The sequence below is a fragment of the Vigna angularis genome, chromosome 8 (assembly GCF_016808095.1).
Source record: "Vigna angularis cultivar LongXiaoDou No.4 chromosome 8, ASM1680809v1, whole genome shotgun sequence".
NCBI lineage: Eukaryota > Viridiplantae > Streptophyta > Magnoliopsida > Fabales > Fabaceae > Vigna > Vigna angularis.
This window is the reverse complement of record NC_068977.1, coordinates 35,450,541-35,563,897: the sequence shown is the minus strand read 5'-3', so window position 1 is coordinate 35,563,897 and position 113,357 is coordinate 35,450,541. Positions and strand designations below refer to the sequence as shown.

Below are 113,357 nucleotides of genomic sequence, written 5' to 3'. Positions count from 1 at the left end.
AAAAAGCTAGTTTTATAATGTGTATCAGTTCAGTTATTTGTCACTGTTTTCTTCAGGTGATCGAGCGCTTGCACTACGGAATTTTTTTTCAATTCAGTAGTTATGAAACTAGAACATCAGGTTAGGTAAAGGTGATTAGATACAACTGTCTAATAAGGTAGTTAAAGTCCACTTAAAGGTACATGCAAAATGATTAAAATAATAATTTATTTTAATTGGGTGAGAAATTATATAATGCATGTTGTACTATTTTTTTTTAATGTCAATGAAATAAGAATTTAAAAGTAAACTTATAATTCATTTGACACAATATTCAATAAATAATTATTGTTATTTAATTAATAATAGTGAATTTTCTTTTCTAAAATTGTTTGGATTGGTGATTATTTGTAACAGGTTATTTATTTATTATTATTATTATTACTATTTCGTTAATAAAAAATAAAAATATATTGTTTTTTTCAAGAAATCACTTAATAGAATTTAATTTTTGTTATGTCTTATGATTGTTTGATGGTTAACTATTAGATTAACTATAGATCAAACGATCAAAACCAGATCGATGAATCTCATTTACCAAATTAATTAATTAATATTAAACTAATTTAAAAATAAAATATGATTATTAATCATGGTAATTATATCATCATTAATCATAAAGTCACTAAAAGAATATAAATATAAATTTAAGATAATAAGATACATAATTTGAATTTATTTATCACTAATATTCAAATTATAAGAAATTAACTCTAACTTTGAAGTGTCTTCTATACATACTCGATTGATTTGAATAGACTAAAAATAAATTTCAGAGTAACAATTACAAAAAGTTTAAACAGGTGGCTATTAGCATTGAAATAATTCTTAAATATTGAAAAGATTCCATAGATGTTGACTTCAACCTACCACTCAAAATAAAAAAATAAAAAAAAAACTATTATTCAAAAATTTATTTGCGTACCATGTGTTGATTGATTTGATATGTGGCGCCCATACAGCCTCCCATCACTGCTATATGCATGCATGCCATAGCAAATTTTAAACTATTATTTAACAAAATAAAGTGTTTTGAACTAGTAATAATGAGAGTATTTAGTACAAACTTTATATTATATTTTTCTAATGCATGTTTTTATTATTTATTCAAGATATAAAATCTTCAAAAAAATTAATTAAGTATAATCTAAGATCTACAACATTTTCTAATTTCAACAATAATAACGTTTTAATATTTCATAAGTTTTGATATTTTAATGAAGTCTTTATAATAAATTATTTTATTTAGTATTTAAAATAATTTTTTAAGTATTCCATTATTTTTGTCGTCAATAAATATTGCTTTTATTATTTTATTTTTATCTTTCACTCATCAATCAACTAATTTATTTATTTTTTTAATCTTCTTCTTGGTTAACTCGTTTTTAAAAGAGAAAGAAAACTATCAATGTTTCTTTTATTTAATATTTTTAACTTTCTGGTCAACTCATTGCTAATATTGTAACTATTTTTGGTCTAAACATATTTCCTATCATTAGTGGTATCTTAACATCCTATAAAAGATAGAAAACAGAAATTAAAAAAAAAAACATTTTCAAACCGAAGTTGTTGGAGTCATGAAAAAACAATAAAAAAAGTAATGGTTGTTTAGACAACTATATTTGACTAAACCCTATCATTATAAAATATCTCATTGTCAAACTCTGTAACGCCCCGGCAAAATGTGCGAGTGAGGACAAAGCACACTGGAAAGCCTGGTGGTGATCTGTGGGGGCAGTCGATGGTCCTGTAGGCTGCCGGGGGGCGTTACAGATGGTATCAGAGCCTAGCCTCTCCCAGTACGGTGTGGTTCGAGGACGAACCAGAGCAAAAGCTGGTGGGCATGTGACACCCGGGCACAGAGACGAGGGCGGGGAGTGACGCCGGTGCAAGAAGCATGGTGCAGGGGGCACAGACAAGGAGCGGCTCCTGGCAGCTTCGGGTGGAAGGGGTACATGGACGAATCGAACATACACCAGAATGAGAGGGATCTGGAGACTGTATAGGTATGGGACTATACGGTTGAAGGATAGCTTAAAGGAATTGATTTGACTACTCATATCACCAAAATGCATTTGTTTTTCGGTAGCCTGACTCATAAGAACTCCATGGTTAAGCGTGCTTAGCCTGGATCAATTCTGAGGACAAAGCACACTGGAAAGCCTGGTGATGATTTGTGGGGGCAGTCGATGGTCCCTGTGAGTTGTCGGGGGTGTTACAAACTCAATTTACATAAACTCCAAAATATATGAAAAATGCTTTAAATAAATTTTATCCAAATATTTAGCATAATTATATACTTAAAACTCAAATTCAAACTACTAGTTCAACTAAACCAATAATCTTGTCAACCCGTGTTTGTTTAAGAATAAAAGTTTACAAAGTAAATAAAAAAAATAAGATTTTACTAAAAATAATCACTTTTAACTCTAACAAGTCTTCTTAAAACATAAATTAAGAATGATTAACATAATGACTTGTAATAGTGATTAAATACCCAATAATAAATATTATGGTAAAAATCTTGTCCAACTTACAACAATTACATAACCACAGACAAACAAAAATTGAACACTATAAACTACTGTCTTAATATATATTTTTTGAAAATACTACTAAACTATATATATATATATATATATATATATATATATATATATATATATATATATATATATATATATATATATATATATATATATATATACTTTACTTGCCCAAAAATTTATGATCTGGATAAGGACAAAATACCAAACATGGGAAGACAGACCACACAATTCTCTGCCCTCAACTGCATCGACCTATCCAACTCTGACATCAACCAATCCGTTCGTTTACTCAAACAGGTTTGCTCTTTTCCTCTGTTTCATCTCTCTGTTTTCTTGTGATCTTATGCTGTTGTTTTGTTTCAGGCGTGTTTGGATTCGGGTTTTTTCTACGTTGTCAACCATGGCATATGCCAGGAATTCATGGACGAGGTTTTTGCACAGAGCAAGAAGTTTTTCTCTCTTCCCCTTGAGGAAAAGATGAAGATTCTCAGGAATGAAAAACACAGGGGATATACCCCTGTTCTTGATGAACTTCTTGATCCTGAAAATCAACTTCGTGGTATGTATGCAGTACCCATTTTGGAATTTTCTGCTTGTTTGCATGGATTCCACCACCCCATTTTCTTATTCTTCTTTTTCATGATTATGGACGGAGAAGACTTAGACGGTTGCTTTTGGTGTTACTGTCTTGTCAGAATTGAAGTTTTGCATGTATAGTCTATATTGATATTGATGTTTGATGCAAACATTTGTCACGTATTACCGAAATAAACCGTCAATTCTAATTAAAAATCAACACAAAAGAGTACAGAAAGAAATGTATCTACCAAAATTGAAGCTTTGCATAAAAGATCTAGGTTGATGTTGTTGTATAGAAGCTGACATAATCACGAACAAAATTTCCTGAGACGTGTAGATTTATTGTTCTTTAAGGACTTATTCACGGTGTATTGTACAAGTCCCCCAGTATACAACACGAATTTCTCAGAATATCTTTGAGGATCTCAGAACTAGCAAGGATCTCTAAAAAGAGTATAAAATAAACCCAGAATAATTTTAAAAGAGGAAAAGAAGAAAGGTGAAGGAGACAAGACGAACTTGGGATGTTTTTGGAATGAGAGACAATAAAATCAATAAAAGACAATAAAAGCCATTAAATATTTTACCGTTGGGGCATTTAATAAAATGAATTTAAACGTTATTGGCAATTAAAGTTTTGAACGTTGCAATCCAACTGTTTTTCTTTTGCAATAATCTAACATTATTACAACAATCCCCCACTTATTGCAAAAGAAAAAGATAAGAAACTTTTATTCTGGGTCTCATAGGATGTAATGCATCAGACCTGGTATAGCAAGCTATATGAACCAGTCTTAGATTGAAATACTTAACACACAGTGTAGTTGGTATAGCAAGCTATATGAACCAAAGACACTTGACGGGTGTTAGAGGTTTATCAATCACAATACAACCCCACAATCCTTGCTGTTATCGCTGTGTTGCGCTAACTAGGCCATGCGCGTGCCCGGTATTCATGAGTGCTCTAGAGATCATGCCAAGATCTCATACAAGCGGCCCCACTTGACACTCATATAGGTGATTTCATCAAGTGTATGCTGCAAATCATACACCACCCATAAGGGATATGAAAATCATTAAAAACTTTGTTTTAAGCTAAAATTCTTTCACCACATAGAATTTTAATGACAAAGTTTAACCTCTCAATATTGCAGTCTCTAGCACTTTCACACACACCATAGGAAGGGACATAATTGATTAAAATCAATTTAGTGCTATCAGAACTAACAAGTGACTTGTTTTTACCCATATGAACCTTATTCATGGGATCTCCAATCACAAAGGTTGGGTTACCATCACTTGTTTGTTTGCTAGTGGCTTAAGTCCCATTCCCCTCGATGTTTCTAATATCATTTGTCTTCCTAAGGGTTTTGTCAGAGGATCTACTAGATTTTGTTCTGACTTCAGATAGTCAATGGAAATAGTTCTTTAGCAGTTGCTTCACCAAATTATGTCTCTATTCTTTCCATTGTAATTCTTGTTTTTAGCTATAGCTATTGTCGATTGGCAATCACAATGTACTGACACCGATGGGGTTGGTTTCATTCCTAGTGGAATGTTTGCTAAGAAGTTTTTCAACCACTCATCCTCACTACCAGCCATCTCAAGAGCGACAAACTCATATTTCATTGTTGATCTTGCAATAATTGTTTGTCTGGCTGATCTCCATGTAATCGCACTATTAGGCGATTTCGACAAGCGTACCGAATCGTTCAAGTAATAAACCGTGGTAAGACCAGGTATCGTTTTCCCAAGAGACTCGTAATACTAGAAAATTGTGCGATTAACAACTCATCTAGACTCAAGAACAAATCATTTAAGAATATGTGCAAAAAGATAAATTCACAAGTAATTACAAGGTTGAACTTTGGTATTGAAGGCACTTGGAAATTGAAAAGACTAGAAATAATATGAAATGACATTGTTAAGGTTAGTTTTCACCAATGCACTCTTGTGTATAACCAATTTCATCTCCTCTCTATCAATTTACTAAAGTCAATCCACTAAAACACTCTAGCCCTAATCCCTTAGGTGAAAGAGCCTAGGTTTTCCTTATCAAACTCCAATCCCTTGGACAATCTAACAAGCAAACCCGCATTAAAGAGCTAGGATCTTAAGACATCATGTGAATCATCTTCCATCCCTAGAATCAATGACCACAAGGACTCTTGTTTCAGTTCAAGGTTTCATCTTACGTCCCCATAACCCATGAAACCCCAAAATCAAGTCATGAACGTCCCCTTTACATGCAAGCTTTAACATCAGAAACAAGAATACTAGCAATTGATAGAAAAGGCATATATATATATATTCAAATCATTCAACAATTACACAAGATTCAAAGGCTACAACTAATCCCAACAAGATGGGTTTGGCTCTCCATTTCCATGGAGAGCCTTTAAGCTTACAAAATGGCCATGGAAGAAGATGAAGAACCCAAGAGGAAGAAGAGAGTGTTCCCACGAGCCCTAGCAGCCCTCCAAGCTCTCCTCTGAGTGAGATGCACCTCCAAAAAACCAAAGACCCCAAATGCTTCGAGACAACTTGAATAAATAGGCATTTTGACACATCAGCAGCGTCACCGCTCAGTTGCACCCCAGCGGCAGCATTCCAGAGAGCTGGCGCTCAGCTGCACAAAAACTGTGTTGCTCAGCGGTAGCAAGTCGGATCAGGTGGCGCTCAGCTGCACGCCAGCTGCACCCCAGCCACAACATTCCAAAATTCTCTATTTTTGTTTTACTTGCTTTTGTGGCTGGTTAAGCTCTATACATTGGTGGAGGTTCTTCTAAGCATAATATTAGCTACAAAATAAGGGGATTAGTGATGATAATACATCAATGTAGCTTAAAACACATTTATTTAGAAAACAAGACAAAAGAAGAGGATTAAACAAGTTACAAGTTAGAAAGGAGTTGATTTTGCTACTAAAATGAGGCTTAGATAATGGTAAGAATTAGCATTATCACGCACCACCCCAAGTGTGAATACATAACCACTAGTGGATTTTGTCTCATCTGAATCAGATATCCAGTTAGCATCATTGTACCCTTCTAGTACAGTGGGAAATCCACTATATTCAATGGCATAATCCATTGAACCTCTTAAGTATCTCATAAGCCTGAAAAGTGCATCCCAATGTTCTTGATGACATTGAGTGTACCTACTCAGTCTACCTATTGCATAAGCAATATCAGGTCTAGAAAAACTCATCAAGTGCAGTAAGCTCCCAATTATCTAGGCATACTGAGGCTGAGATAATGATTCTCCTTTATTTTTCATTAATTTAGAATTAGCATCATAAGGAGTACTCACTAGTTTTAAGTCATAAAACTCAAACTTCTTAAGAAGTTTCTCAATGTATTATTCTTGAGATAGTAATATACTATCTCCCTTCCTTATGATTCTAATACCTAAAATCACATTGGCTTCACCCATGTCTTTCATTTCAAATTTTGATCCTAAAAACAATTTAGTTCTAGTGACAATCTTATTGCATACCAGAAATTAACATGTCATTCACATACAAAATAACATATTCTCTACTTTCAAATTTAGAATATTATCAATATCATTAGGTGAAAAGCCAAATTTATTTCTTCAAGTAATTAAGTAAAATTACCTACATTCTCACAATTTTAAAATATTTAAGATTGGTAAACGGTTGTGATTTTCTCTTTGTAGGTAAAATATACGAAAATTTACTCAAATACCTCATCTTCTTCGTCCTCATCCGTGGTCCTTACAAATGCGATCAGAAGTCATCGTTGCTGCAAGCACCTTGGCAATCTCTAGAAGTTATGGGTTTCGCAAATACCGTCTGAGTTCTAAAAACAAAGTTTTGATCCTCCGGGATTGAGTTGTTGATGTGTCATAAGTCCTTAAGATTGTTGTATAAAAGCTGACATAATCACAAACAAAATTTCCTGAGACGTGTAGATTCACTGTCTTGAGGACTTATGCGCGGTGTATTGCGCAAGTCCCCAAGATACAATAGGAACTTCTCAGAATATCTCTAAGGATCTCAGAACTAGCAAGGATCTCTACAAAGAATATAAAATAAACCCAGAATAATTTTAGAAGAGGAAAAAAAGAAAGAAGAAGGAGAGAAGACGAACATGGATGTTTTTGGAATGGGAAAAACTCTCTATTTATAGAGTTAGGAAAGAATAAAATCAATAAAAGTCATTAAATATTTTACCGTTGGGACACTTAATAAAATGAATTTAAAGATTATTAACAATTAAAGTTTTAAAGCGTTCCAACGTTTTTCTTTTGCAATAATCTAACATTATTACAACAGATGTTTCATGTAAGCCTTTACTGTGCAAAGTATTATAATAAATTCTAATTGTAAAGCACTAGAAGTTTTGAAACAACCGTGTGCAAGTTTTGTCTTTCAAAACCTTAATAACCTCTTCTCTGCTTGGTTAAATAGGAGACTATAAAGAAGGGTATTATATTGGAGTTGAAAAAGGTGAAGATGACCCAGAATCGAAGAAGCCTTTCTATGGTCAGAATAGATGGCCTGCACCAGGTAAAAGAGCCAACTTTTAAGTCTTCGAGACTTTTGGAGACAAAAAGTCTGTTTTCTACCAATTGAGTCTTCCAACATTTTGGATTTTATTTTCTTGAACTTTTTTCCTATGTAGATGTTTTGCCGGGGTGGAGAGAGACCATGGAAAAGTTCCATCGAGAGACATTGTACATTTTACTGATGGTTTATTTATTTATTTTTGTCCTAAGATGCTATCTCTGCTCAGCTAGTATGTTTTTTGATAATCTGTGTTGCATGTGAACTAGTTAACTGTAAGTTTGTTTCTGACTCACCGTACTTTATGAAAACCTTGGTCTTTAATAGATGAAGCAAGACTTTGAATTGCAGTTATGATTTTGACATTTTTTTATAATTCAGCCATGTGCTACCTGTGCAGTCACTCTACTGTCTTGAAGATCATGTTTTGCTCAAAATCATGATCATTGACTGTTTTTTAAAACCATGATATGAAGCAGTGTTTGGTTTTCATTTCAACAAAACGATTTCCATTGTCTTACTTTTTTTCATTTTCTTGTCAATGTTATTTAGTCCCTTCCCATGAAGGAAACTATAGATCATGTTTAACTGCCTTGGTTGTTCACATGGACTCAAATTCTGCATTGGGGGAAAAGGGATTCAATTTTTTTTTCTCTAGTAATTTGTTTCTGCCTGTTTTTTTGGGTAATCCAGAGAAGTGGGGAAAGCTGTTGCAAAGATAATAGCCCTTGCACTTGATTTGGATGAAAATTTTTTTGACCAGCCAAAAATATTCGGAGAGCCAATTGCAATTCTGCGTTTGCTGCGCTATGAAGGTATTGTATGTGATATTCTTGGAAAGAAGTATTGTAAGACTAATGTAGAAAGTCACAAATTCCGAACCAGTACCACGTGGTCACTGTGTCTGGTACAATTGCAAAGAAAAAAAAACTTACACGGTTGTATTCATCTATGTTCAATGAAGGTCAAATCTCAGACCCCTCGAAAGGATTATATGGAGCTGGTGCTCATACTGACTTTGGTTTAATTACACTGTTGGCAACAGATGATGTTTCAGGCCTTCAAGTAAGAAGGCAAATGATTTTTTTTCTTCAATATTACAAAAATTTGTGTGTTATGAACTTAGAGCAACAATGTCTTTCATTGTAGATATGCAAAAATAGGGATGCTAAACCTCAGATATGGGAGGATGTAGCACCATTGAAGGGGTTAGTCCATATGTCATTGTAGCTTTCATTTCTATTTTCATGCAACACAGTTGTGAGAATCCTTATTTCTTCATCCCTACGTTTTAATTCATGAGTTAATTTCTAAACTTCTTCAGACACTCCCTTGTTCTTTCAAGATTATTTTTCCCTGGATTTGTTTATGGTAGTCAGTTTTTGTCATTCATACAAATCTATAGATGGGATGATGTGGGAAGCCATACTTTTCATTTGACAGTATCACTAACAAACAAAACAATTCATTCATTGTAAAATTACACTTATCTGCACAACTTATATATTTCTGAAATTTTAGTTCTTTTTTAGCTGTATTATGCCAATTACTAAGCATAATTGGCTGCGAAGACAAGAAGTATATATGCTACTAGGTTTTAATTTTATTACCTTTGTCATGCCCTTCTGAATTATATTACATTATCTAACAGACTGCTTATATTGCAGAGCCTTCATTGTGAATCTTGGTGACATGCTGGAGCGCTGGAGCAACTGTGTTTTCAAGTAAGAAATCTTTCCCACTTTCGAATATTTCTAATTTTGAATGAAGGCAGGCATACTTCTGAGATTAGAGAAATTCAAAAGACAGATATTGATTTGTGTTATGAGCTACTACTATTACTATTCTCTAGAGAAAATGTAAGCTTCAGTAGAAGCTTATACACAAGTGATTTGTGATTAGTAGTTTTATGAATATGTGATAGGACCTTTGGTGTATTCTCATAGGGCATTTTTTTCTTTGAAATTTTGTAATCAGCAAATTACGTTGTATTTATGCTCAGGTCCACACTGCACAGAGTTCTAGGAAATGGTCAAGAAAGATATTCTGTAAGTCCCAGCTTTTTTTACTCTTTACCTTCTGTCATTTATATTCATAGCAAAAAATCGGTATTAAATTGTTTAATACATAATATATTTAGCCTTCCTGAAGACCTCAAAATTTATTCGTATCTCAGTACTTATCTGGTCAAAACATATATAGTATTTCAATATTTATCTTGTGGTCCTGTGGTTCTCCATTATCTTCTGCCATCATTGGAATTCATAATGCTAAGGACAATTATTGGGCTACTGGTTACAGCTCCCAGGATTGACTTCTGTCACGGTCGTTGGTTTTTCCAGCACAGTCGGTCTTCCCTTTTTTTATTCATTGATAGCGACGATATGAACCATCACTATGTTATTATATTCCAAAATTTGGTCTCTTTCTAGATTATGCATCTATGTATATCATATCAGTTTTAACTTGCAAAGCTTGGCAAAATCATGCAACACGCTCATCACTGTGCTGTTTCCTTTTACAGATTGCATACTTCTTGGAGCCAAGTCATGACTGTCTAGTAGAGTGCTTGCCAACCTGCACATCTGATAGTAATCCTCCTAAGTAAGTTAAACATGTCAACTAAAAATTAGCAGCATAGTGTATGTTAGAAAGTTAATCTCACATTCAGATTCCATCCTTCCATTCTGAGGCTTGTTTGTTTGGTCGATAGAGTACTAAAACAGGCCATTTATAATATAAAGCAATGTGCATGAAATTGCCTAATTGTTCACCCAAATGTTATGTAGATAAATCAATAGGAAGCAACCACGGTATAAAATCTGTGCTGTTTGTAGAGGCTCTTAACATCTTTGCATTTTTCTCTTTTACCAGATTTCCGCCCATCTTATTCCAGGACTACCTGACTCAGCGCTACAAGGACACTCATGCTGATCTGAAATTTACAAGAAACAGCAAGCTTGAATAGTCAACCTTTGGAACTGAACAGCCTAGTGTTTTTTCACAAAAACACTCACTTACACTGATTTGGATATTTACCAACAAGAAGCTTAGGAAGTTTGCTTTTGGAGCTGAGTAGCCAGGAAATTTTGAACTGCATATTGTTTGAGACAACAGCATCATATGTTAAACATGTTATTTAGATTTTGTTGGGATAGTCCTGGGGAAGGGGTGGGAAGATAGCTAAATGGTTTGGTATTTATTGCTACAGCTAAAAGAAAAACATGAATGAAATCAAAAGCTCTTTCTTTCTAAAGTGACCTCCTAAAGCATTAGATGAAAAAGCAAAGAGAAGAAAAGCATGGGCCATCAAACAGTTTTAGTAACAGTATGATTGATTCACTATTGAAAGAAATTATTTTTATCTTTCCATGTTGTGAACCCCTAAAGTACCAAAGTGATTTTTTACTAGATTTCAAAGATACTACTAAAAGGTTATTTGCAATTCAACTGTTACAATAATTACTTCTGCTTGAACTTGATTAATAATTATTAAAGTATCTTGTCTGTAATACATAAGCAAAAATGTTTGATTAATCTCGATACATAATTATCTCTCTTAGATTTCATCAATAACTTCAAATGACAAGAAAGAAAAATGTTTGATATCATTCAAGCTTAACAACTTTTAATTAATAAACAAGAATCAGACAATTGTTTTAACCATAAACTGTCTAATTCATTTCTGAGAAGTTAATGTAGAATAAAATTTGACAAAGCTGCTTCATGGTTAGTCTTTTAAGAATGTTGTCAATGTTTAATTCTTGATCTATACAACCAAAAAGGACTATTCTTTTACAAGCAAAGATCATCACATGTTCAATATCTTTGAAAAACCTTAAATGGGTTTATAAAGATAATCTTTCAAATTACAACCACTTTATAAACAAAATACATTTCTTAAACAAACACGTTTTCATTATGAAAAAGCTAGTCTTCTAACGTGCATCAGTTCAGTTATATGTCACTTCCCTGTATAGTTAGTATCCATTGCACGGAATTTTTTTCAATTCAGTACTTTCTCACATAATTATGAAACTATAAATCAGGTTAGGTAAAGGTGATTAGATACAACTGTCTAAAAAGGTAGTTAAAGTCCAGGTACAAGCAAAATGATTAAAATAATAATTTAATTGGGCGAGAAATTATATAAGGCATGCTGTACTATTTTTAATGTCAATGGAATAAGAATTTAAAAGTAAACTTACAATTCATTTGACACAACATTGAATAAATAATTATTTTTGTTTAATTAATGATAGAGATTTTTCTTTCCCAAAATTGTTTGGATTGATAATTACATACAACAAGCTATTTATTTATTAGTACTATTATCACTATTTCATTAATAAAAGTAATGATATATTATTGGTTTCAAGAAATCACTTAACAAAATCTAATTTTTATTATATTTATATTTTATGATTGTTTAATCTATTAAACAGTTAACCATTAAGTTAATCATAGATCACACAGTCAATCATCAGTGAGAAATCTAAAAGATTGGTTGAGGAACCAGACCGCTAATTAATCAATGTTAAATTAATTTAAAAGTAAAATATGATTAGCAACAATTAGACTGTGATTAGATTATCATTAATCATAAAATCACCCAAAAAAGTATAAATATAGATTTAAGATAATAAGATACATTATTTAAATTTATTTATCACTAATATTCAAACTATAAAAACTAATTTTGATCGTGCCTTCTATAATTTTCAATTGATTTGGACGAACGGCTAAAAAAAAGAAGAAAAAAAACACTTTTGATTCAAATATTTATTTGCTTAGTGGGTAGAGAATGAGAAGAAAATGTGGCACAATTTTTCTACACATTAGCACAAAAATTGTGGTCACGGAAATTAGAAAAAAACGAGTTAATAAAAAAGGTACTTAAAGCGTCCAAAAAAGTATACCATGTGTTGATTGATTTGACAGGTGGCGCCCATATAGCCTCTAATCACTGGTATACGCATACATGCCTAACAAAATAGAAAGTTTGTTCAATGATAATGAGTATTTAGTACAAACTTTATATTATATTTTCTAATACATGTTTTTATTATTTATTCAAGATATAAAATCTTCAAAAAGTTAATTAACTATAATCTAAGATCTACAACATTTTCTAATTTCAACAATAATTACGTTTTAAATATTTCTTAAGTTTTGATATTTTAAATAAAGTCTTTATAAATAATTATTTTATTTAGTGTTTAAAATAATTTTTTAAGTATTCTATTATTTTCGTCGTCAATAAATATAGCTTATATTATTGTATTTTTATCTTTAACTCATCAATCGACTAATTTACTTATTTTTTAATCTTTTTCAATTTGTTGGTTAACTCATTCTTAACAGGGAAAGAAAATTATCAATTGATTTATGTTTCTTTTATTTAATATTTTTAACTTGCTGGTCAACTCATTGCTAATATTGTAATTATTTTTGGTCTAAATATATTTCCTATCATTAGTGGTATCTTAACATCCTATAAAATAAATTGATTGATTTATTTAATCATTTTTTGTTATTTAATTTATATTTATATATTATTTATCTTTTAATTATACTTATTATTTTCATTTGATTGATAAATAAATATTTTCTTCTCATAATTTTTTATTATTTTTTATGCTTGCATATAAAAGTAATTATTTATAACAAATATTCAAGATTTAATAAAATTATAGTTTGTGATTTAATCATAAATATTTAAATTAGTAGATATTAGATAAGATGAATAATCTTGAGTTATTTTGTTAATCATGGTAAAATTTATTTATTCGGATGTGAAATTGTAATATATATATATATATATATATATATATATATATATATATATATATATATATATATATATATATGTATGTATATATGAACTTTTATCTTGATTTTATTAATAAAGTGTAATAAATAATTATATACAACGACGAAAGAAATGTTACATTTTCCCGATGTTGAAAAATAAACATGAGTTAAATATTGGTTTTTGATATAAAACAAACGTTTTAAAATAAATCAATAACTATAACGTGTCTCCAAACTAATATTTTTCCACTTTTGTACGACTATCAGTTAGTAGTCATTAATTTTAAATCCATTTCCAAACAAATTATTAAACTTTAAATAATTTTGTTATCAATCTAATAGTTTATTTATAAGATGGAATTAGACTTTAAGTATATTTCTTATCAATTTTGATTTTTTATTCCATATTAATATTAAATATTTAAAATCAATTATGTCAAAGCAACAAGGAAGAAAAATCCTCTCGTTTGAATGAAAATATACTCTAATTTAGATTTTCCCACAGAACTCTCAGTATTTAAAGTAAGAAAAAAAAATCTAACTATATTAATTAAATTAATTTTTAAGTAGTTCAAAATTAAAGTAAAAGTAAAAAATTATCAAAATACGAGTCTTAATTACAAAATTTTACATCCTTAACAAAACTAGTAAAAGTATTTTAAAAATAATGTACACTTATTTAATTTAAAGCTAATTATTAAACTATAGATTCTAAACTATTTAATCTTTTTAATCACCCTTTAAACTTTTTCATTAATACTATTTAATTTTTTTTTTCTAATTAATTATTCAAGCCTAATTGTTACTATAGAACATTAAGTACACAAACTTAATTAATCTCTAAATTCTTTGCTATAACTAGGTTTACACATAATTTTTCACATTTTAAGCCAATATTGTTTACATCTATTGAGTCAAATGAAAATATTAGATGGAAACTTTAAAAACACAATACACATTTTTTAAACATCTATATAGTACACTTTATAATTAATTAAAACATCCTAAAAGGTAAAAGTAGAAGATTAAATAAAAAGTGAAACTAAAAATGATATTAAACGAATTTCAATTAATCATAAAATATATTTTCCTCTCGTTTCTTAATTAGAAAACTAGATTGAGTGAGTTTTTCAATATAAACTCAAACGGTAATGTGTTTTGGAATGGTGCTCTTACGTTACGTATTTTATAATCACTAAAAATACAAAATAAGCAGTCTAATTGATACTTAAGTCAACTTATAATAATAATTAGGCAATACCATTAAAATTTAACATTTATGGAAAATGCAATAATTTTACAAGTTTTATATTTAACTTTTATTTATTAATTATACTTGTTATTTAAATTAATGCAGACATAATGATTCAAACAAAATTTATTCAAAATATACAAATGAATTAATTTTTTTTTAAAAGAGAGAGTTATGATTATTTACAAGTTTTTCCAATTCCTAATAAGTGAAATATTCTCATGTTTTCATCACATATATTTATTCGGACACGATAATCATATTTAAGACATAATTAAATACCAAATTTCATAGATTACAAATTCCAATTTTTATTCATATAATAGTCTTCGATGCTAAATAATCAAGAAATTATCAACAAAGATAGAAAACAGAAATTAAAAAAAAAAAAACACATTTTCAAACCGAAGTTGTTGGAGTCATGAAAAAACAATAAAAAAATAAATAATGGTCGTTTAGACAACTGTATTTGACTAAACCCTATCATTACAAAAGATCTCATTGTCAAACTCAATTTACATAAACTCCAAAATCTAAGAAAAACCCTTTAAATAAATTTTATCCAAATATTTAGCATAATTATACACTTAAAACTCAAATTCAAACTTACTAGTTCAACTAAAACAAGAATCTTGTCAACCCGTGTTTGTTTAATAATAAAACTTTATAAAGTAATTAAAAAAAATGATTTTACTAAAAATATAAACAAAAATTGAACACTATAACTATTGTCTTAATATATATTTTTTGAAATACTATATATATATATATATATATATATATATATATATATATATATATATATATATATATATATATATATATATACACCCAAAAATTTATGATCTAGATAAGGATAAAATACCAATTTTGAAGAAGAAAAAGGAAGCAGGTCAATGATTCCAGAGAACCCACAACCAAGAAATTTATGTTTCCAAACAAGAAATAAATTAAACAGAAAAAAATATTTTTTTTTTTGAAAAAAAAAGCATGGCTGCTACAAATTCTGCTTATATAAGCAAAGGCAATTTTGAGTTTTGTTTGGTGGTCATTGGAAAGTGCAAAGTGGTTTCAGGAATTTGAGGCTGTCCTTCTTTGCTCTTCAAACATGGGAAGACAGAGCACACAATTCTCTGCCCTCAACTGCATCGACCTATCCAACTCCGACATCAACCAATCCGTTCGTTTACTCAAACAGGTTTGCTCTTTTCCTCTGTTTCATCACTCTGTTTTCTTGTGATCTTATGTTGATGTTTTGTTTCAGGCGTGTTTGGATTCGGGTTTTTTCTACGTTGTCAACCATGGCATAAGCCAGGAATTCATGGACGAGGTTTTTGCACAGAGCAAGAAGTTTTTCTCTCTTCCCCTCGAGGAAAAGATGCAGATTCTCAGGAATGAAAAACACAGGGGATATACCCCTGTTCTTGATGAACTTCTTGATCCTGAAAATCAACTTCGTGGTATGTATGCAGTACCCATTTTGGAATTTTCTGCTTGTTTGCATGGATTCCACCACCCTGTTTTCTTATTCTTCTTTTTCATGATTCTGAACGGAAAAGACTTAGACGGTTGCTTTTGGTGTTACTGTCTTGTCAGAATTGAAGTTTTGCATGTATAATCTATATTGATATTGATGTTTGATGCAAACATTTGTCACGTATTACCGAAATAAAACGTCAATTGTAATTGAAAATCAACACAAAAGAGTACAGAAAGAACTGTATCTTAGTTTTGATCAAACCGAACAAAACTTAAGGCCAGTTTCTTACGTGCTTATATTTGTTGCCTTTCTACAAAAATTGAAGCTTTGCACAAAAGATCTATGTTGATGTTTCGTGTAAGCCTTTACTGTGCAAAGTATTACAATAAATTCTAATTGTAAAGAACTAGAAGTTTTGAAATAACCGTGTGCAAGTTTTTGTCTTTCAAAACCTTAATAACATCTTCGCTGCTTGGTTAAATAGGAGACTATAAAGAGGGGTATTATATTGGAGTTGAAAAAGCTGAAGATGACCCAGAATCGAAGAAGCCTTTCTATGGTCAGAATATATGGCCTGCACCAGGTAGAAAAGTCTGTTTTCTACCAATTGAGTCTTCCAACATTTTGGATTTTATTTTCTTGTTTTAAATTTTTGTTGAACTTTTTTCCTATGTAGATGTTTTGCCGGGGTGGAGGGAGACCATGGAAAAGTTCCATCGAGAGACATTGTACGTTTTACTGCTGGTTTTTTTGTTTATTTTTGTCATAAGATACTATCTCAGCTCAGCTAGTATGTTTTTTTATCATCTGTGTTGCATGTGAAACTAGTTAATAGATGAAGCAAGACTTTGAATTGCAGTTATGATTTTGACATTTTTTTATAATTCAGACATGTGCTGCCTGTGCAGCACTCTACTGTCTTGAACATCATGTTTTGATCAAAATCATGATCATTGACTGTTTTTTAAAACCCTGATATGGAACAGTGTTTGGTTTTCATTTCAACAACAAGATTTCCATTGTGTTTCTTGTTGGCTGTTCTTCCTCTCCCTGGGGGGAGGGGATCAAGGTGATACTTTTTTTTTTTATTTTCTTGTCAATGTTATTACTCCCTTCCCATGAAGGAAACTATAGATCATGTTTAACTGCCTTGGTTGTTCATATGGACTCAAATTCTGCATTGGGGGAAAAGGGCTTCAATTTTTTTTTTCTCTAGTAATTTGTTTCTGCCTGTTTTGTTGGGTAATCCAGAGAAGTGGGGAAAGCTGTTGCAAAGATAATATCCCTTGCACTTGATTTGGATGAAAATTTTTTTGACCAGCCAAAAATGTTCGGAGAGCCAATTGCAACTCTGCGTTTGCTGCACTATGAAGGTATTGTATGTGATATTCTTGGAAAGAAGTATTGTAAGACTAATGTAGAAAGTCACAAATTCCGAACCAGTACCACGTGGTCACTGTGTCTGGTACAATTGCAAAGAAAAAAAACTTACACGGTTGTATTCATCTATGTTCAATGAAGGTCAAATCTCAGACCCCTCGAAAGGATTATATGGAGCTGGAGCTCATACTGACTATGGTTTAATTACACTGTTGGCAACAGATGATGTTTCAGGCCTTCAAGTAAGAAAGCAAATGATTTTTTTTCTTCAATATTACAAAAATTTGTATGTTCTGAACTTAGAGTAACAATGTCCTTCATTGTAGATATGCAAGAATAGGGATGCTAAACCTCAGATATGGGAGGATGTGGCACCATTAAAGGGGTTAGTCCATATGTCATTGTAGCTTTTATTTCTATTTTCATGCAACGCAGTTGTGAGAATCGTTATTTCTTCATCCCTACGTTTTAATTCATTAGTTAATTTCTAAACTTCTTCAGACACTCCCTTGTTTTTTCAAGATTATTTTTTCCTGGATTTGTTTATGGTAGTTTCGTAGTCAGTTTTTGTCATTCATACAAATCTATAGATGGGATGATGTGAGAAGCCATACTTTTCATTTGACAGTATCACTAGCACGCACAAAACAATTCATTCATTGTAAAATTACACTTGTCTGCACAACTGATATATTTCTGAAATTTTAGTTCTTTTTGAGCTGTACTATGCCAATTACTAGGCTTTAATGTTATTACCTCTGTCATGCCCTTCAGAACTATATTACATTATCTGACAGACTGCTTATATTGCAGAGCCTTCATTGTGAATCTTGGTGACATGCTGGAGCGCTGGAGCAACTGTGTTTTCAAGTAAGAAATCTTTCCCACTTTCGAATATTTCTAATTTTGAATGAAGGCAGGCATATTTCTCAGATTAGAGAAATTCAAAAGACAGATATTGATTTGTGTTATGAGCTACTACTATTACTATTCTCTAGAGAAAATTGTAAGCTTGTAGTAGAAGCTTATACACAAGTGATTTATGAAATTTTGTAATCAACAAATTACGTTGTATTCATGCTCAGGTCCACACTGCACAGAGTTCTAGGAAATGGTCAAGAAAGATATTCTGTAAGCCCCAGCTTTTTTTACTCTTTACCTTCTGTCATTTATATTCATAGCAAAATCGGTATTAAATTGTTTAATACATAATATATTTAGCCTCCCTGAAGACCTCAATATTTATTCGTATCTCAGTACTTATCTGGTCAAAACATAAATAGTATTTCAATATTTATCTTGTGGTCTTGTGGTTCTCCATTATCTTCTGCCATCATTGGAATTCATAGTGCTAAGGACAATTATTGGCTACTGGTTACAGCCACCAGGATTGACTTCTGTCACGGTCGTTGGTTTTTCCAGCACAGTCGGTCTTCCCTTTTTTTATTCATTGATAGCGACAATATGAACCACCACTATGTTATTATATTACAAAATTATGCAACATGCTCATCACTGTGCTTTTTCCTTTTACAGATTGCATACTTCTTGGAGCCAAGTCATGACTGTCTAGTAGAGTGCTTGCCAACCTGCAAATCTGATAGTAATCCTCCTAAGTAAGTTAAACATGTCAACTAAAAATTAGCAGCATAGTGTATGTTAGAAAGTTAATCTCACATTCAGATTCCATCCTTCCCTTCTGAGGCTTGTTTGTTTGGTCGATAGAGTACTAAAACAGGCCATTTATAATATAAAGCAATGTGCATGAAATTGCCTAATTGTTCACCCAAATGTTATGTAGATAAATCAATAGGAAGCAACCACGGTATAAAATCTGTGCTGTTTGTAGAGGCTCTTAACATCTTTGCATTTTTCTCTTTTACCAGATTTCCTCCCATCTTATGCCAGGACTACCTGACTCAGCGCTACAAGGACACTCATGCTGATCTGAAAATTTACAAGAAACAGCAAGCTTGAACAGTCAACCTTTGGAACAGCCTAGTGTTTTTTCACAAAAACACTCACTTACACTGATTTGGATATTTACCATAAACAAGAAGCTTAGGAAGTTTGCTTTTGGAGCTGAAGTAGCCAGGAAATTTTGTACTGCATTTAGAGACAACAGCATCATATGTTAAACATGTTATTTAGATTTTGTTGGGATAGTCCTGGGGAAGGGGTGGGGAGATAGCTACATGGTTTGGTACTTATTGCTACAGCTAAAAGAAAAACATGAATGAAATCAAGCGATGTATTTTTTTATTCAGCCCAATGCTGGGAATAGGATATGAAGAAAAAAAATTAGAATTGTTTCTAGTCAATAAATATACTTTGCAAACAAAAGTTTATGTTTTACTCACCTTTGTTAGTGTTTGTATTTCTCCAAATGCTTTACACAATGGTATTCTTTTTAAGCATCAATGTTTTATGTGGACGAGGTAGTACGAAAGTGCGACGTGTGTTGGTGATAGAATGTGAAATGATGTTGAAATTGTGTGGGGTTTCATTGAAAGAGGGTAAGAAAGTGTTTTTTTTTTTTTTTTTTGTGAATGGTGTGATGAGGGTGGTCCAGAAGCCAATTTGGTTTCTTTGTCAGACACGTGCAGAAACATCCAAATCTTACGTGACTGTCCCCAAAGACTTATCCTATTTGGATACCTATTAATGAAGTATGCAAAATTGTGGATAGAGAGAGAAAGATATAGAATGGCCCTGTCAACAGATTATGGAAAAGTGGGTGTTCAAAAATTAAGTCTTTTGCTTTAAAGAAAGCATTTCAATCCCAAAACAACGTGTCAATCCATTAGATTAAATATTTAATAAATAAAGCTAAAAATTAGTATTTGGTAATAAACTGAATTTGTTTATATACTGAACACTGTCTTTGAGTGATTAGGATGCGAATGCTAGCCTTGCAATTTATGGAATCATATATAACCGTAAAAGCTAGTAAAGCTTGAATTTTGACATTTGAACATGATTAACTTACCAAAAATCTCTGCAAGAGCATGATCCCTTGCTAAAATGGTGGAATCGACTTCGATCCCTTATGACAATATATCTATCAAAGAAACTTGAAACGTGCTTCATGAAACTATGACAGTCATAACAAATCCTAAGATTCTTAATGACCCTAATGGTCTTTCTATCCCTATGATAAAGAAGAACAAAAGCCACTGCTAATTTCTCACTGTGATAGCCCAGACAATGCTCTTTCTCTTCCTCTTGAATGTCATGCAGCACATTAGACGTAATAGGGGTGTACCCTCCAAGTTTTACTGTGTCAATAATCGAACCTAAAAATCTTGTAATCTCCTCCCACTTCGGGTGAGAATTATCTCCAGACAAAAACTCATGAACCACTTGATCAACGTGAACCAAACTATGGCCAGGCTCCTTCACAATCCTACCCTCCTTCATAGAATTCCTCACCCCCTCCTTCTCAACCCATTTACCAACTCCACCATAAGCGTTTGACAAAAGCACATAATCACCATCATGATAAGGGTCCAACTCCTTGATCCTCGCTCTGGCCTTCTCAGCCAGCCCAAGATGATTGTGATTCACACATGCCCCAAGCAAGGTCCTCCAAATAACCGAATTTGGCTTAACAAGCATCCCCTCCACAAACTCAAAAGCTTCAACCATCATGCCTGCGCGGCCAAGAAGATCAACCATACAACCATAATGCTCAAGCCCCGGTGCAACCCCATACCTACTCCACATGCCCTCAAAAACCCTCCGCCCCTCCTCCACAAGCCCACCATGACTACAAGCCACCAATGCACCCATAAAAGCAACACGATCAGGCTTCAAACCAGACTCCACCATATCATAAAAGGCCTCTAAAGCCTCCCTACCACGTCCATGAACAGCAAGCCCGTTAATCAGCGCGGTCCACGTTACAACATTCCTGTGAGGCATTTCATCAAACACCTTAACAGAACGATCAATGTCCCCGCATCGAGAATACATGTCAATAAGTGCAGTACCTAATGGAACAGTAAGGCTGAGCCCAGTTCTGGAAATAAAAGCGTGAACCCAGATACCTAATTCCAAGGCACCCAAGCTGGAAACAGCGGATAGCAGACTAAGCATGATGACCCCATCGGGTAGGATATCACTCTGGCAGAGCTGCATTTGTTGGAAAAGCGTAAGGGCTTCATCGGGGAACCCTTGTTTGGCGAAAGATGAGATTAAAGAGGACCAAGAAACCAAGTCTGGGTGGGAGATTTCGTCGAACAGTTTAAGGGTGAGGTGGAGGGAGGCAGAGGAGGTTCCGTAGGAGTTTATAAGGGCGTTTTGGACGTAGATGGAGGAGTTGAAACCGAGCTTGAGAACGATGGAGTGGATGTGGTGGGGGTTTAGTTTGGAGGTTTTGAGAATGAAGGGGAAGGTGAAGTGATCCAAGGGGATATTGGTGCGGTGCATGTGGGAGAAGAGGGCGAGGGCGAGGGAGGGAGCGTGAACTGCCACGTGGCGGATGATGGCGTTGTAGAGGAAGGTGTCGCCGGAGATCGGGAAACGGAGGAGCACGGAGGCGGCGTAACGGGCGGTGTCGGGGGGTGATGATGAGTTGGTACAGCGGAGAATGAAGGCACGCAGGGAGAGAGGGTTCTGGTGTTGTCCCTGTTTGATTAGCGTGGCGTGTAGCTTGTACACTCTCTTCATGTTGGAGTAATATCTGACCATCTCCTCGCTCCACTTCTATGCATTTTCTCATCAATTCATTCTATTTGGCTCTGTTAATTCATTCTCATTCAATATGGGTCTCTTTCATTCGGTTTGTTATTTGAACAATCTGCTTCAATCTCGTTCCCATTCATTTGGTTTGTTATTTGGGCAGTCTCGTTTAACTCGCGGTTTGGGTGCATTTGAGGTGTTCGACGGTTGGTGTGTGAGAATTTTCCAATGTATGTGTTTATTCTCGTGAGTTCCGGCAGGTTTCAGGCCACTTTCAGTGTTTTGTGCGTTAAAAGGTAACATTTTTTTTAATTATTTCATATTTATACAAGTAAAATATTAAAATTGATTAAATAGAAGTAGAATGTGGTGCCATTATATTAATTACACGAATCAGTTGTTGAAAACTATTGAATGGTAATGTTTACTGAGCTAGCCATGGGCATGGCGTGAGATGAAATTAAGATTTCATAATACAAAGCATTATGTTTATTACAGCCAAAGCCAACAGTGATTACATAACAAAAAGCATAATTCACCAGTAGTTTTGGTGATTACATGACAAAAAGCATAAAACCACTCACATATGCCACCTACACATTCATGTTTATTACTGCCAAATTTAACAATGATTTGCCCCATAATTCACCTATAGTTTCGGTACACAGGAGAATACATGCAACTCTGGGCATACTTCACAAGATTCTCAGGACGAGGGAGACGTGTAGCCAAGCCTAAAAGAAAGTTTAACACAATTGTTAGTCTCAAAACATGTCAAATGTTAGCTGAAATTGTTGTAAACTAGAACAAAGCATGAGAGTTGTGATGATGAGCACAAACCCAGCTCATATGCCTTGGCAGCAACACCTGCAGCTATGTTAGCTGAAATTGTTCTGATGTCAGAGAATGGTGGATAAATCAAGCCCTTTTCATAGTTCTCCTCAGTCACTAGTTTAGCCAAGGCTTCCGCTGCATATATATCAATAATGTTGAGAATTAATTTGTGAAGTTTACAAGATCCAAAACCATTATTAAGATCTCAGCATTGCCAACACACAATAAAAGAAAATGTGCAGTTGAAGAAGCTTGAGAGAATGAAACAAAGAGGATAGAAAGAACAGAACATCACAAAACATCATGTTTGTTGGATGTATTGATTTGTTGTCCACTTACATGCTGCCAGAAGCATATCATCATGAACTCGGATTGCTCCAGAGATTACCAATCCCAAACCAAAACCAGGGAAAATGTAAGCATTGTTGGCCTGAATAGACAAGACAAGACTTGACATGATTGTTTGTTGTATAACCAAATAGAAGAGTAACTGGTAATGAATATGAAGAGGATTGCAAAACCTGGCCTGAATAGTACACTTTTCCCTTGTATTCTATAGGATCAAATGGACTTCCACTAGCAAAAATTGCACGACCCTGTGTTTTGAAGACAAGCAAAGATAAGTTATGGAAGTTACTATTGCAAATAAGGCATCCTTTTGCATCAAATCAAAGAACTCTTTCAACCAATTCAAGAAACAAATACGGTTGTGTTATTTTACCTCACTCCATTGGTAAGCCTCTTCAGCTGTACACTCAGATTGTGATGTTGGATTGGAGAGAGCCAAAATAAGAGGTTTCTGAAGGGAAGGCATGATAGAGACACAGTTTCTATTTAAAATTGTCTATCTAAACAAGCACACAAATTATCATATGCAAGAGGAGATTAGAGTTTACTTCATTGATGGAAGACACAGCTTCAATTACTTCCTTTGTAAATGTTTTTCCCACTCCTGATGATCCAACCAAAACTGTAGGTTTGATTACCTGAAGATGTAGACTGATTAACGACAGACACTCATGAAAAGGCAACCTACTGCAAGTTATAAACAGACATATTTTGACACCTTAACAGCTTCTAAGAGAGTGTCAACAGGCTCATGTTCATGAGCCCATGGCTTCTTGAAATGTTGAAGTGAATGCTTTCTTGAACCAACAATCAAACCCTGAAAGAGAAAAAGGAAATGTATTGCAGAAACTTAAACCATTAAGACAAAAGCTAACAAATTAAAATAAAACGTATTTTCATGGAAGCCTATCATGTTTTTTACTACCTTTGAATCCACAAGCCATATCTTCTTGCGAGTCTCCTCTATAGGTGTCTTTGTCTGCTCAAGAAATAAGTAGAAGAAAATCAGCAATGTCGATTTTAAAACTAACTAAAGAAACCAACTTGACCACTGCAAAAACAATAAACAGCTATTCACCTGCTTTGATGTCTCGAGAGCTATAAGTTCTGCTATTCCTGTCCCTGCCTGAAAACATGACAGAACATAAATTGAACAGACTAATTTGCCAGTTGCAGACAACAGGAGATGTGAGAGACTGTGTATGCATATGCCTCAAAACAAGAATACATATAAAAAATAAATGGGGATTTGAAAGTTAAGTTAAATATGTTTTTACTTCCTAAATTTAATTGTGAAATTAGAATTCGTCCCCCTCTATATATTTTGGTGTCAAAACTTTAAAAATAAATGCATATAATCCTTATAACCAAATGATGCTAATTTTCTGGGTTTATTGAATGATATTTCAGATTGATATTTGAACTGGGTGTAAACAACTGAACCGTCATCTTAAAACGTGAACACGTCAGAAAAATTTAAACGTAAATAGATTAAGAGAACTATATTCATTTATTTTTTAAATTTGAGGATCAAAATATATCAATGTTTGAGACAAAAATGAATTCAAATTTCACGTTCAAGTTTAGGAACTAAAAACATATTTAACTCTTAAAACTTTTCATAACTTATTCTATTCCACAGATTGTTTCCCTTTGCTTTAGATTCAGGGAAAGATTGTATACATAATAATTCAGAAAAGGGTCAAAATACCTCTCCAGCACCAAGGAACAAGAATGTGTGGTCAGCCAGAGTACCACCAATGAGCTTCAAGGCTGCCACAACCCCAGCAAGTACCACAGATGCAGTTCCCTGAGACAACAATGCATTAATAATTACAATACAAAAATCTTCAAGATGTAGATGTCATCCTTTATGCAACTTAGTACCTGAATATCATCGTTGAAAACAAGATGAGTTGTACCATATTTTGCAAGCAACTCAAAAGCGTTGTGGTTCGCAAAATCTTCAAACTGCAGAACAACAATTTTAAATAGTCTGATACTACATTGAATGAATTCAGAAATGTTAAGAATCATACAAAAAATTTGAAACCTGTATAAGAACTTTTTCTCCGTAGTTTTGCTTGACAGCAGTCATGAACTCTTGCAGAAGTTCGGAATATTCCTAAGGAGAATGCAGAAACCAAGTTAAGAAAATGATGCTAATAAAAGCTACATGCGTTATTAAGTTAGTTATACCAACCTGCCCTGTTGCCCTCTTTTGTCTAAGCCCAATGTAAAACTCATCATTCAGTAATTTCTCGTTGTTTGTTCCAACATCAATCGTAATAGGCAAACACTAGCCACAAAAGATGAAAACATCACAACACAACTCATACGAGTGAATTTGATTAGTTTATTACTCACTTAATGAAGTTCTTAATGTTAAATGTACAAAAAAGACAAAGGAGACATGTCTTGATATAAATCATATAATGAGAACAACAGAAAATATGCAGAATTCTTACTGCTGATGGACGAACTCCTCCTAGTGCTGTGTACAAGGCCAATTTACCAACAGGAATTCCCATCCCCTAAATCACATTCAACATCATTATGTAAAGACCAAATCACCTACTGTCATAATATATCTATATATGTCTTCATAACTTGAGTCGTAGTTTTTCATATCAGGGAATTTGATTCCCTGGTGGAAATATTCTAAGTCAAATACCTGACATCCAAGATCTCCAAGTCCCAAAATTCGTTCACCATCTGTTACAACAATAACTTGGATACTCTTTTCAGGCCAGTTTTTCAACACCTCAAGGATCTTTCCCCTGAAAAAGTTCAACAACTCAATGACCCTGCATCAAATGTAGCCCAAAATTTCATACAAGCACATGAATAAAGAAATGTATACTTCTCTTTCAAACTTATGAAAAGACCCTGAGGACGCTTGAAGATGCTCCCATATTTCTGGCAGGCCTCACCAACAACAGGAGTATACACAATTGGGAGCAGTTCCTCAACATTGTCAACTAGAAGTTTGTAAAACAGCCTTTCATTTGTCTCCTGGGTACCAGCAAAACATGTTTCACTTTTCAATTTTCAGAGCTAGAGAAATGCTTTATTTTCATTTTCACTTTTCATGGATAGAAGAAACAGCACTAGTATAAAATATTTGCAATGATATGCCCCTTCATGCACCACATATAAAAGGGTACCCACATCATGAACAAGACAAACTTAACCACAAACATGGAAGAAGATATGATGAGTAGAGAAACCTGCCTGAAGTTCCATCATAGCTATGTACTTCTGCAATGGCACCTGATACTGTCGGATATTGTTTATCAACTGTTTCTCCTGTAAACAGTAGCAGAAAGAAGTGATTAGAACAAGAAGGAAAGGTCAAAAGGGGAAAAAGCTTCTTCTTTTTTAATGGAGAAATTAAACTAAAAAGATAACAGACAAAAATCATCAGTTAATGCAAACCTGAAGTTTCTGGGAGGTAATTGTAGGAGGTAATAGTCCACGCAAATAGTGTGCATCTCTCTCTTTCTCAGTGAAAGCAAGCCCCTTGTTGTACTGTGGATCTCTAAGCAAAGAATACCCACTGCAGCACAAAAACATACAGAAACTCAGCCCAAAATTTCAGCTAAAACAAAAATGACCAAATATAAAAATCACTAGCATTCACATCCTATACATCTTATATATACTGTCTAAATAATTTTTGTTCATATACACTTAACAAAGAAGAAAATAAGAACATGACATGAATTAAGTTTCTTTCACAAGCTAGAATCAACTTATGTACTTAACTTCTACACAGACTCACTCATCTAACTTCTTATATGTTATGTATGAAAGTTGGAAGTGGAGGGTCAGAGATTTGTTAAAGTCAACAACTTCAATTTCTGCTAAAAGAATTAAGTTTCATTCACAAGCCAGAATCAGTTTATGTAGCTAACTTGTACTCAAACTCAGTCATCTAAGCTGTGGAAGTTTTGAGTATAGGGTATCAACAACTTCAATTTCTGCTAATTAACCACTTTGACTGACAATCTTACAGTCAAGTACAGTGCATACAACTAATGGAAGCCATGAAGCTAAAAACTGAAAATTTGGAAACTAAGAAACACACAGATTGAACAAGCTGGAGAGATTGACCTGGCAACTGAGAAAGTCCATGGGGTGACAAGTTGGTCCTCAGTGGCATGATCCTCACCGTAGACATCTGCAACACCACCACTCACGGTTGATCTTGGACTCAGATCAAGCACTGACTCACCATCTCTCAGGGGCTTCAAAATGCTCTCCATTCAACTCACCACTGTCTCTCTGATACAACTGTGAACTGTGAAGTGCCAAAAACAATGCCAATGATTCACAACACCACAGGCACTGCTTTTATGTACTGGAATGATGACTTTCAATACATAAATAAAGAGAGTCAAGGGAAGAAAAGTAAACAAGTGTTTGTGTCGTTTTCTGTTCGGAAAGTGAACCATGTGACCAAATGCACCACTTCTACTTCATTGCATTACTAAAAGTAATAATTTTTACAGTGCTTCTGCGTTGTTAGATTCAAGTGGGCCTATTTAAAATCAAAGGGGTTGTTAGCAGAAGAAAAAAGAAATCGAAAACAAGTACTTTTGAAATAGTATGTTGGTCATGCTCTATGTCGGGGGAATTGTCATGACTTATATAATACATAACATGATATACATGAAAAGCACGAACTTTTCAATGGTGAATTATATGCAGAAAACGTTCTGTAAAAATATAACAATGGTGAAAACACTGACAAACGACAAACAACAGAGTTAGATGGTGAAAACACTGATATACATGTATTTTAATTATTTTTTATAATATAATTAAATGTAAATTTCATTTTAAAAATTTATCATTGTTTTAGATTCAAGAAAGAATGGATGAATAATTAAAATTGTTAATTTGATAAAATTTATAAAAGTATACTTTAACACATAATTTATTTATATTTTAGTTTAGTTTTTTTAAAATATAATTTTATCATAGGATCTTAACAAGGAGAAAATATCTGTCAAAAAAGAAAAAGACAAAAGAAGTAGTTGCAGTCATGTCTGCGCAATCATCCGAATATCTTTCAAGAACTATGAGGCAATTATATGAATAATTGAGACAAAATAGAATAATTAAGAGGAACATACCTCTATTTGAATATTATTATAAATAAATTAAAACCTCAAATTACCTTTTTTATTTTATTTTTTCCTGCATCTTCAATTGAAAATAAAAAGAGCAGGACTTTTGTTACAACTAATATAACTTATTTCAATCCAAACGATGCTCGTGAAGTTAAATAAAAAGAACACGACTTAATTATTGTTTTAACTAAACAATTAGTAAATAATTAACTTCTCAATAAACAAAGAATCGTTTGTAGAATTCACATTTAATAAATATTTTCATACATATAAATACAAGAATAGGAAAAGAACTTAATCATTAGTTATACTAAAATAACATACTATTTTTTAATATTATCTCCTCCAAGTATCTGTCAAAATTAATATTATTTTGTATGAAATTGTCATAATTTGTATAAACAATTTGTCAAATTGTGATAGTTTACATTTTTTTAGTAATTATTTATTAAATAAATATGAGTTATTGTTGATCTGAGTCAGAGTGAGTGACCTTATCTTAATGGGTAGAAAAGATAGACAATAATGATGGTGGGTCCCATCAGCACCCTTGTATTGACTTTAAAGAAATGATACACGTTTTCTTTTTTCTTTTGAAAATATCAATAATTGGATCATAGAAAACATCGGATTATTTTTTTTTAATACAAATTTAACTAAACAGATGGTTTTATAAGTTAAGGAAAATTAGTAAATATAAATTTATTTTTTAAGAAAAATTTTAAGATAGTCGAACTTTATGAGAAAAAGAAAATCATTATTATACTTTTATTAAAATTGTGGGCACATATTCGTCTTCATTTAATTGTTAAAATATTCATGAAATGTCATATAAAAATACGACCAAAAATGTCTTCTCAATAAATGATTATAAAATTATGAAAAAAAATATGTTTCCTTAATCAATAAAAATGTATGGATCAAAGTAACACCTTTTGAGAAAGTAACAATAAAGTGTTTATAATGAGTGAATGACTAAAAGCAATGATATTTCGATTTCTATGTAAAATTACAAGAAAGAAAAAAATTGTCAATTTAGTCTATAGTCATACAAGTGTGTAATTATTTATAGTGTATAACTAATTAGACATTGATACTTAAACTTCGAAAATTTTAAAAATATAATTTAATGTTAAATTTATCTTACGTATTGAATGATAAATGTATCGTCGAACGATAACTTATAGATGAGTTATATTATCATTAACGAATTGAATTGAATCGTCTTAGTATTAATAAATTATCACTAATACTAATTAACTTATTAACTTAGAATAAAAAATAGTATTATGATTAAAGTGCTGTAAATTTGAAACTCATTTTAAAAAATATAAATACATTAAGTAATTGTATTTAATATTTAAACGTTCAAATCTTTATTGATTTGAACAAAAGAACATTTAAAAGAGACCAAGACAAACATTCAAATATTTTATACAAATAACATAGTAAATAGTTGACTCGAAAACAATAAAAAACAATAATTTTTTAATATATACATCTTAGTTTCCTTTTATATCTTAATGTGGACAAAATATTTCTTTATATAATATTTCATTTCCTTATTGAACAACTGGTAAAGTCCATTTCTTTTATAATTTCTAAACTATTTTCTCCGTTATGCTCCAGTTCTTTTAGCCTAATTGATGTTAATTTGAAATTTAAATCTCTTAAATAATATTTAAATTAAAATCAAATTGTATAAAAATAAATAAATGATATCAATAAGCATTATAAAAATAATATAATATTAATATGTGAAATAATAAAAATAATAATGACAATTAAATTTTAACTCAATAAAATAAAATAATAAAGATAGAGATACACTATTACTAACCCTAATGTTTCAGGTAATTCTTTATCGATCAAATTATCACCAATCACCAATGTCACAATTAGGATTTTTAGTCACAATGTTTTCTGCCCCCACAAACTTTTTCCTATTTTTGAAATTACGCAAAACTCTTCTTATTTCATCAATATAGTGATTTAAATCTGAACTTTCTATTTTTGTATGATATTAACAAGTATTCTTTTCATAAATTCTAAAACTTTTATAATCAATTGGAATATATTTGATAATTTAACATAAAATTGACCCAACTTAATTAATTCAACATGTGTCGGCCCAACACATGTCCAACTCATATCCAACCCACTACATCACTTTTATTATCCAAAATCCTATCCTCGATTGGGTCTGGCCAAAAAATATCATCAATTAAGATTGACTATAATAAATATAAATATTAATATTTTTTTAATTTTAACAATGATTTGATATTTAAATAATTTTTTTAAATTTGGTAGTAATTGAAATATTTTATTTAAATAAAAAAATTAGTAGTAATTTGGTGGATTCTAAACACATGAACACTTCTTAATAAATGAAGATAGTTCCTTCTTAACATATTTATGGCAGATCTTCTGACTTGAAAATTGACAATGGCAGTTAGAAGATGAAAGCTTTGTGGGGTTAAGATTCTCTCCATGAAATCTGACAGAGTGCATTCCAAACCCTTCTTCCTCCTTTCTTCAATTTTAAAATAAATCTATAATTCAAAAATATTATTGTTTAGTAGGCTTCATCCTGTACCCTATTGAGATGATACTTCCTGTTTATTGCAAATTTTGAAAAATCATTCTCAGGAATTTAACAAGATAATTTTCCATGAAAATAGGGAAAATTTATATTTTCTAACACACTTGTAACTTTTAATCTTTACTTATTTTCATTTGAAATATTTTAAATTTTAAAAATATTCGTAGAGGAATTAAAAAGTAGCCAAAATTCCTAGATAATATATCTGAGAATGTAAATCCTGAAAATGCAAAAATGTTGAAACAGATGTTAGGCACATACAGAACCATCTAATGGATCCACAAGGAGCAGCATTCTAAATACACATACATAAACAGATATAAAAGAAATGCATTACTCCAAGATTGAGGGCAGAGGAGGAAAGCTTGACATATTCATTGTCACAAAGTAACTCCAGAATGAACTACCACACTTCAATGACAACAACCTAGATGAAACCTATTATTAACAATCTAACACAACTAGCTAATAGAACAAGATTTTCAAACTTGATATGATGAACAAGTCCAAAGCTTAAGAAAAACCAGAGCAAATATATGCCTCCAACAGACAAGTATCTATCGTGAATATTACATTTCATTCAATATATAACTTACCTGAAAGATAGACTCTCATAACATCCATAAGCAATTTAACAAAAGAGTAAAAAGTGTACAAAAAACAGTTATTTTCCCCACCTAAACTAGGGGGTTGGAGAAAAACCGAAATGCTAACAGAAGCACATTGTCTTGACCGTTCATTTTCATACATACCAACCTCTAGGAATGAGAAACAGGTCATGCATCATCGAATATCATGCCCTAATGTCCTCTTTCAAATCCAATGCGAGTCCTACCAGAACCTCCATCGTAACCATCCCGCATCGAAGATCCTGCGCTAGCCCTCATAGTTCCTCCACCACCCACTTTCTCCATGGCCTTCTTACCCTTTTTCACCTCTGTCAAGAACTGATCCAAACCAAACGGATCAGCCTCCTCATTCTCAAACTCAACCGGCCTATCTCTCGGACCGCTCCTCTCAGAAGCCCCAGCAAACCCTTTATCAGGCTTAAACCTATCAGTCTTCATAATCTTCTCCAACTGCTCATCCGCACCTCCGTAAGTCTCATCATCAAGATTCTTCTTTGGCCTATATAAGGTCGAGAGAGTAGGCTGTGCAGTAAACAACCCATGTTCATACACATTGTACTGATCATCAGTGGCAAACCCAGATGAAATCCCCTTATCCTGGTTAAACAGCCTCTCATCATACATAACCTCAGTCCCGGGCTTAGTAGAAGCCATACCAAGAGCAACTTTTTCACTGATATCACGATCCCTGTCACGCGTGATCTTGCTCCTCTTACCCATAGCAGCATCCTTAGCCTCCAATCTCCTTTCCCTCTCCCTCTCCTTCCTCCTCTCCTCGCGAATTTTCTCGCGCTGCAACCTCTCCTCCCTCTCCTCTCTACTCTCCTTCGCAAAACTCCTATCCCTATCTCTCTCCCTCGGATTCTCCTTCTCATGCTCATAATCAACTCTCATATCATCCTCATCAACGGGCACAGCCGCAGGTGGGGCCGGAACAACCCCAATTCTTTCCCCTCCAATTCTCTCCGACCGCGCCTTCTGCGCCAATGCCCTCAACTCTTGCTCTTTCCTCTCCTTCTCCTTCAACATCATCTCCTTCTGCACCTTGGACCTCATTGCAACGGCCTCCCTCGCCTTCTGCTCAGCCACATACAGCGCCTCCGATAACTTAGCAAAATTGTCATTAATCTGAACCTCTTGAAGGCCTCTTCCATCAGCAGCCAGCCTCTTATCAAGCGGAATAGTGTAACCCTTCGGATTCTTCCAATTCGAAATACACGGCGGAATCTTCCAATCCTGCTGGTCCTTCACTGTCACCGGCCGCGGCGGCGAGTGCATCACAGGCACTGGCGGCGACCCCGACGCCTTCGGCACACGCTTGTGCTTAAACTTCGGAGGTTCAAGCGGATCCACCGGCATCTCAACCATCCTAATCACTCTTTCTTTGGCACCTGAATTGAACGCCGCGGATTGCTGCGAGGGTTTGTATTTTATATACTTTGCGTCAGAATTCTGTTTCGGAACGTTCTTCGGCTGGGCAGCGCTGAGTCTCACGTTCACGATCTTCTCCAGCGCGGCTTTGGTCTCCTGCATCGTTTCCTCGATCTGTTTCTGCGTTTCATCGTCGGAAACGGCGTCCTCGTCATCAGAGTCTTCGTCGTTTTTTAGTATCTTGGGAACGAGGTCCTTCTGCTGCGTGTACACGATTTTGCGCGCGTTTTCGTTCTGCTTCACGATGGCATCGTAGGCGACGTTGCCGTGAGCGTCGACGGTGACGGGAAGAATTTTGGATCCAGGTTTCGAGGACCTGTCTCTTCCCATGTCGAGAGGGTACTGTGCGACGTGAATCTCGGGGAACGCGCCGCCATCACCGAAGTCCTCGATTTTGCGGGGAACGAAGCCGGCGCGCTTCAGGTACGGTGGAACGGGCTTCTGGTTGATGGCGGCGGCGGCGGATTTCTCCTCCTCGGAGGTGAAGCGCTGCTTGAACCATGGATCGTTGGTGTGGTCGTAGTAGGTGGTGGAGGAGGATTTCGCAGGAGGAAGTAGCTCCTTCAGAGTGGCCATGGTTCTAATTTCGGAGAAAGATCGAAAATCGAACACAGGAGAAAGATAACCTAGTTTGATTTTTTGGTGTGAAAAATGAAAACCCTAAATGAAGATTTTGGGGCTTATCTAGACAATTTTGTTTTGAAAGAGATTAATTTATTAGGCGGTTTTTGTTTCCACCCCTATCTAGTGTTTTAGCCTATTAAGATAATTACAATTTTTAAAATAATATCAATAGTATAAAGTATATTACAACTTAAATAATTATCATAAACGTCAGTAATAATGTGTGAAATGTAATTTTTTATAAGATGAGTTTATTCCCTTTTTTTCTTTCTAATTATTAGATTAGCAATTTTATAAGACCATCGGTATCATAACTTAAATATTTTTTTATATTGTGTAAGATGAATAATTAATATATTATATAAATAAATGTATAGTAAAAAATTTAATCATGCATTAAAGTTATTTGATCAATTCATAATTCTTCAAAATATTACAAATGTAAAAGTAATTAATTAATTAATTAAGAGAGATAAATGGTTAAAAATAAATTTAAATAACTTATATGATATAATAAAGATATAATAAAGATGATTTCTCTTCATCGTTATTATATTATAAAATTAGATATTTTATCTTTATTTTATTTATATTTATATATTTAAATTAATTTGTTATTATTTTTTATTTATATTTTTTTATTTTTAAATCTATATATTTTTATTATTTTTAATTAATTAATTATTATTTTTTTATTTTGTTTATTATTATTTTTTATTTATATTTTATTAGTTTTTTATTACTTTTTATTTATATTTTCTTAGTTAGTTTATTATTATATTTTATTTTTTATTTTTTAGTTAGTTTGTTAGTATAACTTATTTTATTTTATACTTAGTTTATATTTCTTCTCTTATAAATAAATAAAGTACTTTCTATTTATATATTCAACATAATAAATATTAATTTTGTACGTAATTTTAGTATATTTTACATATGTGATTTATTATTTTATAGTCTAAATTGTAGAATATAAATTATTTAGTATGATTATTATGATATATAAATTGTATATTTGTATAGGATGACTCATCCAAAAGTGATGAAAGATAGAATGTGTTACTCTTAAAGAAAATAATAAAAAGTACACATGTCTATTTTTTTGGAGCTCTCCATAAGATTAATAAAAATAATATATATATATATATATATATATATATATATATATATATATATATATATATATATATATATATATATATATATATATATATATATATATATATATATATATATATATATATATATATATATATATATATATATATATATATATATATATATATATATATATTTCGTCAAGACTTTCAAGAAAAGTAGTGGGAGATGGAACTTGTATTAGTAAACTGCTGTATTATTTATGATTATAATATGTTTTGTGTGATTGTGTAAATCAATGAGTATAATTGTATGATACTGTGATACATGTAACTAAGATTTGAGTGATTTGTTATATTATGATTATATGTATGTTGATTATAATGTTTTGATATTTATATATTAATTCATCCCAAAATGATATTATTTTATATAGGAATAGATAGTCATACAAGTATAAAAAATACACACTGTTAGAAAAGAGTGACATGAGATATTTAAAACAATATTTTAGTTTTAAGTTTTTTTTCTATATAAAATTTATGGTTGTAAAACAATATTTTATTTATTGAGATTTTTAATAAAACGGGAAGAAGTTGTAATTTTAATTATTGATGGTTATAGATTTTGGTAAGAAAAAAATGGGAGTGTTACAATTAATGTCTTCTTACTCATTTTTCCACGTAGTTAAAATCTTTTAACAACATTTTTTAACAATGTGTAAACTTAAAAGGCTAGAACAATGAATAACTTCTTTGCTGATTATAAATTAAAGAATAAAAAGTAATTGTGAAATGCAATGAAGACTATTCACCTCATTTATACATCAATCTTGTCTAAGTTTTGTATTATTTAATAAACAATCGTATTATAGTTACACACTATTATTGATTTTCTTATTATGACTAAAGTATTCCTACTTATATATTTAAAATTATGAACACACAAAATAAATCCAACTTTTTCTCAGTTAAACGTCAGTTTATTTGTATTTATTTTATCTAAAAAAATGTTTTATCTGAAAAATAATTGCTGAATTCTACTTAATTATTACTTCATATCAATATCATTTTTTTCTATTTTCTTTTACCTTCTGTCCATTAAAATTACTCCTCTTTTAAATACTACACAACAACAGTTATAAATAATCAAATTAGCTTGAGGAAGTTGGAACATACTATACAACAACAGTTATAATATACCGATACTTCAATTTTATCAGTCATACTTATCAACGAAATATCTAATCTATAAAACAGTGATACTTTTATGATGAACTATAGAAGTTTGCAGCATAATTCATGAACTGAAAATCTCACGCAATACATATGGAGCACAGTTCAGAGGCTTCTGTTTTTGTTTTATGATATAAAGACTTGTCAAAGCTGAACCCGCAATCTTCCAAGCAAAGCCACATTTAGATACTGAATTTGTAAGCATTGCATATTCGTAACAGACGCGGTAAATAGCCAAAGCCTCGTCATAAATATCACTAATATTCTTCGGACTATCCTCCATCTTGGCAGTAGCACCATATAACTCCTACAAGAGAGTCCAAATTCTTGGAATCTTTTTATGAATGCATGAAAGTAACGGTTGAGGAAGAAAGAGACAGAAATTATACCTCCTTATATTTTCTAATGACTTTAGCTGCCTCGTCGTTGGAGTTAATGTCATTCAAGGCAATATGCATTTCCGTCCTGTATTCTTTATACTTTGTGTTCCACTTTTCCATACAGCTAGGAGGTACTTCAACGTCAAAACAGGGGAGCAATCTAATTTCTGATGGCCATGGCAGTAAAAGGAAAAACATACATTAAGCTAACAAATCTGGGTCAATAATTTTTTACTTATTTATTTATCTTTTATGCCCAAAATATAAGAGTTGTTCCTCTCTAGCTCCACCAGAGGTAATAAAGTATTGCAGAAATAATTAAATTATACTGAGTTAATTTCCATTCATCACCTTCCTCAGATAAGTCTTTTGTTTGCCATGTACCAACCCAATCATAAATTAAACCTAAAATAGAGGTTGAAGTGAATGATTTATCTCTTTCCATGTAGTGTGGGAACATCTCTGCTTTTAAATCATCTGGAACTTGTACCTGTTAAAGAATTACCAGATGATTCAAATTTGGAAATTTAAAGTGTTTTCATGAACTCGAATATTTGAAAATTTACAAAGCTAAAACTGGATTCATGCGCCCTTACAAGTACCCAAAATTAACATTTTAAATGGTTGAAAGCAACAGAGCACTAATAATGGATTTTTAGAAAGTAAATCCATTCCATCTCAGAAATCATTAAAGGGAAACAAAGAATTTATTTAGTCGATTTCTCCAGCCCACCAAGTCAGGAAGACACTATCTCGTTTGCAGTATTGTGACTCACTGGCCCAACAAGTTTTCAAATGTTCTAAAATTCCTTAAAAAATTCTTTAGTGTAGACAAGGTCATCAATCCTCATGGTAATTGAAAATGAAATCAACTAATCACAGTGCTGTCCACTGACAAAAATATATGAAGATTCTGTAAACTCACAATTAACTGGTCAAGTTTCATCCAGTTTATGGAAATTTAACATATATAATCACTGACATTATCTACAACCAAAATGCTGATATCTGTAAAATTTCTTGGCATCTAAAATGGAGAACCTCCTAAAGTCAACCTTGCACAAGTCCACACCAGAAATTCTTTTTCTTCCTAGGGCACAAGTGATAAGACCCTCGTTATCCCATGCATACTCACATATAGAAGTAGTTAAATCTTTAGCTACGTATAGGTTTCATTACTGAAAATAATAATGTCATGTAGGATGGGAACATTAACCCATCCAATTATCATAACAAGAATATGTTAGTTTGGTATGTCCCAACTAAAGAGGCGGAGTTGTAGCAACAAAAGAATAATACAAAACTAACCTTTCTCCCTCCCTTCTTAGGAGCATCTAATGCCTCGTAGTATATATCGATCAACTTAAGTATATTTTCTTTCAGATTTTCTTTCTCCTTCTCCTTCTCATTCTCTTCACTGCAGTAATTTTTTAATGTCAACAGACGATCCATGAGTGCCATCCAGCTGTCAGCTGCCACACCCATTGCATTACTGGAAAGAGAACAAATTGTCATGTATGGATCTAAGAATTAAAAATGGAAAAAATACTTATTACCCACAACAGTAATGTTTCCTCTTGATAGCAAACAATATACAAAGTGAAAACACTAATTACATGGAATTTCAAATGCCAGATGTCGGTGAGACAGATTACTACTATATCTGCATAACAGAAAACTATAAAGAAGGTGAAGTGTTACAAACACTTAATTGATGAAGGACTACCAACATCTGCATACTACGATGCATTAGAAAAATTCCAGGGTGATTATGAAACATACAGGCTTAATTATGTCTGCAAAACGGTTTTACATACGAGAGTAAGATATCAATACTTAATTACTATGTAAACAGTCATGCACACCTTGGTTGGAAACGAGTTTTGAGGAATAGTCTAAAAAGTTCATCCTCAAGTTCCGTGGCTGAAAATGTACTAGGCTTTTTGGCACTGGAGTCCAATTGGACAGATTGGCAAGGGGTAGAATTTTCCATCCAAGGGTCACTCTTTCTGAAATATTGTAAAAGCTGAAACATTTAAAAAAAAAAAACTTGTCAATATAAAGGAACTTTTAAAGAACTATGATAGGGCCCAAATATAAATATGGCTTGATTAAGTTTTAATCCCTTATAAATTTAGGTACGTTCAATTGAATCCCTATTAAATATTTTTGATTTATTGAATACTCAGTTTTTATATTTTTCAATTAAGTCCTTATCATTTAACTTTTTCAAACAGTGACATGGTTGTTATATAGTCATCTTGTTTATTTGTCTCCATGTGTTAACTAACTACAACCTTTCCATGCAATACTTTTAATCTTTTCGTTTGAACTTACTAAGGGGGAAATGGAAAATATAAAATGTGACAATTAAAATTTAGTAAGAAACAGAAACACTGAAAGGAATTCAATTCCTTCAATAGCATTAGATGTAGTAAGAAAATGAGGGCCTCTAAACTGAAATTGATATTGGAACCTGAGGATGTTTGGAAACCCAGTACAAATCTCCATCAAAATCACCTCCAGCAATTTCATCTGCCACTGAGCGAGTTCCAACACACGGGAAAAAAATTGCATACTTGCTATGTCCAACAAAAGATTCTAACTTATCCACATGTGTGGCACGCATTATGTGAATGTCGCCAAAATGTAAACCTGGATTTCTGTAGACCAACACATCCCCGGTAATTTGGTCATTCTCACTACAAATGAGGAATGAAACAGTCAGCACATATGACTATGTTAAATTGCAAACATAATTTCCTACAATAAAGATCTACTAGAGCACACAGTTGAATGTGATCATCATTTTGTTTTATCTTTGCCTATCAATATTGCATCCCACTAAGTTGAGTAATATCACCTACCCCATTTCATAAGCTAAAGATAGACTTCTATGTTTGCGATTGACATTACAGTAACACAACAGAAGCTAGATATAACAGAAGCTGTTCACATTTAACAAAAGAAAAGATTAATTTCACTATCCAACATCAATTAGTTCAATATGAGATGGAGAGGGAGACACTACGATGTGCACATTTTTTTGTCACAGTCACTCCATTTAGCTTTTTAAAAAAAATTATGTTTCTCTCCTTTTCTTTTATAATAATTAAGTTGCTTCATTTTTTAAGAGCTTCTCTCTAAATCTGTCTCCCCAAGCTTCTCTTAAAAATAAGAAAAGAAAATGAAAAAGCTAAGTCAGACACTACCATAGTAAGAATTGGACCAATTTTCATACAATATTAGTCATATTAATATTTAATGGGAACTGCCGAAGAGTCATAGATGTTTATACTTCTCTTGAATTTATTAAGAACTATACAAGTTGGATTGTTAAAGGAAGGAACCCATCACGGAATATTTGTGACTGTAAGTACCTACTAAGCTCAAAGGTAAGTTTTAACATATTATTATACTATCAATTACACTCTGCAATTGTGAATGTTGGGCTTTGAAATGATTATAGAAGAAAACAGTTGTAGGAGAAGTGAAAATGTTACACTCACGAAGATGCCCAGGATATATAATAATTGTATACAAGGATATATCGATGTGACTCTTATTGAACAAAAAAAATGGTTAATATAGTTTGGAAATGTGTAAAGAAGGCTATTGAAGACACTGATGAAGAAAGTAAAATACAGGATTTTTAGTCATGTGAAAAAGGATAGAGATCAAGAAGGAGATTTTCATGGTGAACAATATCCAGTAGGACTTACTTTTAAATCAAGTTAAAAGGCATTACATGATCCATGGAGCCCACCTCACCTAGAGAGAATGCGAGATAAGGCTATTGATGTTGAATCTATTTGACAAGCAATGTAAAAGTAGATAAATGTGCCAATTCTTTGAAAAGAACGAACAAAACTTGCACCCCATTTATACAGTTTTATCAACTAAAGTAGAAGATATGCATCACCAAAATTCTCCTATCACAATAGTCTTCGAAGATAAAACACATTTAACTTTTAAGATTTATTTTGGTTCGCTAAAAGATCAATGCATTGGGAAAATTAAAAGATTTAGGCTTACTGTATTATACAAACTTGATCCTTTTCCAGGCATCCAGTGGGATCTACAGTCCCCATTAAATAGAAAGAGTCAGGGATATAGAGCTTCCCTCCTCTAAGCTTCTTTCGTTCCTCCCTTGCAAGTATAGACAGATGATACTGCAAAAATGGCTCATCCAGAGGAATTCCACATAAAATCATTTCTGCTGCATTGTATTCATCCATGGTGCCATTACTAATTGATGCTGCAAATTAACCAAAAAAATGAAAGAACATTCATATTTTGGGCAGCAGTACGGATAGATCTGAATCCAAATAAAGAACAGCTTTTGATAAAAAAAAAAGTGACCAAAGAAGCATTGGCCGGCAACCTCTGAGTGCAACACGCTTATTGGAGAAAACATGATTTGCATCTTCCAAATTACTCTCTAGTAAAGCCTTGAAGAATTCATTTGGCACTCCTCCATAGCTCAAAAGTGCAATCAGATTTTTAGATAAATAAGTTCTATTTGGCTTGATGCTGAAATATGTAGACTTCAGATCAGCTAGCTTTCAAACAATGCAAAAAATTATTTTCCTACTAAAGAATAAAAAAGATTAGATGAAGCTCCAAAAATCTTCTACCATTAGGCAAGTTGTTGAGGAATAATATTACTATTAACGTATATTGTTAGAAGAAATAAATGCATCAAAAGACTACTAAATTTTCCTCCATATGATAAAAGCATTTCCAAGCCATTTTATTCTTAAAAGACTCTTACTTTGAATGGGTATACCTACACCATGTCTATTGTGTGCACAAGACCAGTTAAGCAATTGGACTTTGAATGGGTATACCTACACCATTTTATTGTGTGCCAAACATTGGTCTAGTGAAAAGCTATGTGACGTATCTTGATAAAGCATATGATTTGATGAACAAACCATATCATCAAGCTTCTGCAATTGGACACATCCTATCAGTTTAAGCTTTTAAAATCATATGCCTTCTAAGGATATTTTCAAGTGAAACACAAATATGTCTCAATTCCCAACACACTATGCTATATCCTGGTGTGGTCATGGGTAGGAATCTCTATTTGTAAGAAAATAAGCTCAAATGATTACATAATCAACCTAAGTAAGAAAGTAAAGAATTGTTTTATTGATAACAATCATCCCAATTCCATTTTTATCATCTCTATTTGCAATGATCAAAACTTTTAAAAAGGAAATAAAAGTATGTTGAAATGAATAGAAATTTTTTTAAGATACCTTTTCCTAATCACTCAAAGAGATATTCGGAATATTTTTTGTTCAAATAATATGTTATTTACAACACTCTTCCTCAAATTGGTAAATGAATATCAATCATTTTCAACTTGCTTACAAGATTCAAGAATCTGTCCTCAAGAAGTCCTTTAGTGAAAATGTCTGTTATTTGAAATCCTGTGGGGAGATGAGTTGTAACCACTAAGCCTCTATTGTGAAGATTATCTTTGATGAAGTACTTATCAATATAAATATGTTTAGTTCTATCATGTTGGACTGGATTATGGACAATATTCATGACTAACTTGCATAGGGTCATCAAGTATGATTTTCATACAAAGCCCTTTGTTAAAGAACAACCATCTAAGGTTTTTGCCATATCCCAACAAGCCAAGATGACGTATTAGCAACAAAATAAAAAACCTCTATGAACCCCTCATTGATGTAAAAGAGAAATACCTTGTGTTCACTACCTCCAATGAATTTATGCTTTGCATATTCAGACTAAGGTCTTTCTCAACTTTAATCATTGAATGCCTAACCTGTATTGTCCTAGGAGGAAGCTGTCAGATTAAAAAATGTGGCATCAAATCACAAGCACTGGAATCAAATAAGAATATAAATAAAACATATAATTAACTCTTGAAATGGATGAATGTTGTTGGTGTAGGTTGTTACATCAAGAAAACTATCAAAATTAGAGGAAGATTGTACAGGACACCAATAAGACCAGACGGACCATGGAATTGAATGTTGGATCACAAAATCCCCTCCATGGCCAGCAGAATTTTGTTTTAAAAGTTCATAAATATATTCTCTATCTTATACACTTTGTCTTACAAAACTCCAACTTCCACTAAAAGATTAAGGGCAAAAATATTGAAATACCTAAAAGTACAAAATATAGATGATATACCTTTCTGTTAACCAAAAGAGTGCCCTTAATTGTGCAACCCATGTGAAAGAGACGGCACTGAATCAGCAAAGGCTGGAGGATCGGAGAAAAAAAAAGTTTTATTAAAATAACATATATGCAAATCACACCGCACACATGCATATATAAAATATGTGAAATGAAAAATAAAAACAAATCATCCACCGGTTGATGTGTGCTCAGCTTCAGCTCCATTTCTCCCATTCCCTTACCCATATCCTCCCGATCCACAAGATTGTTAATTTCCTGAGTTTAAAGGAAGTCAATGCACAGAATAATCAAAGAAAGAAGACTAGATCATAGAACTCATTGAAATATATTAGAGAACACAAGCTGATATTTAAGTTTTTTGAGAGAAACGTAACAGCAATAAAGCCATAAGCAGAATAACAGAATGTCCAGGCAATCAAGAAAAGAAATATATCTAATGAAAAGTGTGTATAAAAGAAATAGTTCCTTCAAAAGCATATGAGTTGGAGATAATTAGCCAAAAGTTTTACTAATAGGAACGTTTGCTCGCACTTCTTCTCTGCATTGATTTATTTCATTTAAGATGTTTTATTCTTTAAAATAGTTGATTATGTACAAGTACATGTAAATACAAAGCAACACAAAGAGCATTCCACTAAAACTTTTTTCTTATATACCGCAATGGGTGAAGTTTCCCCTCACTTGCGTACACTATTTTTAACCATATAAATAATCAATTTAAGATTTCCAGTCCATATTTCTCTATCTCACACTTAGGACTAAACATTTACAAGATTAGCCACATGTGGGTAGTCTTACAACAACCTGATAACAGGCCTAAAGCCCCAAAACTAGAGTGAAGGTTTCCCCCCTATTATATTCACTATTTTGATTGTATCACTAATTCATGGGATCTCAAGCCATTTTACAGTAGCTTTCCATCAATAAACTGTTTCAAACCAAATTACTAGGAAAAAGAAGGCAGCATAAATTGAAAGCATATGAACTGCAAAATGTAAAAGTCAAGCTTTATCCCTCTAAGACATTAGTATTCATGCGTGAATCAAGGAAACTAGATACATAATCAACAGGCAACGATTTTGATAAAAATAACTGACGGATTCACAATACATATATTAAGTGGATTCTTAACACGAGTTCTGACCAACTATAGAAAAATAAACGAAGTTAAGCGAAAAGAAAAAGTCATGTGAATTAACAAATTCAAAAGTAAAGATACCTGAATGTAATTATTCACCAAGTTATTTCCTTTGTACACACTATTGGGGCAGAGCAATGCTAAATCCCTAGAGATGAACCCAGTTCCATCCGTGAGAATACGTAGTTTTTCATTATCATATATAACATTGCCATTTCCATCCTAAACACAATAAAATAATAATAAAATAATTTTCTCGAAGCATGGCCATAAATTATAAATCCCTTAAGGCGACTTAAAATTGACTATACCTGGCAAAATACATCTTCTATTGTTTGGACATTCACAGTTGCCAAGTCAATATTGAGTTTGAAGGTCTTTGACAGAATCAGAGAGAACCTGAATGCCTGAGGTTAGTACATTGCATGAGATCTATTTTGACTGGAACTGCAGCAGAACGCAGAAAAATAGATAAAAGATCTAAATGATGATAGTATTTCCATAAAATGTCTAACTCATACCTAGCCATATACTTGTCTAAACTGGGTAACAGGTGAGCATGCATGAATAAAGCTCTTGCTTCAGACACTGTCTTATTAGACAAAATGTAATTAGCACTCTCATCTGCAGAACAAAAGGATTGCATCCTAACAAAATAACACTTAACAGAGGAACTTGTTGGGTCCTTCTTCCGCTCCTCTTTTCCCCCATCTTTAAAAACTGTCGTACAAAAGACAAGAGATAGCGTCAAACACACGACAATGAGATGAATTAAGAATGCTTTCAGTAGCAAGTTGAATCAACCACCTCGAAGCTCAACTACAACAGTCCTCAGTCACTAGGACTGCAATGTAATGTCCTCAGCATACCTACCGCTTGTCTTATATTTAGGTGTTTGCACACTAAACCCAAGAAAGAAAAGCTTTATGCAAGTTTCAAATATTGATCCGTGTCAACTGACATGACCATCTCAAGTGGCAACAGCTGTATTAGCTCCAAATGCCACAACACAACCGCAATTTAAAATATGAGCTTGGAACATGAGGTCAATGCCACCACCAAATGAGAGAATACTTGTAAAACAAAATATATGATCTAATAAAAAAAAAATCAATAAAACAGCATTCTAAATCCACATACATATGTCTATCATTTATTAACCACAAAACACAGGACCACATAAGCAAAGAGAGAATGAATTTGTGTGTTAATCATACACTCTTCAAGGACTGAAAGGTAACCAAAGATTGAGAGAAGAGAAACTGGGCATATTAAACAGTTACAGAAATTAACTCGAGAATGTACAGATACTCTTTAACAAATAAAAATTATAACACAAGAACCTAACAGAACAAGAATTTCAAACCTGAGATAACGAAAATAATAAAAATATAGCTTCATATGAACTGCCACAAAATATGATCACAAAACCGTCACATAAACAACAAAAATATTATCAAGCAAGTGAAATTTCATAAATAGGACTTAAGATATAATGCAGATTAAATGTGAATAAGTAGAGAGTAGAATGATTTACAAAATGTGGAAGGAAAAAAATAAATATAAAAGATCAGAGGGTTGTATACTTGTAGTCTAGATTATATGTTGCACAGAATAAATGAAAATACAAATTTCCCAGACTACTTACATCAGCTACATGTTAATCAGATAAATAACTGATTTCAGGATCATACAAACTGTTAAAAGGCAGGGCAAAAGAAATGAAGTAAAACGAACATCAGAAGCAGAATTACCAAAAAAGCGATACAAACGCAGACCAACATTGATCCCTTCTTTTCCAAACTTTCCATAGAGATCATTTGCTTCTTCAGCACTGGTCCTTGAATTCCTCTCACTCCCATTGTCAGCAAATTTAACTAGCAAAACATTGTCATCACCAAGAGATCTCTGCAAATGTGTTTGAGTGCTTTGTAGTATGGGCCCCTGAATTGCAATTTAAAGAAAGTGGCCATAAAACAAACCATGTTTCACATAAAAATACACAATTTAATCTGTAAAGACTAAAATGTAACTATAACACTGACCATACAACAATCTCAAGAGCTTTTTGATTCAGCACTATAGCATTGGAACCATTGTATTCGGACAATTATTTAACAGTACACAAATCCAAGGGAGGAGAGAAACATACAAACCTTGAACCTTAAGCTCCCATCCGAAGAAACATAACATTGATATACATGTGTCCGACCAGAGTCCCAATCACGATACTGAAGAAACCAAACATAATATAGTAAGCAAGCAATAACTAATCAGAGAAGATAGCCAACACTGTTGATTTATATTCAGTACTGCGTGCTGTGAAAGTTTGTACCCATGCCTAAACAGCATTTTCTCTTCGTCTTTCCATGACCATGGGCGTAAAAGGAATGGACTAGCTTAATATCATTCAACAAAAATTTAAACCATGTCATCATTTACACATAGAATTCAAGATTTTAACCTTCTATTCTAATTAAAATCAGAGAAAATATGTTTTGTACTCATTGTGTCAAACAGTTTTACAATACGTATCTGAAAAGTCATATCAGTTTTAGTTCTGATTGGATGACAGTATAAAGCAGTTTTATACTATTAGTATACAGTCATCATGCTCCTTGAAAAACTATTTCAATTCTTTGTTGAGCTTTAGTTGTTGCAAAATGAAGTAGCAGGGAATACTTAAACAAGATGAAAACTCATAAAAAGAACTGCACTATAAAAATTAGTTAATCCGTCATTGGAAGGCAATATTTACCAATTGCCGATCACTTTGACAGTAGATGTGATCTTTCCCAAAAGCCTCCCACACTGTTTTCTCAAACGTTACCATTGGCAAGTCTTTAAGGCTTCTAATATAATCAGCATCGGTAACATTCTCAAGACTCTCGCTGCAATCGTGCAAAGAAAACCACATGTATTATTCCATTGATCAGCTTATACACACAAGCTGAATCAACACCTCAAAACCAAAAACAAAAATTCTGGAGAGAAAATAGTTCTACAAACACTCGCAAGAAGAAAAGAAAAACCAAATTTTCAAGTAAGTTAAAATCAAACTCGTGCATCTAAGTTTTCAAGAATATATTTAAAAACAAATTTTATATTGCATAAATTGATTTGTAAATTAAATAAACTTTCTCAAAAAAAAATCTACAAATGGAAATTAAAATAAAATTAGCTTATGCTTAAACTTCCAAAACTAATACAGAAAATTTATATAAATATATTTATACGTAAGTTCATTTTAATTTATAAACAAATTTACCTCATTGTAAGCGTTTGAGAAGTTTAGCTAAACATACATTGTAAAACTCATTCCTTATATTTTTCTTATTTTAATAAAAAAAACTAAAATATAATATGGACGGCGGGCATTATCTACTCTCTTTTTTTTAAAAACTCGATGATCTAATATTTATACAAGAGAAACAGAGAAGAGGAAATGAGAAAGATTGGGTTATGCTGAGTCAGCAAGGAAGCTGTAACTAACTGTTTAGTCACGAGGTCAGCATTGCATAAATTACCTTCCAATGTAACTCAGAATCAGAAAGGCCTTACGGAACTCCAATTCTCCGAGCGCGTGCAACGCCAACGACGGTTCGCGAGGGCGCGTGGGAGAGAGGATTCGAGGCGGGGAGGGCGTGACGGTGACGGAGTTTTTGAGCATGTGGGCGATGAAAGCCGAGAGAGAGATTCGGATTTGCTTTCCAGCGATGGTATGGAGAATTTGAAGCGCTTTCTGCTCCCCGACTTCGTGGAGACGTTGGCGGATGATGAAATCTGGCGGAAGTTGGTTCTGCTCGCGGCAGATTCTGTCTATAAGAGCCTCCACCGTGGTGGGAAGACGCACGTGATTGTTGCGGTGGTGGTGGTTCTCCGCCATGAGAAGAAGAGGAACGAAAATGGAATTGAAAATGTAATGAAAAGAATATATTATTATTTATATTGGAAGTGGCGATAGTGGAACGATGGAATCACTTTATGCTTGGCTTTTGCTACCTCACACAGTGAAGAGGCAACAGTACGTTACTGGCTTTTCTACGTACTATAACACTGTAGTGTTGAAAAAAACACCTTCCACCGATTTCAATTCAAAAGGACAAGGTGAGAAAAAATAGACTTTACTTAGAGGAGTGGATTTGCGGGAGAGGGGATGAATTTCAAGGTGAATTTTTTGTTATTTGTTTAAGTAAAGGTAATTGAAAGTGGATTTAGAAATAAAATTGATCAGAATTGGTGTAGAATTTGAATGATATGATAAATAAAAAAAATTGTTTAACAGATAAAAATAAAAGATTATCAAAATATTCCTAATTATTAAAGTAATATAAAATGATAATTATTAATATTATAATTAGTAAAAATTGAAAATTTTAATTGGTAAAAATGGAAGATTATTAAAATATATTTAATAGTAAAAATAATATAAAATTATAATTATTAATATTTGTAATATCCCAAAAATACAGTATAAATTATATTATAGAATAATTACAATTAATCATAATTCAGATCAGTCTTAAAATTTACAAGAGCGTACAGTTCTTGCCGAATGGCCTTTACAAAAGAGTTACACGCTTAAACTGTGCAGAAACAGCAAACATGACTGAACGGTTTACAAAATAAATCACGAACGGTCAAATAAACTCAAAAGGAAAGGTGACCACCTTACACTCAAACTAAACTACTGACCGAACGTCCTATTGTTCTGTCTTCACTTCTACTTCTACTAAATTTTCTTTTTCCAGCGCCTCTCCCAGCAGCTCGTCTCCTTATGCTCACATCCACACGGATGATATTGCAACGACAAGGACGGACAAAACCAGACAACACAGCAAACACAGGGTAAGCTTATGTAATTTAATTCAAGTACAAACATACATTTCTCACATTCAAACACAACAAATACATTTCTACATACATTCCAATCAAGGCCTGCTAGTGATGAGTCATTATTTTCTTCACTTCACTTAGTTTACTATACTAAAATTAATCAGGGAATTATGCTTAATTGTCCAGTATTTTCCCATTTGTACTGATTATGCTTAATTTGATCAGAAATTCTTATTTTACTTAATTTGAATTATCTGAGAATAATTATTTACATTATTGATTGCAGGAAAAATTCTGTAAATATTTTAGGATATTTGGAAGAATATTTATTTACACACTGAGTTATCTAGTCGAAGCCGTACTGCATTGAATTAATATGTGTATTGATCCGTGAATTTGTAGAAGCAAAATAGGCTTGGCATCATTACACCTCACGGTTTATAGCTCTTGGAGGATGACAATTGTGCTGCCACATTTACTAAGTAAATGCCACGGCCATGGAGAAGTATTTCAGCAAACACACATGCTTTGGATGGAAACAAAAGATGAGAAGGGACCACCAAGTTCCAAGTGCAGCCCACGGTTTTATGAATTGTTTTGGAAGAGAATAGCATTGGTTTATGTATACAATTCACGTTTCAAATGAAATGATGGAGGGACCCCATTGCAACTCCTTATACGTGAAGCTTGATTCAAAAGGGAGCAACACTTCATCTTTGTTCAAGAACCACGGCCCACATGCCCCCTATTCTTCCACTTTTGGCCTAAATTGATTCAATAATTTTTGCAATAAACACATACCACACGGATATTCATTTTGGAAGTTGAAGGGGCCACACTTGAAAGTCACGGCCATACCACCTTGGATCATTTTTTGTTCACGTGAAAGCCTAGCTACAGAGAATTGATTGAAGAAAGTGAAGAAGTTATCTGACACAGCCCTACTCTATGATCAGAAGAGGCAAACATACAGCTGGATTGAAAGGACACTTTAATTCCTTTTTCAGGGGGCTTCAGAGGGAGAACTGATCATTGCTTTTTCATTCTTGTTTCTTCGGAGAAAAAAAAATCACAGAGACCAACATGGAGTAGGAGGAGATACAGAACGTATAGAGGAAGACTTCTAGTATGAACTGAGCTTGGAGATGAGGAGGAGAAGCTGCTGTCACGGAGTGGAGCAGAATTTAGCAAACACACTTTTCTTTCTTTTCTGGAGATGCATGAACTGAGTTGGAGATGAAGAGAGGAGCTGCTGTCATGGTGAAGAAGTAGAGGATTTGCGTGATTCCTTCTTGCAATTTGGAGAAGTAAAGCCTTGGTCCACCACCACATGAAATTCTCGGCAAAAATGGTCCATGTAGTAGTATAGTTTATAAAGTTTTTAATGCTTTCAATGCCTTTGGTTTGTTTTCACGGTGGTATGCTTTTGATTTAAGAACATATAGTTTCATTTTGCTTAAAGAAAGTTGGACGGTCCTACTACAAGAATTACATGTTTTCACCTTCCAATCAACATGCTTTTGCTTGTCTTTCTTTTAGATAATGCACATGGGTCCAGTAACATCATTATTGTACACATTTCTATTTTATTTACTTTTCAAAGATGAATAGAAACGTGAAGTGAAGGTGCTGCACCGGTTTTGATTCTTAGTTTGATAAACAACAAAAGCTTTCAAAAGTTGTATTTTTGTGTGAAAACATCTTAGGCTTTACGTGAATGAAGAAGGAGAAACATGAAGAACCAAACAACATGTGAAAGGAGTGGCCCACGATCTTTGCTTGCATTTCATTACATATTTGAGAATGGACTTGACTAAGTGGAGTAGTAGGGTACGTTGATTGCTTTCAATTTAATGGTTTTGAATTGCTTTTGAGAAATGAATGGAGTATATGGTGATTAAAGTATAATAGATGTTGGAAGTGTATGGTGACATGGAAAAGCATTTCAATTATTTTAATTGACTTTAGTTCCAATTCATGGAATTGTTTCGGCAAGAGTAACCAAGAAAAAAAGCTTTACCATGATTTTAAATTGTTTTGGATACACTTCATGAAATTCTCACGGCTAAAGACAAACAAGGAAAAACATTTAACTTATTTTAATTCTCTTAGCATGCACATCAAGGAGTCACGGCCAAAGAGCCATTAAGGGAAGAAATTAACCTTTTAATTTTCTTGGAAGGAAATACTTGAAACGTCACTGCTAAAGAGTAATTTTGCTAGGAGCCTTTGTATTTTCAATTTCTTATGATAGATGGATTGTTTACGGTAGAGAAGTTTTAATCCCGTTTATTTCTTTTGTCTTAAAATATTTCATATCATATGTTGAATTGATTTTTTTATTTTAGCTGGTCCAAATTGTTTTTATTATTTCAAGTCGATGTAATTTCGTTTTAATGTACCAATTTTGTTTTAGTGTTTTGAATTTTATTTTGACGCATTTTAATTCATTCGCAACATAAACAATTTTTCAAAACTCTCCCCACTACGTGTTGACAAGAGACTGAACCACATTTGGTCTCTAAGAGACGACCTAGGAGTCACCTCCTAGCATTGTACTGCATTCTTATGCACATCAAATTTGTATGACCGCGACAGTTGTATCACTAGACTGACCGTCCGGACTGTATGAAATACGTGTAGCTACGACGTTCGTGCACCTAGGTGATGTAGTAACTGGAATACTCTCATCAGCTGCCACCCGAGGTTAGTCCTATCTGTCCAAAGTACCCCTAAGGACTAGGACCTCCTATCGTTCCCACACATGACATACCCTCCTCTACGTGAGGACGAGTACTCACGGAACATCGGGATGAACCGCCAACTAAGCATTACCACATTCATACTTTACCAATTTCAATATTCATTCATGAGTCGTTCCTCCCCGGAATGCTCGTTCAAAATTCACAACATTTCCTCCATCTCATATACTCTTCATCTTTTATTATCCATCATTTTAATTTCATCTTTATCACCAATTCTAAGAACATCAAATACCGAACGTTCAATCCTCTCTCAAAACGAGGATGAACACTAGGAATGAGACCGAGAAGTCCCCCGTCCCAGAATAGAATAAGACCGAGAGGATTACTATTAGATTTAGAAATAAACCGAGTACAACTATATAATATATGACGAACGTTACTTACAAAGTGAATCAGTTAAATGAACTGACTCTCGTGAGCTCAAACCAATATTCAAAGAATGTATCAAGTACGGAGGCTCTTATGTCGGATCCAATGAATGTAGACACGTCAAGACGTTAAAGAACCATACTTAGAATAATTCACATACAGAAGTCCAATGCCAGTAAATGACCGAACATGGTAAAGGAAAATTCTACTAAAGTTGGACGAACGCTATTTCATCAAGATTGATCAACTATAAATGAGTACAAGCGCTTGGTATAAGACCGAGCACCACTCATTACGAGAGCTTGGTGTGAGACCGAGTACTACTACTTATAAAAGAAAGATTAATAAATAAAATATTATGGGAATTGTGTTTAAGAATAACTATCATATACAAATACATATATTTACAAGGTTTAAGTTTATCACCGAATACTTAGATGCAACTACGTTTGGCCGAACACTCAAGCACAGTACTATCGCAAGAAGACGCTCGTCCTCAACTAGAATTCTTTCCAAATGAAAGAATTCAATTTCAAACAAATTTAATAGAAACACCGAACGGTCAAGGACCGTTCAATGACGAACGTACACTATCATAGAGAAATTCATATCCAGAACTCATTTATCTTCAACTCGTTTCTCAATACATAATTTCATAACTTTATAAAATTCATATCATACTAAGAAATCATATTCCACATCAATAATCATATCAGTAATCATACTTTATACATACATTCAACCACTCAGCAACATGCATTCATTATCAACGAACGTGCAAATAACATACAATTAAATTAGATAAGTTTCCCTTACCTCTAACGTGAACGATCGTCCTAGAGGTAGAAATACAGTTCCCACTACCGGTTATCCTACTCTCGATGCTCGACAATTTTCAACTAAACCAAGAAAATCAATACATTCTCAAAACTACTCTTTTGAAGAATGGCGATTAACACAGAAGAACAGAACTAGATTTGCATGCCCAGGAAAATGAACGTTTGAGTGAAGAGAAGGACTTACCAACTCAGCTTCACAAACCGAACGGTTTAACTAAAAACTCTTGACGCTGGAAGCACTTCTACGGTGTGTGAAGGATGATCGGAGAAGAAAAAGGGTGAGCTTTCTTAAAGAGAAGGGAGAAATTTTAGTGAGAAGGAGGAGAAGATGAGAAGTTCAGAGTTTTGGGGAAGGAGGATGCATGCAGAGTGAGTGGAACGGGTTTTCAGAAAAATTAGTTTGCTTCCCACGTTAAAACGAACGTCCGCTCATCTGCTGACACCTGTCTTCCACTACCTGATTTCCAAATCCTCGTTGTTTGACACTTGGCATCTGTTCAGATGGATTTTAAGTGCGTTTTAATGGTTCTGACATGAGGAATTTCGGGTATGTTTTAATGAGGCCTGACGATATTATATATAATGAAAAAAATAAAAATTAATTTTTAACATGAAAAAATTATATTATTATTATTATTAAAGCTATAAAGGTAATATAATAAAATTACACCAAATTCCTTCAAATCTCTCCTGACATAAGAGATGGGAGTTGGTAAACAATCTCGCATTTCTATCCGTAGTATCACCCTCGTTTCTTTTCAAGCCAACAAAAAAAATCCTCATTTCCATCTTCTTAAATCTCATCTCATCTAGAGGAGTGAAATCCGATCAAACGAACAGAGCATAAGTGTTCGGTCCAATTAGATTAATCTCAAATTCCGTCACTTTTATTCTTAAAGGATGAAAACAACATTATTAATGGTGTGAATCATCTTTCGATGTTATAAATTAATTTCTAAAGTTCAGAACATGTTATGAAAAAGTGGAATATTGACATTAACGTGTGAGATTTCCCTCTTCAAAATTCAAACATCGTAAAAAAAGTCAGAAAAAAAAGTGTATATATATATATATATATATATATATATATATATATATATATATATATATATATATATATATATATATATATATATATATATATATATATATATATATATATATATATATATATATATATATATATATATATATATATAAAGATTAATTTAATACATGTATTTATAAACGGTAAGCCTATTTAAGACAATTTTTTTTAAGAAATCACATTTTTAACCTTTTCTTTTCTTCTCTTATTTTGTATGGATTGTGTCAGCATGGATTCGTTTTCGTGTTTATTTCTCAAAATTACAAATAATCTGATTATTACTAAAATATTTTCGAAAAGAAATATAATCTTTGAAATTATTTTAAAAATTAGAGATGCAATATAAAATATTTGGAGGTGCAGGGAGAAAGAACCTAATGTTCTCCCTGAAAAATGTTATGAGGCCCAATAATTCGAAAACCCTAATTTGACCCAACCCAGTGCCGAAGAGAAAGGAAATGCCAGAGTAGAGAGATCGCAGAGGCCTATGGCAGAAACCTGCTAGGGAGAACCAGTGAACAACGAAATTGTTATCTAGGTGCCTTTGTAACACTCTTTTTCTATTCTTCTAAAAACCCTAACGATTTTGCATTGCTACTTTCAGTTTTTTGCAATTTTCAGTGCAACTTGTTGTGTCTATCGTGTCGCAATCCTACACCAAGGGTCGATGAATAACGATGACTGTTGTAGTGTCGGAAAGAACAGTAATAATGTGATTTTACTATGATAGATCCTAGTTAGTAGACCCTACTGTCGGATTCATTATTTAGTTTTGAGCTTATCCCGATAGGGACATTGTTTTCAGAAATTGACATTTTATCATTGTTATACTAACTTTGAAAGACAGTAGTGACAAAGTTTGATTAACCTTCTTGACCAACTGCTATTTTTTGCATGCAGATAGATTGTTAGCTGACTTGTTTGTGCCCAAGCAGGAGGAATAAGATGCCTCCTTACGACTGTATGTTTCTGTTTAAACCTCACATCGCGAAAGAAGCTATTTTGGATTTAGTTGTACGGGTGGGAAAACATGTGTCTGGAAGAAATGGGGTTGTCACTGATGTTAAGAATTTTGGAAAGGTTCAATTGGGATATGGTGTGAAGAAGCTGGATGGCAGATATTATCAGGTGAGGTTGATTGTTTGTGATGCATTACAGAGAGGTTATGCATCATTGGTTGTTGTTGTGCTGTTTATAATACCTGTTTTGATGTAAGTATTGACGTAATTTTAGGCCTAGAGAATACTTCAGGAACTTCACTGAATTACTCTACTATTTAGATGGTGCAACTCAATTAATTAATATTTTATTTTACAGCTGTTGAGGTTAATGAATTCATTTGCTAATTATATAGTTAAATTTTAGAGTATTTATGTGGTTATACATTCATGAAATTTTTGTCTTACCATTTAACATCATTGTGGTAACTGAACTACCAGTGCACCAGTAGTATGTAGCTAGACCACCACCATTTAGGTGAATGCTTCATAGTTCTTGTTCTATTTATGTCAAAATTTCATTGCTTTAACTGTTTCATTATATGGGTTGTGTTAGCCATGGATAGAAATGTGTGTATAACATCATTAAATTAATATAACGGAGGTTGATATAAAAAATTCTTTGGTAGTTTAGGTATTTGATCATTGAAAATGTTTTGCATAACTCCTGGCTTGAAGTATTCCGAATAATTTAATTTTTAGGGTGTTAAGGAGATTATCCAAAAACAAACACTAAAATCCATGAGGGAAAACAAGTGAGTGATACATCGGTCAAAGTGGCATTAGACTATATGGAGAATGAGCATATTTAGTAGAATCTGCTGCTTAATTAGCCACCCGCTTAATGAGACCACACTAGATGTCCATCTTGCATATCAGTGATCCAATGAACCAGACTGACACAAATGACAATTAGTGCAACTGTTCCGGTAAAATGCTGATTGCCCTAAACTGGAGAATAAATATAGAGTGAATAATCTGATTCATAGTTAACAATACTTCAAGCCAGAAAATTCAAGTCCGTAAGCCTTGGAGCCGTCTTCTTATTCCTGGCCTCCAAGGTTTTACATATATCCCTAAGCCCAAAAATATGATAACTATACAAAAATATAATAACTATAAAAATTGCATCAACTTGCTTCAGTCACAGACAGCCTTGAATGGTTAAAAATCCAATCATTTCTACTTCACCACAAATTGTCCAAAATAACAAACATCACTGACCCTTTCCTTCCCCTACAATACTGTCTAATTATATGTTATGCAGCAGCCATTGATTAAAACTCTGGGAGACAAGTTCAAATATATATTGCGTTAGGACAAAGTCTAAAAGCATGGTTCACGTTGTCAGGAACCTTTGAGGACCTTTCTAGTGCTATAAAATTCTGAAGATTGAAACAGGCTGATTCAGAGGCAAAGAATAATGATTACAATTTATGATTGTCGGTATATTCTCACTTGCCATGGTTCAGACAAAGTGAATTGGGACATATGATTGAGAAATGTTTATTGAATGTTCTGTTTTATGCTTTGCGGCTAGTGAAGTTTCTCTGAACTTTATTTAGTTTGAGAGTGTGACTTTGGTGAAACAGACTTAAAAATTAAAATTTCTTGAGTTTCAATGGAAATCATGCATGTGTGCCATTTTCAATTTTTAATGGATGTAGGGGACGCTGATGCAAATGAGCATGATGGCTACACCTGAAATCAACAAAGAATTGCATTACCTAAACAAAGAAGACCGGTTATTACGTTGGCTTTTGGTCAAGCAACGTAACACAAAATTTGGGCTCGATGTTTTAGAGGATGAAGGCAGGTTGGAGCTAAGCAAATTTTCCGAAATCAGTAAACTTGATGAAGAGGATGAAGAAGATGAGGATGATGACGATGAGGAGTACCAATTGGAGGAAGAAGACACAAAGTAAACTAAGACAGCTGAGGATTTTGTTAGCTTCCATAAAATCAGTTTGCATTGTATTTTCAGTGCCAAACATGTGTTTCCTTACAGTGCCAGGTAAAGGATGAATGAATTTAGTTCAAAGCAAAATATGATTTGAGAAAAACAAGATCACAACAGATTTTTATCATAATCCCTAATTTTATATTAACGTATTGAAAAATAAGAATAATTCACTTTTACATCATGCTTCATTCATTTCTTTTCAACATATATATTTCCATCAAGGAAAACGTAACCTTCAGAATAGTGAAATAACAGGCATCAAAAACCAAATGTTTGTTCTATTTCCAAATGCATTCTTTAGATTGGGCAAATGCCCTTCGAACAAAGAAAAGAGATATTACAATATATTGGTATCTACAATGTTCCACTCGAAAAAACATTTTCAATGAAGAAGAAAACGAATAAACATAATTAACCAATTCAATTCTGAGGACAGTCACTACACAAGAAGGAGAAGCTGTCACCCATTCGATAATATCATTCGGCTAAAGCGAACTCCAATTTCCCAACAGTTCAGCATCCTGCAGCAGTTTCTCAAAAGATCAATAGATGCCTGCACCTAAGTTCCGGTTTTGGTTTGCAATGCTGAAATTCTTTGGGGAACCATTATGAAGACACCATAAGCAGCGGCATTGGAAATGTACACTTGAAAATGTGCTGTAAGGAAGGTATTAACGCCTGACATAGACCCTACTAGATGGAGTATTTTTTATCAGTCATCGTATATTCTGGTTAGCGAGTCCCATAGATTCCGCAACCTCTCTGGCAGCCATAGTGTCAGCTTGTTCCTAAATAGAAGATAAAGAAAATCAGATTCAACAAAGATTTTACGGTCGGGAGCTACTGAAACGGGTAGCTTTATGGATGCTGCATGTAACATGAGTTGACATATTCTATCTATGTTGCACTCAGATCTTTACCTGTAGACGATGCAAGAGATACATCAAGAAGAGATGTACAAAGACCTGATGCAATTTCAAAAGGTCAGTAAAATTTCAATCCTTCAATGGTATTTCATCTCCTACCTATTTTAAACATTTAATGAACTGATCTCACCAAATAAAAAAATAAAAAAACTCGAGCTGTAGGATATCTCCAAAGAAATCTTGTGGCCCTGACAGCCCCTGAATCTAACAGTTTCACTGCTTTTTGCAACTGCATGAGACATGCCACATACAAAGTATAATTGTAAAAAAGGAGAATGAAAATGACAGGAAATGAAATGCAACATGATGGTTGGTAAGCTGCTATACCTGAATACTTGCACCGACCAAATGACGGTGATGCACAGGAAGAGGCCTGCAATTTTTACTTTGTCAGATAACTTTCCAAACTCTACAATGGGAAATGAAAACAGACGGCACAACCATTTGGAATGACCGCGAATAGTACATAGAAGCACAATTGAGTGATAAAGTGATTTGAGAAGCTATTATAAGCAAAAACGGCTATAACTTTAACATTTATGAAGTAATGAACATATTAGAATAGGAAGAAAATACGAGAGATGATTTAACACGGGGAGGGTAAACAAATAGAGTTTGACAAAGGATCAGTACATTTTAATGGGTTTGGGGAACTTCTATCGCTGTTGGGAGGGTAAATAACGTCTGTTTGTTTGAAAAGAAAAATTAAAAAAAAAAAAACACTTTTTAATAAAATAAAATCACTTATTAGCAATTTTCAGGATAAACCTATCTGAAAAAACAGAAACAGAAAAAAAAGAGGAGAAAACTACATTATTGCGAAGCAACTGTCACTTCTGCTTTTTTTCAATTACTTTTTTTTAAAGCACAATTAAAGAAACTCAACCACTGAGGTTGTAGTTTATAGTCATTTTAATCAAATGCATTACAAGAAAAACAAGATAAGTACTATAAAGATAGTAAGAAGAAACTTACTCCAGGGATTTTATTTCAGTCTCATCTTCCCATGATGATGATGCCCGACGAGAAACTTTGTTCCGTTCGGCCTCTGCCTGTTCAATATAACAATGACATAAAAATCACCGTACAGTCAAACTACTAATCAAACAGCCATAGGAACCTAATCACATACCCGTGCTTCCTGGAGACGCTTGATTTCCTTCTCCAATTGAAACTCAGCGGCAGCTTTTTCACTGACCATGGTTTCTAATTGTGTTTGTTTGTAGTACTGAAATGAAGATAACTCAAAAATTATTGAATATTACCGATTTGCATGAAATTTAATCATAAAATAAATTACCAAAAGGTCAGTCAGTTCCCGGTAGCGTTTCTCTAATTCCATATGTTCCTGTTACAAAATTAAGACAATGTTTAAAATAAGCCAGTAGTATTCCAAATGATCTCAACACCAGAACATACACTTTAACTTCAATTTCTCTATACAGTTACTGTTAACCAACACAAGAATAGCATGATAGGCTGCAGGCTTAATGTGTGACAAAAGCTAACTGTAAAGGATTTAACTGTAAAAGGATTTAACTGTAAAAAATATTTTCAGTTTAGAAACAATTACCGATTAATCACTTGGATAGTTATTAAGTAACCATTAACTGATTATTCCTCAAATGGAAATGGTTTTACCAATTCTTTTTACAGTTATTTCAAAATCTTATAAACAAGACCACTTGTATGACAAAAGCTACAGAAAATTATGCATTCCATGAGAATGACTCTAAAACTTCACCACCAACAATGCCGCAGTATGAACGTCTAAGCTCTGCCCACTTAAGAAACAAATAGGTTTTATTTTTTTTATATATCAAACTTGGAAATTTAAATTTTATGCACGAAATTTTTTTTAAAGAAGCACCACGATTATTACCTGACGTGAGTAATGCTCAGCATCCCTCTTCATGGCAGCCATCTCAACTCTCATTTTCTGCATTTCAGCCTGTGACATTGAAACCAAACATATCAATAATGAGAAGAGAAACTTTACCTGCAGGACAGGAAGTCATTATCTCAAAAAACTTCACAACAAAATAATAAAAAATTCCTTGCCTCCAAGGAAGATAGCTTGTTTTCAGCATCCCTCTGACCTTGGCGGGCCCGTTCCAATTCATCTTGCCATGCTTGCATCTGAATATGTAAAAGTTCCATCATCATTCCATCCGAATGAAAAATGATCACTGATATTACTATCACAATTGTCATCTAGAAATGTTTGTGCCAACTTTACGCATGTACCCAGCCATGCCCTGGTTCAACCATGACCATGGATGTTTTTTCACTCACCCACTCCTCTTTAAGTTTCTTCAGCTAAAAGATGGTATTTAGGTCTAATTTTATATTTGAAAAGATTTAGCAAGACGAACATAAAAGTAGTAAGTGATTCAGTTGTGTAAGCTGCGTAAAGTAGCAAATAGAGTAATTGTCTACTTTAAAACAGTGAAGCTTAACACGCAAAAATAAATAACAAATATCTGCTCTGTATATATATTTATGCAGAAAATCAAATGTTCTTTGAATTGGTAAAGGCAATAACCAAAAACGACGCTGACTCGTGAAAGATGCTAACACTAATACTTGTTGATGAACTTTGAAAAAGATGTGAAATATAAGGAAATCTAATAAGTTGCAAATTGACCAACTTTCCTCTCCATAATCTGTTATACCTGAATTAATTGATTAGCCTCTTCTGGGGACTTTTTCAATTCCCGGCGCACACGGACTTCCATATCTTGTAGTTCTTGATTTAAAGATGCACATTCAACCTGGTCACAGAGGTTACCAACACCTTATTCAGTAGATCTTTCAGAATAGCAATCAGAAATCAGCCCTAAAATTCAGAAAGGAAAGAGTAAAGCGTTTATTCATGTACCTCGAGAAGTGCCACCTTCTGCTCAAGTTCGGTGACTTTAGCTGTCCTCTCATCCGCTACTCTCTGAAAAGACGAGCAACTAACAAATCAGTCCCTACATTTTACCCAATGTCAATAACAATTCTAGAAGCAAAATAGTTCGAGAGGGGGAACGGAAGCAGCCTTAGTAACACATGCTTTATAATTGTGGATGTGTTAATATTGCTTATCATTCTTTTCTGGTAAAGTAGATCTCTGTTAAAATTTTGAATAACAATACCAAACATATATGACGCCAAAAAAATACCAAAAGCTGGAGAGAATGTAGCCAGACTTGCGTAGAAGTATTGAACTGGCTGAGAAGATCTCACCTCCTATTTCCAAATTTAATGTGAAAAATATTTTTGTTATTTTTGTCAATGAAAAATATTTTATAATCATCTCAAGATCCACTGCACAACACTCTTTCATATTCCCACACTGGCAAGTGAAGATTTACACATGTTTTGCATACCAGGACGATAATTAGGGTATGGAATTATGTATATTACTTGTGTGTCCAAAACTAAACTAAGAAAAATTATAAAAAATGAACCATTTTGAGAAAAAGAGAAACCAAACTACGTTATGTAGAGGTTCTGATTGGTCCTTCGAGAAAACCAAACCAGGTATGAGTATAAAATAGATAACCAAACTGAACTGAACTGGAGGAACCCAAAAAAAAAGCATTTTGAGAAAGAAAGAAAAAAATCCACTTTATAAAAACAGTGGGGTTAACCAAACCATTTTAAAGTGGATCTAAACCACAGTAAGTGCTTACATTACCTGTATCCTTGCAAGGGCAGTGGATGACTCAACTGCTCTGTGCTCCAAATCTACTTCTCTTTCCATAGCAGCCTGTTCTACCAATCTTTGAGAATCACTAAAATATAATGCAAAACACAGAAACTTGAGAAATAAATCACAGAAGTTACAGACCATTTTGGTCTTATTATGTGCAGCACGCTCCTCTTCTGCTCTTCGCTCAGCAGATGCTAGCTCCTCTCTAAGAGCCTATAAGAACAGCAGTTTTAATATTCACACGATTTCATCATGTAAATGAGATATATTGTATAACTATAGTAATCATACTTGCAGAACAGAACCTAATTACCTGCATCATCCTTGTTTCTGATAGTTCTCGACTTCTCATCATTGATTCCATGCTTGCCTGGTAAGATATGCATAGTGTTACCCAATTCATAGTTATAAATAACACTAACTCTACATTAAAAATATATTGAAGGTACAAGCTGCAGTGAAATGACTAGTCCAACACCACAGGAAGAAATTAATGAAGGAAACCAACAAGGAAGATCATTTTGGTGCCTACTCCAACAAGTCCTAATACAGTTAATTTTGTTTTCCTGATTCATTGCGAAAAAGATTCCCTGATATCTGCTAAACAGATAAATTTTATCAGTTATCACGTACATATAAACACACTGAAAACTAAAGTTCATCTTATAGCTATGACATTGGACAGCAATAAGGCGATAAAGAAAGTATCAGTGGATTTTTCTGGAGAGTAGAAAAAGGTGGGTAAACATGTTATTCCAGCAAACCTTATCATTCATACTCCAAAAACTGTTCGTATATAAAAGTGAATAAACTACATCTTAAGATTCCTAGAAGCAAATACGACCCTTCATTATTCATCAAATAAATAGTCATACAAGATGAAAGCAAATTGCACAGAAGATAGTTCAGGTGAAAACAGCTGTTACATGAGAGTAAGTAAAATATTCCTAGGCACACTTCAATAAATTAACAAAGAGGAACCTGCATGGAAGCTAGATTTCCTTCCGACAATGCTGCCTGCCTCTTAACTGCATCCATGGAACTTAGAAGTGCCTCAATTTCAGCATTTTTTGCTGCCAAGGCCTCAGCCATATTTGCTTCAACTCTTGTCACTTCCCTTTTACTTTCAGACAAATCCTTCTGGAGCTGTTTTATGCTAGCTTCATATGATTTACCCAGTTCCCTCTGTAGATTTAGAAATAATCACGAGATACAGTAGTCAATCTGTTTCTATTCAAGCAAATAATGAGATTTTATATTCCTTTAAACAGGAAATGGTGATGTTGCTTCACCTCTGCAGTGAGAAGTTCCTCCAACTGTGCATTTTCAGATTTGTATTCTTGAAGGCGAGATGACAATCCAGCACAGACCTGAGCATCAGTTGAAAATATCAAACTAGCATCTATAATAACCAATTAGAAAGAAAATATTATTGAGATTCCAAAACTAATCCCATGAAGCTAACAGAAATGTTGGTTTAACCAACACCCTTACCCGAGCTAACCTTGCCTCTTTAGACTGACCAGTAGATTTTGTTGTTTTAAGCAATCCTTGAGCCTATATCCCGACTAAAAAAATTAGTCAGGAGAATTTTTTATAATGTGTACGGGAATGTATAAACTTGTCCATTATAAGTATTACCTCATCAAGTTGATCCTGTACTTTTTTGGGGGATATGTCTATTTTATTATCTTCTTGATTTATTCTGTTCGCAACAGATTCAACCTTTTTTACATCAGAATCTTTGAGTATTGTGTCATTATCAGATGTTTCAGCAGCCACAGATTCAGATTTCTCTTCATCCATATTTTTATTGGCATCTGAATCTACAGATTTGATAATTTGACCAGCACTGGTGGGTTCATCACGGGGGCTCTCAATTTCTTTGGGAGCCGGAAGTGGATTCATCTCACGAGTATCTGAAGCATTCTCTTGGGGAGGATCACCATTAGCAGCAACAGTGGCAACTCCGACATTTGCATCGTTTACTAATGCTTCCACATCATCGTTGTCATGTTTAGCATTATCATCATCTAGCGTGTTTGATAATGAAGTGTCCAACAAGGGTAATGTTGCATCACTAGGTCGTGGCTCCTTCGGTTGGTTTGAAGATTGGGAAGTGATCCCGTCATTTTCAGGATAAGCTATGAGTTCAGGTGCTAGGGGAGATCCAGTTTTCTCCTTGGAAGTATCACTGCTTATAGTAGATGAATTGGATAGTCCTTTTTGAGCCTGCAAAAATTCAAGGCAAGTTTGATGTGAATATAATATGTGGATGCTGGATAGTAACGCAGTGGCAATACCTTTGGTGTTGATTTTTCCCTCTTGCCTTGTGATGCTTGCCCATTTGCTGGTAATTTTTTAAAAAGGTAACAAGAAAACAATTGTAAGCATTTCTGATATAGGAGAAAATGTACAGCTAAATAGTGAAATATACATCTGAAAGACATGATTGACCAGGTTGCGTACAAGAACTTTGAGAGCTTTCATATGGGAAATATAGAACTTTTCCATTAGAGAAGCACTCAAAAGTTCTTCTACCCTTGCATCTCAAAAGGCTTAATGCCCAATTCATTTGTGTTGGGCTTATATATTAGTCTGGTTCCAAGGGGGGACACGTGACATCTAGAGAGAGAAAAGTTGCAAAAAGGTACAACGTATAGTTTTAGGCATCTAGGTTATAAGAACATGATGTCAATACCACCACTTTCCTTAAAGGGATGGCTAAATTCTAAGAACACACTGATTCTAGCTCTTACAACTTAACGGTTGTAGAATTACATTGGGTTTTTCCTGACTTAACAAAAGTTTATCATAGTGCATGCTTCCTTTAGATTAATTTTGGGGAAATAACTCATTATTCAAAAGATCACTTAAGGAAGCTTACAAAAATAATTATTTCTTCAAAAAAAGCTGAACCAAACACATTAAATGTTTTAAACAATGATGGCCTCGATATTTGTCTATATAACAGAACAGCTTTTTAGCAATAACGCAAGTCCAATTCCAGAGAAAAAAAGTATTCAGCATAAGTAGATGGCTAAGCCTAACTACAGAGTGAACCGAAAGAACTAAATATAAACCTGGAGACTTAAAATCTGACTGCTCCTCCGTTAAGTCAGTCGCAACAGCCTTCGCTCGTCGATCTACAACTTCAAATAAACCTGATCAACCAAGGCCAAAAAAGAGGTCCATGTCAGAACTAAGCTCAACATGAAAAAGAATTGCATCCATAACCGTAACATCCGAAATGAAAATACATCCAGTGATATAACTCCGTCTCACCACCATCTCTCCCCTCCAGAACAAACAAAATGAAGCAACACTCCTAATAACAGACAATGCCGTCCTTCATTCTTAAATATCAAGTGACAAATTAGCACGTATTATACTACATTGATGAAACCGTTAACACTCACCAGTTCATTCCCTAATTTCCAATACATAAGCATCACAGTTCAAAACTAAAATAACATAGAAAGAAATTTCGCTGAACATAATTTCACAAATGAGCATTTAACCATCAACCGAAGGTTCATCAATCGAGATTGAAAACAATAACAAGATGCCACAAACTCTGAGCTCTGGAAAATTGAAGGAATCAGAAACGAAATCGTACGATCGATATGCATCAAACGAATGAGATCCGTTACCTTCAGCGGCTTTGAGCCACGAATCCATTGCGAGAACGAACAACGAGTTGCTCAATATTCGAATACCGAAGTGTTCAGAGATCCAACACTAATTGAGCTGCTTTCATCGCCCAACGAACGACGTCGCTTCGATTCTGCACTTGCCTGAGACGAATCGCGCGAGAAATATTATAAAACCTGTTGTTTATCGGTGTGTTGTTGAGTTTCTGATTCGCCACTCCTCGCTTCACCGTCTTACTTTAACGCAATTTTCTTATTATCAGTTGTGTTGCACTAATTAAAATAAATAAATATTCCGTTGAATATTACTACAGACACTGTCTTAATAAGTTTTTTTTACTTATTAAACTTAATTCCATATATGCTATGATAATTTATTATTGTTAAATTTAAAAGAAAATAAAACTAAAAAACAAAAAGTAGAGCATAATTACTTATATCTATAACTATATAGCACATTTTTTATGTGTTTTTTTGTTTTTTCAATTCTATACATTCAATTACTACTTTTAAAATTTAAATAATTATATATAATAAAAAAATTCAGTTTTATCATTTTAGTAATTACTTTTTTATTATAAAATAATTGTTTACTCTTTTATCATTTTAGTAACTATTTTTTTTAATTTAAATGATTGCTCGTAATAAAAAATTATTTACATAATATTATTTATTTTAATAATTAAAAATTATTTTATCTGTAGTTATATATCTAACTATATATATCTTGTGTTTTTTTAATTGTATTTTTTAATTATTATTTTTAAAATTTAAATAATTTATAGATATTTAAAAACAAAAATCAACGATAAATCTCCTTCATTATCATTTATTTTTTAGTGTAATGTGTGTTAAAATATTATTACTCTTTCATCACTTACTTAAATGTAATATATCATAAATATCTTAAAAATGTAAATACATTAATATTGTCACTAATAATATATGTTATCGATATTAAAAGATAGAATACACGTGCCTGTATTTTCGCTATTAATATATAATAAAATTGTTCATAAAAATTTTAAATTAGAAAATATTACCATAAATAAGAATAAAAATATTTTTAAAATAATATATATTATTTTTATTAACTGTTTAAGAACAATTATAAAATGTAAATTTTCTCCCACAGAATATGGTGGCTTGTCCATTTATATGTTTAGTGAGATTACAAAGCCTTTGATGATACGGACAGTGACATCCTTCCTTCCACTTAAGATTTTATTCATTTTATATCGCATCACTTGTGTAAAAGACCTGAAAAAACTAGTGTGTTAAACTATTTTATTTTAGTATATTGTTCAATAAAAATATCATTTCCAAAACGAAAGTTTTTTCTTAAATTATGCAAATGATATTTATTCGATAAAATTGCAATAAAAAAATGTATTCACTATATGCATGAATACTTGTGTAAAAAATATTTGTAGGTATTTAAATAAAATTAAATATAATATATAAAATATAATATAAATTAAAAATTAATTTTAATTAAAATTATTTTAATAAATGTAAATTAATTTTAATTTTAATTAAATTAAATTTAATAAAATATATTTTTTTTCTTTCGAGTTGTGAATATTTCAAGTACAAATAATATAATACTCACATCTAATTCGTTTATAATTGAATATTAAAATACTCACTACTCTTTAATTTGATACTCATTGTTGGGTCAATACCTACAAGATTGGTGGAATCAATATTAAAACATGTTTTAACACTCATTGGTGAGGAGTTCAATTAGGTTAAGTATGTTGGATTTTATAGTCAACAATGTAGTTGCATTTTGAGACAGATATATGGTTTACCATGTGTTTATCAATTAGTTATTTATGATTATAAGATAATTTCTCTACAAAAAGTTTATATGATATGGATTAGACTGAGTTTTCCAACTATCTCGTCAAATAAGTCGCAAATAGAGTCATGTATTAAAAAAAATAATCTAATAATGAATTATTTCAAAGAAGTTGACATTGTGAAAAATGTGAAGATCAAACACAAGTTACTAAGAATTGAAATATCAAAGTTCATCAATTTAAAATGTATACGTACAAAGCATGAACCTTCATGTTTCGAGCATATAAATGTCTTTCATTCCATACATAATTAACAATTCTTTTATAAAGAAAAACATTTAATCTTCGAGTATATAAATGTCTTTCATTCCAGAAAAATACCTATGACATCCGACTTTTATATATATATATATATATATATATATATATATATATATATATATATATATATATATAATACTTTTTTTACAAAAAAATCAATAAAATATAATTAACTCTTAAATTATAATTACATTTAAAAATGAGTGTGTATTATATTTAAAAAGGAGGGCACGCTTATGTCCATGTTTGTGAAAGTGGATTAAAAAAATCGTGGATTGAGGACAAAAGAAAAAATGGCATATATTGAAGTGGAATAATGGCCCAAACTATTTCATTAACCTATTGCTGGTTTAGTCTATGAATTATTATCGTTGAAAACCTAAGGTTTATCCTGATTTAATGAATTGATCAATTTTTTAACTTGATTATTAAATCAATTAAATCTAAGTTTATAACTTAAAAAACAAACGTTTTTTTTTTCTCAGTACATTATTTTTCGATCGCTACTTATTGGAGTTCGAAACTAAAAGAATCCGAAAGCTAAATTCTCTTCAAATTTTTCTATTTATTTTTTCGTATCTTGAACCTATGTTTATTAGCATCTTTCCAATAAAAGGTAGTATTATCTATGGCAAGGTAAGAAATTAAACACAAAATATCTCCAACCAATAATTTAAATTATTTTTTTTAAGAAAAAAAGTTAAATAGTCATACTCATGCTAGCTCGCTTGTTAATTTCGAAAAAACAATTAAATTTCATTAATAAAATTTTAAATTGAAATGTTTGATTAAAATATAAATGAAATAATTTAATAAAAGTAATTGTTGGATTCTTTGCAATTGAACGGACCTAAATTAAACAATACATTATCACATGTTAATCTAAGAACAATAAATAATTACAATTAAAATACTTTATTGGTCCCAAAATTATTTTACTGCTTCTGTGTCCCTGCTTGTAAAGCAAATAATATTTTATTTTTACTAAAATTTAAATAAACCTCATAACATAAAAACACTTCAATGATTAATGGTGGTGTTAGAAAAAGGAGATTACAAATAACTGTCAACTGAAATTAAAAGATACATATAACAATATTTCAACACGATGGCCTTTTCTGTCTTTTCCTGTGTGAATCCGATGCGCTTTCTTTTAATTGGAGGCTGTAGCTTGCAAAGATAAGGGAGGTGCAAAAAGTAAAGATCTTTCAAAAGGAGAATGAGATATGTACCAATTCCAATTATTTGTGAACTATTTTGTTTTGTTTATTTTGTATAATTATGGGTTTATGGTTTGTATAATTATAAATTTCTACCAATAAATAAAATAAGTTTTTCACTTATTTCTTTTTAATCATATAATTTATGTTTTTTACTATTTTTTCATCTGATTATTTTATTTTTATGAAAGGAAACACTGATAAAAAAAGTACTTTTGTAAAGACAAAAGGAGCCCAGCCTTATCCATTAAATTAAATGTAAATTAATTATAACCACTCGTAATTACTTTTTGGTCAATACATTACACCCACGTCAACGTCACATCATTCAAAAGATAAATAAAAAATTCACTATAAAATTATTATTATTTTAAAGGAAAATTAACTAACAATGAAAACCATTTAGTGCACCATAAGAATTAAATTCTATTAATAATTTAAGAAGACAAGTATGGTTGGAGAAAATTATTAGTTAAAGAAACCAATTCCACATCATAATTTTCAATTTGATAAGAGATTCTATTTGGTATCTTCTACCTGTCTCTTGGATTGAAAAGAAAAAGAGAATCCAAGTTTCTTCAAATTTAGATTGTTTCACGATTTGACCTAACCAATGGCTGCAAATATGAACATCCCTTAACTATGAAGAATGTGTAGTTAAGACTTTTGTTTTTTGGAAAAACTAAAATTATGTAAAAACTTTTAGAGTAAAAAAAATTATAGTTGTTTTCTTTGTTTGGGTTTTTAGACTCTTCTCACCTAGTACACAATTTAATGTAACATTTATGGTTAATATTGATTAAAACACACACTTTATATAAAAGTTGAGGCTTATTAAGAGAAAAACATATCAACTTTACATAGTTATAAAAATCCAAACATTTTGAGAAAAATACCAAAAAAGATTAATTTTATTTTAATCTCAGTCAATAAAAGTATTTAAATTGTGTTTGACCTTAACTCCTAAAAAATGTAAAATTAATAAATGTGATAAAAATATAAGTTTCCAAAATTTAAGGAAGATGACTAAATATTTTCAATGGAGGAGTTAAAGAATCGAATGGACATCAATGTTCCGATCTCAAATATCTAGAATGACATTTTTAAGGTTAATCAACCTACTTACGAGGTATTGTGAGTTTTTGAAACTTTAAACTTTGATATAAATTTATATTTAAAAAGTGTTTTGAAAAGTGAAATGAGTATTTAAATTGTAATTAACCTTAATTTTGAAACGATGTAAGATTATTAAGTATAGTAAAAACAAATTTTAAAAATAATTATGATTTTGTATTTATAATTGTATTAGATATATCAAATACAACCTATCAAGAAAAAATTTCTAGACAAACTAGACTCAACACAAAAAGATTACAATAAATTTTATTTATGGCTATTTATTATAAAAAAAAAAGTAAAACCAAACATAATTAAAATTAAAGTAATTAAATGAAATTGAGTACAAAATTTCGTGAATTTTTTTAAGGTATATTTAAAAACTATTATTATTTTATCTCTTTTTTTAATAAAGTAAAAGCTTCCATCATGTTGGAACACGTATTAAATACGTGTAGTTAGTCGTGCACACGTTTAAATAAACTACACAAAATCAAAACTTTGAAGATTATTAGAAACCTTAAACCCATTCTTAATTAATTGAAGCAACACTTCTTTGTCTTACCTATGTGATGAACCAAAAGCAGCATAACTTTTTTTTTTCTCTTTTAGAAAATGGGTCTTCTATTGCCATTGCCACTACTTTTTATACAAGTAATGGACAAATCAATGCACTACTTTCGATTTATCCCACTAAGTAACTCTCCATTATTATCATTTCAATAAGTTAAAGGATGTTTCTACTAAAAAGATGATTAAATTAAACATAAGTTTATCTAATACGTTGGACATTTTTGTTTTATGTTATTTTTTAAGAGAAATTGTAGAACTAATCTCATAGGTTTATCTAATGCCGTTGAAAAGTATATTTTATTTTAAATGACGTGTCTAAAATGGTAGAAAAACCATAACATTTAACTAATCAAAATAAATTAATTTCTTAAGTTCTCAAGTTGCTCTTTCAAAAAAATACTTTGGCCATACACACACATATGTGTCAAAAATGGAATATGATTGATGTCCAATTATGAAATTGATCGTGACATTAAGCTTTGAAATAAAAATAATAATAATTAAACATCAAGTGATATATGAAAATGCCATGTGTCAAAGGCTATCTCCAAATCAAGATATTAAAATTAACTCCAAGAAAAGGTTAAAATATCCTTAAAAAAACTTAAGTTTAGCCAATTAACACAATGTAAAGAGGAAAAGTGAGACAACCCTTTAGTGCTCGAAAGGGACTACTCTTCACTCAATTATAGAGCACCACTATATTAAAATTATTCATTTTTTTCCACACTAGTGCTTTTTTTTTTCTCTCTTTAAAATATTAATTAACTACCTTTTCTTCTTAATAAAATTTAAAAACAAAAGCAATACATTTATTTTCTTCTTATTTGTATGAATTTATATGGAAAACCGTACATAAGATCTACCTTAGATTTCTCTCAAACGTTTCCTGCTTTATTTTCCATTTCATAGGAGAAAAATAAAATGCAAAGTTTTTTTGAGAGCCAAGAGAAAATTTTAACTACAAAGACAAGCACGAAAATAACTCTCTTTTGCTTCGTGTGACAATACTCCATTCTTTTTGTTACTTACTACTATCAATAATAATGATAACATAACAAAACCAAACATTTCACATCATTGATAAAAGATGAAATTTACCCTTTCTTTGTTTGTTGAATAATGGTATAATAACATTTTTACATTTATTTTGACACATAATTGTAACATCCAAAAAATACAGTATAAACTATATAATAAAATAATCACATTTAATAATAATTCATATCAGTCTTACACTAAGAAGAGCGTACGGTTCTGGCCGAACGATCTTACAGAAAAGATACAAATATTAAACTATACAGCGGTACAAAACTTAACCGAACGGTTTGCAAAATAATATACCGAACGGTGATACATATCAAAAGGGGAAGGAGATCGAACGACCACCTCACTACAAAACTAAACTACTGACCGAACGTTCTACTGTTCGGTCTTAACTTCAACTTCGACCAAATTTTCTTCTTCCAGCATATCCTCCAACAGCTCGTCCCCTTCTGCTCACATCCACACGGATGATCATTGCAACGACAAGACGAACGTACAAAACAAGACAAGACAGGAAATACAGGGTAAGCTTATGTAATTTAATTCATGCATAAACATACATTTCAAACAATCCAACACACAAGATAAATTTCAACATACGTATCACACAAAACCTATTACTAGACTGACTGTCCGGACTGTATGAAATCTGTGTAGCTACAGGCGTTCGTGCACCCGGGTGATGTAGTAACTGGGATGCCCTTAACAGCTGACACCCGAGGTTAGTCATATATGTCCAAAGTACCCCTAAGGACTAGGACCTCCTGTCGTTCCCACACATGACCTACCCTCCTCTACGTGAAGACGAGTACTCACGGAACATCAGGATGAACAACCAGCTTAGCATACCCACAGTCATACTTTACCAATTCCAATATTCAAACATGAGTCGTTCCTCCCCGGAACGCTCGTCCATAATCCACAACAATTCCATCCATATCATATTCTCGTATCTTTCATTATTATTAATCTCACTTAAACATTTTTCACAAAGATCCGTAAGGGTACTTAATACCGAACGTTCAACATTGATTTAGAATGAGACCGAACACTTGGAGCGAGACTAAGAAGTCTTTAGTTCCAGAAGGGATTTAGACTAAAGGGTACTATCGGGTTGAGAAAGAAACCGAGTAAAATCAAATATCATAATAAACGAATGGAACGAGCGTTATTTAAAAGTGAGTCAATTAGATGAACTGACTTTTGAGAGTTCCAACTAAACATCAAAAAGACTATGCCAAGTACGAAGACTCTAGGATGATACTAATTGATACGGATACTTCAAGACATTCAAAACTGTCCTTATAATGATTCACATGAAGAAAACCCAACATTTGAGAACGCTTAGTTTATTTGAGTTTATTATCAAGAAATCCAAATGCCAGTCAAAGACTGAACACTATAGTGAGCGAACCCTAGAGGGCTCGAACGAACGCTCGTATTAGTAAGTTTAGCTTAAGGAGATATAACGAATGCCTGGTGTAAGACCAAACACTTATTTAGGACGAACACTTGGTATGAGACCAAATGTTACTAAACTTAAAGAGAGGAGGCTTGATAATTATACCTAGATACTATGGGGATAGTGTTTAAGAATAACTACAATATACAATTACATACATACATATATATATATATATATATATATATATATATATATATATATATATATATATATATATATATATATATATATATATATATATATATATAGTTGCTTAAATTTATAACAGAATACCAAGACACAACTATACTTGGCCTAACGCTCAAGCATGGTATTTCAAAATGCAGACGCTCGTCCTCAATTAGGATTCTTCCCAAATGAAAGAATCCACTTCTAACAAAGTTTACTAGAAATACCGAACGGTCAATGACCGTTCAGTGATGAACGTACATTATCATATGAAATTTCACATCTAGAATTCATTTATATTCAAACTCATTTCTTAGTATATAACTTCATAATTTCATACATTCTTATCATAGTACATTTCATATTCCTCATACATCAGAACATAATAACCAACATATTTCATATAGTCAAATATCTCAACAATCATGCTTCACTTAAATTTTAACAACACAACGAACGTTCATACAGCACATAATCATGTAAATTAAATTAATAAGCTTCTCTTACCTCTTAAGGTAGCCGAACGTTCACAGATACAGACTAGGTTTTTCTTCTAACAGAGGCCTTAACGTTCTACGGCACGTTTTTTAAGAACTATAACAAACACAAGACCAGAAAATACTCAGAATGATATGATCAACGCATGCAACCAAGAATCTGGGTTTGCATGTTACAGAAAACACACGAATGGAGAAGGGATGAACTTACCAGTCCAGAATCCGAAACTGATCAATTCAAACGATCGTCCTCTATGCTGGAAGAGTAGAACTGGTGCCTGAACGGTGATCGGAGAAGAGAAAGGGTGAGACTTCTTAGAGAGAAGATGAAGGAGATGTAGTGAGAAGGAGGAGAAAATGAGATTTTTCAGAATCTGGGAAGAAGGGTGCATGCAGAAGAGAGTGACGTGAATTTCTGAAAAATCAGTTTTGCTTTCCACGTCAAAACAAGCGTCCGCTCATCTGCCAACACCTGCCTTCCACTATCTGATTTCTGACTCCCCTCAGCTTGACACCTGGCGTCCGTTTAGAGGGGTTTTGGGTGCGTTTTTAATGGCTCTGACACATAATACAATAATAAAATAGTTATAAAATAATAAATTTTTATATTTTAAAAAAAAAATTAAAAGAATAATATCAAATAAATATACAAAATTTATGTATGAGAAAATATAATTTTCCTTTGTTAGCTATAAACATATGAAAAAGTAATAAAAAAACTAGGTAAGCAAAAGACAAAGTTATGTACAAGGTGCATCAAAATCTCTCTCCATCTTAAACTGTTTGAGAATCATCAATTTATAGCCATGGGTGTGTCTTTAACTAACCAAGTGATCTCTTCGTGCAAATAACTCTCACCATGTAACCTTTTTTTCACTTTGCAAAAGGCTGTGAAAAACATGAAGAAGATGATGTGACAAAAAATTATGGTTGAGATGAATTGCGTATCAAATTAAATAACTTGTTTTGGTAAAAACAAACACCATGTGCATTTGATAACATGGAGAACTTGGTCCAATTCCTTTGATTCCAACATATATAATCAAACTTCTAATTTTGTTTTTTCATAATCACGTATTATTGTTGTATTTTAAATCTAATTCTATTCTACAAAGCTAATTTATATAATGAAGTTTAGAAAATTCTACCACTTAAAAAATATATATATCTTATACTAATTAATAGAATAATATATACAACAAACAACAAATTTTATTAAATTATATCATAATTCTTATATCATGTAAAAAATAATTTTTAAATCTAATTCAATCTTAAAAAATTTGTATATAATATTAAATTTACAATCATTTATTTATATATATATTATAAATTTCATTTTCCTTCTAATAGTTTACACTTGTAAATATAAAAAAGAACTCCTCGAACAATGTTAACTTTTAGATTAATTAAAGGCTTAAATACTTATTTCGTTCTCATGTTAAAGAGGTGAATTTCTGTTTAGTACCCAGTTTTAAAAATGAAGACATTGGGTCCCTATGTTATGGAAAATATATGAATAAAGTCCATAAAGAAAGAACAAGTTCAACAAATTATCAAAGAAAAAGCTGAACACGAGAGAGAGAAAGCTGGACAACAGAAGAGAGAAGAGAAAAAATACGACCATATCAACATGGACTTAACGCTGTTGTTGTCAACTTAACAGACAAGACCTTATTTATACACTTTTAAAACCGTTTACTAAACAGAAATTTCCCTCTTAACATGAGACGAAGTAAACATTTAAGCCTTAATTAAATTACCTTTTCTCTTATTATATTTTTATAGGTATAAAAAAGCTTTACTCTAATAATATTAGTTTTTGTTTTTAAGATATTCACGTATAATTTCTGAACACTAAACATATATTTTACAAAACCAGTATATTATATATATTAATTATAAATTTGACCTTATTAATTACATGTGAATATAAACAACTCCTAGAACACATGTTAATTTTTCGAATAATTAATTTCATTTTTTAATTTTTTTTATAAACATAAAAAAGATTTATACTCTAATAATAGTAGTTTTAGCTTTTAAGATAATCACGTATAATTTCTGATTACTGAACATATATTTTACAAAACCAGTATATTATATATCCATTAAACTCGTATTTATGTAAACAACATGAATATGTATATGACAGAGAGAAAGATGAAGATGGATACATAGTACTTCCGAACTATACGATGTGGTTTGAGAGTAGGAAAGAGTAACGGTTATCATCTGCCCCAGAAGTTAGAATGGTAGGGTGATTCAATGGCAGCCATTTTCTGCTGCAAGTTGAGGTCTTTGTAAAACCTCTTGATGAACTCCTCAGCCGCCACGTCAACCTGGTTGTCCTCGTCATCCTCCTTCAGAGGGAAGGGAGAGTCCGTGATTCTCACTTTCTTCCCGATCGGACTCTTCACCAGAGGAGAACCCTCCATCTGGTTATTGCTGTTCAGAATCTCCAGCACTTTCTGAACGCTCGAAGCGTCGCCGTACTGGGGGAAGCGGGTTCGGTGTTTGCCGCGTTTCGTGACGTGGAAGGGGAAGGTGACGGCGGGGCTGTTGCTGCAGCTGAACTCGTAGTCGCGGTGGGGGTAAACGGCGTCGTGGTGGTGGCGCTGGAGGTGGAGGATGGCTTTGGCGGCGGCGAGTTTGCCGCCGTTGAAGTTGAAGTCAATGGCGTGTTTACTCTTCGCTATGCCTTTTCTCAACATCAAGAACACGATCCGTACTACGTTCCAGAGCTTCCTCGCCGCCGCCAACTGTGGGCTTGGGCTTGGGCTTTTTTGGATTTCCATTGTTTGAAGGTGGTGAGTGGTGAGTGGATGAGACTCTGTTGTTGTTATGTGTTGGAAGAGATGAATTGGAATGTGTTGTGGAGTGAGAAGCGTGGGGGTATATAAAGGACTGTGTTTGGATATTATTATATTGTAAACCTCTAAAGTACCACTTTCAGAACTTATAACTTCAAATATAATTTTTCACTCGAATCAAAATCACGTTGGTATATGAAAGTTTTAATCTTTTATAGGAAATCAGTTATTTTTCAAATCAAAATCACGTTTTAATTGTATGGTGACTAAAGATACATAAATTAAAAATAGATTTGTTGGATTTATCGTCATATAAGAAATTCAGATCACTTTCAATCTAAAAATTTAAAAAATATTCTACTTTTTTATTTTTAAACAATATAAGATTTAAACTTTTATATTCCCAACAAATCTCTCTTCAAGGGTGAATGATTCCATATTGATATACTCTCCTTAATAGAAACATTTTCAATTATAAATACCTCTTTTTACCGTCATTCATTTTAATGTTCTGAAACCCTTATTAATAAGACTTTCCATACAAAAATAATATTCGTGAGTCGGTCATCAAAACTAACAAAATCAATTCATATCACTATTGGTTTTATTGAAAAAAAAAATTCAAATGAAAATACAATATTAATAAAACACAAGTTGAGTCACAGTTGATATTATTTTTAATCTAAAATCTTAAAGTTTTGAGTTTTAAGTCGTATTAATTTTTTTGTCGTATTATTCATATGTGTCTCAATAAACCTCTTTCTTGTAGACTCAACAAAATTTACTAAAAAAGATTATATTAAAATAAAAGGAAGGGTTGGAGTAGAAAAATAAAGGTAAAATTGGTTGAAATCAAATGGGGCTTGGAATAGACGAACAAAAAGCGCGTTTGAGAGGCAGATGAATGATTGGGTTGGTTGTTATTATATTATTTGTTTGGATGTTTGTGCTTTAGATGGAAGTTGGATTGGAATTTACTAGAAGGTCTCCATTATAGAAACTAATAATAATCTATAACTATAATAGCGACAGTACAACGGTTAACATTTGACGTAGAGACTAAGTTTGTCATAACATAATACACAATGTAACAAAATTGAAAGGCATGCGTGTGTCGACCATAGTCAAATTAATTTTCAGACACGTACCGTAGAAATAAATAATTGCATTATTCAGTTTTTTATCCTTTCGTTTTTTATATCTGAGTTCGTATTTAATTATTAATTATTTTCTTTTTATTCATAAAAACTAAACAATATTATGTAGTAAACTAACTAAGTTACATTTCTTAACTTATTAATTATTTTAAAGTAATAATATAATTAATCTCCATATATTTCCAACCATTTTCAAAATATATCAATCCCATTTTTGTATAAGTGGAACTAATTTTGCTTACATTATGTTCACAAGAAGCTTGAACAATGAGTAGAAACACCAACATGCACCATGCTAGTAAATTTATTATGTCAAAATCAACCCATTTATCCTCCTAAACTACAAATTTCTTTGCTTCCTTAGGTAGATTTTCTAACGAAAGATGTTTGTGATCTTAGGTACCATGGTTCACAAGATAACAGTTCTACTCATAAGGCTCCAAATAAAACTTTCTTCTTTCCCTGCTCAACCACCAACACGGGACCATTTTTTTTCTTTCTCTTTTCCAATTGGAAGTGCTGTTTTATCATTAATGTACACATTCAATGGCTACCCTTTTGATCCATCACCATTCTGGTCCCAATGTTAAACTCCACACGTTTAAGACACAAAAAGTTACACACTTCCAAGACGATACATGTATGTATTGCTTTCTCTGCATATAAGGTAAATCTATACACCTTTAGTCAAAGTCCGTTCTTATCAACATCTCAAACTGTTTGGGTACATATCTAAGACACTTTGATGCTTAAATCAGTAATCAATATAAACGGTAGTGAGAGCAAAGTCTTAAATTCATAACAAATGTGATCACTTACTTCTTATCTTTGACCTCTATTTATAATTTTTAAAATGGGTCTAAGATTAGCAAAATCCTAACCACGACCGAATCTCGACCCATTGTATGCTAATTAACACTTACTCTTAATCTTGATTTGTATTAGTTCTTTAAAGATGTTTACTGTCAAGATTGTCCGTTCGATTCTTACCGACGTCTGACCACTCGACCCTTATTTTGTTTGTCTAAATTCGTAGGTTCAAACATGTATGACCATTTTAGTGATTATTTCTGTCTAGTCTTACTTGGATGGTTGTCTGGCCTATACTAATTATTATGAATTATGCAGTATAATGTTTCTTAGTTAGCATTTTCCTTACGGTTAACTTCTCTATACAAAATTCGTTTTCTTCCTAGGGCTCAAAACAATAATTGAATGGATGAGAATTAACGATTGGTGAAAGAACAAAAGAATGAAAAGAAAATTTCCTTTATGAAAAGTTTTGAAAACTCAAAGAGAAAGAGACACGCACGTAACTATCACGAGACAGAAAATTAGTGAAAGATTATTGCTTAATTCTCCCGTTTAATCGACTAATTAAATCTGACAAATGTCAAACACACTTGATTACTCGTGTAAATTAATGAGATATTTTGTCCTAAATCATGAGTGGTCCAGCTAAAAGATATGCATTGAGCAGTAATAATTGTAAACTCTTGTCTTTTAATTGTAATGCATTTGCTTTTAGAACTTTTTTTTTTTAATAGAACCGTTGGAATGCTTTACACTTAAGTTTTTCATGGTGGTCTCGGTTTATATATTTTATGGGTCATTTGTGTTTTCTTGCCATTAGGCTTCAGATTCATCTGCCACGAAAAAGTGGTACTTAAAAAGATTGTAACTTTTATATCTTATGATTATAATATTAGAAAAGTATGCGTGATACCATAGATTATATCTAATTAATAAACAAAACGTCAATTAATTATATTTGGAGTTTAATTTGATGTAAAAAAGAAATTTGTTATGTCTTAAATTTTAATATATTTTGATTTAAAGTTTTTAAAAGTAAGTAAATATAGTTTGTTTATTAATTCTTGTCTTTCAATCGTATAATGTATCACATACATTTCCAATTTTTTGTGATGTCAATGTCATTTTTTAAACTAAATATAACAATAATTCACCTTCTATTTTCTTATTAGTTTCCCCTTCGAAATTAAAAACAAAAGTGATCTAAATCATCTTTTCGGCAAAAAAAAAAATCAACTTAATCGGTTCTTTATTTTGATAGAATTATAATGGTCAGAATCATTAAAAACGCACCCAAAAATCCTCTGAACGAATGTCAGGTGTTAAACGAAGGGGATCCAAAAATCAGATAGTGGAATGCAGGAGTCAGCAGATGAGCGGACGTTCGTTTTAAGCAAAACTGAGTTTTTGGAAAGTTTACGCCACACTCTCTACATGCATCTTCTTCTCCAAAACTCTGAAATTTCTCACTTCTCCTCCTTCTCACTAAAAGCTCTCCCTTCTCTCTACGAAAACTCACCCTTTCTCTTCTCCGATCACCGTTCAGACATCGTAGAAGCACTTCTGGCGTCCAGAGCTTCAGTTTGAACCGATCGGTTTCGAGTTCTGAACTGGTAAGTTCTCCTTGTCCTTAGCCGTTCGTTATCTGGTACATGCAAGCCAAGTTCTGGTTGCATGATTTCATCTTGTCTGAGCCATTGTTGGTCTTCTGTTGTTTGATTTTGGTTTGAAGAGTTGTTGAGCGTTGAGGATAGAAGGAATTTTAGTCAGGCGAACCGTATTCTGTCTCTAGGAACGTTCGTTCACGCTCAGAGGTAAGGGAAGCTTATTTAATTTAATTTGTATGTTTACTGTGCTGCATGAACGTTCGTTGATTTGATGATTGAAAATGAAATATGATGGTGCTATATTCTGATGTATGAAATATATGAAATTTCTATGATATGGATTGTATGAAGTATGAAAATTGATTATGATATGAATGTATAAATTTGTGAAACTATGTGTTAAGAAATGAGTTGAAATATAAATGAATTCTGGATATGAAATTTTCCTATGATAGTGTACGTTCGTAACTGGACGGTCATTGACCGTTCGGTTTTCCTAGTAAACTTGGTTAGAATTAGATTCTTTCATTTGGGAAGAATCCTAGTGAGGACGAGCATCTTCGTTTCGAAATACTGTGCACGAGCATTCGGCCAAACATAGTTGGTTCTTGGCGTTCGATTATAAACTTAAGTGTATATATATATATATATATATATATATATATATATATATATATATATATATATATATATATATATATATATATATATATATATATATATATTCGTATATTTTCGTTTGTTCTTAAACACTACTCCAAAGGATATCTTATTATAGTTATTAACCTTTCTAATATAAGTTTAGTAGTGTTCGGTCTTACACCCAGCGCTCGTACTGAGTAGTGCTTGGTTTTACACCAAACGCTCGTACTCGTTTCTTTTATAATCTATCTTGATGAAAATAGCGTTCGTCCGACTTCAATAGAGTTTTCTCTCTACCGTGCTCGGTCATTAACTGACATTCGGTTTCTTGATGCTAAACTCAAATAAGCTAAGTTTTCATAAGAGTTCGGTTTCTTAATGTGAATTCTTCTAAGTATTATTCTTTGAATGTCTTGAAATGTCTACATCCATTGGTTCCAGCCTAGAGCCTTAGTATTTGGCATGGTCTTTTCGGTGTTCGGTTGGAACTCTCAAGAGTCAGTTCATCTAATTGGCTCACTTTTTAAGTAACGTTTGTTCTAGTCGTTCCTTATATATATGATTGTACTCGGTTTCTTTCTCAAACCGATAGTAATCCTCTTGGTCTTAATTCTGTTATGGAACTGGAGATCTCTCGGTCTCACTCCAAGTGTTCGGTCTCGTTCTGAATCAGTGTTGAACGTTCGGTATTTGGGAGCCTTATGAATCTTTGTATGAGGTGGTTAAGTGAGATGATTATTAATGAAAGATGAAGAGAATATGATATGGATGAAATGTTTTGGATTATGAACGAGCGTTCCAGGGAGGAACGACTCATGGATGAATATTGGAATTGGTAAAGTATGACTGTGGTCATGCTAAGCTGGCAGTTCATCATGATGTTCCGTGAGTACTCGTCCTTACGTAGAGGAGGGTAGGTCATGTGTGGGAACGACAAGAGGTCCTAGTCCTTATGATTAATTTGGACAGATAGGACTAACCTTGGGTGACAGCTATTGAGGGCATCCCAGTTACTACAACACCTGGGTGCACGAATGCCTGTAACTACACAGATTTCATACAGTCCGTACAGTCAGTCTAGTATTAGGCTTTGCATGAAACGTATCAAGAATTATATTGTTTGGTTGATTGTGTGAAATGTATGTTTATACATTAATTAAATTATATAAGTTTACCCTGTATTTTCTGTCTTGTCTTGTTTTGTTGAGGTTGAAGTGAAGACCGAACGGTAGGACATTCGGTCAGTAATTAGTTTATAGTAAGGTGGTCGTTCGATCACCTTCCCTTTTGTTAAGTATGACCGTTCAATATTTTCTTTTGTAAATCGTTTGGTCATATTTGTACTGCTATACAGTTTTGTTTTTCTCGTACTACTTTGTAAGACCGTTCGGCCTAGACTGTACGTTCTCTTTAATGAAAGATTGATCTGTAATATTATTCAATGTAATTATTCTATTATATAGTTTTAGACTGTATTTTTCGGATGTTACAATAATATTTAGAATATTATATGATTTGAAAATTGATTGTTTTATTAGAATTTTCACAGTGGAAATGCATTTGAATTTAATCAAATTCTTTAAGAAATGTTTGTCCAGTCCTTTTTTTTTTTTCATTCTTTGCCTCCTTGTTTCGGATGCTGAATGAGGCCACCCCCACAATGGGCTTATACTGGGGTTTACAAGCCCAAGTGATAAAAGTGTTTCATATCCACACACGGCACATTTATTCGCTCTCTCTTCGAAATTAGTTTTTTTTTTATAATTTAACTATTAGTACTTTTTAAAAATATATTACAATTCTAATTACAATTATTATAAATTATATAAAATATCAACACTCGTGATTTTTTTCATATTTTGTCTATGGACGAGATAATAAAAACCCATTGATCTAAAAATTAACCTAGACACCATAGCAAATATGGACAGCTTTTATTATTTATATCTTCCAATTTAATAATTGGCACTGTACAATATTTATTTTACCACGTTTTTTTTAAATGGATCGAGTCAAAATAATATATTTTTTAAGCTCCTATTCTCTCATATGTAACGAGTTTTCATATATATTAAAAATTAGATACAATTATATTATGTAGATGAATTATACTTGTTTTCATAGGTGTTGGAATAACTTTTATTGGACTTAAAACGGTTTTTTCTTGTCATCTGAGTGTATTTGTTGCTAAGAAACTCCAATGTTAGATTTAATTAAAAAAAATAACTAAGTTGATTATAGTTGTCAGTCTTTGAATCAATTTTGATTGATGTTCAGTGAAATCGTTCTTGATTGAAATTTCAGTTAAGTTAAACATAGTGATGAATCGATCATAATTAAAAATCAAAATAAAAAGCGTATGAAATTTATCTTAGCTAAAAATCAAATTAAATCAATTCAAAATTATTAAGTTGAGTTAATCCAAACTGAATATTCAGTCGAGTCTATCGAAATCGAAATCCAAACAAATCTTCTTATATTAGATTTAAGATTAGAGTTGAGTTCAATTTAAATAAAAATTAAATTTTTTTATTAAAGAAAACTAAAATATTATAATTACATCATTTAAATAAATTATTTAACAAATAAAAAAAAATTAATTACAAATAATGCACATATTTTGTATTTATTTTTTAAAGTGGTTTGAAATTAATCGGCTACTAGTACAATGAAACTTGTCTTAATAAGTGATATCGCTCTCTTGGTAGTAAAATTTCTAGTATTGTCTACATCTAACTCAACTAATTATTTTTCTTTTATATTTTTCCTAATCCTTTTGCATTATTTTTTCATGTTGTATTCTATTTAGTTTCTTGGCAGATTCTTTTAAAAACGTGATTATTTTTTTAATTTCCCCCAAACCCCTTTGTACTTGAACAAACAATTTGGAATTACTTCTTTTAATGTTGTAAAGGATGCTCACACGCCATTTAGTAATTTGCGGTTATAAAAAATACAAACAAAACTATAATAAAAAAAAACATAAAGTAAAAGAATAACAATTTTTTTTTTGTTAAACATTAACTTATTCGGAAAAGGCGTTTTCGAACATATATTTTAACGCAATTCTAAATTATATTTTTGATACATGTGTATGTCTTTAGAAATAAGATTGTGATAAAAGAACTTATTTTAAAAAAACGTTTTAAAATTAAAAGAAAAAAATAAATATTTAAATTATGTTAGTCCTTAATTTCTAAATAACGTATAATTATTGATATGATTGAAACATAAATTTATCATTTTAAATTATACTACTTTCGATATATATTTGATTAGTTATTATAAGTTGTTTCTCTCCCATATAAATCCACCTCCAACCCTATATATATATTAAAAGAATGAAAACATTTTTTTCTTAATTTTGAGAAGTTTAAGCTCACTTTTTTATGCATAGACCGATAATTGTTTTATAATCTTAATTTACGTAAAATTCATTAATGAAATGTTTATTAATTTTCCTTAAGAATAGATGCATTGATGCATAAATGGAACTATAACCATATAAGCTACTTCTACGGTTTAAAAACAAATTGCTTGAATTACGAAAAATATCATTTAATAATTATTTAATTAAAATTTTTAATTCATAACATTTTAATTAAAATTAACTAACTTAATTGTTTTTATTTTTTCTAAGTTTCTGTAATTATGTTTTCCTTTTAGGCTTGATGGTATGCATTAGCACGTGTTAGTTAACGACGTTGTAACTAAAAGAAATACATCTTATCTGTTATTCTGAATGTTTGGTTCACATTTCAATTATATGTGAAGTACGGATAAAGTTAGATTGATTTTTCATGGAATTAATTGTGGAAAGTGATTGGGTTTACAACGTTGTTAGATTTTTTTTTCATCAGAAATTTATTGAAATTTTCTTCAATTTATATTAACAACAAGTTTTAGTTAATATCTGTTGAATTTTCCTGTGACTATTACAAATTATTAATAAAAAATAAAAACAATATCCGTGATAGAAAAAATTATCACTAATACCAAGAAATTACGATAAATGTCAATTAAGAAAAAAATAGTTTGTGTCAAAATTAATTAAAAACTCTAGTTAATATCCAATAAAAATAATAATAATAATTCATAGTAACAATAAAAATAATTATAAAAAATTAAATAGAAATTATTTGTTAAATAACATTGAAAAATTATTCTAAAAATAATCTTCCCAGCAATATTTTAATCTTTATTAGTTGACTTTCCAAACAAAATCAAAGAACACATAAAGAAAATAATAAACCTCAGAATATAAAAATTCTCAAATCATTTAAATGAAATTTAAAATTCTTTATTCCAACTATACAATTTATCATAAAATATTTAAATTTCTTTGTAAAAGTTAATCATTTTAATAAAATTTCGTACTGAAAAGGAAAACACACAAAAGTGATGTCCATGGGCGAACCATTCTTAAATGAAAAGTCTATTTTACCTTTGTACTGATATCTTAGGTTTGAATGAGTGGACTACAAAAAAATAGAAGAAAACTCAGAAGAGGTGAAAGAGGGAAGAAATGATGAAGAAATAATCGTGAAAAAAACTCATTTTTTATTGTTATAATTACATTTAATTAAGTTTTATGTTTTCTTTTTAAATTTAGTATTTTTAATTATTTTTATTAAATATAATTTTTTTATTGAATACTTAAAAATTATATATTTTTCGGTTGTTTCTCTGTAATTTAAACCTTTTGAGTGACAACTTTTATTTTGTTCCTTCGTCGTCTCTTACATAAATTTGTATGATAAAATTTATGATTTTGTGTGATTAATATAAAATTATATTGAGTAATAAAAAATATTTGTTATTTTACATTAACTTTAATATTATTTTATATTAATTACAAAACTTATTATTTTAAAATATACAAATAAATAATATGACAAGATAAATCATTAACAAAAGAATTAAATTGTAAAAGTTCAATTAAAAATATATAAAAAAAAATAAAATACCAGATAAAAATAACTTAATAAAGATGCAATTGCAAATATAAATATACGAGAGATTTAAAACTTAATTAAATCTAATAAATAAATTACATTTTTGTATTGGTGGGTCTTAAAACTTTTTGGTAAGTGACACCCACAATGTGGTGGGATTTGGATGATTTAGGATTTGAGAAGATGAAAAGTGCTTTTGTACAAAGCTACACCCACCCACTTCCACTACTTAATTATAGTATCTATCAACATTGTTGGATTTGGAGATTATAAACTTATTTATTTCATTTCATAATATTATGAAGCTAAAAATAATCAAGCAATGGTAGTTGTTTATATATGATTTTAGTTTATATAATTCCAATCGTATATAAGTAGATTTTATTGTCTGCCACATGAATATAATATCACCATTATTGAAGGGGTGGGTTCCAAATTAAAGGACAAAAAATCATTGTACTTTGGGCCATATGATGACGAGTTTGTATTTAAAAAACAAATTTAACAAAAAAACCTCCATCCAAGTAATGTAACTAGGTTTGGATTGATTCAAAATATACAGGGTTAATTATGTTATTAGTTTATAGGATTAAATATTTTTTTTATATCTTAGTTTTAACTGAAAATCGAAATATGGTATTTTTTGAAATTTTAGATTAGAATTACATGAATTTAGGTTTTTTTAAATAAATTTTATTAAGTTTATTTCATGTTTTAAACGCATTTTTACAAAGAAAAAATGTGTTAAATCGGTAAATAACTCAAATGTTATTATGAAGTGTGTTTGAAACATCAAATAAACTTAATAAAATTTGGTTAAAAATAACTAAATCCGTACATTTTTAAAGTTGAGAGACTAAATTAGGTCAAAGTTTTGAAGATTGACTACTTACAATTTTTATTTAAAGTTAAGAGATCAAAACATATTTAACCATAGTTTATAAACTTTCATTGAAATTGAAATTGAAATCTATTTTTGTTTTCACTTTGTTATAGTGTGATATTCAAATTTTAAAAACTGACAGTTATAATCAACTTAATCTAATTATGTTAATTTTTTCAAACATGTCAAATGGTGTTTTAAGATAACATTTGAATTATTGATATTGCATGTTTTAATTCAAATATCAGTATAGAATATTGTTTAACAGATAAAAATGTAGTTGGGTTAAACTGTTTATATCTATTTATTTTAAAGTTCAAAAACAAAAAATGTATCAAAATTTAAAATAAAAAAAAATCAATTTTAATTTAATATGAATAACAAAGATACTTACTCCAAAGATTTATTATGCTTGCATATTGATAATGCATTATGAAAGGTGCTTGCACTCTTGAGAAAAAGAAAATGCAAGGAAATGTGTATGTGAATCATAGACACGTATTTCTATTCCGAAGAAAGCCAAACAAGCAGAGGGAAATTGAGACTGACTTTGTTTTTTATACAAATCACAAAGTTTAAATGGCTGAATATGCAATGTACATGATAGGTCCAAATCTATCAATTTTTTTCATACGTAAGTTTAATTATTACTTACTTGACTAAATACATGTATATCAAATAGGACATAATTAATTTTGTTTAATCATAATTAATCATGGTGCCATCATGAATGCAAATCAGCATAGTTTATATATGTATTGTTATTTGATTTGGGTGTAAGGATAATTTGGTTATTACATTAAAAATTATATATCATCTCTCTCTTTTTCTTTTAAAATCAATCGTTACGTTTACAGGATTTTCATTCATTTATATCTTTTCATTATATTTACTTAATGAAAACATGTTTTTTGTTTTAATTCTTTTTTCTTTTCTTTTTTTACTTTCTTACTTTTTTCTTCACACCATAAAAACTTAAATATTTAAAGAAAAAGATATATACAAAGAGGATTGAAAATTCTAACATCTTTTATTTTAGAATTTATGTAAACGAATAGACTCGAATAGATTTTGTGATAGAATAGAAATTAAATAATTATAATTTATTCTTACTGGGAGAACTGGAAATTTTATCCTTTAAAACGAGGGTTATCAAATGTCGACAATTTGAATTATTTTCCTTCTCTGTTTTGTCTCTATTTTGTGGAAAAGACTGGAATGATTAATTATGAGGGTGAGAATATGAATTATTAGGTATTGATATCATTGATTTTTGAATAATATGATGCTCTCTTTGACCTAAAGAAATGAAATAAAAAATGACGGGAAAAAAAAGGCTGATAAAGTAAACAAATTTTTATTTGATTAAACATTAATTTTGTTCATTTTACTTTTTTTAAATTCATAAAATAAATAAATTATCATAATGTGCGATTGATTAATTCCAACAAAGTTCAATATTTATATGAAACTATCATTAAGATACATAATTGACTATGATATCAAGATACATAATAGACTATCATATCATAGATAGATCTTTCAATATATTTATAGTAAAAATTTAATAATAATGAGATTTGAATCATATAAAATAATATATTAATTCTAATCCAAAATTTGAAGATAATAAATTTATAAGTCTTGTATTTTATGATGTGTTCAATTTTTTTATTTTCATCTAATATGTGACTTTTCACTTATAGATTTTCAATAATTTTCTTAATCATTATATATATATATATATATATATATATATATATATATATATATATATATATTATATTTAAGTTATCTTATGTATACTTTTAAGATATTTTTTCAAACTTTGTTGTATTAAAAGAGTTTTATAAAATTTATATTTTTACTACAATTTATTTGATCGTTGGTAAATGTATAATATTAAATAAAAAAATATTTTTCTAATTAAAACTCTCTTTTTTTTTGTATCATATTACCAAAATTTGACAAAAGGTCTTATAAAATTTAAATATCAGTCTTATAAGTTAGTATATCAGTCTCATATAACCTAAAGGTGTGATTCTCATATGAATGCCCATATGATTTGTTTTGTGGTGCCTAAGAATTTGGCGCCCCTTATATAAGTTTTAACAAGCTAAATAATTGATATCTTAGAAACACTAGTTACCAAGTTTTGACCAATTCAAAATGCAGTGAATTTAAAAAGAATAATAATAGAGTCATATTCATTTATATTTATTTGATATATATTATAAGAATAAAATTATTATAAAATAACATATTTATTGGAAAATTTCTTAAAAATAGCAGTATAAGAAATCGAATTAGAGAGTTTGCGTTCAGGAAATCCCTTCCTCAGTGTAAGATTACATTGAACTAATAAAGTCAATTATTAACTTAATAACTTAAGGTTTTCATGGCTATTTGAATTCAAGTTAGTACAATTGTTTAACATATTTCAATTCAATTATTAACATTTTTGAATTCAAGAGTGGTTAGTACAATTGTTTAGAGATATAGCATATGATTTTCATGAAGAATGATTCTTGTGTCGTACTCTGCAAAACCTCAGAAATAAAGTGATTGATGGAGTTGTCCAATTTTCTACTTTAGACTTAGACATATCCTTAATTATTACTATTATCTAAAGAATATTACAAAGAGAAACACTTCAAAAGATGAAATGCAAGTGGAGAGATAAAGATAGTGACACATTTTCAATTATAGGAAAAATACTTTCTTATTTTTAAGAAAGAAAAAAAAAGTAAAAAATTAAGGAGGTTGTTAACAGGTAAACTGGTATTTTTTTTAATATTTTTTTTACGTTGAAAATGGATAATTAAATAACAAGTGAAACAATATTTAACAAACAGTAAATATGATATTTTAATATACATAATTTATTTATATTCATTTCATACTTTTTTTTATTTTTTACTTTATTATTTTTCAAAAAATTAAAAAAATCACTCTTTTAAAATCATCTTATCAGGTTAAATAACTCAAATGAATGTCAGTATATTATGTTACTCTTACTCATATTATTTTAATAATAGGTGATATAATAAATTGAATAAACTTTGTTAGAATACATTCTAATGACTATGATATTATATAGAAAAGAAATTTTAAAACTAATTTTAAAAAACGATTTATGTATGTATTTATATATTTTAAACTATTTTTTATATTAATATTTATCGTTAGTAAGACTTCACCAACTAATTCAAATGAATGTATTCAGATCAAACGAACGTAAAATACTTTTTGTGTGAATTTTCAAAACTTTTATTCAAAGTAAAATTTTCCACGTTCTAATGTAGGACCAGTTTCTCTTATATATATAGAAGGCTACACCTTCATAGCAAAGATACCAACTTCATAAACCTCTTTCTGTGTGTGTGACATTGCAGGTACTAAATATGGAGTCTATCGAGCAAGGAAGCCAGGAAAAATGGAAGGGGAAGGCCATAGCAGAAGTGAAAGGAGTGAAAGCAGAAAAAGTTTGGCCTCTTTTGGAGGATTTCTTCGGCCTGAGCAAGTGGTTTCCCACACCGATGTGCATTCCCGTTGAAGGAATCTCCGGAATACCAGGGTGTGTGCGTTTCTGCGGTGGTTTCAAGACACCGGTGGACGATGATGCCAAAAAATCTGTGAACTGGACCAAGCAGAAGCTGTTATCCATCGACCCTGCTCGGTGGACTTTTACCTATTGTATTGTGGATAGCAACGTTGGGTTTCACTCCTACCTTGCAACCTGGACAGTGAGGCCAACCGCTGAAGGGTGTGAGGTTGAGTGGCTCTACGAAGTCGAACCGGTTCAAGGCTGGACACTTGAATATCTTGATTCCTTCATAGACAAAGGCTTGCTTGCCATGGCTAAGAACATGGAACAAGGTTTGAAGACCATGGAAGAAGCACTCATGTCCCACAAGTAAAGGACAAACTTAGATACTGTTATGTTTGTGCTGTTTTGTTGTTGTTGTTTTTTTATCAATAAATATTAATAATTAATATTTTATTAGTTAAAGGTTTAGCTCATAAATATCATATATTTTGCATGCATATGATATTGCTGAAGTGGAGTTACTGTGATTCAAAATTTATGCATCTGATATTTTAGTTTTGTCTTAAAGTGTTGTGATAAGTATGTACAATAAGAAGTTTATGACTTTTAATCTACTTTTCTTGGTAATAGAGAGTCTATTCAGAAGACAATGATATTTACAATGGAATTGACAGTGATATTGCTGTTTTATATATATATATATATATATATATATATATATATATATATATATATATATATATATATATATATATATATATATATATCGCCCCATTAATTCAGTTTAATATTTTTTTATAGACGTGTTTACGAATTTATGGATATTTATGATAATATTTATCATTTCTTAGCATAATGATTAATTTAGAATTTAGAAATAAAAAATAAAATTAATTCATAGTATATATAAGTATAGTTTTACATAATCTTTACTTTTGTAAATTAAGTAAAAAATAATTAGACTTAAAGTGACTTTCTAAGTTGTTACTGAGTACCTATTTTGAAAGGACAATGATATTTTTATATTCAAATTTTTTTATTCTTATTTAATGTTATTTTTTATTATTATTTTTTCTTTATAAATACAAAAACTAATTTTTTTTATTACCTTTAAATAAGGGTGAAATTGTGTCTAACAACAATTTTTTTTATCATAAAAAGATTTATCTTAGTTTCTACAATATTGTGTGTTGTATTGCAAAAATTAAGTTAGAATTTCAAAAAAATTAATTTCTTTAAGATTAAAAATGACATTTATTAACTTTTAATATCTCTTCTTATTTATATATTTGTTATCCCGTCACAACTGTTTCTAGCCAAGTAGATTTGTATTGTAAATTGGTTTTGGTCTTTACTGAAGTTTAGAATATAACTTTTGTGAGGAAAATAAAAAATATGGGGAATGAGGGTTTATTAAAAGTGATAAACCAAATTTATTAGTAAAATTTAACCTATGATGAACTCTATCCATATGCAGTACTGGTATCTTAAGAAGAAACAAATCATAAATTTTGGAGAATTTTTAGAAATAAATGCAACCTGTATTGATTATTATATTGTTATAACGTGGATTTATCTTATATGAGAAATTAATTTAAAAGTAACTTTAGAACACTTTTATTTAAGTAGTAATTCAAATAAAGTTTTTAAGGTAATGCTGGAATAAAAAACGTTTTTTTATTTATTTTTATTTTGCATGAAATAGTACAGAGCAACAAAAAGGACCAGTTAGAAAAACTGCAGTACTGTAGCCCTGCCAAATTTGATAACGTGTGGTCAGCATAATATTTGTATTTGCAAATTTTTATTTTTCCAAAAAGCACGTGGTTCTTAATTAAAAATAAATAAAATAAATAAAACGAGTTTGTTTGTTTGGGTGACTTGGCTATGTTTAACAACACCAACTCATTATCAAGTTTGAATTATCAAACTATGTTTTTCTTGACAGACGCTCATGTGAGTCACTATTACTAGCACGTGTAACTACTTTTATTTTCCGAATGATAAATATAAATAAATATATAATATAAAAGAAAAAAAATAAAGAAAATAGAAAACAATTGTTTGACTGAAACAAATAAGTAAAAAAATTATGATATGAAAATAACATTTTATATATATATATATATATATATATATATATATATATATATATATATATATATATAATATACACACGTGTGGGTGTGTTAATTGAGTAATAGATGTAGGAAAATGTTTAAAACATTTTATGAAAATTCTCTTTATTTTTCCTCTCAAATACATAAGATCTACTTTTTTTTGTTGTGAATATGATTTTTTTATTTCTTCTTATAAACGCATTTATTAAGCACAACTATATTGTTTTCGTTGAATTTGTTATTGTTCTCACATTATCTTTTTTTTTCTTTTCGTGATTTATTTTAATAGTAATTCCTTTTTCATTCTCATATTACTTTTGCTCCTTTGCAATTTCAATGAAGTTGGTTGTCTCTCTTTTTTAATTTTTAATTATTTATGTTGTGTAGGCTCGTTTAGAAGAATATTGATATTTTAGATTATATATAATTAAGTTTAAAATTGGATTAAATATATTTTTAGTCTATATGTAAATGCAAAATTAAAATATTTTTGTTTAATTTTTTAATACATTTTAATTTTTTAATTTTAAAAAATAATTAATATAATTTTTTAATCAAATTATGTTAATTTTTTTAACATCTAAAATGTGTTTCATGTTAATATTTTAATTTTTTATACTTGTTCTACTTCAATATATGTTATGAAACACATTTTATATGTAAAAAAAATAATGTAATTAAATTAAAATAATTATATCGTTTCATTTTTAAAGCTTATAGGAAACAAAATATATCAAAATTTTATATATGAGTGAATTTTAATTTCTTGTCAAAGTTAAAAAACTAAAACACAAGTTAACCCTTTAAAATTTTATCAATTATCTATTAACACCAAACTACATTATGTTTTTAAATAAGTTTTCTTGAATTTGTTAAATTTATATTGTTGTACATGAATGATTTGTATAGACTAAGTAAAACATCTAGGATTATGTTTGTATGTAATGACAAAATATAAAAACAACTTTTACTTTCTTGAGAAGTATATGATAAATCTAGTCTTCTCTTACATTGTCATGAAATTTTGATCTATGTGTATTTGTTTTATTGTTTAGGTATATATCTGATTTTAGAAGATTTAATTTGCCCCTTTTCATAACGTGAAATGTTGCAATTTTTTATTTTGTAAAAAAACTGGCATGAGACTTTTTGAATGTGTATTAATCAAAGTATTAGAAAATGTCTTTCAAAATGAGGTAGAATGAAATCTCTACAAACATTATATAATTTATTTTTGTCTTAGTATTTGAAAAATAGAATCGAAGTTGAATAATTACAAGTTATGTGTCTAAACATATTCTTCTTCTTTTTCTTTTTATTATTTATTCTTAAAGCATATGAACTAATAATTATTTTTCTTTAATTTTATGTGATATATTTTTCTATGTAATAATCATTATTATGTATTATGTAGGGTTTGTGATTTGACTTTGATTCCACCATTACTTTAATTCAAGTTATTTCACTTTTTAAACTTTTATGAAATAAGGTCACATAATAGTACCTAATAAAAACTCGGTCCGTGCATTGGGCTAGTGAGTGTTTGGTCCATGGGCCTTGTTTCCCAAATTCCAATTAACATTGTATTTTCTGTAGTTATAATATGTTTTGCTTCCTGTACCCACTTAATTATCAACTGTACTGCCGTATTAATTATTTTGTTCCAAAAATTCTTTCTATAAATCTTATTATAAAATTATTGTTCCAAAAATCTCATTTTGGAAACCATGGAACTTGCTTCCCAAAGTAATAATATATTTTTCTTCCTGCACCTCATTATTACTAAATGCACCCATATATTAGTAGAAATGGACTACCATGCTAACTGCACCCATATATTACTAGAATTAGACAACGATGCTAACTGGACCACACTATTACTATTGTCATTGATGCCGTTATAGCTAAGAGAAGAAAAATCATACAGAAGATTGCGGAAAAAAATTATTCTAGAATATATTATTATGTGTTATGAAAATTTATTTTGAAAACTGTATTTAAAAAAAAATGGTTCTATAATGCATATTATATGTTTCTAAAATCCTATTTCCAAAGATTATTTTTCATAAAAATATTATTATAAAAATCATGGTCCAAAATTTTTACAAAACTTTTAATTTTTTTTAAAACGAATATTTATAGAGAATATCTTAAAAAATATGTAAAATTATCATTTTAAAAATTAGTAAGAGATACCTGAGAGGAAGAGAAAGCCTAACAGTATATACTTGAAGGAGGAATGAAAAATCAGCCATTTCTGAAGCGAAGACCCAAGAGGAGAGAGTCTACATCCAATCACATGATCCAGAGTGGCAAAAATTTGTAAGAAATCCAACAAAACTTCGCCACGTCAGAACCCAAAGGATATTTCAGTCATTTTTCGTAAAACCAGACCCAATATGGTCTTTTGATCCTCTGCAAGCCAACGTAGCTTGGTCTTCCCCATCGGCTCGGCAACGACTTCCACAGATATAAACCCCAGTGAGTCACACCGAAACTCTCTCTCTTATTTCTTCTTCGCTTACATTCTCTCTCTTCAGAGCTCAATTTGGCCGTCAATGGCGGCCTCCGATGCTCAGAACGGCGTGTCCTCTGTCAGGCACGCCTTCGGCAACGTTCTCGCGTTCTTTATCCTTCTTCTGATCGGCGTTCTCGCCTTCTCGATCCGTCTATTCTCGGTAAGCATTTTCCTCATTCATCCTTCTTCAGCAGATCTGATTACCTGAAACACGTTCCGATTTCGCGTTTTCCTTTTTCAACGTGATTGTCTGCTTCTAAATTCAGTAGCCAGGATTACAGCTCTATTTAACTGTCGTGTTTTTCGTCGTGTCTATAACAATCATCGAACATATCTTAGTGACTTAGCCGTGACGGTTTAGTGTTTAGATTTTGTTTTTTGCGACTTGACCGAGCTGTGTTCGTTCATTCGCGAGATAAGTCAACGATTAAAAAAAACGCTTACACTAGTGGTGTAAGAGTAATGCTTAGACTGAAATGTGTGAGAAGATGTTATGCGATTTCAAATGTACGTGCATTTGAAGGGAATTTCCGATTATAGTATTTAAAATATTAGATTATATTCTAAATTGAAGCATTTCCCTTTGGTTGAAATTTTAATCAGTGTATCTGTATTTCGTTAATTTCTTTTTCGTTGGTTATGGTTCCAAAAGCACGAATGCGTGGAGCAGTCGTGTTTTGTTGAAATAATTGTATGGAAATGGTGATATGGTGTGGCCATTTCTATGAACTGAATACTAAGTGCTTACTCAATTTTCTATTTGTATTAGCCTTCTTTTTTTCTGCGGCATTGGAGTAGGTTATCTATTTCCATCAGTTTGGCAGAGTTTTTCTTGTACTCCCTTCCTCACCTTTTTATGCATTGTGTACAGGTTATTAAGTATGAGAGTGTTATTCACGAGTTTGATCCTTATTTCAACTATAGAGTCACTCAGGTGAGCAAGCACTATCTGGAATGTTTCAATTTTGCTCATATTACTATGTTCTAGTGGGATGACTAAGGAATCTTTCATACCGGATAATGGAAATTGGAATTTCTTCATGGCAAAAACGTTTGTTTAATTTTACTTTGTTAATCTCAATGCCATAAAATTTCAGAGAAGATAAGATGTATTTGTTGTTTTCAGTTTTTGACAAAGAATGGGATATATGATTTCTGGAATTGGTTTGATGACCGAACTTGGTAAGCTGATGGTTTTTAGTTTTGAAGCAATTTTTCCTCTATACTTGCACTGTTTAAACAGCTCATTGTTAAATCTTTCTGGATATAATATAATGTATTTGTTTTCTGTCACTTTCAAGGTATCCACTTGGTCGTGTAATTGGTGGGACTGTTTATCCTGGGTTGACCTTGACAGCCGGCACCTTATGGTGGTAGGCATTTGAAACACTGTAAATGTTGGTTGTGTATGCTGTGATTTTTCTATTTGTTATATACTAATATTAAATATCCATTCAAGCAAAGGTTTTGAAGCGTATGTAAGATGGTTGGTATATTTTTAACAGTACCTTCTGGTTTCAGGATACTGAATTCCCTAAACATACCTCTCTCTGTTGAAACTGTCTGTGTGTTTACTGCACCTATATTCTCAGCCTTCGCTTCATGGGCAACTTATCTTCTGACAAAGGTTTGTTGATGCTGGAATTTCACATTGATATTTTTTCTGTTATTTGTGTACTTTCTAATTTGAGCTGCTTCCTTTTGCAGGAGGTTAAGGGTACGGGGGCTGGCTTGACAGCAGCAATTCTTCTGGCTATGGTGAATTTCTCAATAAGCTTTGTGACTTCACGAGATTGTCTTCCAATCTTCCTAATGATTATTAAAATTTTATTTATGATTGTTATGGTCATAAATATTGGCTCAACCATTGAACGTTCTGTATGAATGATTAGATGATCAATGTTTAGTAAAATTGTTGGATGCTGGTTAGTAACCACGTGTCTTGATGTGTACTTGTAAATTAATGATGCCTGTTAGTAAGTTGCTATCTTCTAATATGCCTGGGTCTTTTTGTTTGCTGGGCTCTGACATCCCTCTTACATGTAATTGATCTTGATTCATCTTGTGAGTGCAGGTCCCATCATATATATCTCGATCAGTGGCTGGCAGCTATGACAATGAAGCTGTTGCTATATTTGCTTTGATCTTCACTTTCTATCTCTATATTAAGGTGATCTGCTAAAGCAAGGAACTTTTTCCTTGCATTGATTTGTATAATGACTCTTGTTTCTAAAATTTCCACCAGATTATTACAGTGCTCTATTATCATTGTCCGATAATGTGTAATTTGAATATTCTGTATGAACAGTCAGTTCGGTGGCCTCTGCACTTAGAAACCGCTAAGCTTTGTATTGTTTTCTATTTAAGTTTCTGACTTGATTTAAACATCATGTAGACGCTCAACACAGGATCCCTTTTTTATGCCACATTGAATTCCATAGCATACTTTTACATGGTAAGCTTTTTACAGTACTATTTATCTTGGTTGTCATTGCCCCTGACCCCTCTTGTTCATACTAAATTCATTTCTTATCTTTCAGGTTTGCTCATGGGGAGGCTACACTTTTATCATTAATCTTATTCCTATGCATGTACTCTTGTGCATTGTAACTGGTCGCTATTCTTCTCGACTCTACATTGCATATGCACCTCTTGTAAGTAGCTCTTTCAGTCATACAGTTATTTTTAGAGTTTAAATAAATGCATTTTCCTTTTGATTTGGGTAGTTGAAATGTACATTGTATATTACTTGTGCTTAATGTGGTAAGCTGTAATTTGGATAATACATGTGAGAGTTTTGTCTAGGTTTAACAACCATAAACAACAAAAAAAGCCTCGTCTCGCAAGTTGATTTGGCTTTTTTGTCAAGGTTTAACTTGATAAAATGCTCGACAATGAGGTTCAACTTGCTTTTAGCAATACATGAATGAAGAATTTGATTATGCGTAGAATCTTTATTTTTCTATGAGAATTTGTAGTTCCTTGGGTCACATATTTACTATATTTTGTGAATTTAGCGCGTTTTTGTTTACAATTACAAGCCAGAGGTATTTCTGGTCTGAATTTGGTTTTTATGTTTTGAACCTATCTCAAATCAGTCTATCTTGCTCAAGATTCACATTACATTTTTCTTAATGCAGGTTGTATTGGGCACACTGTTGGCTTCCTTGGTGCCAGTGGTTGGGTTTAATGCTGTGATGACATCAGAGCATTTTGCATCGTTTCTGGTGAGTTCAGTTCCATCCCAGTCTTTGGATTATGTCGAACTTACAATAAAGCTGTGACCAAGAGCATGTTTGAGCCTAACACTATTATTGCGTACATTTTCTTGTGAGTGCTTTATTTTCAATGGGATTGTTGTCACAAAATTATAACGGTAATAATAAAATAGTTAACTGAATATTGTTTTTCTTCCTTTTGTTTCTGTGGAGGGAGAAGTTATGTGCCAATATATCAACGAAAGTGTTTAAATAACCCTTTAGCTAGTCAGTGTCAGTATTCTTATAAACAGGCTTATGAACTTGGAAGTTGATAACTTTGTTGAGATAACTCAATACAAATATTTTTATGAAAGATCAATGTGCATTGTAAAACACTTTGTTAATTAAATAAAAGTACTACTATATCATGGTTAACATGTGACTCCTTTTAATACAACAACACAAACTTGTTTCCTACCTGTATAGATCAAATTTACAGTGCTTTGTTAACTAAAAGTTCAGAAAGGCCACATGATCAACATCGTGGGTGACTAAACTATCCTATTGTCACCAATTGGTGCTACTACTGTGTCTGGTTAGCCTTGTTATTTTAGTTTTTAATTTAACTAAATCATTATTTAATATAGTATACCAATTTCTGCAAATCTCATGCTAGCTTCTAAATCTAATTATGAAGTAAATGCTATTTATTTTGCAAGTGTAATGACAATCATTATTTAGCACTGATTATAGACACATACATTTTATTTTGTAGCATATCCAATAATTTTTTTATAGTATTTTTCCTTTTTCCGTCTCTTTATATCCACCTTATTAGCTGTATTTTTACCTACCTATTTTTTCTTGGGCAGGTTTTCATTATCATCCATGTAGTGGCTCTTGTGTACTATATTAAAGGAATTCTTTCCCCAAAAATGTTCAAAGTAGCTGTGGCACTAGTTGTTTCTGTTGGCCTGTGGGTGTCCCTTCTATTGATTTTTTTGACTATTCAAAACATTGCTGGAAGATATTAAACCAGTACCTGCTATTCTTGTTTATTTTGCAGGGCTGTCTGCTGTGCAATGGTGGCAGTACTTATAGCATTGGTAGCTTCAAGCCCAACTAAGGGATGGAGTGGAAGAAGTTTAAGTCTGCTAGATCCGTAAGAGCTGTTTCACAATCTTCATTACCATTCAAATCCTATAAAAATTATTCTAATCATTTTTTTACTTCACCTAAACTGGTATTCTATGATTAAGGGGATTGTTGGTTATTCAATTTCATAATAGCCATGGAATTTACCTAATATAATAGTACTATAGCCCAAAGAAGTGAATTTTGAATATCACCTTTCTCTTTGTCATTCTGCAAAATATTTCCTTTCAATGATTTGGCTACAATACTTAATGTATTTGTTTTGTGACAGTACTTATGCAAGCAAGTATATTCCAATCATTGCTAGTGTTAGTGAGCATCAGCCACCTACTTGGCCTTCATACTTCATGGACATCAATGTCTTGGCATTCCTGGTTCCAGCTGGAATTATTGTAAGTTATTTTTTATAAAATAATTGTTTTATCTTTGTTTTCCATACTCAATATAAACTAAATCGTGATGGTGCTTTCTTATGGTAGGCATGTTTCTCTCCCTTATCTGATGCAAGTTCCTTTGTGGTACTTTATATTGTTACATCAGTATACTTTTCTGGAGTCATGGTAAGCATAATAGTGGAGGTGTTTTCTCATTCAATTGCCTTTTTAATATTTTATTGAAGACATAATCTTGATGAATATCAGGTTCGCTTGATGCTTGTACTTGCTCCAGCAGCATGTATATTGTCTGGGATTGCCCTTTCTCAGGCTTTTGATGTTTTTACAAGATCTATCAAGTTTCAGTTGCCTCACTTATCAGATCATTCTCAGGTTGATGTAAGCTTTATTTTTTTAACGTCACCAGTTTTGACTTCATATGTTCTTCTGCTCGTTTTATTAGTTTGCTTTGTTCAAATTCTGTTTTTTATTATCAAGGCAGGGGAAGGCAGTTCTGAAAATATTGTGCCAAATGATTCGGTTAAGGCAGATAAAACTGAGGACACATCAAAGGAACGGACCTCTAAGAAGAGCAAAAAGAAGGAAAAGGAACCTGTGGAAAAGCCTCTTAGCAAGTCACAAATTAAGAAAAGGCTTTCGGTTTTACCTCTGGAAACATCCGTCATTGCTATTATCTTACTTGTGTTGCTAGGCGCCTTCTATGTGGTAATTTCCTAGGCATGATATTGTTCAGTTAAAGTTTCCTAAGGTGGATTATTTATTTGATATTTCTTTTTTTTTTTTGTTTTTTCTTTTAAAATTCACTTTCCTTCTTAAATGAACCCCTTGATTCCTGGTATCATATTACATTCCCAAAAATATTATGTCAAGGAATATTATTTCCCTTGAACATGTTTGATTGACATTTAGCAATTATAGAAAAGAATATTTTTAATCAACAATTAAAAGAAGAATAAAAGTGGAAAAATAAATGTGATGAAATAATGAAGTGGCTGAGAGGTAGTTATTATAAATAGTAACTTCCATTCCGATGGGAATTGGGAATGTTATTCCAAAAAGTGAACCTAACGTTAATATGTAACATTCTGAAGCTTACTTTCCTAGGAATCCTTTATTATACCTTGAAACAAACGCCTAGTTAAAAAGTGTAGGACTGTGCTAGTTAATACTCAAGTAGAAGTATAATAACTTGTGTTGATTTTTTTTAATTTCTTTCTGAACAATAATGCCCTTTCGTGTTCAATCTGTATGTTACAAAAAAGTTCCTTTCTATCTTGATCTCAAATGTAGGTTCACAGTGTATGGGCAGCAGCAGAAGCTTATTCAGCCCCTTCTATTGTTTTAACATCACATTCACACGACGGGCTTCATGTTTTTGATGATTTTAGAGAGGCATATGCTTGGCTGAGTCATAATACAGAAGTAGATGATAAAGTAAGTTCTATGGGATTTTGTTATTTTTTGGCTGAAATACATGTGTCATGTGTGCCATTTTTTTTTGCCCATGTTGCTTAACTTATGTCCTCAATTTTTTTCTCTTACAAGTTCAGAACACAGGGTAATTACTGATGTTTTTTTTCTGAAATAGACTGTGTGGTGATATCAGTGTTGGTTAGCTTCCATGGCTTCCTGAGTTTTGTGCTAATTTATGAAATTTAGATTATGTTTTGAAATTAAAGAATCTTCTGCTACTTAAATTTAAATAACCAATTTGACAGATGATGTTTCCGTTGGTGAACTAAATTGGCCATTCAGTAGTTTGATATTATGTAAAAGGTGAAAGTCAATTGAGACTGAGGTGATTTAACTGATGTTATATATTACCTTGGGCACACAACATTCCTTTTACAAATTATTGTTCCCCGACCATGTTGGTTCCTTTTCCACTTGTGATCAGTGGAAATTTATTGAGAAGTTGCTTATTCTTTATTAATATGCTTCATAATTTCAAAAGGGATTATGTGAAAATTGGTTAATGATATTCGAATTTTGGTTAAAGCTTTAAGCAAATATTGTTTTATTTAAGTAATTGGGTAGTGCTTCTAAATTACAAATTTTGTGGCTGAAGTTCCTAAACTGGTTGCGCCCTAAGATTATTCTTACTCCAAATGAAGAAAAAACATGCTGGTTGAAACAGTAAAAAATGTTTAAATATTGACGCTGATTAAAATTGTTGTAGGTGGCATCTTGGTGGGACTATGGGTACCAGACAACTGCGATGGCTAACCGAACAGTCATTGTGGACAATAACACCTGGAATAACACACATATTGCTACTGTTGGTACTGCCATGTCTTCTCCAGAGAAGGCAGCTTGGGAAATTTTCCAGTCACTGGATGTCAAATATGTCCTTGTTGTCTTCGGAGGTCAGCATCTTTTTCTTTATTGGGTTATCCTAAGGCACCTTGTTCTGATTAGATGCTATAATTATTAACAGGACTGGTTGGCTATCCCAGTGATGATATCAATAAATTCCTGTGGATGGTTCGTATTGGAGGGGGTGTATTCCCTCACATAAAGGAACCAGATTATTTAGTAAGTTAAATTAGTCCTGCGTTGCTCAATGTTTTATCCTGGCCTTGATATTTTGTTTTCTAGAATAGATGACACTATAGCTTCACTTGTGATATAACTTTTGAGGAGTGTTAACTTTTTTTTTTCAAATTTCAAGAGGGATGGTCAATATCGGATTGATTCCATGGCCACACCAACAATGCTAAACTGCCTCATGTATAAACTTTCATATTACAGGTCAGCTTTTGTCTAAAATTGGTTTTCAAATTTAACGTTTCCAGCTGGTATGGTGCCTAACTCCCCTTCCTCTGCTTTTTCTCCAGGTTTGTGGAGACAGATGGTAAAGCTTTCGACAGAGTGAGGCGGACAGAAATTGGAAAGAAACATTTCAAACTTACGCATTTTGAGGAGGTTAGATTGTTTTTATTGATGTGTTAAAATATTATATTTGGAACTGTATGTTGTTGTGTGCTTCAGCTATTATGATCCTAAAATTATTTTCAGTGCATTCATGATGAATTACATACTGAATAACCATGGAATTTGTTCTACAATATACGGAGAACCTACCAGTGCGGTGCAATGTCTTCAATAATTCATTTATAATGTTCCAGATGTGTTAATTGTTACAGAGTCTCTATTTGTGTTTGGATAGTTATCTTGCATCGTTCCTCGACAGTCTACTATAGTGGTAATAAACTTTACCGTTTGAAATTTTGGAGAGTATATTTTATTTTACCTGTAGTTGTCATTTTTATACGATTCTATTAGCTCGCGCTATATTTTTTTTTTTTTAACAATCTATGATTTTTACACCCTCTTTAGTACCCATAACTCCAACTGATGGTTTGGTCTCTCTCAAGTTCTAGTTGAAAATAATAAAATACTCAAATTTTTAGGTTTGGAATATAGAGTTCTTTGAAGTATTAGCCATTCTATATTTTTTTGCCGGTTTACTTGGCGTTTATTGTACTAGTAAAACTTAAAAGTCGTATATTTGGGTTTTTTGTTCAATATGTTGGATATTGTTAATAGCAGTAGTATTGTATTATTCTAGAATCCTCTTAAGAATTATTTGGATAAGTAAATGCATTTAATTATATGAAAATGTTGTAGGAAGATCTCCAATGGGGTTGCAGTGGGGCTGTAAAATTTCTACTTTTGATTCCTTAATTAGTACTCTAAAAATTCGTTTGTTAACAATTTTCTTCTAGTTATTCTGATGAGAATTAATAATTTCAGTACCTTCTGTGGTCTTTAGTCTTACTGATGACATGGTTTTCAATGCATTTAGGTCTTCACAACTCACCATTGGATGGTTCGGATATACAAGTTGAAACCACCAAAGAACAGGATAAGAGGAAAGACTAAAAAGTCGAAATCGGTGAGTATATGATTGTTTTCTATGTGCCTTAATTCCTTAATATTTGTAGTTGGAGATCACTTTAACCTAGCCATGACTGGTCTCTGGTTTCCATGTTCTGCAGAAAACAAGCTCAAAAACTGCCTCGAAAAGAAAAGGACTAAAGAGGAATCCCTTTTAGTTTAGATTTTTCATTTCCTTGGGTAGGGGTAAGCTTATTAGTGTGCGTTTCATGTATACATGTATACAACTAATGCAATTGCCATGAAAGAGATTTTGCCGGCATGGTTGGTTACTCTCGAGTATCGAATGATCAAATGAAAATTTTGGAATTCCATATTTTGACCCAATTTGTAAGATCTCATTTTTAGGATTGAAATTCCTCTCAGCAAAATGATTTCATGTTAATTTTCTGGCCAGGGTATTTATTTAAATGTGTTTAAAAGAATAAAAAAAAGGATATACCTTTCTGCTAAATGATTAAAAATAAGTTCTGAAGATTTTCAAGACACTTAATTGCTACTGCCCTGTACAAAGTTTAAAAAAGATTAGCGTTTTTCCGTTTAAAATAGTTTGTTAACGTCAATTACTGCTTCTCTTGTTTTAACAGTTTCTTAGCTTTCGTGTTGCCTGATTTACAACACAAATATTGATTGTAATTTAAAGCAAACATTTTAGGTATTTGAACAACACGTCATCAATCAAGAGTACGGAATCGGATTTTTCACATTAATAATAAATTTAGTCTTCGAATAACTAATTTATTAATAAATGCCTCGAAGATTAATAAAGACACACAAATAAATAATTTGTTTCATTTACGAAGAACAAGCTCAAATAGTTTGTTGGGAGGGGCCAAGGGGAGGAGATTACATCGTTGCACAAATAAATGAACCATTCAATTCAAAATAATAAAACAAACTGTAAGTAACTATAAATACTTCTTTGTATTACAATGCCGTCAGTAATTGCTTTGGACAAGAACCAAAAATAAGCCAACAAATTAGCAAGCCAAGAATCACACCTGTACAACGTATACTTCTGAGCATTATTGACGATACGGCACCATATTTCCTAGAGTTTGATCAGTAAGAGAGTATAACGCACAGTTGCACCCACCTTTACTTCAATCGTATCCTCAAAAACCAAACAGTGTTTCAACACAAAAATGGGTCTAAAAATCTATAATGGGTGGAAGGCGTGGCATATCAGAGTGGTTACTTGTCAATTGTTAGACTCAAACCTTCGTGGGCAAGTTGTAGTTCTTCTTAAGGAACTTAGCAGCTGCTTCATCATTCCTGTTACACAATACTCGCAAAAGAGTGTTTGGTTCTGTGGGGCTCCATTGCTCAGCTGTTGGAGGCAATGGAAGCCTGGACTTGGCTGTAGAACCATACATTTCCATCGTAAGCTGACTGAATTGCTGAATTATGTGCTCAGTATCTGCAGAAAACAAGGGAAGTACACCTCTGACAGTGGTAGAATGTCTTTCTATCAAATCTGTTGGCAATCCGTCTCCATTAGACCAGAACAAGCCAGTAAGAAACTTGAAATCTTCCTCTATAATGACAGAATCTTGCAGAGAGAATGCGCGCGACGGACCTCCAGCTAACAAAACCAGCAAGAACCCATCAAAAGAAGCCCGCATTACTTCAACAATTACACGAGTTCTAACTTTATCATGCACTGTAGATGATATGATCTCCAGGTATTGCTCAAGCTCCTGAAGAAAAAGATCAATCCTGGCAGATGCAACTTGCCCAACATATAGCCCATCCCAGAGAACATGACTCAGATCATGGAAAACGATTTTGTATGCTATGCATTCGCAGAGTTGATGAATGCCTTCCACAGCAGCAGATGCAGAAAGCTTGAACTTCAAGCTCACCCCATTTGCTATATCGTCTGTAGCAGATTTAGAACTGCTGAGATTGGCAACTATCCTCTTCTCCAAAACCCCTAACTCCATTCGAATGCGCTGCATGGTATTGATGCGAACAGACATCTGGGCTATATCAATTGAGCTGTTTCCATTAGTGGTTCCAACATGGGCTTTCCTCCTCTGAGCCACTTGTGACTTTTCTTTCTTCCTGAATACACCATTGAATTTTGATTTCGTTGAACACCTAGTCAGTTCAGGCAATGGTGGGATGAAGCTACTAGGGCTCCCTGCAGATCAAAGAAAAGGGAAATCCTGGTCAAACAGTGATTCAAAAATTTCCCTCAGAAAAATAAATGTTATGCAATACATATATACCACAGCCAGATTTGGCTTTCAAAATATACTGTTGGAGGGACTTGTCAAGACCAGACATCAAATCAGGAAGCAAATCAGCATGCATGGGTATAGGCAACAGAAAGAAAGCCTCCAGAGTATCATCTATTATTCGTAGAACTTCAACAGCAGAAGGTGCAAAGCCCTCTTTATTTGCCTGTGGATTCCATACCTATGGGAAGCAAAGGTGAAGTTAAAATTACATCTTTTAAACTTGCCAACAACATCTTCAAATAACCTCAAAAATATTCAATGGAAGGAGAAACACTTTGTTTGATAAAAGAAAGAACAAATATTATGTTCACTTGATAAGATTAAGAGCAACAACCTCTTGTTGGAGATTTCTGTCAACCCATTCCCCCAATCTATCTACTCTGATCTTTATCCATGACTTAACCAGAGTAGCAATTACAGCTTCAGCTTCATAAGGTTGCATTTCCCTTATAATGGATTTTCCGCCATCTTCACTCTCAACAGAATCGGCCACTGCTATCTGCACCAGATCTTTCTCCAATTTGTCGGCAGCCATCAGCACTTCTATTGCATCAGGTGTCAACTCATTAATACCCTTAACATACTTCTTCAACTCATTTCCATAACACACATGAAGGGTGGCAATGGCAACACCAGCAGCGTGAGGATGCCATCTCTTCAGTTTGGGGCTAAATATTGCTTTCTCATTATAAGCCAGTTCAGTAATATCTCGAGCAAGGATAGAAAGAATGGGAAAGGCTTTATTCTGTTTTCTTGGTGGATGCTTGTTAGGGTCCAGTTTCTCCAACTTCTGCCTTAAAGAAGATCAAAAAGAGTTAGCTCGTACTGAGGCACCACATTAGGAAAAATCAAAACGTTGATTTTATCCAGTTTCAGTCAGTGGTATCAAAAGTAAACCATACACACAAACATGTCATAACTTGTCATGTGTAAAGAAAGTATTCATATTTAAGGGAGATGGAACGAATGACAGAACTTGCCTGAATGAAAACAGCATGCAAAGATGATCTAATATAATTATCAACTCTAGTGTATTCTACATCATCTTCTTTCTTCTTCTTCCGATTGTAGTCATGAGAGAAATCTTCTAATATCTTTGCTGATAATACTGCAAGTGAAACTACACTTTCCATTGATTCAATATTACCATCATCGAAAGTATCATGGTATGCAAGGAGCCTTTTCTCTGCCCAACTTAATATCAAACTCAATGTGTTTCTCAAAAATTTTGAACAAAGAGGATCTTTTGAGACCCCACTATCTTTCCCAACTTCTTCCAATAAATTACTAGATGCAAACAGAAGATCGTTCTCCCCTTGGCCAGTGACAACATACCTATGAAACAAGACCCATGAGAAACAAATGTTATGCAGCGTCTCATTAATTCCAAGCATAACCCAGGTCTTCTTAATGAGTTCTAAGACCTCATCAACCTCTTCTATCACAGAAGATTCAGCATGAAGATCAAAACATGCTTCCAAAAGAGTTTGGTAGATCCAAAGGTTCAGTGGAAAACCATCAGCCCAGTGGCATGTCTCAGAAATAGATCCACTAGGTGATCTGCAAGCAAGAGACAATACAGCAGTCCGAAAGGTTTGTATTGATTCACCGTTCTTCCCAATATCCATGGATTTCTCAAGTGCTCCATGGATTATGTGCCGGAGGGTCTGTGCAGAAAGGTCTGATTTATCTAAGGGAAGATACGGATGCAAGAGAAGTCCCACTTCAAGAACCTTCAAATGTCTCCTCAGCCAAACCTCATACTCTTGTTGACTGGGAATATCAGAACTCCTAAACAGCTGGATTAACTCTAGAGGAAGAACAACTGTCTCCATGCGTCTTCCGAGCTATTTCATGAACAAACACCTAGTAGTAAGTTATTACTGTAATTAAACAGATACAACGAACCATAATGCACATATTCAAACTATAAATTTTGATCCACATGTTTCCATCCAACTATAGACAAAGAAATGAAGTGAAATTGACCCTTTTGTAACAGTAGGAAGCATATCCCACTTAATGACCAAACAAACAATAAACAGAAGTTATATTATGCAATCAATGATAACTGATGTTTATTAGCTTCTTGTCTGTCTTCATATAGTTTTAAATTATAATTGTGTTTTTTTTATGAAAAGCTACAGCTCAGTGGTCAGCAACTTGAAAATCAGGTCAGCTAAATCACATTAGGCCCATTCAATAACTTTGGACTGAGGTTTGTTGAGTCTATTGTGCCACCTGTGATATTAGACATTGAAGATAGAATGTGTCAAGCATCGTTGCCACCCATCATGAGCAACAACCTATGAATCACCAATACTTCAATTTGTTTCTAATAGTCTCAGATATTTCACAAATACATATTAAGGAAGTATCCAAGCCTTTAAATGATGTTACAAACACTCAATAAAACTTCTTAGTACAGAACATAGAAGCAAGCACTGTTTCTAATGAGCCAATGAAAACTCTTTACAAATGATTTCTAGAAAGAAATTAGATTGATATGATTCATATTTGCAGACTGTATTTATGATGACAATTATTTATAATTTCTCTTGTTTTAGTAATGTTCAATAAGTATGATCTTAATTTAGATTACAAAATTGAAATTTCATATTTATTATGTTTTATGAACTTTTATACTCATTAGATAAGAATATTACACACATGGCATTGTATATATTTTTAGGACAATTGTATTAGATACGGTATCTTACACGTACACATCACATGTACTTTTAGAATAATCAAATTGTCGTATCATATTTGTGCATCATAGGCAACGACAAACGATGAATTCTGCAGCTTTGTCATCAGGTATAGCACAAGTTACAAAACTGTGAAAATCAAACAGTAATTACTTATGTCCTTGCTTAAAACCTAAGTATAACATTCCATCTAATCTCTACACACTTCAGTAGTCAAATCAAGTCAAACTAAGTGCAATTCACTCATTAGGACAACCTGAATAAGGTAAAGATGAACAAAACTTCCACTGCAAGGCAAGCACAACTTAAGCAAAACTCAATTTATGAGTCCAAATTAAACCCTTTAATCAAACCTTAAAATTTGAAATCACACACTCCACCCATTTCTCCCTCATAATAAAACAAAAAATCCATGACTATTAATAGCTTCTTAAATTTTAGAGCAGAAAGATTGTCATTCGATCCGATTACAAATAATCGGATGACAAAATCCATCTTAAAACTCATTCCAAACATGAATTCAGATTGATTGATAATTTAAAGTTGATAGAAAATTAAACTCAAAACTAAGTTCAAAACCTGGCCTGCAGCAATTCTGAGAAGTGCTCTTCTAATTCTGGTATCACTCTGCTCAGAAATCTTCATCTGCACTCTCACCAACTCCCCCGTAGTCCCCGCGCGCTTGCTCCCCTTCGACGACGACGTTTTCAGCCCCAGGGCCCTCTTCACCTTGCTCGCCGCCGTCGAAGTCAGCGACCGATGCAACGAAGGCGCCGGCGCCGCCCTATCGCGATCCCCCCTCTCCGACTGCGATATGAAAGTCAGCGGCTTCGGCCCCGAACTCCGGCACGCCGCGACTAGGATCTCGTACGCCGTCTCCCGGAGCTCCGATTCTGAAAAATACGGAGCCGGGTCGCCAAACGGAGCTCCGGGAAGTTCCTGAATTGGGTGCACCGGCATGGCGCTCTGGTGGTGTCTCTTTCCGGACATTTGCCGGTGACCCAGATAAGAAATTGAAAGGATCTTGATATGTGGTGGCGCAAGTTTGAAACTTTTTGAGGCGCGTGAAGTGGGACCGTGATTTCTCTGCTTGGATGTCAGAGAAAGTGCTGTGGGGAAGTTTGGTTCGTTTGGCCCTTTGAGTTTGTTATTCTTGCTTGACTTTGACGATAGGTGCGTGGGCCAGTCGGAGAATTAAAGAAAGAGAGAAAATTTTTGTGAAAAAATGGGTGTGAGTGAGTGAGATCATAGTTTGAACTTTGAACTTTGAAATTGAAGAACGGTGGTTGCAGAGAGCACAGTGGGGACACACAAAAAGATGATGAAGGAATAAAGAAGAAAACAAAATTGCATCTTTTGGATTGAGACACATTTTCTTATACCATTTTTTTAATGCTTTGCTTGCTGGATATGATAAGATCAATCGTCTTATACATAATTCTTTTCTTAATTATTTATTTCCTGGATATGAACAACTTTTTCTTACACTAATTGTGATATTTTAATATGTAATTCATCTTTTAAGAAAGAGGATCATTTTTTTTAGTAATGTTTCGGCTGATTACATTACTAGTTATTGATATTATTTACTTTATTATTGAATAGTAATATAAAAATATTTTTTGTCATTTCTAATTATATTAATTCTTTTGTTGTATTGTAATAATGATGTATGGTACTGTTAAAGGTGAATCTTGTATACTATATTTCTGACACTCGTTTCGATTCTTTTTTATCTTATTCGATTATCGTTTAATTTGGTTATGTTTGTCCTCTGTGTGAAAACTTCAATTTGATTTAATGTTATTTTCTCTAAATGAAAAAACTTGATCTTATATTTTTGTGAATTTTTTAATTTTTAATTTTGTCAATCAAAAGGGTTAATTAAGAATATTAAAAATTCAAATGAACTTGGTGTTTTTTTATTTTAATTTTATCTATAGAGAAAAAAACACTCACTAAATAACTATCTTTGCTATTTTTGTACAGAGCTAACAGACTTCATTGTATTAAAAAATATATTTATAGCTTAAACAGAACTGTGTCTAACGATATTTAATAGGTTTAAAATATAAGTAATAAATGTGAGCATAAGTATTTAACTACTCAGAGTATAAAAATAGATATTAAAACTAATATGTATAAACAGAGTAACTATTACGTACATTAAAAGTATGTTTGATATAGATTATTTTTAAAGATTTTAATTGTTTTTGGGATTAAAATTTCTTGTAATTTCAACTATATATTTAATATAGTTGAAAATTGTAAAAACATAGTTCTTTTTCTAATAAAAAAAATTAATTTTATAAATATAGAAGAAATCTGTAGTTTTTTTAAATAATTTTATTCATTTTCAACTCAATGAATACTTTCTATATTTCTAATCCTACAGTGTTGCAAATCTTTGTTAAAGTTCATACTTACCTAACATTGAAATTAGAAAATAGCTTCTCTTCTACAAATAAGAAAAAATATACGAATTTTAGTTTTTTTTTAATGTCTCCTTTTTACATTAAATGTGACAGGAAGGAGTGGACAAGTTCATTAGTTCAGGATATTATTCTCTCCACCACCACCAAATCCTTCATGTACCTTCTGGTAACTTTTTCAATTACAAAAATACCTTTTTAAACTTTAACCTTTATTTACTTTAATTTTATGTTCGTCTATGTCGAATTTCATTACAGCTTCGTCTCCACCACTTGTTGTAGCAGTCATTGAACGACGCAGAGTCTCTGCCATCGTTGAAACCGCCATCGTAACCTTCACAGTCATCGCCTTTACCATCTCCGCCAACGTCGCTACCATCACCAGAAATCTCTTCTCCTCCATCTATCGTATTTCCGCTGAAAATATCTCCTTCGTCAACATCGGAGAATTTTCCTCCTTCACCAACGTCGGTTCATTCACCGCCACCACCAACTCCTTCTACTTCTCCACCACTTACCACTTCTACTTCTCCACCATCTTTTTAAAAATCTTTAAGGAGAAGAACCCAAACATACATGTTGTTATCATGTCTAATGATTTTGGAGTGATAAAGTGTAGATATGCATTACTTTGTAGAGGAGTCTGGTTTTGGTGTGATAAAAACGAAAGTAAAAATATATTACGGATGTAAGTATAAGCGCATGTCAGCATTCGTTTATTTGAGGGCAAAACAGGAATGAAGAGATGCTGGAAGCAGTCCGTGGTGATGTAGGGAGCAACTGCCATTAACTCAACTAGGAAAGGAAAGGCCCAATTTTTATTGGGCCTCTAATTTGAGAGTGCAATCCAAATTCCGTATTTTCTTCCTGCACCCTTATTATTATTGACTGTACTCCCATTTAGCAAAAAAGTACAAAAATACTCTTATACACTCCACCTGCCACAGCTTCCGTTATCACCTCTGTGGTCGCCGTTTCTGTTATTGCAGCCACTTTTCATTGCACTTTGTGAAGCAAAGAAGAAGTGAGAGATTGTTTTGAATAAAAAAGGAATTCATTAAAAGAAATTAACCCTAAAAATTATTATTTACGCTCTATAAAACTTGTTCTATAAATTTTGTTTAATTTTTTTTCCAAAATACATAAAATATATTTCTGAAAAATTTATTTCAGAAATCATGTTTGAAAATTTGAAAAAAGTTATTCTGTGAAATTTTCAAACCAAGTAATTTGAAAGTCCGAAGGACGAGAAAGATTATTTTAAAACTTATGAGGGTGTGATTAGAAACTACGTGTTAAAAGAAAACACATCAAAGGGCATGTTTGGATTACTTCTTTATGAGGATTTTTAGAATAAAAAAATAAAATTAACTGATCTATTAGTTAAAATTATTCTAGACATAAGTTAAAGATGCAAATTCTCTCATATACCTTCTCTAAATTTTTATTTTAAATTTTTTCATAAACTGAATTTAGCTTATAAAAAAGCCAATTTCATTTTTTTTTATTTTTCTCTCCTAAAAATATTAATGAAGAGCTTAGTTCCAAATATATCCTAATTCACTAAACCTAAAGCTTAATTTTTCTCATTGAATGTCTAATTCATGTTTATCTAGTGAACACTAGGTTAATTCATGTTTAAGGAGGGATAATTTGGGATTTATGAATTTTATGGTAGTGCATAAATAAGAAAAGGAGGTGCAGGAAGAACCAACAAACAACCCTCTTTTGAGTTACATTCCAAAAAAGTATCGGGCCACTAAGGCCCAGTAGATTACTTATTGTGATTTTGTTCTTTTCCTGCTGTACCAATAAATAGAAGCTATTGACATCATTATTAGAGAGTTCTAAAATAACACCAGGAATCTTTAAAAGCTTAATTTGTTTCTTATTTATTTTTAATAATTTTTTTAAACAATATTGAAGATAAAATTCATCATCTCATCGTCCACATCACAAACAACTATTACCATATGTTGTGTCTATTTTACTCTTTTGAACAATTTAGCATGATCACTGTAATTATAAATATTATAATTTTAGTCTTTATAAAAATTTGATTACACATTTAGTTTTCCCTTTTTTTTTAAATGAGACAGTTTTAGTCTAATAATAATACACAATTTAATTGCCAAAAGAAAAACATTCTTATCTGATAATATTAGTATCCATTATTTATTTATATAACATATTAAAAATATTTTTTAATAATAAGCTTTATTATAATTATTTCGATAAATATATCAATATTTTTTTAATAATAATTGCAAGTGTTCATTTCCATAACTTTATAAATCAAAGGTGAGTTGAAAAAAAGACATACGAACCAAAATAAATTGATTTTTTTTAAAAAATAAAAATAAAAACTAGTAATGTCATGGAATGCATGCGAAACTATGTATAAATAGTTATATTTTGTAAATAAATAAACTTGTGACAATAAGAATAACAACGTGATTATTTTTCTAAGTTTTGTTAAAATTGAATTAAGAAAGAAAGAAAAAATGAATTTGGGCACGTGGGTATATAATAAAGCTTGAGAGTTTAGTTCTTCCACCGACACCAACCCATTATTTGCTGCCATCTGTTCCAAATCTTATTTTTTTTACAAGTCCTAATCACTCTCTCAACATCCATTAATACGGGTCATGCATTCGGGTCGAGTATCATACCATAATGTCTACTTATAAAAATTAATATTAATTTTAATTAAATTTAATAAAATATAATTTTAATTTTAATATTTTATAAATAATTAATGTCTGTATGAGTTGTATGATACTATAATAAATATTCGCGTGTACGAATTATTTGTAATAGATTTTATAGGAAGATACAACCAACATAAATATTTTTATCATTCTTAATATAAACAATTTTATATATATTCATCCAAACATTCCAAGTAAAACTCCTGCTTCGAAAGATATAATGACAATTTATTGAATATTTCACT

At 31.9% G+C, this 113,357-nt stretch overlaps 12 protein-coding genes across 21 annotated transcripts; 5 read left to right on the top strand and 7 right to left on the bottom strand.

The window, feature by feature from the left end:
* Positions 1-2,756: 2,756 nt before the first annotated feature.
* Positions 2,757-10,954, top strand: LOC108343947 (2-oxoglutarate-Fe(II) type oxidoreductase hxnY). The gene is made up of 11 exons (XM_017582404.2): positions 2,757-2,885; positions 2,952-3,147; positions 7,603-7,701; positions 7,817-7,868; positions 8,392-8,513; positions 8,663-8,763; positions 8,848-8,906; positions 9,366-9,422; positions 9,701-9,746; positions 10,223-10,302; positions 10,573-10,954. The coding sequence occupies exons 1-11, from the start codon at positions 2,796-2,798 to the stop codon at positions 10,664-10,666; spliced, it is 996 nt and encodes a 331-aa protein (XP_017437893.1). The 5' UTR covers positions 2,757-2,795; the 3' UTR covers positions 10,667-10,954.
* A 4,830-nt stretch (positions 10,955-15,784) lies between these two features.
* Positions 15,785-19,967, top strand: LOC108345534 (2-oxoglutarate-Fe(II) type oxidoreductase hxnY). 2 transcript variants are annotated; one of them, XM_017584118.2, is made up of 11 exons: positions 15,785-15,962; positions 16,029-16,224; positions 16,729-16,827; positions 16,921-16,972; positions 17,496-17,617; positions 17,766-17,866; positions 17,951-18,009; positions 18,438-18,494; positions 18,710-18,755; positions 19,161-19,240; positions 19,511-19,967. In XM_017584118.2, exons 1-11 carry the CDS (start codon positions 15,873-15,875, stop codon positions 19,599-19,601), a joined length of 993 nt encoding a protein of 330 aa, XP_017439607.1. In that variant the 5' UTR covers positions 15,785-15,872; the 3' UTR covers positions 19,602-19,967. The 2 variants fall into 2 exon arrangements, with proteins under 2 accessions (XP_017439607.1, XP_052722872.1); XM_052866912.1 differs by lacking the exons at positions 15,785-15,962; positions 16,029-16,224 and having other exon boundaries at positions 16,729-16,835.
* Positions 19,968-20,531: 564 nt separating this feature from the next.
* Positions 20,532-22,440, bottom strand: LOC108345533 (pentatricopeptide repeat-containing protein At4g21065). The gene has a single exon (XM_017584116.2). It carries the CDS (start codon positions 22,314-22,316, stop codon positions 20,610-20,612), a length of 1,707 nt encoding a protein of 568 aa, XP_017439605.1. The 5' UTR covers positions 22,317-22,440; the 3' UTR covers positions 20,532-20,609.
* Positions 22,441-22,757: 317 nt separating this feature from the next.
* LOC108345532 (NADP-dependent malic enzyme) lies at positions 22,758-27,881 on the bottom strand. The gene is made up of 19 exons (XM_017584115.2): positions 27,606-27,881; positions 26,928-27,048; positions 26,724-26,798; positions 26,353-26,504; positions 26,164-26,269; positions 25,958-26,023; positions 25,693-25,788; positions 25,543-25,614; positions 25,377-25,460; positions 25,201-25,299; positions 24,568-24,615; positions 24,415-24,468; positions 24,208-24,306; positions 24,038-24,127; positions 23,863-23,940; positions 23,663-23,737; positions 23,481-23,571; positions 23,148-23,276; positions 22,758-23,041 (listed from the first exon to the last, which is right to left on the bottom strand). Exons 1-19 carry the CDS (start codon positions 27,755-27,757, stop codon positions 22,953-22,955), a joined length of 1,776 nt encoding a protein of 591 aa, XP_017439604.1. The 5' UTR covers positions 27,758-27,881; the 3' UTR covers positions 22,758-22,952.
* Positions 27,882-31,745: 3,864 nt separating this feature from the next.
* On the bottom strand, positions 31,746-34,028 carry LOC108345956 (SNW/SKI-interacting protein A). The gene has a single exon (XM_017584824.2). The coding sequence runs from the start codon at positions 33,866-33,868 to the stop codon at positions 32,033-32,035; it is 1,836 nt and encodes a 611-aa protein (XP_017440313.1). The 5' UTR covers positions 33,869-34,028; the 3' UTR covers positions 31,746-32,032.
* A 2,124-nt stretch (positions 34,029-36,152) lies between these two features.
* On the bottom strand, positions 36,153-48,128 carry LOC108345787 (probable RNA-dependent RNA polymerase 5). The gene is made up of 18 exons (XM_017584539.2): positions 47,484-48,128; positions 46,715-46,847; positions 46,113-46,187; positions 45,711-45,900; positions 44,478-44,676; positions 44,268-44,355; positions 44,038-44,178; positions 42,993-43,073; positions 42,810-42,881; positions 42,353-42,456; positions 41,014-41,162; positions 40,665-40,887; positions 39,106-39,331; positions 38,495-38,655; positions 37,938-38,121; positions 36,981-37,119; positions 36,639-36,796; positions 36,153-36,556 (listed from the first exon to the last, which is right to left on the bottom strand). Exons 1-18 carry the CDS (start codon positions 47,840-47,842, stop codon positions 36,314-36,316), a joined length of 2,925 nt encoding a protein of 974 aa, XP_017440028.1. The 5' UTR covers positions 47,843-48,128; the 3' UTR covers positions 36,153-36,313.
* A 6,131-nt stretch (positions 48,129-54,259) lies between these two features.
* Positions 54,260-56,897, top strand: LOC108344727 (uncharacterized). 7 transcript variants are annotated; one of them, XM_017583199.2, is made up of 3 exons: positions 54,260-54,390; positions 54,753-54,980; positions 56,518-56,897. In XM_017583199.2, exons 2-3 carry the CDS (start codon positions 54,798-54,800, stop codon positions 56,773-56,775), a joined length of 441 nt encoding a protein of 146 aa, XP_017438688.1. In that variant the 5' UTR covers positions 54,260-54,390; positions 54,753-54,797; the 3' UTR covers positions 56,776-56,897. The 7 variants fall into 7 exon arrangements, with proteins under 7 accessions (XP_017438688.1, XP_017438690.1, XP_052723541.1 ...); XM_017583201.2 differs by having other exon boundaries at positions 54,288-54,390; positions 54,757-54,980; XM_052867581.1 differs by lacking the exon at positions 54,260-54,390 and adding an exon at positions 54,409-54,556 and having other exon boundaries at positions 54,757-54,980.
* Positions 56,898-57,071: 174 nt separating this feature from the next.
* On the bottom strand, positions 57,072-65,344 carry LOC108345881 (golgin candidate 1). The gene is made up of 21 exons (XM_017584717.2): positions 65,093-65,344; positions 64,523-64,603; positions 63,743-63,789; positions 63,081-63,671; positions 62,934-62,996; positions 62,732-62,809; positions 62,421-62,624; positions 61,753-61,809; positions 61,578-61,652; positions 61,425-61,496; positions 60,621-60,683; positions 60,415-60,513; positions 59,801-59,878; positions 59,622-59,690; positions 59,040-59,087; positions 58,872-58,967; positions 58,715-58,791; positions 58,067-58,112; positions 57,870-57,968; positions 57,734-57,778; positions 57,072-57,601 (listed from the first exon to the last, which is right to left on the bottom strand). Exons 1-21 carry the CDS (start codon positions 65,118-65,120, stop codon positions 57,530-57,532), a joined length of 2,088 nt encoding a protein of 695 aa, XP_017440206.1. The 5' UTR covers positions 65,121-65,344; the 3' UTR covers positions 57,072-57,529.
* Positions 65,345-75,384: 10,040 nt separating this feature from the next.
* On the bottom strand, positions 75,385-76,190 carry LOC108345244 (uncharacterized). The gene has a single exon (XM_017583830.2). The coding sequence runs from the start codon at positions 76,100-76,102 to the stop codon at positions 75,536-75,538; it is 567 nt and encodes a 188-aa protein (XP_017439319.1). The 5' UTR covers positions 76,103-76,190; the 3' UTR covers positions 75,385-75,535.
* Positions 76,191-89,531: 13,341 nt separating this feature from the next.
* LOC108345376 (lachrymatory-factor synthase) lies at positions 89,532-90,338 on the top strand. Its single transcript, XM_017583974.2, has one exon. It carries the CDS (start codon positions 89,579-89,581, stop codon positions 90,092-90,094), a length of 516 nt encoding a protein of 171 aa, XP_017439463.1. The 5' UTR covers positions 89,532-89,578; the 3' UTR covers positions 90,095-90,338.
* Positions 90,339-94,129: 3,791 nt separating this feature from the next.
* LOC108345891 (dolichyl-diphosphooligosaccharide--protein glycosyltransferase subunit STT3A) lies at positions 94,130-103,339 on the top strand. 2 transcript variants are annotated; one of them, XM_017584731.2, is made up of 23 exons: positions 94,130-94,522; positions 95,234-95,296; positions 95,489-95,544; positions 95,664-95,735; positions 95,884-95,989; positions 96,070-96,120; positions 96,437-96,532; positions 96,758-96,817; positions 96,903-97,016; positions 97,503-97,589; positions 98,435-98,538; positions 98,629-98,724; positions 98,989-99,109; positions 99,197-99,277; positions 99,359-99,490; positions 99,590-99,817; positions 100,403-100,546; positions 101,292-101,478; positions 101,550-101,647; positions 101,784-101,863; positions 101,950-102,037; positions 102,921-103,010; positions 103,114-103,339. In XM_017584731.2, exons 1-23 carry the CDS (start codon positions 94,403-94,405, stop codon positions 103,168-103,170), a joined length of 2,331 nt encoding a protein of 776 aa, XP_017440220.1. In that variant the 5' UTR covers positions 94,130-94,402; the 3' UTR covers positions 103,171-103,339. The 2 variants fall into 2 exon arrangements, with proteins under 2 accessions (XP_017440220.1, XP_017440221.1); XM_017584732.2 differs by having other exon boundaries at positions 94,131-94,522; positions 99,359-99,484.
* A 440-nt stretch (positions 103,340-103,779) lies between these two features.
* On the bottom strand, positions 103,780-109,364 carry LOC108345711 (protein unc-13 homolog). Of its 2 annotated transcripts, none has more exons than XM_017584418.2 (5): positions 108,549-109,364; positions 106,239-107,105; positions 105,593-106,048; positions 105,247-105,436; positions 103,780-105,158 (listed from the first exon to the last, which is right to left on the bottom strand). In XM_017584418.2, the coding sequence occupies exons 1-5, from the start codon at positions 108,957-108,959 to the stop codon at positions 104,227-104,229; spliced, it is 2,856 nt and encodes a 951-aa protein (XP_017439907.1). In that variant the 5' UTR covers positions 108,960-109,364; the 3' UTR covers positions 103,780-104,226. The 2 variants fall into 2 exon arrangements, with proteins under 2 accessions (XP_017439907.1, XP_052723539.1); XM_052867579.1 differs by having other exon boundaries at positions 106,239-107,124; positions 108,549-108,687.
* Between the last annotated feature and the right edge of the window lie 3,993 nt (positions 109,365-113,357).

What these genes read in the sequence shown, in the direction of transcription:
- LOC108343947 (XM_017582404.2), top strand. Translation starts at nt 2,796, where the DNA reads ATGGGAAGACAGACCACACAATTCTCTGCCCTCAACTGCATCGACCTA. An exon ending in CCGTTCGTTTACTCAAACAG is followed by an intron (nt 2,886 to 2,951) that starts GTTTGCTCTTTT and finishes GTTTTGTTTCAG; the next exon opens with GCGTGTTTGGATTCGGGTTT. An exon ending in TCCTGAAAATCAACTTCGTG is followed by an intron (nt 3,148 to 7,602) that starts GTATGTATGCAG and finishes TTGGTTAAATAG; the next exon opens with GAGACTATAAAGAAGGGTAT.
- LOC108345534 (XM_017584118.2), top strand. Translation starts at nt 15,873, where the DNA reads ATGGGAAGACAGAGCACACAATTCTCTGCCCTCAACTGCATCGACCTA. An exon ending in TCCTGAAAATCAACTTCGTG is followed by an intron (nt 16,225 to 16,728) that starts GTATGTATGCAG and finishes TTGGTTAAATAG; the next exon opens with GAGACTATAAAGAGGGGTAT. An exon ending in AAGTTCCATCGAGAGACATT is followed by an intron (nt 16,973 to 17,495) that starts GTACGTTTTACT and finishes TGGGTAATCCAG; the next exon opens with AGAAGTGGGGAAAGCTGTTG.
- LOC108345533 (XM_017584116.2), bottom strand. Translation starts at nt 22,316, where the DNA reads ATGGTCAGATATTACTCCAACATGAAGAGAGTGTACAAGCTACACGCC.
- LOC108345532 (XM_017584115.2), bottom strand. Translation starts at nt 27,757, where the DNA reads ATGGAGAGCATTTTGAAGCCCCTGAGAGATGGTGAGTCAGTGCTTGAT. An exon ending in AAAAGAGGGCAACAGGGCAG is followed by an intron (nt 25,615 to 25,692) that starts GTTGGTATAACT and finishes CATTCTCCTTAG; the next exon opens with GAATATTCCGAACTTCTGCA. An exon ending in TGCCAAGGCATATGAGCTGG is followed by an intron (nt 23,042 to 23,147) that starts GTTTGTGCTCAT and finishes ACTTTCTTTTAG; the next exon opens with GCTTGGCTACACGTCTCCCT.
- LOC108345956 (XM_017584824.2), bottom strand. Translation starts at nt 33,868, where the DNA reads ATGGCCACTCTGAAGGAGCTACTTCCTCCTGCGAAATCCTCCTCCACC.
- LOC108345787 (XM_017584539.2), bottom strand. Translation starts at nt 47,842, where the DNA reads ATGGCGGAGAACCACCACCACCGCAACAATCACGTGCGTCTTCCCACC. An exon ending in TGGTGAATAATTACATTCAG is followed by an intron (nt 43,074 to 44,037) that starts GTATCTTTACTT and finishes CTTTAAACTCAG; the next exon opens with GAAATTAACAATCTTGTGGA. An exon ending in AGCTGAGCACACATCAACCG is followed by an intron (nt 42,882 to 42,992) that starts GTGGATGATTTG and finishes CCGATCCTCCAG; the next exon opens with CCTTTGCTGATTCAGTGCCG.
- LOC108344727 (XM_017583199.2), top strand. Translation starts at nt 54,798, where the DNA reads ATGCCTCCTTACGACTGTATGTTTCTGTTTAAACCTCACATCGCGAAA. An exon ending in TGGATGGCAGATATTATCAG is followed by an intron (nt 54,981 to 56,517) that starts GTGAGGTTGATT and finishes TAATGGATGTAG; the next exon opens with GGGACGCTGATGCAAATGAG.
- LOC108345881 (XM_017584717.2), bottom strand. Translation starts at nt 65,120, where the DNA reads ATGGATTCGTGGCTCAAAGCCGCTGAAG. An exon ending in CTGCCCTTGCAAGGATACAG is followed by an intron (nt 60,684 to 61,424) that starts GTAATGTAAGCA and finishes TCGTCTTTTCAG; the next exon opens with AGAGTAGCGGATGAGAGGAC. An exon ending in TTTTTTTATTTTTTTATTTG is followed by an intron (nt 57,779 to 57,869) that starts GTGAGATCAGTT and finishes AAATTGCATCAG; the next exon opens with GTCTTTGTACATCTCTTCTT.
- LOC108345244 (XM_017583830.2), bottom strand. Translation starts at nt 76,102, where the DNA reads ATGGAAATCCAAAAAAGCCCAAGCCCAAGCCCACAGTTGGCGGCGGCG.
- LOC108345376 (XM_017583974.2), top strand. Translation starts at nt 89,579, where the DNA reads ATGGAGTCTATCGAGCAAGGAAGCCAGGAAAAATGGAAGGGGAAGGCC.
- LOC108345891 (XM_017584731.2), top strand. Translation starts at nt 94,403, where the DNA reads ATGGCGGCCTCCGATGCTCAGAACGGCGTGTCCTCTGTCAGGCACGCC. An exon ending in TCAACTATAGAGTCACTCAG is followed by an intron (nt 95,297 to 95,488) that starts GTGAGCAAGCAC and finishes TGTTGTTTTCAG; the next exon opens with TTTTTGACAAAGAATGGGAT. An exon ending in AGACTAAAAAGTCGAAATCG is followed by an intron (nt 103,011 to 103,113) that starts GTGAGTATATGA and finishes CATGTTCTGCAG; the next exon opens with AAAACAAGCTCAAAAACTGC.
- LOC108345711 (XM_017584418.2), bottom strand. Translation starts at nt 108,959, where the DNA reads ATGTCCGGAAAGAGACACCACCAGAGCGCCATGCCGGTGCACCCAATT. An exon ending in TCAGAATTGCTGCAGGCCAG is followed by an intron (nt 107,106 to 108,548) that starts GTTTTGAACTTA and finishes TTCATGAAATAG; the next exon opens with CTCGGAAGACGCATGGAGAC. An exon ending in GAAAGCCAAATCTGGCTGTG is followed by an intron (nt 105,159 to 105,246) that starts GTATATATGTAT and finishes TTTGATCTGCAG; the next exon opens with GGAGCCCTAGTAGCTTCATC.